Genomic DNA, 131,061 nt, shown 5'->3' with positions numbered 1-131,061 from the left:
CTTCAGCTCTCACCTGCTCATATGTTGCTTGAGAAGTGTTTTTAGATTTCTCTTAGCCCTGTTTCACAAATTAGGTCATAAGATCTTAGGAAGGGGACCAAGTCTTTTAAAATTTTCTCTCTCCTCTTCTTTCCTGCCTTTCCTAGTATCACATAATTTACAGCTCTGCACAGTGGCATGCTGAACGTATTTTAGAAATTTTCCTATAGTCCAGACCAGCACTTGAGCTTTACAGCTTATGGAATCTAAGACACAATCAACTGTAAGATGAATCACCATTTTATTTACCACTGAGAAGGAAAAAATGGTGCCAATTAAACCATGTAATTAAATCGTTAGCAGTGCCCTGATTTCAGCAATGTTAGAACGTGCATCTTAGACACCAATAATGGGTGTTCCCCTACCTCTGAGAATTGGCACCTGCTGTGTTTTCAGGTCATGGTTTGGAGTGGGATGGTCCACAGGGGCAGCAGAGGAAGCCCCACCCTTACATACACACTGCCTTGATAGGCTGAGGGTCACTCGGGCACGGGCACGTTTAGCAGATGGAGAAAGTGTCAGATCTTGAGACATTCGAGAAAGAGGTCAGCTCTGATACCTAAACCATGAGTGGAACCTGGGAAGACCAGTGGACCCATGTGAGTGGCGAAAGCTTGGGCACATCCCACTCCTGAGATGCAGAGCTCTTGGAGGTCTATGATTGGAGGGGGAGGAGGTGAGGCGGGAAGGAAAAGCCAGCTCCGTCACCCCTGGAGTAGACAACGGCAGGAAATGCAACGGGGCTGTGGCCCGGGGAGTCAGCCAGGACCTGGGGAGCCAGGGAGCCCCGCAAGTTATCAAAGCAGAGAGAGAAATAGGGGAGAGATACACGAAAGACTGTACTTGGTGCCTATTGCATGAGAGGCAAAAGGACAGCGAGAAGTCAGAAAGGAGCCCAGCGTTGAGAGAATGGGGAGGTGGTGGTCCCATCGACAGAGACAGGAGAATGAGGGAGGAAGCCAGTGTGACCAGAGCCAGGAACTGGGGGTGGGGAAGTGGGCCTGGTCTGGCTTGTGCTGAGATTAAGATGGTGAGGGTCAGCCAGCAGGAAAGGCCAGAAATGAAGAGTGGAGGCTGTGAGGGGAAGAGCTCTCTGAAAGGGGGTTGGGGGGGTGAAGGCCAGTCTGAGTGTGGGAGGGGCAGGATGAAAAGACTAGAAAGAAGTGGCCTGAGATTAGGGAAGCCCAGGTGTGGCAGGGGATGCTCTGGGAAGCAGGATGGTCACTGGTTGAGACCCTCAGAAAGGTCCCTAACAATGAGGACTCAGGAAAGAGCCTTGGTTTGGTGAGGAGGTAATGGTGACCTCTGAATTAGAGGTTGGGGGAAAAAGCTTGCAAAGAATTAAGGAAGAGGGCTTCCCTGGTGGCGAAGTGGTTAAGAATCCACCTGCCAATGCAGGGGACACGGGTTTGAGCCCTGGTTCGGGAAGATCCCACATGCTGTGGAGCAACTAAGCCCGTGCGCCACAACTACTGAGCCTGCGCTCTAGAGCCCACAAGCCACAACTACTGAAGCCCATGTGCCACAACTGCTGAAGCCCACGTGCCTAGAGCCTGTGCTCCACAACAAGAGAAGCCACTGCAATGAGAAGCCTGCGCACCACAACAAAGAGTACACCGCAACTAGAGAAAGCCCAAGCGTAGCAATGAAGCCCCAACACAGCCAAAAATAAAAATTTAAAAAAAAAAAAAAAAAGAATTAAGGAAGAAATGGGGGCAGTAAGCATAGTCTGCTGACTCTGGAAGCCTGGCTGGGAAAATCACAAAATAAATAGGATGGTGGGCAGAAGGGACAAGAGACCTTTCTAAGATGGACCAGGCCTGCTTAGATGATGTTTATATCAGATCCTCCTAGCTGCTGAGATGAAATTTGAGGGAGCAGTGGCGCCAGAGAGGGAGGGGGCAGCTGTGACAACCCGGGGGTGCTGGCGGTACGTGGACAAGGGCACCGGGAGTGGGGTGGAGAGAAACGGCTGGGTTCGGTATAGGTCTGTGAAGGGTGAGCCCACAGGATTTGCCGTTAGAGCAGATGTGGCATAAGAGAAAAAGGCAGGAGTTTGGATGATGCCATGATCTTGGCCAGAGCACCCGGAAGGATGGAACTGCCATCATCTGAGATAAGGGCAGCCGTAGGAGGAGCAGGTGGCTGGGTGGGTGGGCAGATTGGGGCATGTTAATTTTGAGATGCCCGTTAAAAATCCAGGTTGAGGTGCCGAGTCAGCAGTAAGTTATGCAAGTCTGCAGTCCAAGGGCGAGGTCTGGGCAGAGAAGTAAATGTGGAAGCTATCAGCATCCCGATGGTGATGGCCTGAGTGAGTTCACCAAAGGCTGAGTGCTAGTCAGAAAGGGAAGAGTGAGGGCTGAGCCCACGGGTGCTCCGATCTGGGGCACTGAAGGGGAGGAAGGGGGCCCCAGAGGCTGCTCTGGGTCCAGTAGGACGAGGACTGGTCCTTTGAGTTTCGTCACACGGAGGTCATGGCTGCCCCTTATGAGAGCAGTTTTGGGACATGGGAGGGGGTACAAGTAGTTCTTTTTTACAGCCCGTTTCTTCTTGCATGACCCTTTGTACAGTCAAGGATCTCGGTATTGACTCCAGGTGATTAAAAGCATGCAATACACTTCGAGACCGTGATTTTGAACCCTCTCAGCTTCTCCCCGTAAAACACTCCATCGCTCTAATTACACTTGGACCGTCTTCCAGTTTTCCCGCCTCTGAAAGTGTGGCACACACCGGACACCATTCTCTAATAGGGCTCTGACTCATGTAATAATTAAGTGACTGACTCACGCATAATTAAGGTGATGATAATAGGATTTTTCTGGGTTCGTTTCAGTTTCACGTACCTTTGAACTTTCCTTAAAAGGGATTCATTAAACGTCCAACTAATATGACTTAAATTTGATACCTTAATTAAAGTTTTCAATTAAATGCATTCACAAATTGGAAAATATCCTGTTGTCAGACCACACGCCCTTTTAGGGGTTTCAGAGGGATGTGATCACCGTAAGTATAGCGGCAAAGCGAATCAGCCCATCAGCAAAGTGAGCTGTATTGATCCCTATGTGTACTGACAGGCTGGCTTTCAAAGATTCTAGCCCTCAGTTTTAGTAAAACTTGAAAGTTTTTCAAAGTACTTTTCATATGCAGTATTTCATTAGATATTAATGACACTGAATATGTAAAGCTAAAAGCTAACATTCTCAAGTCATTAATTAACTAATTCATTCATTTACCCAGACTGCAATCTCCCATAAACTTGTTTAGTGGCCTTTCACTCCCTTAACTCTGAATCCTCAACGTCACCGAAGAAATTGCATAAGCTTGCAGACTGGTGTCATTTTTCTAAACAATAATTATTTAATATCAGATATTCTGTTAGTGTTCACGTTTCTGAGTGTCTTGTGAATGTCATCAATCGCTTTCCATAGTTTGTGTGCATCACACAAGTAATGTTTACGCAATGAGACCGATGTGTCTCTTAACCTCCTTTAAATACATAGGTTTCCCTTCCATTTCTTTCTTCCCTTGCAATTTATTTGCTGAGAAAACCAGGTAGCACGCCCAGCAGTCCTCACAGAGTGCATTCTGCTGAGTGTCCCTGTGGTATCGTTTAGCGTGTTCCCTTGCTCTCTGCATGACCTATAATATAGCTCAGTGGCTGGAGACAGAAGCTCTAGCAGATTCTGTCTCCTGGGTGGGTGTGTTCTTCCCATCAGGAAGCACAGGTCTGATTTTTTCTCTTTGTGATGTAGCAGCCATCGAGCCTCAGTGCCATAGTCTTTGCAAAACAGTCATGCTCTATCATTTTCTTCATTTGTAGCTAAAATTCTTCTCAAAGAACAGAAAATTCCCATCTATTTGTTTACCCGATGGTAAGACAAACAAGAGAGGTAGAACAGGATTCTCTTCCTTTATTTACTAGTGTTCAAAATAATGAGTCATTTTGAACTCAGTGAATTGGTCCATTAACATCCTCCAATGGTGACCAATTAGTTTTTTCATTTTTCACTTTCATTATGAACTCATATTTGAGTTTAAACGGACTTGATGTGTCCCAGTCCGTTGCAGTCTTATCTTTATTGATGCTCAAAATGTCCGCTCTTTGGCCAGTGGGAGCATCTTTGTGGGATGGAACCAACTCCAGTGGGAGGTGGTTCCAGGGTCCTCTTGACAGGACCCCAGTTGGTTGGGATTGATTGGTTCCTTGCCTTCTAGTGTGACAATATCAAGCTCATCTTGTACATTTTTTACTCCTAAGACCTGGAATTCATCATTTCTTCAAGAAGCCCTGATTTTTTTTGGTGGAAAAAGGAATCTCAAGACCACAGTTGGTCATTTATAAATTTTAGCCTCATGATCTCATAACTTAACTACCTGTTAATCCAGGACAGTTTCACCCAGTTAAGCTCATTTCCTCTAAGACAATTGTTTCAACCTTCTCCTCCCTCACACACCCCATCTCCTTCACCCCCTACTCTCAGCAGTTTAGGCCTCAATACTTCCTAGAGAAAGTAGAGCCACGAGAAGAGAATTCCCTCATCTTCCATCACCGAAGCTTCCCCATCGTCTCCTTTCCTGCATTGACAGGGAGGAAAACTTGAACATTACGATCTTCTCAATAAGCTCTGCAGTACAGAAAATATACGAACTTCAAACAGCTGCAAAAATAGTGTCTTGGGGGGAAAATAGAGTTTCTACATCAATACAAGTCCCTGCTTCCCTCCATGTGCTCAGACCCCGTCCACCTTCCCTTCCCAAGGACTCTGTTCCTTCTCTTAGCCCTACTGTCCCAGGTCACCCATCTCCCCTTCTCTCCTGGATCGTTCCCTGCAGGGTACAAATGCGCTCCAGCGTCTCCCACTGTAAAGAGGAGACCCTCCCTCCACCCCATGTCTCCCTCACCACGGTCCTCCTCAGAGGTCATGAACTTCGAACTAAGCCAGTCTGCAGGATTTGGGTGGGTGGGGGGGTTCCCAGCACGGTTCAGGGGTGTTGAAGCAAGCTGGAGCTGTCCAGCTTCGACAGGTAAGTCTCGCCTGGGCCCACCTCTCCTCCGGACCACTGCGACCACCCTTCCCTGGACCATGGCAGTAACTGGCCTGCTTCCTCACCCCACCTCCAGCATGCAGGGTGAGGCGTGTCACCCCCTTGTCCTGGCTTCCGACGGCACTTGAGTGTGGTCCCCCCTCTGCCCCTGCCGTCCTCCCACCCATGCCCCTCCTCCACCGAGGAGGCACGCCACCCTCGAGTGGTCCCCCGACCATGCCAAGCCCCAAGTCAAGGAGCCAGTGTGAACTGTCGTCCACTGTCTGCGTCCTTCTCAGCTTGCTTTCTTCAGCCTCCACGGGACCCCTCAGGAGGAGCCCACCACACTATTACCTCCCTACCAGGTGTCCCTATTCTTTCCCTCGGTAGCAGAGATTCATGTCTGAATCCTTCACACATCTGTGCTTTACTTGGTTACTGTCACTCCGACAGAATCCTGTAGGAGTTAAATGCCAGGACTCGGCAGCCTGACGGCCTGGGTTTGAATCCTGGAGCCACACTTTCCACGCTGGGCAACCTTGAGCAATTTAACACGTAACTTGCTGCCTCAGATTCCTCACGTTTTATACGTGAGACTGAAGGACCCTGTGGGCATTAAGATACATGTAAAGGGCGTGGGGCAGCGCCTGCCCCACGGCGAGACTACGCTGGCGTTAGTCACCACCCCGCGTCTCCCACGGTCCCGCAGGCTTCAGGGCCACGTCTGTACAGTTACTGTTGGACGTCCAGCGCCTGGCATCCTGGAGTCCTTGTTGAGTGAGGGAATGAAGGACGCGTGGACACCTGTGTGGAGCCGGCCGGGAAACTGAGCCTCTTACGCAGACGCTGGGCCAACGGCAGCTGGGGTGATACAGGCCTTCGCCTTTCGTTCCCAGAGGCTAGAACTGAAATACACAAGAGAAAGACAGAGCAGCCACAGTCATAGGAGGAGTGGGAGGTTGGTCTGTGTTCTCTGTGGCCGGCAGCCCCCCGCCCAGGAGAACAGGGCTGCCCAGCTGTGAGGCCCTTTCTAGCTCTCTGGTGTCACCATCACAGAAACAGCTGTGTGTTGGCCGCTGTCCATCCTGCCGGGGTTGGGAAGCCCCGCGGTGCAGGTGAGGTCTGCAGTCACCTGGCTCAGCTCTCCGGGGAAGCTTGCCTGCCTCTGCTGGCCTGGGCTGCGCGGCGGGCGTTGGGCACCATTAATAGGAGGGGTGGCCTCGAAGTTCATTTAATTAAGGTATTTTCTTTTGTAAACAAGGAGCATGAGGCACCTATCTGTGTATCTACACACACACACACACACACATACACACACGACTGGACTTACGACCTCAGGTCGGGATAACTGGGTCCAGGCTCTCATCAGCTTTCCTCACAACCCAAGACCATGACCTCTGGGAGGGCTGCACCCGAGCCCCGCAGAGTGTGCCCCGCAGCTGGGCTACCCCACAGACGTGGTAAGCTCAGCAGCTCCAGCAGCCGCAGCGATGCAGGATCTCGCGTGTGTCTGTGTGGCGCCTGCCCTTCCTCCTGGTCTCCTACTGAAAGCCAGCAACCCCTGATGTTGGATGGGTGGATACAAAGATGGTTCGTGGGGGCGCCTGTGGCCCTGGGGGTCAGGGAGCTTTATTCACTCCTGCGGCCAAGACCAAGCTCCACACACAGGTGTGCCAGCTGCCAGCCGGGCCTAGGGCCGCACCCAGCACCCCAACTGTAAAAACAACCCAAGGCACACCTGTCACAGGTCGGGGGCGGGGCCTTTCCCATGCCAAGAACAGTGAGGGCCTGCTGGTCCGTTGTTCAGTTCAATTCCACACTCAGGGAGAACCTACCAGGGGTGGGATGATTGCTCAGACTAATGAATAATCTGGCTGTTCGGCCACCTAAAGAAGCTCTGACGACGAAGCTCTGTCCCCCGCACGCCCCAGCCCTGCACAAGAGCTGGGCCAATAGATGGTCGGGGGGCGGGGGCATGGCTGCCAAACCCGTCCTCCCCAGTGTTCCTGCATGAGAGGAAGAGCAGGCCTCCCGAATGGGCTCCCACTTCAGGATGGGGAGGCCTGTTTCCCCTTCTATCCTTGACTCTTCTCCAGAAATACCCCTTTGCTGAGCGGGTTACTACAGGGGTCCCCAACCCCCGGGGCAGCAGACCGGTAGCGGTCCTAACGCTCGCTCCCCATCGTTCACATTACCACCTGGACCATCCCACCCCCCACCGTCTGTGGAAAAACTGTCTTCCACGAAACCGGTCCCTGGTGCCAAAAAGGTTGGGGACCACTGGTACAAGACCTATTGATGGAGAAAATGCCAAGTGTTTAATAGTTAGACCTGTACATTGTCACTCCAGAGAGCGGAGAAAAAAGTTACAGAGGGGTGAGTTTTGGTTCCACATCCAGAAGACCTTTATAGCAACTAGATGTGTGTAATAGTTTTGTCTTTTTCGTGTGTGTTTTTTTTAAAAGGCTGCCTGTGTAAATGTAAGCTCCCCATCCTTGGAGGGATGCAGGCAGAGGCTGGATACTGAACCCATCCTGTGGAAGTATGAGAAAGGAGATACTTTCTTTATGTTTCTATTTTTCTGTATATTTGAAAACTTTCAAAATATAAATTTTTAATGGAATTAAAAATATAATAAAATATAAATTTTAAATAAAATACAAATTTTACAAATAAAATATACATCTAAAATAAACTGTTCTTTCAACTTTTCTGAATGCTTAAAAATTATCAAAATACAAATTAAAAAAAATTTGCTCTTAAATTTTGCTTTTTTATATAGTTTTAAAAATTAAAGTAAATTACTACATGGTGATTCCCTTTTGAATAAAATTAACTTAGTTAAATCTCTCAGTAACAACATATTACAGCCAGTGTATCATAGGTACTTAGGAATGCTTTGGCTGGAAGTGAGAGAAAACTCAACTATAAAAGTCTTAAATAAATAAGAAGTCTCAAGGTAGGTCATCTAGAGCTGGGGTAGCAGCTCAGCAATGTCATCAAAGATCAAGGCAAGGTCCTTCTTTCTCTTCCATCATTCTTAACGTGTTGCCCTGTTGTCTCATGATCACAAAATGGTTGCTTCAGCTCCAGGCATTACACCAATATTCAAGGTAGAAAGAAGAGAGGAATCTAGGTCAGCTGTATGTGTCCCTTTTATTGAAAAAAAAAATGGCAAAAGCTTCTCCAGACACCCTGAACAAATTTCCACTTAAGACTCATTGGTCAGAGCCGTGTCACATGAACCCCATTAGCTACAACAGAGACTTTTCCAGTCTCTTCAGTTGAAATGGACAAGAGAGAAAGGGGCTGGGAAGGAACAGGTTTTGGGTTGGATGACCAGCAATGTCTGCCACGTCTAGCACAGCCAGCATCTGATTGTCTTGTTATTTTATCACGAGGCTTAATGCTGCCTAGAAAGTTATAAATTATTTTAATTTTTCCTTATGTCATGTATCTCCTCCCAAGGCAATCATCGTGAAATAGAAAGGAGAGGAAGTGACTTGCTCACTGAATACTGAAGTCCCGATAGGACTTGCTATTAGATACCAGGTCTCCAAACTTCTCACCCACAGTTTTTTCTGTTGGCTACACTGCCTCTGACTCTCTAATTTCATATTTTATCTATTTGAGTGAACTTGTTTTTCCACTAGGCTGCTGACAAATTTAGCAGGCTTAGGTGGTTTTCCTCGTCTGCTGAGAAACGCACAGATCACCGGTATTTTCAGCATAGCTCTGGAGCCTAGAGGCCAACTTGTCGCTGTCCCCATGGACAGGTTTCCACAGGGAGTGTAGAAGAAAAAGGGGGAGTCACATAAAAAGCTGACAGCAACCGAAAAAATATCACAGCATTTTTTGCAGATCAAGCTATGTGACTATTCCAACCACAAAAGTGAACACGAATCTACATAACAAAAAACGGTAACTAAAAATAGACCTGCCACGGTTTAGTGAGCACAATAAAAATAATAAAGGAGCTGTCACCTCAGGTCACCTGGCTCATCCCCATCTTAGGAGTCCTTACTTCTGTGGCTTCCTGGTGAATTGAAATTTTTCTGTGAGGCACCATCTGTCTTTGATCCTCTTCTTTTACATGAGGTTAGCTTTGCATTTTTTTAGTGCCAGAGGAAATGTCTTTGTAGTTAAGTTTCCCCACCACTATTTTATTGAGATAGAATTGACATATAACATTATATGACTTTAAGATTAGAAGAGGTATTCTGCTTGATTCTCCATGAGGACATGGCTCTTGCACTACGAAAATGTCCCAGTGTTTGTGTTTTTAGGCGTATTTGTGATGTGTGGGCAGAAGGCTCCGAAGTCACCTCCAAGGGAGCAGAGGGTCTTCAGTCACAGTGGCTATTTTCAGCTGGACTTGCCTGCTGCCTCCTGATGCCCTGCGGACCCCCAGGGGCCTGCACGTAGTTATTTAGACAATAATATTGACTGGACAGCCAGACTTTTTTCAGTCTCTTTCTATCTGGAAGTTTGCTCACAGTTAGTCTAATAAGCTTTCTCTGCCTCTCAGTGCCAGGACTCGCCGGGAAGTAGTGAGGATATATTTATAACTTCCTCTCCCCTCTCTTTTCATTCTCTCTGCCACAACTTCTCCTGCCCATTCCAAAACGCTTTATACAAAAATCTAAAACTCCACACTGAACCAAATAGGGCAGTCAGCTGTGAGAGGAAGGACTTCCTCTCCTCTCTCCTCAAGGCTCGGTGACTTTCCATTTCTCCCCTCCTTTGGCCAAAGGGTGACAGTAGGTCTTTGCTCTGCCATCACTTACCACGGTGGTTCTGAGTTTCAAGAGCCCCTGAGGACTTTGCACGACGATGGCTTGGATTAAAATCCTGTGTCCCGCTCAGACAGCTGACCTGGGTGATCAGCCTGAACCTCGACGGCTAAGTGGAAACTACCTCCCTTCCACTTGTGAAACTACTCATCCCTCCCTCTTCAGGACATTCCTTCATTTCCTGTATTATAAGAAAAACGAAAGAGAAGGAGAAGCAATTACAAGAAAAAGAACAGGACTCGGCTGATGAAATGTGAGATGAGATTCTGTTTAGGTGAGGAAATTGATTTTGTCTTTAAAGTGAGTCACCTAGACCTTTAAGAATCTGAGGAGAGGTGCAAATCCTTTTCCCCAGAAAAAATGTAAAATACGCACATAATATGCCTACAATTGCATGTGATTCATTGACACACGCACCCCAGTAATATATGGACCAAAGGTTAAGAATTCCTCTTTTGGAAGCAAGTTAGAAGAAGCTGCTATCAAAAGTATCTCTTAAAAGTTCTCATCACAAGAAAAATAAAAAACAAATTGGTAACTATGTGAGGTGATGGATGTTAGCTAAATGTATTTCGGTGATGGTTTCACAATATACACATTTATCAATCATTCTGCTGTACACCTTAAACTCATAAGATGTTATGTGTCAATTATATCTCAATATAACTGGGGGAAAAAGCACCTCTACAGGTGGTTGGGAAGTAAATCTTAACCACGAAGGCATTTCCTCTGGCGCCTGAAAAAGGCAAAGCTAACCTCATGTAATAGAAGAGGGTCAAAGACAGATGGTGCCTCACAGAAAAATTTCAGTTCACCAGGGTCAAGTCTCCTGTTGTAGACAAATACCTATAGTTTATGCTAATTTGTTTTCCATTCTGTTTAGATTTGTGGCACGGGAAGTATAAATCCTTCTGAATTACAATGGATTGATCCGTCTGGAAGTGATTTAAACACATCAACAAAAGAACTCAATCTCAAAAAAATGGTCTGTTTCCTTTTGTAGTTTTGCTTGGTTTTGCTTCCTCTGGCTCCTCATTTTCCGGTGGACTGATAGTTTTCCAAATGGTACGTTTTCAAAAACTCCTGCTTCATTAAACCAACATATTTGTAGACACGTGTCTAGGGTCAGGGTGGACGCATACTCCGGCTCAATAAAGAGGGATTATCTCAGGCAGGACAGGCTGGTGTAGTTCATGCTGCACAAAAAACAGCTCCAGACCTCAGTGGCTCAACGTGGCAGGAGTCTCCTCCTTGCTCGTGCAAATTCTGCTGTGGGTCCCAGCCGCTCTCCAGGCCACCTCTCCTCTGTGTGCTTCAACTCTTCAGCCCCCTCATGTCGACACTTACTCCCGCTGTCATCGCGTGATGGAAAAGAGGGGCTGAGAGATGAGCAGTAGGAAGTGTCCTCGATGCTCCCAACTATGTTTCTGTGGCTAAAGCAAGTCACACAGCGATGCCTAATTCTATGGAGACGGGGAAGCGTGATCCCTCAGCGGGCGCAGAGGAAGATGAGAACAAAATGATGATGAAGGTGTAACGTGCAGGGACCGCTAGAACATGGCTGAAAAATTAAAGTACGTTTTGAGGAACGTGTGCTGAGATGTTCTCTGTGGATGGGGAACTACCCTCACCTCAAACTTTAAAAATAAATGACAGGCTTTCCACTTCCAGCCTTGATGAAGTAACAGAGGGCAGGTTACCTCTCCTTTCTCTATAGAGAAAATACCTCTCTATTTTTCTTAAATAGAGAAAAACAGAATATATGAAAAATGGGTTCAGACTTTAGACAACAGGCATCACGGGACTCTGATCACTGAGAGAAGAGAAATAGGTGAGCCCCGTTATGGCCCCAAATTCTGCCTGAATGCAGATTCTAGGCTCAGTACAGGGAGGGGGAAACCACATAGAGTTCTGTGGTCTCACTGAGTTGAAGAGACAGATCAGAGTTCTGGGAGAGGAAGGATGCTAGGATTAGACGGGCGGAGTTCAGGAGAGAAGGGAGCTACAGAGAGAGACTGTGTTCTGGAGAGCTGCAGAACGGCTGCAGCTGTTAGCTGTCTCCAACCCCTAGAGACAAGGCTGTCTCTGAACGTTGCCCCACGCGCCCCTGTGAGGACACCACGTGAGAATAGTGATGCAACCAGCAGAAATCAATGGGCCAAACGATTCCCAGGACTCACACGGGGCTGGGAATAGGTCAGAGAGTCAGCAGCTGCAGTGGGACGACATCCTGCCTCAGGCATCTGGCAGGGTCCTCAGGGGCTCACGCGCGTCCTCCACGACCAGTCTCCCGTCTGGACTGGAGGGAGCGTCAAAAACGCAAGTCCACTCAGAGCTCCGGTTACTGCAGAAGCAAGGCCGGGATGGTCAGCCCGGAGCCGGGCCATGCGTCGTTCCTCCGCTCACAGCCTTTCGGTTCTGTGCGTCCAGCCTGCTCTGCCTGCCTGCGGCCTCTCTGCTTGCTGTACCTTGGCCTGACCGAGGTCCTCTCGGGCTAAGGCACAGCATCTCCTCGAGGTCCAGGTGAATCAGTAATCACAACAGCCAACGTTATTAAATGAAGGAGTGAACTGAATGCAGCCTGAGATGTTTCTGTATCTGCGTGGGAAGGAGCTGGGGAGCAGGTTGACCTGGACCGAGGGAACATCCTACGTGCAACTCCAGGGGCAGCCCTGAGTCCAAACTTTCTGTTATTAACTGCCCCCCCTTCCCCTCTTCACTTGAGAATTAGCTACATCTGATGGCTAAAAAGCAAAATAGAAAGTCACTATTAGCCAAAAACGTATGGGTGCCACTCGGAGAACAGAATCGATTTAAAGAATAATCCACATTAGGCAGCAGGAGTGAGAAGCGGTGAGCTGCCCGCTCAGCCGGGAGGAGGGATGGGCCCTGCCCCCAGCCCCGGGCTTGATTTCAACAAGGCCGCAGGCCTCACTCTGGGCCTGTCACATGCCTCACGTTAGCTTTCCAGCCAAAGTGCACCACATGATATTGGATTTAATGTTCAGATAATAAGCTCACAGTGTCTCCAAGACTCTCTGAGAGACGGTGCTGCTTAGAAGGAAGCTGCATGCCGAAGCGCCAGCAGTAACTTTTAAAGCCTTGGAGACAACCAGTCTCCTCTCTCGTAGCCAAACTAACGCCCACAGTAGGAAACAGAAAGATTACAGAACTCCCTCATTAGTTTAGACGCTCATCATTTTATGAAGGCTCAGGGTTTGTCAAGGCAAAGGGCACGAGTGAGTGCTGACTGATGCTCGGAACTCAGAAAGTGCTTGGCAGGTATGGAGCAGAGGGGGGGTCACTCCTGCACTTCAATGTACCCATTTGTGACGACAGTGACAATGACCATTACAGAAGACAGAATCGACATCTGCACCTCCCCTCACCAACTGCTGTGGAGTCGATTCGCGCTGGCTGACCACTTTGAGATCAAGAAGGTTTGTAGGAAAAAAGAGGGTAATCCGACACTCACCCTGGATCGCATCTGCTCATGAGCTCACCTCTGTCTCCTGCCAGGTGAGATGTGCCTAGAGCAGCAGGTGGAAGTTGGGGCCAGGTCCTGCTTTCGAACTGGCAGGGTTGACGAGTGATGAAGTTTGGGACACACGCTGCTCTGCCCCTAAACCCACTGGGACTGGGTCCCAAAGGGTCACTCGGGAGCCAGTCCAGGGGTGGCTGACCCCACTGAAGCCACGGGGTTGTGGGCCCACGCCCACACCCTGCCCTCGTGTGGGCGACCCAAGAAGGGCCCAGGGCTGGGAAGGGCTCTGGGACACATCTGTTCTTAGCCCAGCCACTCCGTGGCTGAGGGGACTAGGGTCCAAGAGAGCTCACATGACTTGTTCAAGGTGACAGATGTGTCAGACTTGGGACCACAGCCCAGGGATCCGACTCATAATTCAGACCTCTTTCCGTTACCAAGGGTTTCCTTCACCAGGAGGAAGGTCTTCAAATTTTCAATGATTCCCACCTCACAAGGTTGAACTAGCAGATGAACTGAGGTCTGTACATATAGCGAGAATCAGCCCATTTCTAATGGGTGGTACTAATACTGCCCAGGAGACAGGTGATTTGGGAAACCAGGTCATTCCAACAGCTTACAAAAAATTCTCTTTAGTAATGTCAAATAAATTTTTATTCATTTTCCCAGTTTTATAGAAAAATAACTGACCCACATCACTGTATAAGTTTGAAGTGTACAGCCTGATTTACACATATTATGAAATGATTATAATAGGTTCAGCTAACATCCATCATCTCATATGGATACGATAAAAAGAAAAGAAAAAACTTTCTCCTTGTGATGAGAACTCTCTGGATCTACTCTCGACAGCCTTCCTGTATATCGTACAGCAGTGTTAGCTGGAGCCACCATGTGGCTCACTACATTTTTTTGAATTATAATACAAGATCATCGTTAAAAAACTCAGAAAAATGTAACCTTATATAAAGATCACTCATCGTCTTACCCCCAAAGAACCACTGGAGAAGCTCAGTGTTAGCCCACGTGCTGCTTCCTGGTTCAGGTTTTGCATTCTCGGCCTTAAAGCCTCTCTGGGCACGCTCTATTCCAGCACTACCCTGGGCACTCCTAGATTTTATTGATAATAGGTTTTTATCCTCATCCACATGCATTTGTTGAGTGCCATCTCTGTGTCCTGAAAACGCCTATCCGTCCCAAGGCAAATCACAGTTGTGTCTGCTTTAAAGCAGCGTTTCTCAGTTTGGGTACTGTCGACACTTTGGGTGGATAATTTTTCATGGGTGCTGTTCTGTACATCGGAGGGTGTTCAGCAGTCGCTCTGGCTTCTACCCACCAGATGACAGTAAGTCCTCAGTAAATGTCCCCAGGCACTGCCAATGCCTCCCGAGGGCAATGTTACCTATGACTGAGAACTGATGCTCTCAGGACAAGTGGCGGGGCTATGTGTTCCCTCTGGGCCCAGGCATCTGACCGTGGGCGGCCGCCATGTCCATGCTCACTACCACATGCCCTGACACTGTTTTATACCCAGAGAAGTGCAGGACTCTGGCTTTCTGGTGAACCAACATCATTTTCAGTTATGTCAGTGGCTTTTCTCTGGAATTGATGACTCACCACCAACCCCACCCCCTGGGCCTCCCCAACTTTGCTCCAGGCACCCCCTCTACAGGGCAGCTCCCAGACATGAGCCAGGTGAGAAGCCCTCAACCATTAAAAAAATCCCCAAACCAAAACCAGCAGTGCTTCAAACTTAAAAGCAGTTGGTCGTGCATGGCCCAGGTTCCTGGTTCATGGTACACACATTTCTCTCTCTCTCCCCCCCCAAAGAGTTCTGAAAATCCTACAAACTGATTGCTTAATTGAACTTTATAACTTTTTTTTTTAGCTTAAGATATGGATGTGTATTCCCACCTAAAGACCTTTGAACTTACTCTTGACTCAGAAGCTAAAAACTCTCCACAGAGGTTTAAGGGCCTTCGGACAACTTCGCCCACTGTTGGCCTTTGAATTGTCAACAGCATTCACACAGCATGGGTACAGTTAAAATACTGTGTTATATATGTGAAAGCTATATAAGAGGGTAGATCTTAAAACTTCTCACCTCACACACACAAAAGTATAACTATGTGAGGTGATCGATGTGTTCACTAACCTTACTAAGCTTGGCAATCATTTGCAAATATATACACATATCAAATCATGACGTTGTACACCTTAAGCTCACACAAGGTTATATGTCAATTATAGCTCAATAAAGCTGGGGAAAAATTTTCCTTCTGCTTTGCTAAAACTTTAGTTTGTTCCCAACTGCACCAATTTACATTCCCACCAACAGTGTAGGAGGGTTCCCTTTTCTCCACACCCTCTCCAGCATTTGTTATTTGTAGACTTGTTAATGATGGCCATTCTGACCAGTGTGAGGTGATACCTCACTGTAGTTCTGATTTGCATTTCTCTAATAATTAGCGATGATGAACATCTTTTCATGTGCCTCTTGGCCATCTACATGTCTTCTTTGGAGAAATGTCTGTTTAGGTCTTTTGCCCATTTTTTTATTGGGTTTCTTATCGTTTGTTTTTAAAAATGTTTTACATTGGTGCAGCCTCTATGGAAAACAGTATGGAGGTTCCTCAAAAAGCTAAAAATAGAGTTGCCATATGATCCAGCAATCCCACTCCTGGGCATGTATCTGGACAAAACTATAATTCAAAAAGATACATGCACCCCTATGTTCATAGCAGCACTATTCACAATAGTCAAAACATGGAAACAACCTAAATGTCCATTGACAGATGAACGGATAAAGAAGATGTGGAACATATATACGATGGAATACTATTCAGCCATAAAAAAGAATGAAATAATGCCATTTGCAGCAACATGGATGGACCTAGAGATGATCATACTAAGTGAAGTCAGAAAAACAAATACCATATGATATCATTTATATGTGGAATCTAAAATATGACACAAATGAATTTATCTACAAAACAGAAACAGACTCACATAGAGAACAGACTTGTGGTTGCCAAGGGGGAGGTGGGTGCGGGAGGGATGGACTGGGGGTTTGGGGTTAGCAGATGCAAACTACTGTATATAAAATATATAAACAACAAGGTCCTACTGTACAGCACAGGGAACTATATTCAATATCCTGTGATAAACCATAATGGAAAAGAACATAAAAAAGAATGTATATGTGTATAACTGAATCGCTTTGTCGTACAGTAGAAATTAACACAACATTGTAAATCAACTATACTTCAATAAATTTAAAAAAAAAGTTTTCTTACAGAAGTAACTGCTGGGTCTGGGATTTGATTTTGTTCTATTTACAAGCAAATTAGTTAGTTTGTTGCTGCTTCATGGATGCCTGCAGGAGAATGAAACCCCTGAGTCAGAGACAATGGGTAACTCAATTTCCAGCGGCACAGCTGGCCGGGGAGCTTCAGCTCACAGGCTGGTTCTCCCCTTCCTGCCTTGTAAGTCCATCAGGGGCGACTAGGGGGCGCCTGAGGGACGCCTTCTTGTGGAAAGGAACCTGGAGCTTGGGAAACCCGCATTTTATAGCAAGCAGTAGGAACACCTGCTCTTCTTCCTAGAAGACCTTTACCTCATCCACCAAGGCTGTTCGCTGCAAACAGTGCTGACAATCAGCCTGGGTAAAAAGCAGTGAGGACTCTGCATTCTTGGCATAGCTGGCAAAGCCAGCTGGAGAGCAAGAGAACCTTGGGAAAGGAACTCAAATTCTTCTTACTTTCTTGGAGAAAAGGATTTTAAATCAAACAGGCTGAAAAAAATTAAGAAACACACATAGGGAAAAAGTACCTTCCTCCCTCATTATCGTCATTAGTTCCACTCAGCAATTACTCAGCCATAAACATAGTTACTCGAGTGCTTTTACTACTTTAAACAATGCACATTCATAGTTTGGATTCCCAACCTTTAAGACAGGATCTCTTGAGTCCCTCCACTGCGGATGTGGACAGGAGTGTGGGGAAAGGCAAAGTCTCCCGGGCACAGTCTTTCCACTCCTGCATGGCCACGAGAGAGTGAGCCTGGAACATCTCCATACATGGAGATAAAGAGCCCTCACAGCCTGGGCAAGCCTATATCTTCACTCGGGAATCTTACCCTGTTCCGGGCTGGACGTGTGCTTCTTTGTTCTGCTTAATCGCCTGGCCAGTCCCACTGCTCCAGCTGTTCCCAGTGAGGAGGGTTGGAGTCCGTCACCTGCTGCAGTAGAGGGGTGGGTACAGACCATCTCCCACTGGTCATGGGGACCAACGCTCATCACTGAGGCTGGTCTTACTCTGTCTCTTCTTTACATTCCATCCAGAGCCTGTGTGAGTTGTGTGTTTCTTGGTGACCTCAACACCTGCAAACCTTACAGGGGGTTGACGTCCTGGACCTGGTGCTTCTGGGGATGGGCAACCAGTGTCACACGATCGACAAGTGGACTGACCTTTTCCTCCACCATGCCTTTACCTCTCCTCTCCAGACATTTATCTACTAGTTTTACATTGTCAAGATTTATAAAAATTATAAATTATTCTATAATTAAAGCTCTTCTGTGATAGCTAAAGGCCCTGAAGGCTCAATTTACACGAGGAAGTGGCCGAATGCCGCGGCCCCCACTCCCGCGACACTGCCTTCTCCTCCCAGCCCGCACCTAAGGCCTCACGGGGAGCTCCCCGCGATGAGCGGCCGAGGAAGAGAAGACGGGCCTGGGCTCTGCCCGATGTGCAGACACCGCGCCCCCAGTGGACAGCTGCAGAGCCACAGCCCCTCCCTGGACACGCCTGAAGGACAAGGTGACGGAATTTACACCACAGAATTAAGATATGGAGTATCAAGAGAAGTAAACCTCACATAAAGAATGAATACAGACACCCCGTAGGTGCTGTGTCTCTAGAGAACCCTAACACGCTGGGCAGCAGTAAGCACTGTTCTTACTGCTCTCCAGGTGACTGTGACATGCTTCCCAGCTCGATAACTCTGATTTAAGGAACTAGCGTTATTAATTCATGTCAAGAGCAATAAGTTTTAGGGCAAAACTCATTGCCTGCACTCTTTTCAGCAGCCAGCAACAAGAAACAATTATCAAAAAAAAAAAAAAAAATCACACGAAAACACCAGGAAGTGTTTTGAAAAAGTGCTTGAGAATTTACTGTACAGTTTTTTAACAATTTATTTATATGTTGGCTTCTACATGCTCTTACATTTGTGTAAAACATTTATACATATTCTTTACAATTTGTACATACATTAACTGGCTGTAACATAAACACTGTTCTATGAGATTTTATAAAAGAAAAATCAAGTAGGGAAAATTTCTTATAAAACATTAACAAAAAACCCGTGATATTGAAGAGCAAGAAGTTCTCATATTCCTGTTCGTTTGATTTCCTCTGGTATTTATTTTTTGGTTTCACTTTATTTGTGCTGGCCCAAAATTTCCATTTTCTATCATGTAACTATCAGGTCAGAAGAGTGAAAGCAGGTGGAGAGGATGCAGTAAGGCAGCTGTGCAGGACGCCGACATCTGCAGGAGTGAGACCGTGTCTGCGAGTGTCCAGATTTAAAGCTGACGCTTTGCAAAGATCCTGTTTGGCTTTACGCCATTAAGGGAAGTATTAGTGATCAGGAAAATTCTGTCTGAAGTTTAGGGTACAGTCGGGAATAACATCGCTCTGTGCTTTTTCTCAAACGTAAAAGCTCGGGTTGATCACACATTATGCGGGCTGCCACCCTCCTCAGCCCCTAAACTCCTTCCATTTGGGGGGCCGGGAGAGGTTTGCTAACCTGTGCTTTATCTTTTCAGATAATTCCCACTGGCCCGCTAGTCTAAATCAGATCAAGCAGCAAATCTCGCTTTCCCTGGCATGTTTCACAAGGTCTCACCGAACACCTCGAGACTTAAAAACGAGTGGAAAGCTCAGGAGGTACGTCTGCCCACAGGGCCGGCCCTCCCGGGCGCAGGGTCAGCACAGCCGCTCCTTCCCCGGGAGCAGAGGCAGAGGGCGTCCCCAGCTTTCTCGGTGAATTCTTCCAGCCTTACCGGGGCTCGGGAAGAAGCCTGAGGAGGGAGGCGCTCCTCCCAGCAGGCGGCACTTTAGGGTAGTGGGCGCAGGGGCTCTGATCCCAGGGTTCGGCCAAGCTTTGTCCTCTGAAGGGACACGTGCGTCACGGGCACGTGAGGGGCCGCAGCCCTGGGAGCCCCTCTTTGCTTTCTCTCTCCAGGAAATGTAAGCACTTGAGTCATAAATATCTCAGCGAAAGGCATGTAGATCTTCCTAAATAGACAGGAATCCCAAAGGGCTGAAAAGAGTTATAAAAATATACAAACATATATATTTTTTACTCTGGCATATTTCCTATTTTTAAGAAAGCAATTAGTAATTATCTGACATTGGGTAAGAACTGGAAGGTCGTGGGTGACTCATCGATTACATTTTTATGTAAAATATCCTTGGGGAAACCCCTAATTTTCCATTCAAAATTCTGACAAACTTTAAGTACTTTCCAAAAATAGACAATTTCCTTCCATTGGTTTAAATAATGGATGTGGAAGTGAACAAAAGACTATCCCTAAAGAACTGATGCATTTAGGCGCTTAAAGGAAATGCAGTTTTTTCCAACTCTATTTCTTTTTGGTTTTCTTTCTTTCTTTTTGGATGATGGAGGGAGAAAATTAAATTGCGTTGCCCCAAGTCAGAAGGAAGCACTTCGGCGTTTCTTCACGTTCGTTCTGTTCTACATCACCGGGAAGCGACCGAGGGCCTGCCTCAGCTTTTCCGCAATCTGGTGAAAAACAGAACAACTGTGAGACATCCCCCACCGTGACTTCATGGCACTCTATTATTTCCACGTCTTCTGAGTTAAACATGGCGAAAGTTTCAAATCCTTGAATGGTCGATGCTCCTAGTCTCTCCAGCACCAACCCAGCCTCCGGGCAGTGGAAAGGCCTTCCTAAACCCCGGTCGCGGTGGTGCCCGGCTTGCAGGAAGCCCCGCTCCTTCCTTCCCACAGCGTAGCTGCTGCCACGCTGTGCAGCATCATTCCTAGACCATCCGCCTGTCCTCCAGGGATCCGGGGGATCCGGTCTCCGTGCTGGCCCAGACTCCCCTGCCCTCGCAGACACCTGTGAACTCCTGAGACTCGGCGGACGAGCGGCTCCCCACGGGGCCCAGCTGCTGCTACACAGTGTGGAGACAGGATGCACCTTCAGCTCATCTCTGAAACCAACTGTTTCCAACACGCAATGGACAATATGCACAGAGCACATCGGCCACAGCTCCCTTCCAAGAATGACTGTTGGAGAGACACGTGCGGCAGTGTCCACCCAAAGATAAGATGACGCGTGCATGGATGTGGGCCTGGGGCTTGCCTATCATTATCCCTGAACATACATGAGATGACACCACGGAAACAGTGGAAAACTTAGTAAGAAACATGGCAGCCAATACACGGTCACTGTGTAAGTTACAGAACTTGTCTTCGATGTCTGAGTTTCCATTTATTCAATACATGCCAGATCTCTGTTTTCTGTACACTCTGGTAAATAACAGAATTGCTATGCTGAGGCACAAAAGTTAACATTTTCATTACTGGTTCCTGAGTGAAAATATCTATGGTTTCACCCTCCCTCTCGTTTTCGTTTTCTTTCTGAGATTCCTCTGGTACACTGCGAAAACCTCACTCACAAACAAAGCCAGTCTGTGCTGTCCTGCAATGGTGCCAGGCTCCTTCCCCAGCTGAGAGCCGGCAGGGACGGCAGGGTGACCTCATCTCATTCACAGTGTTCCCTGTGCACAGAGGGGCTGGAGGGAGGGAAGGGGACCACACAATAAGGGCTTCTTGGGGCCTCACAACCAGCATCCAATAATCTTCTTCTTAAAAAAATAAACCCCCTTTTTACCCAGTGTTATTCAAAGGAAAAGGCGGATTTGATTAAAAGAGATTGGAAAAACCCCTGCCCAATATTTAGCCACCTTTGGTTTATTAGTTAGGGTTAAAAAATACAAGCAGATTAACTTCATAGGGCCAACGTACGTGAGCAGGAACCCTGCCCTCCCCGTGTGCACAGAGGCCTGGGAGCACAGGGCCGACTCACCGTCTCGTAGAACTGCACCTGCTGCTCCAGGTACAGGCGGATGACGCTGTTGTAGTCATAGATCCGGTTACTGTGGAAGTGATTCATCTCAGCTACAACCAAAACCAAGACATCAGTCAGTGCCCCCCGGACTTCAAACGACCACAACTGGTGTCTCTGCTTGGTTATGATTAATCGTCAAACGATTTAATCCGGTTGGCCCGTGACAGTTCCTGACAAAATGCTAGAAAGAGCCTAGAACAACAATTTGAACAGTTAATGGCAAACAACACTTTCCAGTAGATGGACAATTACTGTTGATTGGCACGTTAATTAAATCCTATAAAGCCCAATACAGATAATCACCCAAATGGCAACTACTGTTTGAGCAGGAAACAGACTTGGCGTCACCGTCTACAGATGGCTGCAGCTCAGAACGTCAAGTCTGTTTACAGTGGACCTAGCGAGGCGCCCGCTGGCTGCCATGTCCCCTCCTGCACAGAGACTGCCCAGGCAGGTCTCCTGAGGGACTCTGAAAAGCTGGGCAGAGGAGTGAGATGTGAGCAAGGCCCTCTTCAGAGTGGAGCCTGGTGCCGCTGAGCACCAGGGCTGCCAGAACTCAGGCTCTCTCCAGGCAGAGGGTCACACGCCCATCCTTCCTGTTTGCTGAATGTACGATTCAGCAAATGAATCCCGTCTCTAACTTTGCCTCTCAGCACCCTCACCCCATCACCAACTCTGGAGACGCCTCATCAGGGCTGCTGATCGCCTACCCCCCCCCCGCACCCCGCCTTTTCCCTTACTTATACTCCACACCTACAAAGCCAACCGCCTTCATAAATTCCTAGAAAAAGCTCACTGTTCTGAGTTTTATGTTGTTATCTGAAGTTGTACAAAGCCTCTCGTTTATTTATTTGGATAACCCTAAACACAAGTTCAAAACCAACTGCCCCGTTCAAAACCCTTCAAAGCCCAAAGCTTCAGTCAGGCTTCCCTGTTTACTTCTGGACGCCTTTCACACATTCTTCCCTTCTCCCACACCTTCCCTAGTCCCGAAGGATGTCCTTTAGAAAAGCCCGCAAATACCCTTCATTCTCTCCCCTAGCACCTCATCTTCTTCGGGTTCTCAAAATCTCAGACGGCAGGAGTCAGGTCTCTGGTCGGGCTGTCTGACTAACGTCAGCCCCTGATTTGCACACGCCCTCCCCAGCTCACTAGCAAACCCTCTCCCTTGAGCAGTGCTTTTTTGTTTGTTTCATTTTTCCATCAAAACCTTTTAATGGCTTCTTAATGCCCACAGCAAGTCTAGACTCTTCCGCCTGGCTTTCGAGGCCCTCCACAATCACCAGAATTTTCCCCCTAATACTCTCCAAGTGTGTTTCATTCCCAAAGGCCAATGACCTAATCTGGTACCATTATTTTGTGTGCTTTTGTTCATACTGGAACATCCTTCCCCTTCCTCCTTTGCCCATGTATGTTCTATCCATCCACCAAAAGAGAAAAAATCCATTCACTGCTCCTATCTGCTGGAAAACACTCAAAACATTAATGTTTTCTCTTTATTTACAGTCAAACTATGCCAAAAATGCTCTGTTCAAACTCCCTTCACAGTCTATGGTCTCGGGGCCTGGAGGTTACATGCTGCTGAAAGCTGAACGCTGGAATCTAATCTGGATAGGGGCTGATATTAAAGGTTATGAAAGGAATCTTCAAGGTCTCCAAGAAATAATAAAAATGTACAGGTTTAATCAAGCTGTCATTCATAGCTATGTCACGTAAATGCATGAAAAAGTAAATAAATATTACAGCTTTTCATTAACACTGGGATCCTGCAAACAACAGGCTTATGAAGATATTCTGAATCGGTTCTTATTAATTTTTTTTTGCGGCATGCGGGCCTCTCACTGCTGTGGCCTCTCCCATTGCGGAGCACAGCCTCCGGACGCGCAGGCCCAGCGGCCATGGCTCACGGGGCCAGCTGCTCCGCGGCATGTGGGATCCTCCCGGACTGGGGTACGAACCCGTGTCCCATGCATCGGCAGGCGGACTCTCAACCACTGCGCCACCAGGGAAGCCCAGTTCTTATTAATTTAACTGCTGTTCACATTTGAGTTTCTCTCCAGCAAGGAAGATAGAAAATTTGCTGAGGAAAAAACCTCCACTAGTTAGCCACAGACCTTTCCTTCTTACCTTGCAAAGCATAAGACATTGTCCCAACACGCTTCACCATGTTCTGTTTGTCCTGTGGGGTGATCTTACTGGTTGCAACGAGTTTATCACTTTCTTTCACTTTTTCTATTGCTCCCTGTGAAATACAAAATGCAGTGGCATCAATAAAACAAATCTAAAAAGATCAATTATTAGTTTAAAATATAACAAAGCTAACATATTCTATAATTGACTTGCTACTGAATAGGAAAATGTCCCACAAAATAAGAACATAAGGTAAGCATCTGTATGTAACTTCCTGTAAGTCGCTTGGAGACAAAAATGTTGCTATTCTTGCAAAATATAACTTAGCTGAAAGCTACAATTTTATGCTACCACACAGCAGAAAACTAAACAGCGCTCTCTTTCTGTAATACGTGTAAGCCATTGCCATGATACGAGTAGTACATGATGGGAAAACAGGCACTAGGTTCAGGAAGTCATCCGATCCAGGTGAGTCTAGCATATGCACTGGGGCACTGTGTCTGTTACAAAGTAGAATATTTCATAAGCTGGTGCCTAAGTGGGCTGATCATAAGCTTTACTGTGATTTCTGTAAGAGGCACTGAATTAATTTTAAATTAATACTTAGACGGAAACAAGTGTAAACGTTGCCGAACATTTCCCACGCCAGTCTCATCGCACTGCTTGCTGGCACTGTCTGGAGAGTATTAATCAGGCTCCCCGCCTAGAATTCGGATGGCAGGCACAAACTCCTACAACATGCTAACTGTTCTCAGATTTTTCCTGAGATTTTCATTTTCATTTTATTTATTTTATCCACCTTTCCCCCCGCTGCCAGTTTTACTGCAGTATAATTGACAAATAACATTGTATTAGTTTAAGATGTACAGCGTAATGAATTTGATACATATTTATAATGCAAAATGATTACTATGGTTAAGTATGTTAACATCCATCACCTCACTGAGTCACAAACTTTTTTTTTTCTTGTGATGAGAATTTTTAAGATCTACTTTCCCTGCAACTCCACTTCTGGGTATATATCCAAAGAAAACAAAATCACTGTCTCAAAGAGATATCTTGCACTCCCATGGTCATGGCAGCATTACTCACAATAGCCAAGATATGGGAACAACCTAAGTGTCCGTTGATGAATCAGTGGATAAAGAAGATGTTCTGAGTTCTATACTAAGCTATTTGAAGTTGCACAAAGCTTACTTACCTATGCTACCCCTTCATGATACTTCAATTATAAAGCCAAATGCTAAAATGCCCACTTGCCAGGACTGGTAGGATCACAGATCGGGCCTTTGTAGAGAATCTCTTAATAAACCCAAGTATATCACAATACTCTAGAGTACTACAGTTGATAAAATACCCACAGTAATGAAGTAGTACACAGATTTTGAAAGAGAGAGAAAAATTAACAAGACTCAAAATCTGAGGACACCCCAAACCAATCTTTTATTTAATTTTAAAAAACCTTTATGATGGGAATTATATAGTTTCCTTTTTATTAATATAAACATATAAAATTGATATTGACCATTTTGATTTTAATTGGGAGACCCTTCGTCAGGCTCAGGGACAGAACAACTTACTTCATCTGGACAGGAAAGGACCTTTGAGGACCTGCCCACCCAGCACACAGGGTCTCACTGATGAGGGAAAGTACCATTCCTGACACTGACTTGAATACCAAACACCACGATGATTATGCTTGATACCTGACCTAAGTATATCCATAAAGGAGTATTTATCATACTTCAGGTTCTCTCAAAATAATCTTTTTATGGAATAAAAGAAACTAAAAAACTATCCATGTATCTAAACGTGTTAGGACCTCACTATTTATAAACACTCCAAGCCGTTCCAGCTGGTTCAGAGACCAGCTCCTGACTGGGGGGCACTGAAGGGTCAGCCTCAGGCAGGTGGCGGTGCGCCTAGGTTCTGATTCACCCGGGATGTCATCTGTGAACTTCTATGATCAAGTTACCTTGTGGGCGCCAATAATGTCAGGGAAGCAGCCAAGGAAACCTTTGTATTCATGATTACATTCCATCAGGAAATGGAGATCTTTCTTTGGCTGTAACAAGACACAGACTGGTTATTATTGGCGGAGGAATTCAGACAATCAAGGAGGAGAAAACTGTTATATCTGAGGACTGTATCAGCCAAATCCACCAGGCACTACATTAAGTTACTGAGTGTCAAGCATTCAGCCTAGTTTTCCTATAAGAAAATAATCCCCAAGAACTATACTCTCATCATAGGTTGTGAAGAAAATGATAAAACAGAAAATTTTTAGGTTGGTTGGTAAAATTAGCTATTTCGAGGTGGCCCAAAATACAACACTGTGAGACAAAAAAAAACTGGTTAATACTGTACGTTTACATACGAGCAAATAAGACCTTATATAGTTTAATGTCTAAATTTTAGCAGAGAATAAAAATAATTATTAAAAATGTGGTAACCATTAAAAGTGGCAACTTTAAATTTTTCTAGATTTAATTTTTAATAGTTATGGTATGCACAATTCTAAAAATGTATCTTTTTTTTTACAAGTATCAGGAGAGTAGTTAATGACCACATGAATGTACGTGCGTACAAACATATATTTCAAGTCATCATCTGAAAAAAAGGTTTTTAAATTTAGGGATTTGAAGCAACTTGGATGGTTATTCCCCTTAAGGAAACTTATTATCTGTTATCGATGAACATAATTGAAATCAGGCTACTAAAAGCTCCAATGAAAGCCATGTGTCTATAACAAAAACCTGCTCCATACCGGGAACCGCACCAGGGGCTTTCTCTTTATTAGCTGTTGGATCCTGAGATCCTTTCCAGGTAGGTGCTACCATCGCCATTTACCAGACCAGGAAACCAAGGCTCAGACAGGCTGAGCAAGAGTCCAAACAGGGACCTGAGCAAAGCTTTCCTGTACGTTTTAATCCCCTCATGGCTGAGAATGGATTCAAACCATCAACACTGGAAGGTATTTAGGTTTCATGATGATGAATTTATCCATCACTTTAGCTTGGCCTAAGAAATACTATTACCCAATGTAATTAACAAAGATACACGGGGATAGAAGAGAATAGCCATTTGGAAACTTTGCCTTAAAACAGGTTTTAAATTAAATGTGTGGATGAGGTAGCATAAAGTCTTAACTGCAACTGTGGGGTTATGTTAATACCTGCTCCGCCACAAGGCTGGCAATTTCTTCGTAAGTCTTTCCTGCTTCTGTTATTGCGTCATTGAGATCTGTTTCACCTGAAAATCATTACAGTTATATGAGTGGTTATAACTTATATTCCCTTTTCATTTATTTTATTTTAAAAATTTATTATGGAAAACTTCAAACTTTTAAAATCTACAGAATAGTATAACGAGCCCCCATTTACCCATCACCCGACGTCCCAATTAACGGCTCACGGCCAAGCTTTTAGTCTCCTCCCTATCTCTCCCTTTCACTGGTCATTTAACACTTCATCCATACATTTTACCTAAAAGATAAGGACTCTTTAAAAAATAAGGACAGGGCTTCCCTGGTGGCGCAGTGGTTGAGCGTCCACCTGCCGACGCAGGGGACGCGGCTTCGTGCCCCGGTCTGGGAAGATCCCACATGCCGCGGAGCAGCTGGGCCCGCGAGCCATGGCCGCTGAGCCTGCGCGTCCGTAGCCTGTGCTCCGCAACGGGGAGAGGCCACAACAGTGAGAGGCCCGCGTACCGCAAAAAAAAAAAAATAAGGACGATACCAACCTCACACCTAAGAAAAGAAAATTGTTCCTGGTATAAACTGTCCAGCCAGTGTGTAGCTGCTTGGTATCTCCAATCAAGTTGGCTGCTTGAATCAAGATGCAAAGACAGTCCACATGGCATAGAGCTGATGTGTTTCCTACATAAGTTCTTTCTCCTCCATCCTTTTTTCCTGCAAATTTCTCTTCGGGAGGTGTATAAACCAGGTCGTGTACCTTGGTACCACAGTCTGGGTTTTGCTGACTGAGTCTCGGTGGTGGTAACACAATCCTCTGGCCCCTGTATTGCTCTTTTATTTTAGTACAGGTCTGCAAACTGGTGCTATTCTATTTCTATCACTCCTTCTTTATTAGTTGAAATACTTCTATAGAGAGAAACTTCCCTTTATCAACTTTTTGGTTACCTTCAGGTATAGCAATAGGAAGAGCAGGTTAAATGCTTTTTCCTCTCTACAGTTTTCAGAATAGTAAGTTGATTCTCTCCTATCCTCCAAATGTAACTGAGATTAGCGTTTTAAAAAAGTATCATTGCAAAGTCTGAATTTAAACATATTTGATATGCTACATTCCACAGCAGTTATTATTTTCACTAATGCTCAAATTTTCTATTCATTGGACAGCAAGGCTCTTCAAACTGACATTTGAGTTCTTCCGCTAGGAGCTCTCGTTTATTTCAGGGGAACATAGTGTTTAGAAACCGCCATGTGGGTGGTGCTAGGGGTGCTTCTTGTTACTGGACTGGATAATTGTTTCTAAGCCTTTCCAGTGAACACAGCCAAGTGTGTATCTGTTAATCCCAAAGTCCTAATTTATCCCCTCACCTCTCCCCTTTGGTAACCGTAAGTTTGATTTCTATGCGTGTGAGTCTGTTTCTGTTTTGTGAATAAGTTCGTTTGTATTGCTTTTTTAGATTCCACATATAAGTGATGTCATATGATATTTGTCTCTGTCAGACTTACTTCACTTTGTATGATAATCTCTAGGCCCATCCATGTTGCTGCAAATGGCATTATTTCATTCTTTTTTATGGCTGAGTAATATTCCATTGTATATATGTACCACATCTTCTTTATCCATTCATCTGTTGATGGACACTTAGGCTGTTCCCATGACCTGGCTATTGTAAACACTGCTGCTATGAACACTGGGGTACATGTATCTTTTTGAACTAGAATTTTCGTCTTTTCTGGGTATATGCCCAGGAGTGGGATTGCTGGATCATATGGTAACTCTATTTTTAGTTTTTTTAAGGAACCTCCATACCGTTCTCCATAGTGGCTGCACCAATTTACATTCCCACCAACAGTGCAAGAGGGTTCCCTTTTCTCCACACCCTCTCCAGCATTTATTATTTGTAGACTTTTTGATGATGGCCATTCTGACTGGTGTGAGGTGATACCTCATTGTAGCTTTGATTTGCATTTCTCTAATTAGTGATGTTGAACATCTTTTCATGTGCCTGTTGGCCACAAGATGCTTATCTTCCCAGGCCTGGGGTTCCTCATCTCGAAAATGAGGGACCAGGCTAACGAATCCTCTAAACTCCCACCCAGAGTAAAAGTTCCGATCATAAGACACAATTCAGCCAGGCCAACAAGAAATATTCATATATGGGAGCCCCAGATCTTACATTTTGGTTAGAGACTAATTTCTTCTTCCTAAAAATACTCAGACACTGACCTCCAAAGACATGCCTTCTCTGGGTATCAGGATAAACACTACGGTGAAAATACTAAGTCTATCATTTCTGTAAGTGATAGGATGCCCTCAAATTGAATAGGTGTCACTCACCTGGCAAATACTTTTACTTCCTATCTGCTCCATAGGCCAAATTAAGAAAGCATAAACCAAAATATAAAAGAAAACAGCTAACTTCTTCTTTTAAGTGTTGTCAATGGAAATGCACAATGAACTCAAAATACCACAAGTAAGACATAAGGTATGGGATAAGTTGAAAGCAATTATGAGTTATGAAGAGACATAAAGCAACATGAACTTGTTACTCAGTAAAAAGTTTTCCTCCAAATACCTTGATAAGATCTGGCTTTTGACAGTCAGACCTGACTTCAGAGTTTGGCAGAGAGACGAGGCAAGGGCAGAGTGTCACATACCATAGTGGCCTGTTTTACTAAAACACAAGAGCTATCTGAGCCCAAGAAAGGCAAAGAAGCTAGCAAGAAAAAACAAATAATAACAACCCACCACTTTTCTCAAAAGTAGTAAGGTGAGGCTGCTCAAGTCCTCAGTGGAGCAGATTAAACTTCACTGACGAGGGTGCTTAACTGTAGTTATTGTTTGTTTACAAGAGCCTGAGGAGGCCAGTCTGTGTGGATAAGACACTCAAGGCCCAAAGCATAAATAAATAAAGATGTACCTTGATAACCACTAGAGCTGAAGACTGTTGCTAAACTCTGCAAGGCCTTGCCTATCTTCTGATATTCCTTGGGTAATGCTGAAAGAGAAAAAGGAATAAATCATTAACTAGTCCTCTGAGCAAAATGAAATGGATCCAATTATTTTCTAAAAGTACTATTACAATAAAAGAAATTTGAAACGATTCAAAATAGTCTATATTCTTAATAAAATATTGATGTAAAATGATTGTTTTTAAAAATTAATGATTGTTTCTTCAATTAATGTTTTTAGTTTTAAATTAATCAATTGTTCAATTAATGGCGGACACTAGTATTATGAACACCACCACCACCCACACTCTCATTCACTGAATGAACTCAAAGTGCACCAGGAGCTCACTTAGAAGATGACGTCTAGGTTAGAGTCCTTTCACGTATACCACCCCAACTTGATCGTCACAACAACCCCCTCTACCAACGCAGGTACACCATCTTCATTTCATGGGTTAGGAGAATAAGGGTCATATGGCTAAATGGTGCATCTGGCACTTGTGATTCCTAATCCACTGCTTTTCCCACTCTGCTATGTACGTATGAATGATTATTTGCAAAAGAAAAACAAAACTGAAAGCAATGGGGTGTGCAGAAAAATGGCAGTGGCACCTCACAGGATCAGGGAGGAGGGATTTTAGTTTCCTCATCTGTATAATAATAAGATTAACTAAATCATCTCTAAGGCTCCTTCTAGTGCTAAAATTCTAGGCTTCTGGGATCACTTTGGAGAACTTCCTAGAGAAGAGTCTCGTATCTTAGGCTACCTTTTTTGCATCTATACATAGTCCCCTGAAACACATCTGCTGCCTTTCGAAAGAAACCATTACTTGCATTTGAAGACAGTGTTATATTAATAAAGAAAAATGATTCAAATGTTTCTTTAAAAGAATCTAGGCCAGAGAAACTTGACATATAGTCTATAAGCTGTAATAATCAGGAAAGACAAATTCAAACTATATTAGCTTAATTTTAATAAATTGTTCACCCTTTTGTAACTCAGTTTTTGCCTCTATACCAGGGGTTAAAAAATACTTGTCATGTGCTTCACCATGTGTGTGCTAGAGTTCTTCACCAGAGTGTGTGCTAGATTTCTCACTTCACAGATTAGGAATTTTAAAAAGTTCTTTTGTGAGAAAAAAGAAATTATGCCTGAATCAAATTCTAAACAAAATACTTCAACCCCCTTTCCCCGCAAAAGAGAGCAGCCTAGAGTTACTACTATTTCATAAATTTGGCCCATGGATTTTACAGGACATGGAGCTGACCAGATGTTAGACATAAGAGATTTGATTCTTTAAAAGAAGCCATAATCCCAGATTTTTTGTGATCTCCTTAAAAAATCTTATTGTAATATTTGCACTCACTTAAGTTTTTCTTAAAAACAGGGAAACACATTGTGAAGCAATTATACTCCAATAAAGATGTTAAAAAAAAAAGGGAAACAGCTGAGTTTACAGTTAAAATTATTTTAAAAAATTAAATTACTTCATTTACATTTTAGAGAAGTGTCACTCCCCTTTTTGCCCATGAGTTATTCCCTGTGACCAAAGGCTTGAAACGGATTTTGTTTTCTGCAGTTGCATTTGTCTACGTTATGTTTTCAGGCTCAGTTCTATTTTTAGTACTTCTTTGCCTTGGGAAAGGAGCAACTGTTATTACTCCTGGTGTCTGCCCCTCAAGCATGAACAGCTGGTACACGACAAATGGTTCTGTTGATATAAAATGTCATGTGAATGGTGTGGAGGGCCATTCAGTGTAAGGCCTGGCTTTATCCTCCGAAGGGCCAGATAGCAAATATTTTAGGCTTTGTCAGGTGGCAGGTTTCTGTTGAAAGTACTCAACTCAGCCACCCTCAGCACGACAGTAGCCAAGGCCTGATCCCCACAGCTGGACACTTGACTGTGTGTGCTTCTCTCCCGGCCTATCTGACGCCAGGGCGGCGTGGGTTTGGGGAATACAGGAAACCAGTTCAGCAGAATGACGGTCTGCAAACAAAGGGAAGGGAGAGAGGACAGGAAGTTCTTGAGGATGTGGAACAGCAGGCAGAAAGCAAGGGTGACAGCGCCACTTTCTTCTCAGCAGTGTGCGAGTCTGACCCATGTACGCACTTTCTGCTATCACCTACCACTGGTTTTGCCTAAAAATTAGAGCTTTAGTCAAATATACAACTTACTAATATTCATCCATCTTACCAAACGGATGAATATTAAAAACTAAAATCATGAGATTAAAAATAACCACAGGCACTTCCTAAACATGCAGAAAAGATTAATCTTCCACAGATGACAAACCCCAAATAATTGGAAATATTTAAGTGAACGTGGTGTTTTCCACAGGAGCTCTTGAACTGGCTTTGTTTGAGCCAATTTTCTGTCGTTTAACGAGGGCTGAGAAGTGAGGTTCCTCCAAGAGCTGTGGGTATGACGTGACTTTGGCTCACTAAGCGCATTTCTGTTTGACGTGGTCAGCTTCCCCAGGGTGACAAAGGCCGTGGCGGAGGCCGCACCACCACCTACAGAAGCCAGCAGTGGCCCAGGATGGCACTTACGTCCCGTGCACCGCTTCCAGTGCTCCTGCCCCACGGTTAGCAGCTCCTTCACGCCATCATCCATGGCTTTGGTGAATTTACCGACAGCATCACACTTCTGTTCTCTGTGGGGCAAAAACATGAGGAGGTGGGTCCTTGACTTCACTATCAAACATCCAAACAGTATGAGGTGTAAGGAGAAAAGTCCATGTGGTCAGGGGAGTTCACACCGAACGTGACCACAGGTACTTGTTTCTTGCTTTATAACAACTGCACTTTAACTAAATTAGTCTTAAAAACAGGCTGGGGCTTCCCTGGTGGCGCAGTGGTTGAGAGTCCGCCTGCCGATGCTGGGGGACGCGGGTTCGTGCCCCGGTCCGGTAAGATCCCACATGCCGCAGAGCGGCTGGGCCTGTGAGCCATGGCCGCTGAGCCTGCGTGTCCGGAGCCTGTGCTCCGCAACGGGAGAGGCCACAACAGTGAGAGCCCGCGTACCGCAAAAAAACAACAACAAAAAAAAAACAGGCTGGATTCGGTTTTTAAAGAACTACTTCAAAATCTGCCATTTATATTTTAACTCTGCTTCCTTCCCCCTTCAATTCCTTGTGAATTTTAACTAAAATTATTCTAAAGTAAATAAAATCTTCATTTCTTGAATATCTTTCTTAGTGAAATTCAATCACTGCAGGTACCACTGAATCTATAAAAACATAGTACAGGTTGCTAATGGTAGTTGTTCATTCATTCCAACAAGTACTTTAATGAGTCAGAGAAAATACCCCAGACACATAGCATCTAAGTGATACTGAACATACCAGCTACTTAAGGATGTAAAAAGTTTTCACCAACTTGAAAAAATCATCACAATATACTTTTAAATGAAAAAAGCAGATTATAAAAGAGAATGCATAGTGTGAGGTCACTTTCGTTTAAACAAAAAATTTTTCCTTCAGATACAAATGAACAGAGGAAGGTTTGGAAGACCACAGACCTAGGTCAACATATTAGCATTGATTCTTCTCTCTGGGTAGTTATAAGACTATCTATATATTTGGTAACACATAAGCAATGATTTTACATTAAGAAAAAAGCTTCTTAAAATTAAAAAAAAAAGCCTAATATTTCTTATTAGTCTTTACGCAGCAAAGGAACTACTCCAGATTTTCAACCAAGCCTACGTTAAAAAGAAGATGACAAGATTAAAAACAGGATAGGAAAAAAACAGAAAAATCAGGTTTGGGATTGCCCCCTTCAAGGCGATGTTCAGAGAGATTTCTGTCTCGTAGACCATTCTGTGGGTGCCACCCTGTCTCATTATACTTTATTGGAAATAGCTCCTAACCACAATGTCAACTATGAAATCACTGACTTCAAGGTAAAAGGGAAACAGACTTTAACTGATGTTATGGTTAGAGAGACACTGTTTCATGTACAAACGATGCTCTCCTGTCATCTGACTACAAGCCCCACTCATTTTACACACTCTAGTCTGACGATTGGCCGAGACCTGTAAGCAAAGGAGGCAGACTCAGTTTGGGGAGAAGGGAAGTTTGGCAGCATCTCTTACATTTCTACTAAGTCCAGGTCAGGTGCCTCTGGTTCCATGGTGGAAAATATCATAACTCCCACCAGCTCATCTTTCTCAGCCTTCCTTTTCCCAGTTTTCCATTCCTGTAAATAGGAACATTATAATGTTAAAGTGGAGAGCAGAGCCACACTGGTCTTTCAAACTTCCCTCCTAGAATCGGCTCACTGTCATCTTTATCCTTCTGACTTTCAGGAAGCAGCGCCCACACCACCTCCCTCTGCAAACGCGCCAGGCACCTATACATCTCCAACGTCATCTCAGACGTAAACAGTGTCACTGCACAGAACGGTCCTTACGAACCCAAGTCCTTCCAGAGTGAGGTGACCCAGCACCTTTCCTTTCCCAAGGCCCACCCATATAAACACATCCACGAATGTGACCAAGTGCCTCAAGTTTTTAGGTTGTTTTTTAAAAAAGATTAAAGCTTTTCTAAAATATAAGATAGGAACCAATATTATAAACTATTAAAAAATTATTGCAAGTTATACACACACACTAAAGTACCCAAAGCAGAAATACGCAGTGCAACGAATTCTCACAAAGTGAATTCCTGTGTAACTACCACCAAAGCCAAGAAAGAGAAAAGAGCTAGCATCTCCGAAGCCCCTGTCATATCCCTTCCCAATCACTACCCCTTCCATCCCCTACAAGGGTGACCATGATCCACTCCTTTCTGGTTATCCTTTCCTCACTTTATAGAGTTTCACCATCTGAGCCCCTACACCATGGTTTTGCTAGTTTTATTAACTAGCTAAGACCCTACCCTAAGCATTCTTTCGCGTCTGGCCTCTTTTGCTCAGCCTACGCTGAGAAGCTACATTCACACTGTTGTTACCCCGTAGTTCATTCATTTCACTGCTGTATAATATTCCATCGAATGACTGTTCCCCGATTTATTTACCCCATTCTACTACTGGTAGCCACCCCCAGTCCTGGCCAAGTTACGGATGAAGCTGCTGTGTACGTGTCTCCTGGTGCATATGTGCATGCGCTTCTGTAGGCATTTACCCAGGAGTGGAAAGTTGTTCAGGTTTAAATAGATAATGCCAAACTGTTTTCCAAGCTGGTCTCTCAGCCTTCACACCCACCAGCAGTGAGCGTGAGTCCCAGAAACTCCTCATCTCACCAGAAGACAACTGGTACAGTCAGTCTTTCTAATTTTAGCCTTCTGGCAAGTGTATTCACTGTGGTTTCAATTTGCATTTCTTATTACTCATGAGATTAGGTACTTTTCTATACATTTATTGGTGATTCAGATTCTTTTGTGAGGTACGTTACCAAATCCCCTATTTTTCTACTGTTGTACCTTTCTTATCAGTTTGTATGGGTTTGCCCATCTTCTAAAATCCAGCCCTTTGCTCGTTATACGTGTTCATATCTTTGACTTGTTTTTCTTTTTTAATGACTTACTGTGATAAACAGAAGTTCCTAATTTTAATGTAGTCTAATTTGTCAGTCTCTTCTTGTACCGTTAGTCAGTTTTGTGCCTTATTTCAGAAATCCTTCCCTACACTAGGGGTATGAAGATTTTCTCCTACGTTACCTTCTAGAAGCTCTATTGTGTTGTCTTTCACATTTAGACTTGTGAACCATCTGGAATTAATTTTTTTTAAACTTAATACAATGGAAACTTTCCAGAAAAAAAAGTAGAAAGAAAAGTACTTTAATAAACCCCTATAGATTCAGCTTCAAAAATTATCAACTTTTTACCAATCTTGTTTAATCTAGTCTCCCCCATCCTACTTTTTTTTCTTGTTTATTTTAATGGAAATCTCAGATATAATATCATTTTACCTGTAAATACTTCATTATATATCTTTAACAGATAAGGCCATGTTTTAAAAACATAACCACAATATCAAACCTAACAAAATCAATAGACTGTTGTGAGGTAGTGACCACATTTCATTCTTCCCGGTGATGCCATCCAACTGACTGAGCACCACTGACTCAACAGGCTGACAAAAGAGGCCCGACACGAAAGAATGCTTAGGGAAGGTTTCTTAGCTAGTTCACAAAACTAGCAAAACCATGGTGTAGGGCCTCAGATGGTGAAACTCTATAAAGTGAGGAAATGATAACCAGAAAGGAGGGGATCATGGTCACCCTTGTAGGGAACGGAAGGGGTAGTGATTGGGAAGGGACAGGACAGGGGCTTCGGAAATGCTAGCTCTTTTCTCTTCCCCCATTGTACTCAGCACCATCTTTGTCATAAATCAAGTGTCCATTCTTTTCGGTTCTATTGGTCTGCTTTTAAAATTATTTTAGCTTTATAATGAATCTTAATATCCAAAAAAGTCCTCTTCCCACTTCATCCTTTTTTAAGAGTATCTTGGCTATTCTTGGAGCTTTAATTTTCTACATATGACATCTTTTCAGTTCTTCAATCCATGAAACACAGTATTGGAACACTTATTTAGGTCTTCTTTTATTTCTCTCAACAGTGTTTCATAGTTTTTTATGTAGATCTACATTTTCCTGTAGATTCTTTGGGATTTTCTACGTTCAACCATCTATGTGAGCTACCGTTGCCCAGAGAATCACAATTGTTAATAACTTTCTAGTCTTATCCTGTCATTTAGCAGATGAGGAAATTGTGGCCCAAAGAAATTAAATGCTTTGGTCAAGGTCACAGAGGTAGTTAGAAGCAAACCCAAGACTAAAAGTGAGTGCCCTGGCCCCAAGTTCTTTCTTTCTTCTCTTATATCAAAAACACCAAAAAAGGTCTAGATTTATTATTTTTAATAATAATATTCTGCATAAAACACAACCTTTAGAAGTGCTTCCTAAATAGAATCCTTGACAAATCAATCGAACAAGCCCTTGTTAAAGTGCTATGGGTAAGCAGTAAGGCACCAACTTGGACAGGGTTCCCCGTAGTTCTTGTAACTCTATTACTTTTTCACATGTATCATTCACCACGAAATGCAAAAAGACTACAAATGTTTAAGTGGAATGATCTCTAACCTATAAATTACACCAGGCATGACCAAACAAATGATCACATACAGTGGAAGCCTAAGGTGACACACGGCTATTTCCAAAGCAGATAACATCAGTGAGGTGACAAGTAGCCAGTTTCTTGCTGATTTGCAAAAAAGAACAGATAACTACTGGCAGAATGACTGCTCATGGGGCAGGGGCAGGGGCAGAGGCAGACTTGGACTGGAAAAACAACGTGGCTCTGAGAAAGCTGGGTCAATTCCGAATCTACCTTTCCCTTCATTACACTATTTACACCATAAGGTCAAAATGTGATCATAAGAAATCATTCACACTATTTCCCTGACTTCACGCTGATAATATGCTACACAGTTTGGGGTCTATCCTATTTTTAAAAGCATCTAGGAAAAAGTCCCTTATTCTATCATATCCTTCAGCCCTGCCTTCACTGGGCTGATTTCCTATTATTTAGAAACTACCAACTAACCAACACAACTTAACTCCTTTTAGACAAAAAATTGGTGTGAATGTGATAATTCTCAATATCCTCTAAGATTATCATAACAAAATGTCCTACCTTTTCATCTCGGAAATTTAGAAATTGCTGGAAAACCTCACTTTCTGAGATTACTGGGTGACGACACATCCTGGTCATCCACGCCTGAAGTCTCTCCATGCGCATCTTGATAAACTCTTCTTCAAAGCGACCTGCAAGAGACATGCCGAGAGTGATGTGCAACTCTGTCAAAGATGAATCACTGTTACCCCAACTGAAAGACTGTTTATGTAGCTACTGGCCACTTGTAGAGAGTTATTCAGTAAAAGATAAATCATGGTAATTTTTCACTAAGCTAAAAACACACAACATAGTGGATGCTCAAAGACCCACAGGAAAGGTAATCAACAAATTTGAAAGAAAATTTTATCTCAATATGAAAACGTTTCTTTCTTATAAACTAACAAGCCAGTGCCTATGTGGCCATATGAAGCCTTATAGGCAAGAAAGGGGTGATAAAAATGGAAATTAATAAGCAATTCTTACAAAGTACGTGAAATCTCTACATTTATAAAAATGTGTCTAAATGCAACATAATCTCAGATATACAAATTTAAATTTAGTATTTCTGAAAAGTAACTCAGAACTGTAGGGGTTTTTTTCCTGTTTTGTTTCTTAAACTACTTAAATGAAAAACAGAAAAAGCAATTCTTCCATGAATGCAAAAACGAAAGTGATCCCAGAACTTAATGACCATCGTAAAAACGGAGCTTAATGGGTGATATTTCTGTTCTAAAAGTGGAAAATCGGCTTAACAAACCTGACATACCAAACATCAAGTGAACAATGAGAATTTTTATAAGCCTAACAAACAAAATCACCATCAGTTAAAAGGCTTCTGGAGGTGGAAATTCTGGCTACAGCTGAGTGCAGAGCAGGGGCAAGACAGGTTCCACCCACTTTCATGAGTTTGATCAAATACTGGACCTGCTCAAGGGTAGAGAGAAAAGGCAACTTTCAAAGAGGAGTATATTCGCTACCAAATGTAAAATAGATAGCTAGTGGAAAGCAGCCACACAGCACAGGGAGATCAGCTCGGTGCTTTGTGACCACCTAGAGGGGTGGGATAGGGAGGGTGGGAGGGAGACGCAAGAGGGAGGAGATATGGGGATATATGTATATGTATAGCTGATTCACTTTGTTATACAGCAGAAACTAACACACCATTGTAAAGCAATTATACGCCAATAAATATGTTGAAGAAAAAAAAAGGAGTATATTATTAAGTGAGGCGTTTACTACACTCCTTCCTAAGAGCACCAGGTGGGGAACACGTTTTCTAAACTAGATCTAGGAAGTGGAATGTGGAATCAATCCATCCTCTTCCCCTTAAGGGCTGTCCGATGGTTAATGAATTAAAAGAACGACTAAATGAAAGCAAATCCCACACACACTCCCCTGCCCAAAAAAAAAAGGAAAAAAAACCCACCTAGATATCCCAGATTACTGGACAGAGTGGAACCCAGGAACAGCTTCAACAACCCAAATTAGTCTGTTACAGAGTCATCACAAGCATGCCTTGCTTTTAAACAAAATAATAATAATAATTTTTTTGAAACAACAAAACAAAAACTTATTTAGCTAATTGCTAAACCTAGTCCCCAGAAGCAACTATAAAGCTGGACAAAACCCACAAAAATAAGGGCTCTGGAAATCAACCAAAGGCAAACAGCCACGTGAGAAGTGTTTACGCTCCCAAACCGCTGAACTTCAGGCCAGAACAGTGGGAATCTGTGGCGTTCTGGCCTGGGGCTGCACCCCTCTCCCTCTATTCCATTCTATTCCATTTACAGGAGAACCCTCCCCATGAAATTCTTACATATTAATCTAGGAAAACACGTGCAGAATCTGTATGCTGAAAACTACAAAACCCTATATGAAAATCAAATATGATATACGTATGTTCTTGGATTAGAAGACTACACATTGTTTTCAATTCTCCCAAAATTGGTCTATAGAATCAATGCAACTCCAATAAAAATCCCAGCATGATTATTAATAGATATCTGACTAGAAATAATCATGCTGGCTCTTAAATTTACATGGAAAGGCAAAAGAAAAAGAACAGCCAAAAACGATGTTGAAATAGAAGCAAGTTGGAGGATTTACACTACCTGATTTCAAGACTTACTGTACTATAAAGCTACACTAATCAAAACCATGTGGCACTGGCAAAAGGACAGACACACATCAATGGAACAGAGTCCAGAAATAGACCCACACAAATGTGTTCAACTGATTTTTTAACAAAATGCAAAGTAAACTCAATAAAGAAAGGATACGCTCTTCAACAGATAGTGCAAGAACCACTAGATAACCAGACGTATTATAATATATACCTCTACCACCTCACATCTTATACAAACCTTAACTCAAAATGTATCATAGACCTAAAACTACAAAACTTTTAGAAGCAAGTATCAGTGTAAACTTGGGTTAGGCAAAGAGGTCTTAATCGTGATACTTAAAGCACAATCCATAAAAGAAACAACTGACACACTGGACTTCATTAAAATTAAAAGGTGTTGTTATGCAAAAGACACTGTTAAAAGAAAGGCCACACCTGGGACAAATTATTCGCAAATCACATTATTTGTGAGAGGACATGTTTCCAGAATACATAAAGAATCTTGTTTCAAAATTCGATGATAAGAAAACAACCTAATAAAAAAATGGGCAAAAGATTTGAAAAGATACTTTACCAGAGAAAATTTATGGAAAAGAAATAAGCAAATGAAAAGATGCTCTACACCACCAGTCATTAGGGAAATGCAAATTGAGACCATGAGGAGACAACACCGCTAATATTAGACTATTATGCTTACTAAAATAAAGAAAAACAGACACTATCAAAAGTGCAAGTAAGGATGTGGAGCCCCTGACAATCCCATCCATTGTTGGTAGGGATCCCAAAGTGGCACAGCCACTCCGGAAAACAGCCTGGCAATTTCTTAAACATTCAATAGCATACACCTACCATATGACCCAGTCATTCCACTCCTAGGAATTTATCCAAGAGAAAGGAAAACTTATATTTATACAAAAACTTGTATGTAAATGTTTATAGCAGACTTATAAATGGCCAAAACTGGAAACCCAAACATCCTGCAAAGAGTGAGTAGATAAGCAGACTATGGTAGAGCCAATACAGTGAAATACTACTCAGCAATGAAAAGAAACAAACTATTGATACTCACAACAAGAGATGAATCTCAAAGGCATTATGCTAAGTGAAAGAAGCCAGACTCAAAAGACCCAAAAGCCCGACGACATACACACTATACGCTTCCATTTATAAGGATATTCTAGACAAGGCAAAATTATAGGGACAAAGAGCTGATCAGTGTTGCCATGGGTTAGGACTAGGGGGAGGGGCTGAATATAAAGGAACAGCACAAGGAAATTTGGGGGAGGTGATGGAACTTTCTGTACCTTGAATGTAGTGATAGGCCTGTGGTGGTACCTGTTAAAACTCTTAGAACTGTACACCAAAAGGAGTGAACTTACTATACATAAGTAACAAAAAAACACAGCCTGGATTTTCCCTAAGAAACTGCAAGTACAAATAAGTACAAGTTTCCTTTAATGAGAAGAGTATTATAAATCCACATAAATCAAAAACTCCTGTGCTTCCCTGGTGGCGCAGTGGTTGAGAGTCCACCTGCCGATGCAGGGGACACGGGTTCGTGCCCCGGTCCGGGAAGATCCCACATGCCGCAGAGCGGCTGGGCCCGTGAGCCATGGCCGCTAAGCCTGCGCGTCCAGAGCCTGTGCTCCGCAACGGGAGAGGCCACGACAGTGAGAGGCCCGCGTACCGCAAAAAAAAAAAAAAACTCCTAAAAAGTAGCCATTGGACAAGTTTCATGGGTCTAGACCCTCCTGTATACTAAAACACTTCAAATTCTACACTTACTAGGGGTAGAGATTAAGCACTACAGAAGCGTAAGCCGTGCAGAAGATGGCCCACCTCATGGACAGAAAAGACCCTGTAAGTCAGCACGGACCTAAGGGCTATACTGAATTCCCCATTATGAGCAAGTAAATTATACCGAGAGTTTATAACCTACTCATTGGTTGGAATTAATTAATTACTGACTCTTACTCCTCCTGAAGTTTTTTCTGACACAGCTGGTTTATTTACAAACTGTGACTTCAGATGTTACCTTGTGCTTGTTAGGAAATTCCTATCAGGTTCCAGAGAGTTAAAAAAAGGGAGAGGAGGGGATTTTTCCCTGGTGGTGCAGTGGTTAAGAATCCACCTGCCAGTGCAGGGGACACGGGTTTGAGCCCTGGTCTGGGAAGATGCCACAGAGCAACTAAGCCCGCGAGCCACAACTACTGAAGCCTGTGCGCCTAGAGCCCGTGATCCGCAACAAGAGAAGCCACCGCAGTGAGAAGCCCACGCACCACAAGGAAGAGCAGCCCCCGCTCACTGCAACTAGAGAAAGTCCGCGTGCTGCAACGAGGACCCAACGCAGCCAAAAAAAAAAAAAAAAAAATCAGTAAAATAAATAAATACATAAAACTAAATAAAAAAGGGAGAAGAGGGATTTCCATCTCCCCATTTTCTAGGACCCTTACTTAGGTTTTCACTAAGTATGGGAATATATCAGTTTGGCAGCCAGAAATAAAACCAGATTCATTCATTATTATTCCACAAAGAACAAAATCTATAAACAAATAAAAAATCTTAGCTGTAAGCTTTTCATGGATGGATTATCAAGTCCACAGAAATGTCATGACATCATCTATTTGGTATTCCTTTTTCTTTTCTCCAGGATTTAAATGAGACAGGAACCTATATAATAATGATCCTGTGGGCATCTCAGGCAGGAGGCAAACAAGAGAAGGGGGAAATAAAGTGGCTCCTGGGCTTTTCAGTCTCCTCGGCACACGTCCCAGTCAGTGAATCAAAGCTCAACTTTCTTCCGACTGAGGAGCTGTTGCTTCCTTGCTTTTCTATGACATCCTCCTGGCTTCAGGCCTGACCTTTTTTTAAAAAAAATACAAACTTACTGTGGGAGAACTGTGACTCTATGATGCTATCAGATAGTCCTGGGTTATTTGATTCCGAATAAACAATGTATTAAAACCTAAAAAATAGGAGAAACCTCCATGACTCTAAGACAGCTCATTAATCCATTTATTTAAACACCACGGGGAACATATTATGCTAATCAAGTTGATAAAGGAGAGCTTAAAATTCAGGAGACAGTCTGAAATTTGAAAATGTGGAGAAAAGCAGAACTTAAGTTTTCATGGAAAGAAATCTAAATTTTTAACAAGAAAGCTGTGACTTAACAATAAGGATGACAGAAAGGAGGGACAGTGAGTATCTGAACAGAAGCAGGGGTGGGGGTGACACACGAGTGGCAGGAGGCAGCCATCTACGCCAACCAGGCAACCCCGACAGGGCTGCCACTTAGCTGCCCCAGCTCCAAGAGGGACTGCCTGGGAGTCACCCCACCTGAGGGCGAGGATGTGTCTGCCAACCTGGCAACGTAGTCCCCACTCTCCGTTCTGCTACGACACTTTGAAAGTTTTGAAAAGTTTTCTCCACAAAATCAAAATCCAAACAAGTTCTTTAAAAACAAAGTTCCCAGGGCTTCCCTGGTGGCGCAGTGGTTGAGAGTCCGCCTGCCAATGCAGGGGATGCGGGTTCGTGCCCCGGTCCGGGAAGATCCCACATGCCGCGGAGCAGCTGGGCCCGTGAGCCGTGGCCGCTGAGCCTGCGCATCCGGAGCCTGTGCTCCACAACAGGAGAGGCCACAGCAGTGAGAGGCCCGCGTACGGCAAAAAAAAAAAAAAAAAAAAAAAAAGATACATATGTATACAGGAACTCTAACAGAAAATTTTATGACATATTCTTGTTAGGTGTTCAGGTAACTTCCAAATACATGTACAATACATATATATATATATGTATATGGCTATCTTTAGCTGCTGTTTCCAAACCCCTACATCTTGTTCCACTAGAGGATGGAACATGCCATTTCTGATTTACATTAGGGTACTCTAACTGGAGTCTTTTTACTTGTCCTGAGTTCAGTGTCGCACACACTCACCTGTGACTTGCTTATCTGGAAGAGAAGGGATTGGAATGGCTGACCCAAACTTTACCAGTAGACGCTCATATAACCAGTCAAAGTGCTTATACCTGTGGTTTACAGATCGATTAGTGTTCTACAAAACAAGGAAAGAGAAAAACGTTACCAATGCCAACTACAGGAAATGAAAAAAGCAAATTGTTACTAGCGATGCAAGCATGGTCTGCTTTGATAACTTGGATACTTACAGTAGGTGTTAACTGATATTCAATGTAGCTCTTCAGACCGTACATTTTGGAGCCCTTCCTGGGATCTGCTACCACACAGTCAAATGTAGAGGTAGGATAAACCCACATCGGGCCATAATCTCCAACCTACACAACATTGCGGGGAGAGTTAATTTTGTTACATGGAAAAATAGTAAGTATAATTGATATAAATCATCAAATGATTCTTTTTAGGACTAGAAGTCCCTAGGAGGGTCATTTTTGCTCTTCTTTGAGAAGTTATTTACATAAATGCTCTCTGTTCCTACTAAGGTTATATTTAAAGAAAACACTTAATGGGAGAAGCCCTTCTGCTCCCATGTGGGCATCGCAGGCCACAGAGAGATGCCGATCTGCCTTTCCTCTAGAGAGATGGAACACAATCTCTCTCTAGTCCAGCTGTCTTAATTATATGTAATGAGGGGCTAGTTTTTAAAAATTTCAAATCTATTGCAGACTAAGAGTTCTGTGAAATATAAAATTACACACTTGGATGTCTCAGCCATGCCAAACTGCCGTCAAACTTCCTCTACGCTTACTCTCATTTTCTGTATACCCTAATTCTTTATATAGTTCTAATTCTTTTTAAAGGTGAAAGGAGAAAAAAGTGAGGTGAGGTATGAAAGTTCAGAGGCTACTAGGTCAGGACGGTAACTGGGGCCCAGAGAATTTTAATAAGGGACTAAAGATCTCTGACAACAAGTTATTATGATTCTCCAAGAGGGAGCCCAGATCCAGAAAACTCTCTTAAAGCTGCAGAGCAGGAATCTTTAACAGGGGCCTCTTGGGAACCTCCCTTAATGACTGGGACCAAGAGAGGCGACTCTGATCAACTAGGGCCCAATACCCACGGAGTCACATTTTATTAGTGGGTAGGGGACTGCACCTTAAAAGCAAAGGACCAGGTCTCTACTTTCTCTTGGTTTTCTGAAGGCTCAATGGCTTTCCTCAGCTTCCTTTTCCACATAGGAAGCCCACACAGGCAAGCCTGCCTATGGGTCCAGTTTCACCTAAAACGTGTGGGACAACTCAAACACGGGGGTCTTTTAGCTCTGTTCCAGGACTCTCCTGCTTATGACAAAGTCCCCTGTGAGAATCTGAGGGGCAGGGCCATGGGCTCTTAATTCTGTGGAGTTAGAGAAAAAAACTAAAATAATCTCTAACCTAACTACTCAGAAGATAATTATCCCAAGTTTGCTTTGAGGGAAGAAGGATAAAAGGGCTCTGGGTCACAACCCTTCTCTCTGGAGTTTTCTAGGATTTCAAGCTTTTCAAAGAAGTAGGAACAAGTAATATAAAAAATTCAATATCATTCTTGCAATTTTATCGAGTTTCCCAGGACCCAAAGATTATAGAATAAGACCAGATCTTTCCTCCTTGTTTGAGTCCGTGGTGATTATATTCAAGGCCGCTTACCCTCCTGCCCTGTCCCCAACTTACAGTTACAGGATTAAATCAACAGGGTCAGAAGATAGCTATAGTTCTCTTTGCCAGAATTTCATCTGGAAATATACAGCTAGATAACATTTAGATAGAAAATCTATCAGCAATCAACATTTAGGTGAAACCACAGAGCCTGTGTCATGTTATGTAATAAGCTATTCAAAGACAGATATACTTAATGGTGCCATTAACTCCCAGCTTTTACGTACTAGCTCCTTATCATGACTCGACAGCTGGTTTATTGAAAGAAAACTATTACCAACATAGTGGAAAAGGCAACTTATTCTGATAACATGCATGTACTTCGCCAAGGTAGAAACCTAAATATATGAATTGGGTTTTTTAGCTAAATATGTATGGCTAGTAGAAAAACAGCATGTAAAAGATACTTCAAGATACTTTAGAAAAATTATTAAAAATACGTATGTACTATGGGTGTTGTTTGTTCAATTACTAACAGTCTGAAAGGTAAAAGTAAAGAATATCTAAACAATATAATAATGGGCATTAATTCATGCCAATTATTTTTAGTACTCTTAAAATACTAATACACACTGTCAGTTACTTACTTCGAGCATTAAACGTGTTTAAAAATACTTTCCAAAAACAAAAAACTTTCCAAATGACTAATAACCCTCTTAGCTTTAAGGTATTATAAAAGAGCTTAATCAGAAACAAAGCAAAAAAAAAAAAAAAAAAGAACAAACTTACAATGATAGGAATTTTCTCTTTGGGTTTTGCTAGTTGCTTGGCCAACAAATACTGTTCCATTCCAGGTTTTGCAAATCCAGGAAATCTAATCATGAGGATAAATGCTTGTGAGTCTTATGCTTTTCCTTATAAGAATTCTACAGCTCTCATCCACATTTACTTTATACGACAGTTTGAACTTGTTCTGTCTTTCACATGCACTAGAACTAGGAAACTATGGTAAATGAAACCTAATGTAATCAGATTGTTCAATGGCCAATTAGTCATTTAATTAAGCTTTATCTGGTAAGAGGACAGTTTGACTCCAGAAGGTGTGATATTTATGGGCACTCTATTTGCTTGATCTGAGACACCCTATCACCACATGAAGAGTGAAGGGCAGACTAGAAAATGTCCCCCAGGTACAGAGGTAGAAAGTACTGAGCGCATCAATTTGAGATGACCACATGGGGTGAAGGCCACACGCTGGCATTTTTATATTCAGATTAAAGCTGCCTTTCAACATTCTCCCTTGGGAGGCCACAATTATCCCAAAGAAACCGCCACTGTTCATAAGTACTTGTGCCATTTTCTTTGGGAACTGCCTTCAGAACCAGTTTATGAGACACACACAAAAAAACAGTCTCCTCAGTAAAGAGACTCTAAACATAATAAACTTGGCTATTTCCAGAAATCATATCTACATCCGAAGCGAAGTTCTAAAACTGAAGAAAAGCTGGAATAAATGCATGGCCATCCAAAGCTCTACTTCTAAAGAAGACAAGATTAATCTGGGTTTTAGAATTTTTGTTTTTAATAGACGGGGAAAAAATCCTCAGAAAGCAAAATACCTAAAATAGGAAAAGAAATCTTATTTCTACAAAAACCAGCTGTCTTACTTCTGATTTCATTCCTATACCAAGTTAAAGGCCAATGTGATGCTCTCAGGGGCTCATATCTTTTCCTTCATTCTGGACTGACCTCCCTCCATTCTCTTTTCCCTGGACCTGCTTTAAAACACAGCTCCTACAACAGAGTAAAAGGGGTGTCTAGGAGCTTGATGGCCTTGGGTTTGAATTTCAAGTCCAACACTTCATAGCTATGTGACTTTTAGAGCGTGTCTTCTTATGTGAAGAATGGGACCAATACGACCTACCTTTAAGGTGGTAAGGGAATTAAATGAGAAGATTTAAGTAAAGAGTTATCTATATAAATCTAAAGGCCCTAGTACGTACTCAGAAATTAAAATGATTTGTAATGCCGCCATCGGCTCTGTGGAAGTGCTCCCTACAGCCTTAGGTGCAGCCTTCCCTGTGCTGCGTCAGTGTTCCGAGCACACTTCTGCTCTTCAGCTTATGGTGCTGCAACTGCCATCATCCATTTGCACATCACAGCAGACTAGAAGTACCTTAGAGAAAGCATTTGTATTTCCAGGACCTAGAGGAATTATGGGAATATACTAAATGCTTAATGAATTAATGGGCTAACCTGGAACACTTCTGTTAAAGAACCTACACTTTTGCTAGAAAATGCTGATGGAGAAATTGGGGCATTGCACATAGCAACAATTCCTTGACTAGACTGTAAGCTTCCGAGTGCAGAGAGCACATGTCATGTTTCTTTTGGTATCCTAGTGACCACAGCAAAACTCTAGAGCTGACTATGCACGCATTTAATACTTACTGAACAGCAGTGCAATTGATTAATTCTTTCAGTATTATCAAGATGTATTCTTGTAATGCTCAAGTATACTTAAATGTCTGATCTCTGTTTCTAGCATAAGGTTTAGGCTCCATGACTGGAATATAGCTGTCATATAAAATGGATTAACCGCTGAAAAGTGTTAATACTAAAAAAAATTTTACAACTGTTATAAGTAAGTCATTTATACATTAGTCTAGTTAAATAAAAATATGTAGGGTTTAAACGGCTCCCAGCACCACAGAAAGCGAGGGATGCCTCCAAGGTGCAGGTGCATATTAGGACTCCTTCAATTTGGTTTCAACCTAGACTGAAATTTTAGAGCAGAAAGAATTCTTAATTAAAGCCAATCCTTCACTTTAGAGATGAAGCAAGTTGAGTTTGAAACAGGTCATCCAACTTCCCCACAATCATATAGCAAGCCAGAGAGCAAGCATGGAGCAGTGGAAACCACAGGAAAGTGGAGTCAGAGGCCTGCTGGCGCAAGCCAGAACCTCACGAACTAGCTACGAAAATTCAGCTAGCCGTATTTTCTCACAGGTCCTGCTTCCTCATTTTCAAAATGGGGCTGAGGGATACATTATATTAAAATGGGTTTTAAATATACTTTGTATTTAAGTTTAAAGAACAACTGAGGGTAAGGTACGTCACTACAGACCATACTGAGAACTTCAAATCTCACTTTAAGAAATAGGGTACAGTCAATAATGACTGACTGTACCATGCATGCAAGTGAGTATGAAAATACACAATGGAAGAAACTGGACAGAAATGCAGGAGACGTGTGAGCTAAAAGACAACTCATTTAATTACCAGATGGTATTTAAATACTAAATACTAAAGGAGAACTTGCAGGGCTCATTAAACTTATACACACGTACATCGAGACCTAGAAACTTGGTATCTAGATATATATCAAACATGTTTACAATTTTTTTCCAGACATAGATTAACATTCCTTGATATCCGCTTGGAATCATGAACTTGGAACACTGAGAAAAAGTATGAGTAATTTTAGAAAAACTATTTTAAATATAACTGCTGTAAGAAGAGTACTTGAAGATAAATCATATGGAAGTCACAAACTACATCTCCTTCAAGCTACACTGGTGTAAACTACAGATGCATCCAGAACTCTCTACTAGGGAATTCCATAGGGCTGTGTCCATATTCACCCTTTCCCACATGCTTTCCTGCTAAGCACTGTTTCTACAAGGACCGTTTGAAACATTTTTTAAAAATATATAAGAATAATCTAAGTGAAAACAAAGTCCTAAACACATTAAACATAGTAGTTGAGAGTGTGCTCAGGAAGCTGAGGGACTGGACTGGAATCCCGACTAGATCACTTACCACCTGTGTGAACTTGGGCAGTTACTTAACCTCTCTGGGCTTCATTTTCCCAGAGAAAACAGAGATTATATGTACCACAAAAGGGATATGAGGGTCGCATGAGAGAATACACACAAACTGCTTTGCACAAAGCCTGGCACATGGTAAAAGATCAATAAACAGTAAAACGTTTAAAAGGAAGCTATCAGGATTATTTTTAGCTTTCCTGTGACATCAGCAATAAAAACCTTAATATGTCATGAGTTAATAAAGGTAAAAAACAGTATTTAGCATATGATTAAATGGAACATATATTTCACTTTAAAATGAAAAAAAGTTTTTTAAAAAGAAGCTTCCAAGCTAGGAGCCAAATAAAAAATAAACATGATCAAATCGCACCCCAAGCTTTGTAGATCACTGAAAAGAGAAAAAGCCTCTTTGTATCTTGTATCTGTTTCTACAGAGTGTTCACGTTGCCCCAACTCCCTTACACCTACTTGTTAAGCGGCAGCTTCATGGAGGAGCTGCCGGCACGGCTGTTTCCTCGCTGGGCACCGCCTGCTTCCGCTGCCTCTGAATCCTTGAAGTAGGGAGAAGACGACTTGGGCTCATCCCAGTCTTCATCCCAGTCATCATCGTCACCAGTTGCTGGAGGTGGGCACAGAAGATCGTCAGTAAAGAAAGACAAAAGAAAGATGGGATGACTTAATATTCTGGGGGGGTCAGGATTATAATAAAGATGTGAAGAATATAGGCTCTATAGTCAGACAGTTTGGGGGCTTGACGATTCGGCCTTTTAGCACAAAAGGCAAGTTAGAAACAACTTCAAGAGGGCTGTTAGTCCAAGTAACTTCAGATAAATGCCAACTATAAAAACACTCTGTGGTATATAGGGAAGGCCTTCTAGAGGCCTATACGTTGATAAATCTAGCTTTATAAACTTGCAACTAAGCAGATCAAATACCCTTTAAGCCAAGAGACTGGGGAGGACAAAAGGGTGATAAGAGTTTTAAAAAGGAATTGTTGGGCTTCCCTGGTGGCACAGTGGTTGAGGGTCCACCTGCCGATGTAGGGGACGCGGGTTCGTGCCCCGGTCCGGGAGGATCCCACATGCCGCGGAGCGGCTGGGCCCGTGAGCCATGGCCGCTGAGCCTGCGTGTCCGGAGCCTGTGCTCCGCAACGGGAGAGGCCACAGCAGTGAGAGGCCCGCGTACCGCAGGAAAAAAAAAAAAAAAAAGAGGAATTGCTTAACACTACTAATAATAAAGGTGAGAGAAGGACAAGGGGGTGGAGGAGAAACAGAAAGAAACGAGAGGTAAGTAGTAACTGACCAGCCTGAGGAGCCTACTATTCTAACAACAGGCTCTGCGTCAGATGAGGGGCTGCCAGCTTTCCTCCCTCCCTCCTTTCTTCTTCCACTGTCCTGTGCCTCTGTCTCCCACCTCTGAGGGCCTGAGGAGTCCCTTTAGCATTAGGCAGGAAACTGCCCTGGGATCTCCGCCCTAAGAGTGCCACCACGAGAAGCCCAGAGACAAATGCCAAAACGAAAAAAAGAAGAGAATAGAAAGTATTAGAAGGATCTGGGCCAAGAGTCCTGGAGCCACGCCAAGTTACTACAGAAGCAGAAGTCAGCAGTCTAGTCTCAACGTTTCTACCCAGCCCACGACTCCTGGTCCTGCAGCAGCCCAGCTCCTGTCCATGAGTGGGAGCTGGAAACCAGCACCTGTGCCCTTTATGGCTCCTGCATGCAAGTCTCCTGCTGTTTAGCACATTCAGTTCTTGGCAAAATCTGCCATACAGGGATCATTAAAAAATAACGGATGGATCTCTTAATTTCAGAACAGACATAAATCGCCTTTCGTAATTCCTGAATTGTTTCTCCTTTTAGAAATTCCTCTTTTGCCTCAGTATTTCCATTAAGAACCTGGGAGTCAAACAGGTAGTTAAGGAAAAGACAGAACAGCTACGTTAGAGGTCACAAACCATGTGACCATAAACCACTGAATGTGGCGATGAACCATATTCAATCCGTGTGCACATTTTTTGGGCCCAAATGTGTGTTAGTAGCTAAGATTTTAAAGTGGGAAGATGAGATGAAAATCGAGATTTCTACTCTCTCTGGAACTGTGGTGGTCCAGGAACACTAGCTCAGTTCTCCTGCAACGGCATCAACCCGCCGGCTAGAGCAGAGCTGCCCACCTCTGTCTTCCGCAGCCCCGCCCCACGGGGCTGCGCTGCTGTTCTGCTTTATGAACCTGGCCCCTGCAAGCATTTGCATTTGTGACTCCTTGACAGGTAACTGAGAGTGGACTAAAGACCATAACTAAAAACTACCTACATTTTGACCCAGAAAAATAAGTTTGCTATTAGTGAATAAGAGCACCTGAGAACAGTTCCTTTGATTAAATCTATTTTAACTCCGATGCCCTTTAAGGGTGGGTGGGCTCCATCACCAGCAGAGCCCTCTTCCTCACCTGGTCCCTGGTAGGCCTGGGGATGACCAAAGGCAGTGTCCCAATTGTTGGAGGTGTTTCTTTGGGCTGCAGTCCCCTCGGGCTTGGCTCCCCAGCCATCCGAGCTTTCCCAGTTTCCAGATTTGGAAGCATTCCAGGCTGACCAGGGGTCATTGCCACTGCTGACCTGATGTTAGGGGTAAAAAAGGAGAGAGTATTCGTGACTTCTAGAAAGCATTACTCAATTCAGTAGGAATCACATAACAATTGAATTGGGGTGCTGAAAAAACTGATAGAAATTTAAAACAATTTACAATTTAAATAATAAAATTTTAGAAACACGCAGGAAAGCACAAAAGACAGGATCAAGCGAATTTTATTGTTAACAGTTTGCCATATTTGCTCAGGAACTTTACAACAATAACAAAGAAACTCCCTTTCTTTTTCCTTCTCCCAAGTAACTACTTTTCTGAACCTGTTCTCATGCCTGTGCATGTTCTTATACTTCCACTGCGTATGTAATGGAATATGTAACGTATTCATAAATAACAAATGCTTTATATTTTTCAAACTGACCTGAACAACACTGTACTGTATGTGTCTCTTTGCAAGCTGTCTTTTTCTTTCACTTAACATTATGTTTTTGAGATTATACTTGCTGGTAAGAATATGTTTTATTCACTTTAACTGCTTGATAGTAATCAGTTGTATTTTTAACTGTTTTAATTTTTATTTGAAAAGGTAATATGTTCCCAGTAAGAAAAAAATTCAAATAGTATAAGAAGATATGAAATTAAAAAAATATTCCTACCACCTTAAAAGGCCAGTCATTCTCTCAGAGATAATGACTCCTAACAAATTCCTTGTATATACTTAAACATGCCATGCAGAGAGAGCCTTTTTGCTTTTAAACATATTATGTGAGCCCAAATTATACTTTCTGCTCTGTACTTTTCTTTTGTTTTTCTATTTAATAGGCTAAAACATTCTCCTAGGTACAGCAGCACATGGATGACATCATTCTTTTACATGACTCCCCAGAATTCCACTGTATTTATTTCCCATCATCTAAAGAGCATATGCTCATTTATCTTGTTTGCCGTATCTTGCTACTGTAAATAATGCTGCAATGCACAATCTTTCCTCACTTGTCCAATAGATGTATGTGAAATTCCCAGAAGAAAAATTGCTGGGCTAATACAAGTGTGCACTTAGAATGGATAGATTCTGTCAAACTGCTTTCCAAGGAGATTGTACAGTCACATTCCTACACTCCTTCTACACGCCAAGGGGTGGTGTCTTGCATAAAATGGGGCTACCATACTCCAAAACTATTTTTAAAATATTTTCTCCCATTATTCCTTAGCATAATTTTATAGTTTAATTATTAATATTATAAAAAAAATTTTGGAATGGGCAATACATGGCACCCAATATCAAGGAGTACTGCAGTAAGAGTACCTGTAACCCACCTCTCACCCCTGGCTCACCCAGCCCTGAGGCAACCAGTTTTTTTGTTTCCCTAATTTTTAAATTTTAAATCTTCAACCTATATGGAATTTACTTCAGTATATGAAATAATATAGGAATCCAGCTTAATTTTTTCCTGTAGTCATTCTGTTGTCCTGACATCACTTAATGAACAATCCATTTTCCTCCACTGATCTGAAATTCACCTTTATCATATACTGGACTTGGGCCTATTTCTGGACTCTATTCTATCCTAGTAATCTATTCATACTAGTACCAAGCTACTTTGGAGTCCACTAGACAGAATACCATTAGTACTTTACCATAACATCTTTTATTGGTTTATTTTTACACGTGAACTTTAGCATCAGCTTCATGTTTTAAAACTAAAACAATCTTTAGTTTTAGCATTAGCATGTTAAGTTTAAAAAATGTGCTGATTTTCATTTGAATCACCTTAAATTTACAGATAAACTCAGGGAAAACAAATAGTGCCTTTAAAATAATTTCAATACTGAATGTATTTATTCAAGAACATGGAATAGCAAATTTTTCTGTTTACTCAAGTCTTCCTTCTCACATAAAAATCTGGGGGTTAGTTAGAGAGAGAGAGAGAGACAGAGAGATTGAGATTTGTAAGAAAATTACCCAAACGGCCTCATATACCTCTCTAATGTTTTAGAACGCTATCATGGTTGGTCTTTTTTTTCACTCTTCATCAATTGACATATAGGGTGGATAACTGCCTGCCACCTACCAGAAGCATCAAAAACAGTATATGTTTTACAAAAGGAACTATGATTTCATTCTAACATCTCTATACCTCCAAGAAAAATTAATGAAGTTACTAGTGATTCTGCCTGAAGTCAAATATTAATAGCAGAAAGACATTCATCCTTATGACTGTGGATTTCTCGAACATACGGCTGACGGGGAGTTACTCTCAAGCCACTCCAGTGCAGACTGGAAATGAAGGCTGCCGTGCTGAGGGCCTGGCGATCACGCTTCATTTAAGAGAAGCCCTTCCTTCCATAGTTTTCTTTAAGTAGGGGTGTTTCATTCAGCAATATATATTCTGTGCTCTCCAAACTAAACTATGAGGTTTTGTTTTTAGAATTAAAAACTTCAAAAGGTACAGAAATTTTGGATAGTAAGATGACAGTAAGTACAGGCATTCATTGTCTAGCATTTCTATAAACTACTGAGGAAAAGGAACAGAAGGGTCATAACTAGAACAACAGGATGAGTAAAAGTTCAGCACTGCCATGACAGTAAGATCATGTTAGCAAATTGTCAAAGAAGGTTTTCATCATATTGAGGAAGAAATGGGATGTGAAATTCATCACCAAGTAACCTTAAAAAATTAAAACTTATTAGGACAGAAACACATAACATGATAGTTCTTTTAAAAACTACTTTGTTTATACATTGTTTACAATAATTGCTATCTTATTTGGTTACGTGTACGATCTTAGCTCTCTACCTGGGTTATGAAATCCTTGTTGGCAAATCTAATAACTTTGCTTCTCTCTGTTTTTTTTTCCTGGAACATTCCTTCTACCTTGTTTCCACTTGCCTCCTACTGATAAATCTTTCAAACCCTGACCAACTGGCAATCCCTCCAGCTTCTATCATTGACTTTTTACTCACTCTCTCTCTCTCAGGTGACCTCCAGGGTCGCTCCTCTAATATCAATAACTAACAACCAGCTCACAAAGCCTTCACGGTCTGCTTCTCTCTGAACCCACCCTTCCTGCACTTTGGCCTCTGGCTCCTTTGCTTTCAACTCCCAATAACCCTTCTGTCCCTTAACTGCAGGCATCTGGTCACACAATAGTCCAAAACGCCTCTTCTCTACTTTCTTCCAGCTTTCCTTCGATGTCTTCATCCTTTTCTTTCCCCTCCTTTCAGGGCACCAAACCCCTCCCGATTCTATCAACCACTTTAATTAAAAACCGTTCATTAGACCTCACTGACCACAGAATAGATTCCGAACTCCTGAGGCCATTAATTAAGATCCTAACTTTTCCTTGCATAACGCTGCCTGTGCTCGCTACTTGCCGCTAACCCTCACTCTGTGCTTCAGTCCGCAGTCTCCCAGGCTTTCTCGTGTCCTTGCCTTCGCTCAGGCTCTGCTCTCCATCTGCATGCAGAGGCTTCTACCTCCCCTTCCTAGGTTCTGGCCCAGTCCCACCCCACGGAGGGCGCTGGCCTCCGCCTGCTGGCTGACACTCAGCGTCACATCCTTCCACTTTCTCCCAAAGTTAGCCTTCCGTTAGAGTTACTGGCGTATCGGCTAGTCATTCCCAGTAGCAAGTCACGGGCAACCATCTCCCCTAAAAGATTCTCAAAGTGCCTTACATAAAGTGGCGAAGACTCAAATTTTTTATTTTTCTTAAAGTGGCTAACTGTGATCCTCTTGGTCATTTGTATGAAGTAGGTATTATTCTAATAATAACAGATTATTATATCTATGATTCTTTAGATATGCATCTAACCTTCATAACATGACTATTATTTCACAAAGAGGGAAATCAGATTTTCCTCACGTATACTGACTTGAGTCTCTTCTAGGAAAATAACCACTGTGGACGACCACAGAATAAGTGATTTTCGGCACTGCCATACGCTCTTAAAATAACAGTGCCTTCCCAGTTATGAAAGCTTATCAGTACCCTGTAGAAAAGCTGCAAGATGCTGACAGGTACAGATGGACAGAGGGACGGACATATGTGTGATGAAGAACAGTAACATGTTAATGGTAAAATCTAGAAGGCGCGTATATGATTATTCGCTATGAAGTTCACTTAACTTTCCTATGCTTTAAGTTTTAGCAAATGTTGGAAAATCCAACAAACAAAACTTGCACACACAAACATCGTCTTCTGAACTCCATGAGGATGCGTGCAAGGGACAAGAGAAGGTCTGTGCCCATCAGGCTCACCAGTGATTTCTTGTTGCCTATGAACATGGGGCCTACACGTAGTAAGTGTTTAGTAAATTACTTGCTAAATTAAACCACTCACAAACACTCACGTGTTTGTCTGGATCTCTATTATGAATGGATTTTCACCTGCCTTGCACTGGAACTGGCTGACTATGTCTGACTCGCCCCCTAACTCCCACTCTAACTAAATTAAATACTCCCTAATGCCAGAAGCAATGTAGTCAACACATTTGCTCATTTAGCACTCTAATTTTTTTTTTTTACATCTTTATTGGAGTGTAATTGCTTTACAGTGTTTCGTTAAGTTTGTGCTGTATAACAAAGTGAATCAGCCATATGCATACACATGTCCCCTATCCCCTCCCTCTTGCGTTTCCCTCCCACTTTCCCTATCCCAACCCTCTAGGTGGTCACAAAGCGCTATGCGGCTGCTTCCCACTAGCCATCCATTTTACATTTGGTAGCGTATATATGTCAATGCTACTCTCTCAATTCATCCCAGCTTACCCTCCCCCCACCGTGTCCTCAAGTCCATTCTCTACGTCTGGCACTCCAAATTTAAAAGCTATCCTAACCTCATAAGACAAAACAAAGAAATACATTTACATTGTCTTTACATCATGAGACAATCTAAATGTATCCGCTGAAAGGAGCCTGTAGAGCAGAAAGACAGAACGGAGTCTGAGTGGCCATGGAGGGGTGGGGAGAGAAGGGTATTCCTGAGATAATCGTAGCAAAGCTGTGCATCTTACAAATACATAATATGGGGTAAAAGGGGGCAAGGATAAGAACATTGGTCCACTGGTTGAATTTTAAGTCCCTTATGAAACTGTAGAAATTTGACTGACGTAAATTTCTCATGGGTGCAACAGTTAAGAGCTGAAGCTCTAGAGGCTGTCTATCTGGGTTTGAATCCCAGCTTTACCACTTACTAGCTGTATGAACTTGGGCAATGTACTCCATCTCTCTTAGTTTCCACTCTTATAGAATGGATATAACATCATAAACTTCCTCATAAGATTTCTGTAGGAATTCAATGACATAATGCATATAAAGCACCTAACAATATCTGGCACATGGTATGCGTTCAGTAGTGGTTATCTTATTACACGGGGGCTCATCTAGAGTATACAGAGAAGAATGAAGACTGGTAATCTTTGAGTAAATCCCCATTAGTTTATGCTTTAAAGGAAAAGATCAGTTATATTTCCAAGTGGCTTCAATGACAGATCACATTAATACAGAAACTTTTAATTAAATAAGTGATTATAGGCACTTAGGATACTTTCTATTTTAGCCAAAGATCTGTTTCCTTCAGATACATAAGAGAAAGAGGAAGAAGACAGAACTGTTTTGCCATAAAGTTCCAAAGCAACTCATAATTCTTGGGGGTCTTGGCACATTTTCTGTGTGCTAAATACTGAGATCTTGCTTTTCTTCAAAGCCTAACCCCCACTGCAACAAACTGAGCTACACAATGATTTGGTTTAATGATCCTTCAGCCTCTGACTTCTTTGCCGTCAATTCCAAGAACCCCTTTTGTCCCTCACCTGCAGACATTTGGTCGCACAATAATGCATTATGTTCCTCCGCTAAGGTTTCAAGCTCTGAGGGAGCTCTCCTATCCTCTTCTCCCAGCCCCCCCCTCCTCTCTCCTTTCTACTGAGCAATGTCATCATTCTCTTCTTTCCCCACCTTTTACGGTACCAAAGCCAACCAGATTCTGTAAACTCCGTGATTAAAAGTCCTTCATTAGACCTTGCTGTCCATGGAATAAATCCATCAATCGAGTCTCATCAGAAGTCTCCAAAGTATAAATCCCAATTGCCCTTCCAACTCCTATATGTCCCACATTCCATGTTGCCATGCCCCCAGGAAGAGCTTTAGTTAAGATACTTTAGCTGAAACAATCACCTCACTTGGGAAAATGAAGGATTACTTCTAGGGGTTTTAAATGTTTATTTCCTTTTTCATTCAAGTTTGAATTTTACCTTATTTACGGAAGAAGAAGGAGAAGGAGAAGATGAAGAAGGTGGTGATTGGCTGAGACTTTCAATGCAACCAATCTGAGCCAAAATATCCACCTTAAAATAAAAAAAGGCGCTCGGTAAACGAAGGGGAAAAAAAGAGTATATACCAAAGCTAACAACAGCAAATGCATAGCAGGGCTAAGTTCACCAGAAAATTCCAGCATGCCACTCATGCACCAAGATTACATGCAAAAAGCAAAGCCCCTACTGTACAGCAGTGGTTTGTCTTCAGTGCATTAGTATATATTCTAAAGACTCTTGCTGTCATAACACAGTGTCACTGAAGCACTAAAAATAATTATAAGCAGCACAGAAGGAATGGAACAAATATCATGCAAGTCATACAGCCAATGAAGAAAAACTCCAGAGGAACAACACAGCCAAGCTTTTAAAAATGTAAGAATGTTGAACCAGGGCTTTCAAAGCCACCAGACATGTGAGATGAGCAAAGCTTCCTGGAACCACAGAGCCACAGAGAACCTACCAAGACCGGCTAAGAGCACAGAACAGCCCACGAGGTCGTGAACTCTGTGTGCTCCTGAGCTGACTGGCTTGGTGTGCAGTGTCAACATGAGAACAGATAACTGATACACCCTGTGGAGCTAGGCAATGGCCAAATCAGCATCGCTATTAGGAGGACCACCTTGGAGCCCAATTCCCAGGCTTCGAATCCCAGCTCCACAACTATCTAGTAGGGAAGTCATTACTATTAACATTTATATAGTGTTACGAGAATGCACTTTTCATGTACAACTTTCTTGTGAAGAAAGTTGTACCATTTGTAGATGTAAATAAACTTGTTTTTGGAAATCAACTAGTAATACACAAAGAAGACAATCAAGATGGAGTAACTGGGATCCAGTTTACGTTTCCACTTAAAACTAAAAAAGACAAACTATATGAAACTGTCTTCAAATCATTAGACGTCAGGCAATAAAGGACCTGACCTCTGCCTAGAGAGACTTTCCAGGCCATGGATCAGGGATGGGGAACCCATGCAGAGGCCACTGGTCTCTGTGAATTAAGAAGACAGAGCTGGGAGTCTGGGGCAGAGTACTGAGAAGCAGAAAGCTGCACAGAGACCTCCGGAGATGAGTGGGGGACGGGACGGGACCCCAGGCCTTAGGCTGAGTACTGATCAGCGTATGCACGTGAGGGAGCTGCCATATGAAAGGTTAAGTAACAACCCCTTAGTAGGGTGGTTCTCACCAGCCAGAATGGAAAACCTCATGATTCATAAGGGTGACAGCAGGTACAGCACTGAAAAGGCTTTTGCCTCAACAGAGAGGCGAAAATATCCCTAGACTGAGCATTGCTCTGGTCCCACTCTAAAAAGCTTAAACTGCAAGAATTAAACTGTTTCTAAGTAACTTTCTTTTAAAGAAAAACAAAACAAAACAAAACACTAGTCTGCAACTGCTGACCACAAAAATAATAGGTCTGGTTTTGTTATATTTTGCTACTTTGTTGTTACTTTGCTTCTTATATGACATCCTTGGGCCACCAGGATGAGTAAGAATCAAACTCTTACTTCTGACAACAGGCATCAACGAAAATGCAGTAAGACCTGGGCAAGGGCCTGTTTGGAAACAACAGTCAGATCGACTTGATTCACTGGTTTCCCAGTATGTTCTGCTGGTTTCAGGCGAAATAAGTTCTCCTGGTTTCCCAGTTCTTCAAGACATGGTCTAAGAAGAACTTTCACTGCACACATCATGAGACAACACTGGGAGCGGCTGGGGGCGGACGGAGAGACGGGCAACAGATGCCTTTATTCTCTCTGTGCCCACGCGAACTAGTTCAGGCTTCAAGGGTGATCTAGGTCTGAGAATTAATGAGAAAGAGAACTTATATTTCATCAAGGTTGCTTTCTGTTTGGCGTTCTACCAAACCAGCAAACACGAGCACAAAGAATATATAAAGGTTCAAAAGATACTGATAAGTAGGTAGAGCTCCCGCTGCCCACCTGGTTCCTTACAGAGGATGCCCGAAGTTCAATACAGGTCAACACGGACCATTCGGTTTGACAAGTCTACCAGGTAAGAAGAGTTGCTAATCATGGGCTCACCACCTTGCGTATTATCATCTCGGGGGAAAGGCTCTGGAAGCATCATTCGAGGGCCCACCTTATTGCCACACAAGGAAATCCTCAGTCACATACATCTACACCCTATCGGTTATGTTGCTATGGCCGATTACACTGCCATTCCCTAATATATACGCTTGGAAGGAAAGAAGGAGGGAAGGAACTTCCAGAGTAAGACTTTGGCCAGGGATAAACAACAAAAATGAATGGAAAGCTACTGGTTTTGTGAAAGCTGAGGTTATTATGTTTTTGTTTGTTTGTTTTTTGAACCTTATCTGCATGACTGAGGCATAACTGTCTTTATCTGACATTTCTCATTCATGAAATGTTTAATAACCATGTGCCAATTGCGTTAGGAAGTGGGACTAGAAAGCAAATAATGTGATTCCTCTATAAACCGAGAACATTTCCATCAGTTTCTGACAAAGGTTTCTCGTTCTCAAAAAGGCCTACAGAAGGTATTAAATTGTCTTATGTGAAAAGCCTAATTATTTCAGCTCAAAATACAGACAGAATTTGTAAAATTTCCTATTTTGTTATTTATAGATCTTTTGCTAAAAGCACATCATCTAATTCTACAGATGAACCTCTACTGATTTCAAAAAACCCCTTACAGAAATATAAAACCTGTACATTCTTTAAAAAATAAGGCTCGATCACAACAACAGATTAAATCAATTTGTAGCCAGTCACATCAATACTACTGACTGGAAATTACTTCCCAAAAAGCTTAAGTGACTTAACAGATCCTTTATTAGTTCACATTCTGAACCCACAGATGACAATTCCAGGTATTTATTTTTTAAATAGAGAAAACTAAAAGAATAAGATTTGCCTTAAAAAATGGAAAATATTTGTACTAGCTTCGAGAATTTACTTATTTTTTCAGCACAAAGTTTTTAAATAGGTAGCTTTATGTGCCAAACAGGATGATGCTATAAGTAGCAGAAGACAATCTGATAGATCGGTCTAATAAAGGTCCACGTGAAATGGGCTTTTATAGACATTCCTCTGATGATGGGTTGGGCGTATAACAATGCTGACTGGCCCTTCACCAGGGCAGTTATAAGGTAAAAACAAAACAAACCCTTTGCTTTTGTCATTTGTTTCCTGTTAGATAAAGCCAAATAGCAACAAAACATCCTAAAAAATAAATTTCGCCAGTGTGTATTTTTGAATGGGTCCCAGATGCACAAAGCTGTCTTATGTAAGGCAAGGGTCTGGGATCAGGAAAGCATGGAAGGTTAACATCACCAGCCCAATTCAGTTTTGAAGAAAAATGTCAACAAATCCTGTATACAGATGTGCACAACCCTCCTTACAAAGCCCTGTAACTGAGTAAAAGGGATTCCTGTGTGGCTGGGAGAGGGGGTGGGGAAATGGAGAGAACCTTTGCAACAGGGGTTTTGTAAAGAGAAAGTCTCAGTAAGCAATTATGAGAAGTCCACAGCATTACAGACCTTATTTGAGATAATGAAATAATAAGCCTTTGTGAAGGTTTCTTTTGCTGATTTATTTATTTATTTTAACATCTTTATTGGGGTACAACTGCCCTACAATGGTGTGTTAGTTTCTGCTTTATAACAACGTGAATCAGTTATGCATATACATATGTTCCCATATCTCTTCCCTCTTGCGTCTCCCTCCCTCCCACCCTCCCTATCCCACCCCTCCAGGCGGTCACAAAGCACCGATCTGATCTCCCTGTGCTATGCGGCTGCTTCCCACTAGCTATCTACCTTACGTTTGGTAGTGTATATATGTCCATGCCTCTCTCTCGCCCTGTCACAGCTCACCCTTCCCCCTCCCCATATCCTCAAGTCCGTTCTCCAGTAGGTCTGCGCCTTTATTCCTCTCTTACCCCTAGGTTCTTCATGACATTTTTTTTTCTTAAACTCCATATATATGTGTTAGCATACGGTATTTGTCTTTTTCTTTCTGACTTACTTCACTCTGTATGACAGACTCTAGGTCTATCCACCTCGTCACAAATAGCTCAATTTCGTTTCTTTTTATGGCTGAGTAATATTCCATTGAATATATGTGCCACATCTTCTCATTTATTTTTAAATGGACTACAAAACGGCCTAAAAATGGACTTTTTTTTGAGAAATGCGAAAGCAAAATGTAGTTCCAACATAAAATTACTATTTCCTTCCTCATTCCTTAATAAAGTTCCTTCATAACAAATACTATCACACTGGAAATCTCTACATAATCAAAAAGATGTTATGTCCCTAAATACCCACTTAACTTTGAGCATTTGTTTAATATCCAAACTGTTAAAAATAATTAAACCCCTACTAAGTACCACGTATTGTTCGAAACACTTCAGAACTTTTTTCCATTTACTCTTTCCAACAATTCTTTGAGGTCTTACAGATGAGGAAACTGAGGCACACAGAAGCTAAGAAGCTCACCGTGAGTCACACAGCAAGTATGAGATCTGGGAATAAAATCTAGGCAAGGTCTGGGATTAAAACCGAGCGTTTTCCTGCCCTTACACGTCTTAAAGGATGCAGGACACGCCTATCAATAACTATGGCTCGCAAAGGCACTCAGGGTTTTAAAGTGGAATGAAAAAGAGAGCATAGAAAAAAAGCAACCTTTCAGAGAAACAGAAATGGGAAAGTCAGGGAGAGAAACTAGATTTATGGGGAAATAATGAGTGATTCTGTTCATGCAGAGTCTGAGATACAGAGGAGACAGGCAGATAGCGATGCTGAACAAGAAGCTGGAGACTGAGCAAACTGCAGAGAAAATTCAACATTGGAGAGGTATTTCTAAGGGAATCTTCTGCACGGTTAGAGAGGGTAGAAGAAGGAGACAGGTTGGAACAAAAAAGGGTAAGTGGATTGAGATTGTTCCATGGAGAGGGAAGAGGTGAAAAAAGAAGGAAATATTTCTTAAATGTCTTCCGTGAGTCTGACACCACTTTATACCAGTGGCCTGGTCCTCCGATAGTTCAGGAAGCAGCCACGACTCTTACGAAGTGGAGCCAGACTGTCAACCCAGCTCTAACACCAAACGTTACACCAGGCTTCCCACCGCACCAGCCCACGTGGAGAGGGGGAAGGATGGGATGAGAAACCGTGAAACAGAAGAACAGAGATATAGCCAAGGGCAACTGGGATACACTGTGATAAAGAAAGCAACAAGAATTTTAACAAAAGGAGAAGCAGTTTATTCCAAGTATGTACGCCTTTCTAGTTTAAAAAGCATAGAAAAATAAATCCCTCAAGTCAAAAACCTTCAGATAAAACATCTAGGTTTATACAACTTTCAATTAATGTTTAAGCCCCATTGTTCTTTTAAAGGTACAAACAAAAACTTCCCATTAATTTCTCAAAAGTAAGTTCTGCAAAGAGGCAGTAATCTAAGAGTCTTTAAAAAGATCTACACTGAGAACCTTTTTATAATCAATGATATAATTTAAACACTAATAGCTGGGAGAAAACCCAAATGAGGACGGCTATTAACACATGTTTGGTAATAATGTCTGAGATTCATTTCCACCAGCGGGTTAATTCATTCTAGCGGCACAGCTACTAACAGGAAATGCTCCTGAAACTGCAAAATATAAATGACTAATAATGAAACCAGTAATAACCACTAAAAACCATTCTTCTTTTCTAAAGGTACTGCAATAGCTCTCCTCATCCAACTTAAAATCTGTAATAGAAAAAGAAAACAAGAACCTGACTCATTTCTTGGATATCCTTCAATAATTTTTCTACACAATTTGCATCTGTGGTGTGTATATATTGAAACACAATAAAGATAACATTACACATAGTGTTATGCCTTTTTAAAAGCCCATTCATCCATATCTGTATATCTGAAGCTACCCTCATTCTTCTAAAAGCAGCCCTGCTTCCCATGGTGTGGCTGTCCTGTAGTCTATCTGACCAGCCCCTACGGATGAGGCACACATTCTAGGCTTTGCTGTTACAAGAGTGCTGCAGGAAACCTCTTCTCCTGCCCAGATGGCTGTGTTCGGAGAGTAGAGCTGTAAGATCAACTCAGAGTGCTGGGTCAAAGAGTAGATGCACCTCAAATATTAATATATATTATCAACCTGTCCTCCAAAAAGCTTCATCGATTTATCCTTTACCAGCTTCATACCAGAATGCCTATTTGAACACGCCTTTCTTCACACTAGGAGTGAAAACATTTTAATTCTCTGCTAATTTGATAGAAGAATTTCAAAATGAGCATTTTCCTATGTTTATTGGCTCTTCATATTTCTTTTCCAATGAAAAATCTGTTCATATCCTTTGCCCATTTCTTCTGAGTTGTTTACCTTTTTCCTACAGATATACAAGAGTTCTTTGTATATTAACAGAATTAGCTGACATCTCTGGCATGTTAGAAATTTTTTTCCTAGTTGAATATTACTTTTTTTTTTTTTTTTTTTGTGGTACGCGGGCCTCTCACTGTTGTGGCCTCTCCCGTTGCGGAGCACAGGCTCCGGACGCGCAGGCTCAGCGGCCATGGCTCACGGGCCCAGCCGCTCCGCGGCATGTGGGATCTTCCCGGACCAGGGCACGAACCCGTGTCCCCTGCACCGGCAGGCGGACTCTCAACCACTGCGCCACCAGGGAAGCCCTGAATATTATTTTAAAAAAATTTTTATTTATTTATCTTTGGCTGTGTTGGGTCTTCGTTGCTGCACGCGGGCTTTCTCTAGTTGCGGCGAGCGGGGGCTACTCTTCGTTGTGGTGTACGGGCTTCTCATTGCGGTGGCTTCTCGTTGCACAGCACAGGCTATAGGCGTGTGGGCTTCAGTAGTTGTGGCACACGGGCTCAGTAGTTGTGGCTTGTGGGCTCTAGAGTGCAGGCTCAGTAGTTGTGGCGCACAGGCTTAGTTGCTCCGCGGCATGTGGGATCTTCCTGGACCAGGGCCCGAACCCGTGTCCCCTGCACTGGCAGGAGGATTCTTAACCACTGCGCCACCAGGGAAGCCCCTTACTTTTTGACTTAAATATATCAATTCTTTCCTTAATGGCTGCTAGAAATTGTGCTGTGCTTAGAAAGACATTCTATATTCCAAAGTTAATGAAAAAAAAGTTACCTATATTTTTTCCAAGTACTTAAAAAAATAAAACAGCTCTATCATTTTTCAAATTAAATTGTTCCAACACATTTAAAGAATAATGCATTATACTCCTTTGACATTTACAGTTCTAGTCTATACCTCAGCCAAGTGGCTGGACTGTGTTTTACAGGTAAAGGGTTCCCTTACAGAAAAAGATCATAATGGGGGTTGGGATGATGCATCAACATTATCTACCTCTACACCAGTCACTGCACTTACCTCTGTGATTGCTCAGTAAGAAGCTAGAACCAGAAGGTACCCCAAGCAACCTGAAATTAGGAGTTTTAAGAAAAACAAAAGGAAGTGCTATTTTACATATTAAGTTATAAATAAATGTATGAACTAATTACTGTGAAATGCAGTATAGCTTAAAAATACAAAGTCAGTGAAGACTCAGACAAATTAAAAAATAACAGGCTCAAAATAAGTTATTCAAGAACATCTGCAGACGGATGTAACCTTTTAGAGAGATCTCTCTAAAAAGATATGGTTTAAAAGATACAACAGTCAGAAAGTTAGATAACCAGTAGCTGAATGTGAGGCTTTAACCTGCCTGTGCAGGAAGAAGGCCAAACTGAAAACAAGTGGTGCTGAGGAGACTCAAGGGATACTGACTAGTGTGCACAGTGTACCGAGCTGAAGGGGGGCCCTGCCTGCCTGACCGCAGAGAGGAGAGGCCTGGCTCCTCTGACACACTTATCTCCAAATAAAACTGTCCTCTGGGAACTAACACAACGCCAGACTAACTAGAAAGGCCCAAGAGGCGTATCCCTGGAACAAAAATAGTATTTTCTTACTGACATTCAGAAAATGAAATAACGGGCAAACCTGACAGCCACATTTTTAAAAGCTGCCAATTAATAATGGTATTTATAAAACGTACCACAGTTTTGGCCCATTTAAGTTGTTCTCACATCCCGGATAACTGAGAGCATAGACGGCTGCTGAAAACATTTTTATTCAAATGCTTTAATTAATTCATTATGGTCATGCTTTCCGTATTTTGTTACTCCTTGTTTTGGTTCATTTTTTTCTTTGCTTTCAAAGGATCTGATTAGATTTAATGTCAGATTGGATTAGTAAAACCTAACCTTAAAAAAAAGTCGGTTATGCTTTCTTCAAAATAACCTGGAAGAAAAAAATTACGCTTATGCTGATCAGTTTATATTGCTACATTTAAATACTGAGGAGTCTTCTTCATAACATAAAATTTGAGCCTGATTTTGAATTTGTGTTTATGAGCTAAAGTACTTCAGTCTACCTTGAGATATTTGAAACAGGTCCCCGAATTAAAATAAGATGAATATTCCCATCTTTTGTTTCCTTCACTTATTCTATGATCATCTCATTATAATTCCCCTTTACTGAAACGTCATTTTTACTTAATGCAAACCCTTTCACTGATGTTTTTGTAAAACTCAGTGACTCTCAGCTGGGTTGACTTTGCCTATTTGGCAACAACTGGAGACAATTTTGGTGACTGGAACCGGGGTTGGGGCAGCGGTGGGGGGAGGCGGGGAGAGCGGTGAGTGCAGGCCGGAGACGCAGCTAGTCATCACAGGGAGGAAGCATCAAGCCCCAAATGTTAACAGCTCCCAGGCTAAGAATCCCTGGTAAAACGTCAAGTGAGGGTTAACTACTATTTCGTCACCCTTTATCGTAATGGGGGTTGGGATGATGCATCAACATTATCTACCTCTACAACGGTCACTGGCCAATATTCTTAGGTATTACAGATTAACAAAATATAGGAGAATGCTCAACTCTGGTGATAACCTCGCCTCTGAATTTTAAATATCTGAGCCAGACAATGTGTAATTTAGGATGTCCACAAAAGCTATTTAAAAATGTATAAAATCTGCAGTTAACATATGGTAACAGTGCTTTGAAAAACTCTCTTAAAAGGTTAAGATATAAATATTCTGTAAGCAAATAATCATAAGTGATATGATTATTAGGCTTTACCTAATTTAAAGCCTTTTATGTAGTTAAAAATGTCAAGAAGTAATATCTCCTAAAGCCCATTCATTTCTAAAGATGTAGGAAGCAATAACACTTCCATGTCCATCTTCTCAATTTTCTTACAGACACTGGCTCTGGATAATCATTGAGCAATAACCGAACCAGGCAGAGTCACCTAAACTGGTCAAATTCCTTAAAATTACTGTGAACTTGCAGCACAGTTTCCTCAAATTAGCTCAATCTTCTAAGTCTTCTAGAAGCAGTACCATAACGGCACCAACTGCTGGATCTCCAGCCACTTTTACATGCACTGCATCTGCAAGAGGGGGCTCGAGCCGAGAGTGCAAGCAACGTGCCAAGGTCACAGAAATCAGGTCCTGTTCCAGCCAGACCGCTGACCCTGACCGCTGCGCCTCGGCAGAGGACCCTTTTCCTTCCTTGCCCTCAAGTGAGAGGATATTCACAATCTATGGGGTCTGTATTCATACCATGCCAGACCTTTACAAGCAACTCTCAATGAACACCCCGCCTTCTAGTTAATCATCGACTCTAAAAACAGTCTTTGTTAAAACCCAGCAAGAAATGCCACACAAGTAACACGTGAACAGCTACTTTGTTTACGCTGTCAGGGAATGGCAACAGCTATAATGCAGCACAAGCTCTCACAAACGTGCTTTGCTCTCAGTAAAGCCAGTCGCATCCAGCAGGATGACGGAGTGAGATTTACCTGGTTGTTACTGCTGGCAGCTGACGAACCGGCTTGAGCTGCACTTGCTGAGAGGGAATCGAGGAAGGCTTGGTCAGCCACTGAATTTCCACACGAAAACTGATCTTTTCCATCACTGGGCAAAATCTGAACGTTAGAAAGAACCACAGTTATCTTCATAGATCAGAGTTATTTCAGAGTTAGAGCCCCTGAGGGCAAGCAAGAACTGTCAACTAATATGGAAAAGGGATTTCTGTTCTTAAAGGGTAAGCAAGCCCAAGAAGATGTCATAATTCCTTTCTGTCAGTATGCAGAATTCTAGAAACGCAACTAATGCCAGTATCAACTTAAATGCTCCCGTTTTCCTCATTCTTGTTAATTTTTAGGATCCTGAATGCACAGTGCACAGAGGTCAAACACGACATAAACATGAGACACGTGGACTGGGTTCAGGGGCCTGGGAACCCTCTGAATCTGTCTGGAAAAGGTGGGGTGTCTGAGATTTCATCAGGTTCCCCGGAGTGTTCAAAACTCCCCCAGCCAACTCTCAGGAGCAACAGACAGCCTTCCCATTCTGCAGGCAGTGCCCAGCACACATCCTCCCAGGGCACTATTTCTCTCTACTGGAGGGGAGCTCAAGGCAACTTTGTTCTTGATCTCACTCCGACTTTACTCACAGGGCACCAGACAGCCTTAGTTTCTTTCTATCACCCAGGATGAGAGGCAAGCTCACCACGTACCCAGGACTCAGCTCAGTGACCTCTGGACAACCAGCAGGGGGTGCCAGGAGGCTGACTCAGAGAGGGTTTGTCAGCTGAGGGGGTGTGCCCCAGGCAGGGAGGGCTCATTCAGGGGCTGTGCACTATCCTTGGCATCTATCACAACAGAGCTTAAACCAGGCAATAGCTCACAGCAGCCCATCCAAGACCCTTCGTCCTTGGGAATGGGAGAAGGAACTGAGAGATGTCCTAAATTAGCACAGGGAGAAGACAGCTACTTCAAACAGCCTGCAATTTAAACTTTGTGAATCGATTCTACAGTAAACAGTACTGTAGGCAGCAGCTACTACACAACATTAGCAAAGGGAAAAATAGAGACTTTTATTCAGAATAATTAAAAGTTGCTATCCTTGGAAGGAACTTAATCTAAATATTTGGAGTCACTCTTTGGAGCCTAAGTCTACAGGTAATATTTCTTCTTGGTTCGACTTCAATGTATTTTCTACATTTTATATAATCAGCATGTATTATTCTTACAATGGAATTTTTTCATTATCTTCCAGTCCTGTCCTTTAAGTTGATAATTCATAAAAACATATATGACAACGACCAGATTTAATTAATAAATGACAGTAAGCCCTTACCTCAACGTAGTCTGTGGGAACAAGCCCTCGTTCTCCTTTGCTGTTTCTTCCTTCCAGCCATCCTCCACCAACATCCTCAAAAAGGTTAAAAAAAAATTAAAAAAAAAAAGATTAGAGTTGGAATTTCCTGCAGTTTTTTTTTTTTTTTTTTTTTGGCGGTACGCGGGCCTCTCACTGTTGCGGCCTCTCCCATTGCGGAGCACAGGCTCCGGACGCGCAGGCTCAGCGGCCATGGCTCACGGGCCCAGCCGCTCCGCGGCATGTGGGATCTTCCCGGACCAGGGCACGAAGCCGTGTCTCCTGCATCGGCAGGCGGACTCTCAACCACTGCGCCACCAGGGAAGCCCTCCTGCAGATATTTTGCTCTGGGAATTGTTATACATAAAAAAGTAGGGACTTCCCTGGTGGCGCAGTGGTTAGGAATCCGCCTGCCAACGCAGGGGACATGGGTTCGAGCCCTGGCCCGGGGGGATCCCACATGCCGCGGAGCAACTAGGCCCGTGAGCCACAATTACTGAGCCTGCGCCACAGAGCCCACGTGCCACAACTACTGAAGCCCACGTGACTGGAGCCCGTGCTCCACAACAAGAGAGGCCAGCACAATGAGAAGCCTGCACACCCCAGTGAGGAGTGGCCCCCGCTCACTGCAACTAAAGGGGGCCCACATGCAGCAACAAAGACCCAATGCAGCCAAAAATAAATAAATAAATTTATTTTTTTAAAAAAAGTAATTAACATTAACCTTTTCATTCCTGCAGAGCTAACGTTGTTCAAATTTTTAAATTCTTAAGGCTTCTCTTTACATCAGAAAATGATATAATCTAAAAAGAAAACTCAAACTTGAACAACCGATCAAAGATTGAAAAAGTCTATTAATAGAATGCCATCATTTTGTAGTTCCTTTCTATTTACTGGTCTGTGGTAGATCACAAAAATGGTTTGCAGCTCTGACTGTCAAGAGGTAGAATGCAAAGGGGTAGAGGTAGAATGCACACCCCTACTTCTAGAATCTGGGCTGTCCTTTGTGACCTCTTTGGCCAACAGAATGAGGTGAAGATAATATGGGGTGAGTTCAGAGCTGGCCTCTAGAAGCTTTGTACACTTCAGCTCGCTCTTCTTTCCAAAAGAGCTACTATGAGGATAAATTTGAGTTGCCAGATGATGACAGAGACAAGGCCCAATCTCCCCGTTGCCCCATCCAAAGCCAGCTAACCCCCAGCAGGAGAAATGCCAGACAGATGAGGCCATGTTGGAGTACTCTGCCCCAGCCCTGCACTGGGTGACTGCAGACCCACGGGCGAGCCCAGGTGAGGAGAACCACCCGCTGACTTGTGGATTCCCGAGCAACAACCATCGATTATTTAAGCCGCTAAGCTTTGGGATTGCCTGTTGTTTAGGAAAACTAACTGGTCCATACTCCCTTAGCTCTCCTGGATAAGTAATATTAATAAACTAAATATCAATAATAACATACTCTATAACAGGATTCCCAGTTTTCAACGTTACTTCAGCAAAGTCCTACTTTTTCCTCTTAAAATAGTAAGGGTTATCTTAAATTCATAAATCATACCCTAATTAGTTAATACCTACCTGAATCTAGATGACATATTCTTTTTAAAAGTCATTTTAAGCCACAACTTTGTCCATTTCTTGACCACAACAGCAACTTAAATACTATTTTACCAAGAAGTGAAGAATGCTTCTTCATTTAAAAAAAAAAATCAATAGTAGATAAAAGAATCTTTAATCTCTTCTATGATTAAAAAGAGAACCTATGTATACCTGGCATATTATATAAAACTACATATACTTTTTCTAACCAATAGTTTTTTTTTTTAATCTAAAACATACAAAATAGGTCTAAAAAAATACTATCAACATTAAGAAACCGCAATCTTCTTAGTCATTCCTTGTTCTTCTTCCTTGGTCTCTGTGCTGCCATAGTCCCCACTCCCTCCCACCTGGTGGAACAGGTGCATCCCTTCCTTCCTCTTCCAGAGTCTCCTTGGCCTTCCTGGTACCTTTCTTGACATGCTTGCTCAAAGATGTCCAGGGAGCCGGCCTATCTCCAGCCCTCAGCTCTAGCTCTGCAATTCTATTTCTAAACTGATGCAAAGCTATAGGACAGGGTTAATTATTTATTAGCCTTTAAACTCAACATTAAAAAATAAGCTCTTCTTCCTGACTTACGTACTTTAATAAATTCATTTGCACCATTCTCTTAGGTGTGAAGGCCAAAAACCTCAGGGGGATCCCTGACTATTTCTCACCAATAGTATCTAATCAGGCACCAAGTCCTCCTGGTCTGACTCTCCAGAGCCTCCTGCATGCATCTTCTTTCTACTCCTATTGCTACTACCCAAGGTCATGATCCTAGGCTCCAGCCACACCAATTCATTCAATACACCTCTGCTAGATTAATTTCCTTGAAGTGCAGGTCTCATCATGTCACCTCCCTACAACAATATCAACAATAAAACCAAGCAAAACCCTTAAATGAATCCACTGCTTCCCAAATGAAATCCAAGGCTGTAGCCTGGCTTCAGGTCCTGTCTGGTTTGGCTCTAAGAGCCTGTTTTCTCAGCCCGTCTCCTACTGGCGTATATACACCTGTACTCCTGGGACACTTGTTTACTTGCAGTGTCCCCTGCAGAAAAGAAAAAGCAGGGCTTAGAGGCCAGTGGATGTGGTTTTGAATCCCGGTTTTGCCACTTACAAGCAGAAGGGTCTTGGTCAAGTTACTTAACCTCTCTAAGGTTCATTACCCTCATTTGTAAAAAGAGATTAAAAATACCTACCTCACACAGTTCACAGAGAAAATACATCAAAAAATATATGCATAGTACTTAGCCAAACACTTGGCTCACAGGCCATGAATAAATGGTAGCTGAGGCTGCTAAACAACACTGGTCACTTTCTGATCTCTATACCTGTGTCCAGCTGGGATCTGTCCCGGATGTCGCTCCAGTTCTGCCTGATGGAGCCCCATCCAGCTATTTTTAGGGGGTCTTAATTGTTCTCAGTGTTTATGTAATAGATTATTACTTCAATATCAATACTTCACAAGCAACAGGAAAGAAATTCATGTGGGTCTGAATGATCAACCTGTTAAAAAAATAAAATCTTAAAAATAAGTCCTTAAGGGACCGATTTAAACCTAACAGTTCTCTTACCGGATTTGTAATTGTGATGATTTCTCCTTCATTAACTGTCAGTTCATTATTTCCAGGTTCAGCAGCAAAATCATACATAACCCGAGCCTATTGGAAGTAGAGAAGAAAAGAGGAAGTTACAAATGTAAACGTAACAGTCAAAGAAGAACCACCTATACTGTTCGCTTTGTAAGTGTGCTGGTGTGAACAACACATCATGACCATGATTGCAGTTGTTTTGCAAGAAAGGAAGACATAGTACCAAAATGATTCATCAGCCCTATTTGTGAGGAAGAATGAAACTAATGGTGAGAGCCCTGCTCTGCTTTGGAAACAGGGAAGGTTTCTGGTAGCTGCCCACACTGCATTTAGACATCGGCCCCCAAAGTACTGAAAATAAACCCATTTCATCAAGGGGAAAAGAGCATGGCCTTTCTTTTAGGAGGTAAGAAGTAGAAATACAGATACTGTTCATTCTGGGAACACTCAATCTCAGGGCCTGAGGGATCTCCACAGACACACAAATATGTACCCACATCAGATTCATATCTCCAGATTAATCCCTTGCTATGAAACTCTCACTGTTCCTTATCTAGGATAAATTTTGATAGTGCAGCATCCCCTAGCCAACTAAACGTGGAAATTTAAGACGTGGGCAGCAAGATATAGCCATACTCTTCTACTAGAATACTTCCTACTATACGACGACTTACCTAGGGCTCTGGTATAGTGGTCGGGTAACCTGAGCAGCTGTGATTTTCACACTTCTCCTTGCAATGGAATCTGAATTTCAGAGAAAACAGACTAAAGGGAAGCTGTTCTGGTTGATGTGAGGTGGGGTTGCCCTTTCAGGGTCTTCCTGAAGCGGATCCTTGAGGCACCAACCCAGAGATGTGGGTTCCTTGGAATAACTGCCAGGCACGTATTCCAAGAGAGACACAACCACTGTTGTAAAAATACAAATACTTTACATATACTTTTATGATATATAATAAATATATTACATATATTTAATCCATTTCAAATTCTAAATAACTGTCTTTCATGGACTATCTTATAGAAGTCCACCTTATAAATTGGAGGCCACATGAACCTAGCTAACATGGTTTGTTTTAAAAGTAATTGTTCTATGAGGCAAAATGAAGTCTGCCTACAGGGCTAGACAAATTAGCCTAATGGAACTGCATTCCTTTAACAAGTATTTGCTGCACACCGACCATATGGCAAGAACTGTGCTGGCCCTTTTGCTGGCCACGGCTCTTTCTCCACACCTGCTTAATGAGTCTGAAATCCTTATAACAGGAATCAAGGATTCACCTCCTGTGATAAAAGATTAGGGGAAAAAAATCCCCAATATTAATTTATTTTGAAATACATCAAAAATAATAAGATGAACTGATGGAGGAATATGTGATAAAGCAGGTACAGTAAGTAAAATGTTATTTATAGAATCTACAATAGATAGTGGATTTACAGTGCCCAATGGAAAATGAGTTCAAGTTTTTGACATGCTTGAAATTTTTCATAATAAAATGTTGGAAGGAAACAAATGGTAGTGTACAGTCTGTCAGTCAAGAAATAGCATCAGGGCTTCCCTGGTGGCGCAGTGGTTGAGAGTCCGCATGCCGATGCAGGGGACACGGGTTCGTGCCCCGGTCCGGGAAGATCCCACATGCCGCAGAGCGGCTGGGCCCGTGAGCCGTGGCCGCTGAGCCTGCGCGTCCGGAGCCTGTGCTCCACGACGGGAGAGGCCACAACAGTGAGAGGCCCGCGTACCGCAAAAAAAAAAAAAAAAAAAAAAAGAAATAGCATTAGATCCTTTACTGCTATAGGCTGGGAGGCTGGGAAGGGGGACGGAAAGCCAGGCTCAGGGACAGTGAGAATTCTGGAAGCATTCCAGTTTTCCTTAGGTCACTACAAAGGACAAGGACACCAAGCCGAGGTACGTTCGTCACACAGCTGCAAAAGTAGATAGAATTCTGCTTGCCACGTTGGGGACTATTTTTTTAAAACATGCCACACCCACCTCAATCCCTCGTGCAATGAGGGCAGATAGGAGATAAACGCCTGAGGAGGGAGACGGGGGTCCCCAGGCCAGGACTCACCCCCCAGGACAGCGAGCTTCCCGGGGAGGGGCGGGGCCTGGCAAGCTGAGGAGAGCCAGATGAGGGACCTGCTTTTTGTTCCTGTTCCTTAAGAATCCTGGTTAACAACTTTTTTGATCTGGTTAAACCCAACTAACCCGCAGATAGAGAAAACTAAAGCCTCTTTTTTACTAAAGTTACAACTTGGTGAAACAGAATGTGAAACAAGCCAAAAATAAAAAAAATGGAAACTCCCTTACACATTTAAGTATTACTGAACATTTACCCGTGGAAAATGTCTATAAACACTATAGGTTTATTTAACACGTTGGTTTAGGACTTTTTTTTTTAACCTAGAGATGCTTCTTAAGAATTATAACTGAGACTAACTTTGGAGAACAAAAAGATTTAAGGGCTTCCCTGGCGGCTTAGTGGTTGACAGTCCGCCTGCCGATGCAGGGGACACGGGTTCGTGTCCCGGTCCGGGAAGATCCCACATGCCCCGGAGGGGCTGGGCCCGTGAGCCATGGCCGCTGGGCCTGCGCGTCCGGAGCCTGTGCTCCGCAACGGGGAGAGGCCACAGCAGTGAGAGGCCCGCATACCGCAAAAAAAAAAGGCACGTCCCCAAATGAGCGTGAATGTCAACAGGAAGGGAAAAAAAAAGGCCATTCAGCCTATAAGAGTAACTCTTCTTACAAAGTTTAGGCCAGACTGGAAACCTCCGGCACCCTCCTATTATCCACTCCTTCTCTCTCCTGTCCCTCCTTGGCTTCCAGGTCTCCTCACCTTCCTGCCTTCACCGCCACTACAGGACCCACACAGATAAAGATGCTGACCTCGACCTCAACTGCCAATCTGCCCAACTATTTTCTGATGTGGTCTTTGAAAGAAAAGGTCATTTTTCTACACCGCCTTTTCCAATGTTAGCTGTACATTAAAAAATGACTCCAAGTATATTCAAGAGCTAAATTTCCACACAGTAGATAACTTCATACCGTATACTGAATACATACCGTCAACCACAATTAATCTCTTCAAACAGCAATTTCAAAAAGTATTACAGAGGAAGCGAATGGCTGGTAGATAGCAATCCTGTATATAAGTTATTTTATCTAGATATAGTAAGATAAACAGTGGATTCACAGCTTCAAACTAAGTGTTCCAGGAGCCAAGCGTTCCAGAATTCTAAGTGTGCCACACACACCTGTCTGACGTGTGCAGAACCCATCATCCTGAACATACCTCATTCTTTCGAACCCATGCTGTAAACATGTTACTTTGCTCCACATCCCTTCCTTCTGGAAACTTCCTGCCTGGCTCCAAATGACTGGTGAGCATATAAGCCAAACAGGGAAAATCAAAATGCGACAGGGATGCTGGGAGAGTGGGTCTTTTTTCTCTGAAAATGTTGCCGGCGGCTACAAGTCTGAAGAATGAAGTGGGGGGAATGCAGAATGGAATGAGGAAGAGAAACAGTATCCTGATGAGAGCACCTGAAGGACAAGCCCAAAGCCATTTCTCCCCTTGTGAATGGTTCACTCACAGTAACGAGTGCATCTCCTTCTGTCCTTATGAGTTCAGACTGTCAGTTGCAATCTAGAGAGTCCAAGCTGACACAAACCAATAATCCCAAACCAAAGAATTTTTTAAGAAAACATCCTAAATAAAAAAACACTGTACATAAGTTCATTGCTGTATTTCCTATTTTGCAAAACAAAACCTAAAATGTACAATAATAGAGAATTAAACAGTTCCAAATAGCAAAAAAACTGGCAGCAAAAAAATTTCATATGGGGGTTAGAAGACAAGCTCCCATTCTTACACATCTGCTTCTTTCACATAAATCACAATTAAATCTTGGGAAAAAGCAGTAAACCTTCAGTGATGCAGCTCTCCCATCTTTAAAGCAGAGACACTCAATCAAAAAAATGAGTAAAATATGTAAACCTTCAGAAATTCGGGGACTGAAGGATCCCTTATTAATCTGACACCCTTGAGAACTGAAGTTTTGCATGTAGGTGATATTTCTATAAAATTAATTTATCTTTTTAAATGGCAAGCTTATTTTACTTAAAGACACTCTTGACACTTTTTATAAAATTTACATATTTAATGACTTCCTATATCTTGTCTCTACCTAATCCACAAGATCATCAGAAGAAACAGAACTCACTCTAACAGACCCTGAGAGCATTATTATACCACTGATATATGTAGATGTATTTGTCTTTTTTATAAGTGGTTAAGGCGTAAATGCTTTTCAGTTTCTATCAATCTGTGATTTCAACAGCCGTTGCTAAATCCTGGCCTGTGCTTGTTCACTTGTTATTTTGAATCAAATAAAGAATCTTAAATTATCCCCATAAAATTTCATCTTGTTAGATTCAGCCCATTTCTCCAACCTATTAAGAGTTTTCTGAATTTCTAAACCACCATCCAATTATCCCTTATCCTTTTCTGCTGAGTCATTAGAAAGTCTGATAAGCATGCTTTCCATAGTTTCACCTGTGCCATCAGTAAAACTGTTAAAATATGGCACGGCTGAGGTCCAAGACAGCTGCACATGATAAAAAAAAACTCTTTCCGGGGCTTCCCTGGTGGCGCAGTGGTTGAGAGTCCGCCTGCCGATGCAGGGGACACGGGTTCGTGCCCCGGTCCGGGAGGATCCCACATGCCGCGGAGCGGCTGGGCCCGTGAGCCATGGCCGCTGAGCCTGCGCGTCGGGAGCCTGTGCTCCGCAACGGGAGAGGCCACAGCAGTGAGAGGCCCGCATACCACAAAAAAAAACCAAAAACAAACAAAAAAAACCTCTTTCCAAGGAGACATGGATCAATTGATTATGTTTTGGGCATGTTGCTCTTAAAATTTCCAAGTAAGGAAATAAACTTGGTTTGTTTCCTTAACTGTTTACAAGCAATGTGCTTGATAGACTATTCAGAATTAGAGTGAAGATGACTGAGTTCTACCAAGGTTTTATTTTAACAGTTGTTCTAGTAAAAGATCTTTTCCCAGTAGAAGAATTTTCTAAAAAGAACTGGTAGCACCCATCGAGAATGGCTGAAAATTAATTTTCTTATGTAAAAATTTCAAGAATAAACTACCAGTAAAATCGATATGTTCTTTTAAAAATGTTTTTCCTAAAATGGGTTTATATCTGTCATCCTGAAATATGATGCACTTAGAGGAATGTTCTAACTGGTCAACCAGACAAGTAGCTTGAGAAACTTCCAAGGCAAACAGAAATGTAAATAGAAATTCATTGAGTGTAGGAATATGTTTCCAAGAAACATTTAGAATAATCTTAAATCTGTGTGTAACAAAGGGCAATTATACAATCGCAAGGGGGAAGAAATCCTGAATACTTACAATAAACCAATCAAATTGTACCATCCACTTCCATGTTACTCCTCCCAGCCTCTATTCCACTCATGCACAACGATTCTGGGAATACTTGGACCAAGGGAATCCTCTGAACTGAGGCCATGTTGTAACCAAGCAGCTGGAGGTTGGGATGATTTTTAAGAAACTTTCTACCCAAACTCACCCAGATCAAAGCTTCTTTATGTGTTTTATATGAGAACAATCAGAAGAAAGCATTAGTTATTTGATGTGGTGGCATCAAACTGGCCATATCACACATAACCTCACTATTACCAAAAATCACTAATATATAAAACATGAACTACAAAAGAATCTTTGCAATTCGTATCACAAAGTTTTAATCTTAAAAAGCATCTAGAGCTCAAGAAAAAGATCAGCAACCCATCAGAAAAAATGGGCAGAGGAATACACAGTTCATAGAAAAATATAAATGGCCCTTACACCATTTATGTGTGAAAAAAATGCTCAATTCCACATAAAGGAAGACAAATTAATTTGGTAGATGTAGCCACATTTCCCTCCACTGGGGATTGTACCATTTAAACCTCTGCCAGCAATATATATGAATGTAACGGTTCTCCGCATTTTCCCAAACAATCAATTCCCAACTTTTGCATTTCTGCTCATCTTATAAGTGAGAAATTCTACTTCAACAGAGTTTTCAGGATACATTTACCCTTAGATCCAGAAGTCGCATTTTGCGAATCCATTCTCTAGCTGCACCTGTGCACGTGTGTACAAGGTTATTATTTAGTGCAATATGCAAAAGCAAGGATGATCCTGAAGGACAGTTAATAAATGAAATAAATGAAAAAGGAATAATAGAATTATAACACCGTTTTTCAATCCTTAATAATTTAATGCATCTAAGCACAGTGCATCCAAAAGACAACCAGACACTACTTGCCTTCTGATGGAATACAATGCCAGTCACATACTTGAAAAAAGAATTCGAATCTTATTGACCCTCTAGATCCTAGTACCAATTTACAAGACATACAAAGGAATATATTACACTCTGCAATGAGGATGCAGTAAGAAAATCCAGATGTAGGAAATCACAGAACTCATTTTCTCTAACAAACAAATCTCAAAGACAAAAACAAGCCCAGGTATGGGGGCAAAGAGGAAGGGAAGTGAAGGAACTTATAAATTGAGAGGCTTACACAATTGATTATGACTGCTATATATACCTCATTTGGATTCTTATTTTTTTAAATCTATTTCTCTTCATCGTACTCGTTTTTTCATTTTTTAAAATTGCAATACAGTTGATTTACAATGTTTCAGGTGTACAGCAAAGTGATTCAGTTATATAGATTCTTTTTCATATTATTTTCCATTATAGGTTATTACAAGATATTAAATATAGTTCCTTATGTTATACAGTGGGTCCTGTTGTTTATTTTATATGTGGTGTTGTGTATCTGTTGATCCTAAATTCCTAGTTTGTCCCTCCCCACCTTATTTGGATTCTAAGTCCAACAAAATGCAAAAAAGATGATAATATTTGAGACAATTGAAAATTTGAACACTTAAGCGCTCTGAGATATTTTAAAGTAGTCAATTTTCAAGTATCAAAATAGTATTGTGGTTATATTTTTAAAGGACTTTCCATCTTTAGAGATACCCATTAAAATATTTACAGATGAAGTGATAAAGTATCTGGCATTTCTTCAAACGTAATGCAAGAGCAAAGGAAGCTGATGGGGTCTAGACAAAACAAGGTGAGTCAACAGTTGCCAAAGCTGGGGGACGGGTACAGAGGCTTCATTATACTATCCTACTTTTGAGTATGTTTGACTTTCTCCATAATAAAAAGGATTTTAAGGAAACTATAAAAAGAACCAAAGGAAATCTTAAGTGAGTTTTTAAAATAACCTTGCAGTGGAGGAGGACTTTAAGTACAGAACAAAATCCTGAAGTCCTTAAAAGAGAGAGATGGAGAAACTTCTCTTCTCCCAAAATAACACATACCTGCCTTGCCCGGCAAAAGCCATTGTGAACAAGATAAAAAACAAATGACAAACCAGGAAAAATATTTACAGTTTTTATCACAGACTAAAGGTTGGTTCTCCTACTCTATGAAGGGTAACTACAAATCAGTGAGAAATAAAAGGCTCTTAAAAATGTAAAACCTCTCTTATAAAACAAATACTTCCCATCTATCGATTGGCAAAAACACAGAAACAAAACTCTGACCACAACACTGCGTGGGTGAGGGTGCAGGTGCATAGAAACAGGAATTCTTACGTAGTGCTGATGGCAGTGATAGGCAGCCTGGTAACGCCTATCAAAATCACAAACACGCAAACTCTCTTACTCAGAGACTCTACCTCCAGGAATTCTTCCTCTAGAAATACCCATTTGCAAAAGGTTATTCACTGCAGCACTGTTTACAAGAGCAAAGGACCAGGCCCAGCCTGAAAGGTAGGTACTGGTTAGTCAAGTAGGGCACCTCCATGGAATGGAATACCATGTACTCGAACAAAAAAGAAGAAGGGTTTGCTTATTTTTCACATGTGGAATCATCTCTAATGTACATATATTAAGTGAGAAAATAAAGCAAGGTATAACCATTGTGTTAAAAAAAAAAAAAAGGAAGAAAATGTACCTGCTTGTGTATGTATAGGATATCTCTGTAAGGATACAGAAGAAATTGATAACACTGCCTCTGAGAAGACAGCTGGCTGAGGGAAGGGAGGAACAGGAGAGGAATTTTCAGTGTTATCCTTTTCATATCAATACCTTTTTAAGTGTGTGTGTTTTCTTAACATGAACTTATTGTTTAGTCAAAAAAAAATTAAAAGCACTACCTTGTATCTTTACCCAGGAAGCTCAGAATCTTGCTGAAAATACCACACTCTATTTGAGAATGTTCCCCCAGTTACAACAGAACACAAAATCCTCCAGAGTGTAACTCAAAAAAAGGCAATTCGAGGGCTTCCCTGGTGGCGCAGTGGTTGAGAGTCCACCCGCCAATGCAGGGGACACGGGTTCGGGCCCCGGTCGGGGAGGATCCCACATGCCGCGGAGCGGCTGGGCCCGTGAGCCATGGCCGCTGGGCCTGTGCATCCGGAGCCTGTACTCCGCAACGGGAGAGGCCACAACAGTGAGAGGCCCGCGTACCGCAAAAAAAAAAAAAAAAAAAAAAAGGCAATCTGAATCTGTATTTAAAATCTACACATTTCTGGAGTTCTCATTCTGAGTACTGTTATTTCACTATATATATAGATACACACACACACACCCACACACACACACACACAGGCACTTTTACAACAATAAAAAAATATAATGAAGTTAAAAAAGGAAAAGTTAGAAAATATTCCTTTTCTCCCCAAAGGGCACAAGTGCTAATAGATTTGAAAGTATCCTTCAAAATGTTCTGCATTTGACATGTGCATTTGCACACACACACACACACACACACACACACACACAGAACCCATCAGAATCACAGTACATGTAAGCCTCTATATTTCACGTTTGCCTCTACATTTCATGTTTTATTCAATCTTAGGATTCTTCATATCAGCACATCTACCTTGTTCTTTTTTTTGGTTTTAATTTATTTTTTGGCTGCATTGGGTCTTCGTTGCTGCGCGTGGGCTTTCTCTAGCTGCGGCAAGCGGGGGCTACTCTTTGTTGCAATGCACAGGCTTCTCATTGTGATGAGTTGTTGCAGAGCACGGGCTCTAGGCGCATGGGCTTCAGCAGTTGTGGCACGAGGGCTCAGCAGCTGTGGCTCACGGGCTCTAGAGCGCAGGCTCAGTACTTGTGGCACGCGAGCTTAGCTGCTCCGCGGCATGTGGGATCTTCCCGAACTAGGGATCGAACCCGTGTCCCCTGCACTGGCAGGCGGATTCTTAACCACTGCGCCACCAAGGAAGTCCCCTACCTTGTTCTTTATCACAGCTGCAAGGTTACCAATCTACTACTCAACCTCCAGGGCAAAGCACAGGAAAACCTACTTAGCTGTGGTTAAGAAAATAACCTCACCCCCACTCCAAATTAAAATAGCTTTACTGTTTTTCCTGATTATAAAATGACATGCGCATTGTAGAAAAAAAGGTAAAAGTTTAACAGCAAACAGTACCCCAAATCCCAAACCTCAGAGACAACAGGTAGGAAACATAAACATTCCCAGGAACTGTGTCTGTCCCTGCCACCCCTGCCCCCCAGCACTGTGTGTTGAAAATGTTTTTCATTTCTCCCCCAAAAGGGGGATGAAATGTAATTATTGGCAACACAGCAATTATGAGCTGGCTCTGGAGCCAGACCACGCGGGTTCAACTCCCCACTGTACCGTTTCACCAGCCTTGTAAACTTGGCTCAATTCCTTCAAGTCTCTGTCTCAGACTCCTCAAGAATATGATGAGGCCAACAGCATGTGCCTTGTGACACAAAGGGCTAAATTAATGTTAGCTATCATGACCTTTGGCTTTTTTGATTATATATACATTCTGCGTGTGCTAAAAATCGTTGCCTAACTGTGTCTTCTTTCCAGCCCACCATGGATTCTAGAACTGGCCTGAAAGCTCAAAGGAAAGAGCTGAGTGTTGGGTTACTTTTTCCCACAAAAGGTGGTTCTGGAGTCTGTTACTGCACCAGATTATATGAGAACCAGACCCACCTGAGGGGGGGTCAACCAGAAACAGTACCCCCCCATGTGTAATTTGTGTATGAAGGTAGGGGTGATCCAGCAATGCTGACGGTGGTCCACGAGGAATCCCTCAACCCCGAGCATTTGAAAAAATATTAGAATAATGAAATTCAATCAGGAGACCAATTTTAAAATAAAATGGCAAAAATCAATAGTTTCTCTCTAAATAATAACTTGATTTTTAAAAAAATATATATATAAATATATAAATAATTGGGGGTTATTCCCAAGAGCAACCACAACAAAAAAATACAAAGCAGAAGCGATAACCAAAAGCATGAAGAAACTTAGTAAAGAAAATCTTACCAATAAATCACACCGTGTTCCTGAGAACAAAGGTAAAACACCATAAAGATGTCTGTCTATAAATATAATGCTGTTTCATCTAAAATCCCAAGGGGATATTTTTTCTGAGAAATTGTGTATGAACTTGTCCCAAATGTATTCTGCTCACTTAAAAAAGGGTACCTGAAACATACCATGACTTGAAAAATAAAGAATGACAAAACTTCATTTTCTGCACTTTAAGGCCACAAACAAAAATCAATAGCCAGAGACCGTATGTTAAAGATTTTTAACTTTTTTTTTTTTTTTTTTTTTTTTTTTTTTTTGCAGTACACGGGCCTCTCACTGTTGTGGCCTCTCCCGTTGCGGAGCACAGGCTCTGGACGCGCAGGCCCAGCGGCCATGGCTCACAGGCCCAGCCGCTCCGCGGCATGTGGGATCTTCCCGGACCGGGGCACGAACCCATGTCTCCTGCATCGGCAGGCGGACTCTCAACCACTGCGCCACCAGGGAAGCCCAGATTTTTAACATTTTCATCCAGCTCTTTAATACAAACTCAGCATAGTTTCCAAAATGGCACAAAGTACCTTACTTATTTTCCTCATTAGGTTGAAAGATTAAACTGTCCCATAAAACAAATTCCTGCTTTAGCTATTAGTCTCCTTTCTCTTATGCTAGTGATCACCAGCAAGTACTACTTAGCCCTTTACTACACTGATTACTTTGTACTGAATATTCCAACAATTCCATTTAGAAAAAAATACACTATCTCATAAAAGTTAAGAGAAATAAGTCCTCACAAAGGAAACTATCAAAATATTCTATTATACTCAGTGCTTCAAATGCCTTACGTGGACTGAAATTTCCCCTAAATCCACATTTTTCAAACAATACCGAGTCTCAGAAAGCTCGCTTGTGTGCTGGGGAAAGCACAGGAAGGGGGATCCAAGCTACAGCGCAGTCTTTATTGCTATCTGGAGACCCTGTGGATAAACTGTGAAACGCTGAACATATGCAAAATGGCAAAAAATAAACTCGTGCCCTAGAACTTCATCATTTTCCTCGTGTAACCTGAATCAACCGAGGGCCTTTTAGGATAAAACTATTAAAAGGAGGGGTTAAAAAGGCTATAGTACAGACCAACTAAAATAAAAAGAGAAGAGAAAAACTAGAACATAAAATGAATAAGTGATATATCAAAATCTAGTAGTGAAAGCAACTAATCAAGGGAACTCCCTGGCGGTCCAGTGGTTAGGACTCCATGCTTTCACTGCCAAGGGCCCAGGCTCAAGCCCTGGTCAGGGAGCTAAGATCCCACAAGCCTCACAGCACAGCCAAAACAACTAATTAAAATCAAAGAGCAAAAGCCACAATAGGGTAACTGGTATTAGACTTGCTCTGTTACCACATACAGACAAAAATCTCTAGGAAACTGGGAAAAATACACAAAATAACAGGTTCCAGATACTGGGCAAAAGGGCCACACAGGAGAGGGAATGCTGAGAGAAGGGAAGCATGAGATGAGCCCCATGAAGGCTCCAGCTTTCTGCTTGGTGGCACTCTCTGACACAAATGCTGGGAGAAGCAGGGAGCTCCAAGCAGAAAGCATAGGTCCTGCTAAGTTGAAGAGACAGAGACCAGAATTCCAGGAGGCTAAGGCAGCTGAAACCTGAGGACAAACTACCAGAAAGGAGCTACTCAGAGAAAAAGCTCTAGAAACCTGCACAAAGGTCTCCTTGAGTCTGCTGATAAATACTGAACTGCACACAGTTGGACAAACTGCTTTAAGGCTGAGCAAAGAACAACTCCAGGGGAGTTGTTCAGCTGCAGGCTGAAAAAATTCTCAGAGGTCAGGCAGAACGGCAAGACACTAGAGCTCTGACTGGCCAGAGTGGGGAAATTCCACTGAATACACCCAAAGCATTCAAGGCAGAGACCCCATTCAGGCTGGGGTAGGGCGAAATGTACCTCAGGATAAGGCTACTCGGGACCCATCCTAACAAAACTTAAAAGTAAGCCTTGAAAGAATCGAACTGATTCAAAGGTAACTTAATTGCCTACCAAAACACACTTTAACACCCTTTAAAGGGAGACAGCAAAATCCAGACACTCAGCAACACACCAACACAATGTCTAGTATCAACAAAAAATTAATAGACAAGCCAATAAACAGAAAAATGTAACGCAGGACAAAAACATCAGACAATAGAAACAAACCAAGAAATGACAGACGTAAGAAAACCAGCAGACACTTCAGAATAACTATGATAAATATATTCAGGGACTTAAAGGAACACATGATCATAATAAGGAGAAAAATGCATGTTATAAAAAAGAACCAAATGGAATGACCAGAACTGTAAACTATAATTTCTCAAATGAAAGAATTTTACTGGATGGGCTTAACAGATGATTAGATACTCCGTAAGAAATGATCAGTGAACTTGAAGATATAGCAGTTGAAACTATTAGCAGAAAGAAAAGAGGATAAAAACCTGGGCAGTGACCTGTGAGACAACAGAAAGCAGTCTAACATACATGCAACTGCGATGCCAGAGGGGGTGGGAGGCAGAACAGAAGGAAGAAGTACGATGGCAGAACGTTTTCAGTTTCATGAGAACACAACCCACAGACCCAAGAAGCTGAATAAATCCCACAAAACACAACAAAAAACTACACAAAGAGATCTAATGAAATTGCAGAACATCAGCGATAAAGAGAAATATCTTAAAAACAGCCAAAGGTGGGGGCGGGAGCTGGCTACATGAACAAAGATGACTGCAGACTTCTCATCAGAAACAATACAGACAAAATCCACCTTTAAAGTGGTGAAAAACAGCAGAAATATCAACCTAGAATTCTACATCCATCAAAAACATCCTTCAAAACTAAAGGTGACATAAAGACATTTTCAGACAAACAGAAGCTGAGAGAATCTGTCACCAGCAAACGGACACTACCAGAAATGTTAAAGGAAGCTCTTTAACCAGAAGGAAAATTATACTAGATAAAAACCTGAATCTACACGAAAGAAAGAAGAGCATCAGAAATGAAAGTACGTGGGCCATATAAAAAAAAAATGCTTGTTGTTTAATTTCCCTAAAAGATAACTGACTTTAAAAGGATAACTGACTTTTGAAACAAGAATAACAAGTGTATTGTGGGGTTTATAATATTGAGAAATAAAATGCACAACAAAAAAACAGCACAAAGGACAGGAAAGAGATATATACTGTTACAGAGTTCTTATATGCAAAGTGCTGTAATGTTATTTGAAGTCAGAATGTGTTAAGATAACCAGTTCATTCGATGAACCTCAGGGCACTCATAGGAAGGAAGGAAGGGAAGAAGGGAGGAAGGGAGGGAGAGAGGGAGGGAGGGAGGGAGGGAGGGAGGGAGGGAGGGAGGGAGGGAGAGAGGGAGAGAGGGAGAGAGGGAGAGAGGGAGAGAGGGAGGGAGGGAGGGAGGGAGGGAGGGAGGAAAGAAACATGTATGTGTAAGCCAATGGTGACGACAAAAAGGAATACTATTAACTAATCTAAAAGAAGGCAAGAAAAAAAAGGAACAAAGAATAGATGGGGCAGATAAATAAAAAACAAACAGCAAGAGGGTACACTTGAACAAAATCAAATCAACAGTTATATTAAACGTAGTCTGAACACTCGAATTAAAAGAGAGATTGTCAACTTGATAAAAAAACAAGACCCTGCCTATATGTTATCTATGAGAAATGCACTTTAAGTATAAGGAGATAGAAGACTTAAAAGTAAAGGAATGATAGGCGAGAACAGATGGCAGTACTATTGCTGGGGCTCTAGCTCACATTAGGATACAGCATGGGGCAGCAGAAGGAAGTGGACGCAGACTTTCCACCAGGACTGAACCACCAGCTGGCAGGGTGACTGCCTCAAATACATGCCTAATAGTAGAACCAAGGTTCAGGATGTCTGAACGCCTGCACAGTTGACTCTGGATGTGCGTGGAAGAAGCAGGCAGGTAGGTGTCACTACAAAACTACCCCACACGAGAGACAGGAAAGGGTGAGCAGTGAAGACGGAAGAAGGACACTGGAGCCCTTTTTTTCTGAAGATAAGTTGGCCTTTTTCTGGGACCAGTTAACAAAATATATACACTTCAGGAAGTAGACAAAAATTTCATAATAGATAGTGGGCAAAACTTCAATGTCAGAAAAAAATGGTACACCAGGTATTGGATATCCTCTCCAACTTCAAATGCCCCAAACACTGAGCAAAATCTATGAAACAACAGTTTTCAGGCAATGGACAACAGGCAACACAGGACAGCGACCCCTGAGAGATGGGGGGAAACCAGGCGAGCCCAAGAACTGCCACAGCTTTCCGGAAGCTCAGGCAAGGGAAACCCAGGCAAAGGCTGTCAACCTCGGCACTGCGGACGCAAAGATGGGAGTGAGGGGAGGCCCAAGAGGTGAGCGCTCACAAGGTAAGAGTGTGGGAGAGGAAAGAGCTGCACAGACACTGTTCTGGGGATCTGCAGAGAGACCCTCCCTCAGAGTCTCCAACTGAGAAGAACTGATCAGCACGTGCAGCAAATAAACTGCCCAAGGAAGAACAACCAGAAGGAGCAGGGAGGACAACCTGCACGAGTGTAATTTAGAAATATCTGGGATAACATTAGCATTTTGCAAAACAGAGTTTAGTTTATAAATTCAAGAGATTTATGATTGCCTGTAAAATAGTAAGTTTATGTTATATATATTTTACCGTAATTTTTAAAGGTCCATACAAATAAATAGTACAATTGTGGAAAAAGAATAATAATGGTACGCTAACTGCACTGGCTTCCTTCTACGGAATTAGCCTTCTGTGGCTGATGGTACACTCAAACACATTCACAGCCACCAGCGGCTAGCAGTAATATGGGTTGAAAAGTCAAAGAAACAAAGATATGATCTCAAAAGTGCTCTGCCAGAAGCCTTAAACAAAGTAAAATACTTTAAATATAGAAGCCAAGCACACAGAGCAGATGTGATGAGCTTCACATTGTAAAACCACTTTAAATTTTTTGCTTTAGGGCGCTTTTGGGAGTTACATGTAAGCACATGACCTTGGCTCTAACTTCAAAAAACAAAATAGGAACTTCCCTAGCGGTCCAGTGGTTAGGACTCCAAGCTCTCACTGCTGAGGGCGAGGGTCCAATCTCTCGTCAGGGAACTAAGATCCCGCAAGCTGCAGTGTGGCCAAAACAAAAACAAAACAGAAGAGAGAAAGGAGAAAGGCCAGGAGAAAACTCCCTCAGCAAACTACAAAGATAACCACACCCTACACTGTATACTGGGAGGCTCTCAGCCAGATACACTTTCTAACTACTCCATGATTTTAAACTTCTCTGCTCTTTCCTTCCCATTAGCATTTAAACCACTCATGTCCATCACATCTTTAAAAAGAAAAAATTCCTACCTCAACCCCAAATATTCCTTTGACCAATGCCTTCTCTTAACATCTCTAAGAAATTTGAATTTTATTACTTCAATTTATTTTATTTTTTTATTGACATATAGTTGATTTACAATGTTAATTTCTGCTACACAGCAAAATTCAGTTATACATGATTCAGTTATACATATATATAATTTTTTAATATTCTTTTCCATTATGGCTTATTGCAGGATATTGGATATAGTTCCCTGTGCTCTACAGTAGGACCTTGTCGTTTAGCCATCCTATATGTAATAGTTTGCATCTGCTAACCCCAAACTCCCAATCCATCCCTCTCCTACCCCTCCACCCCCTTGGCAACCACAAGTCTGTTCTCTCTGTGAGTCTGTTTCTGTTTTGTAGGTAAGTTCATTTGTGTCTTATTTTAGATTCCACATATAAGTGATAGCATATGGTCTTTGCCTTTCTCTTTTTGACTGACTTCACTTAGTATGGTCATCTCTATCCCGACCATCCATGTTGCTGTAATTGGCATTCTTTCTTTTTCATGGCTGAGTAGTATTCCATTGTGTGTATGTACCACATCTTCTTTATCCATTCAAAAGAAAGTTAAATGTTAAGAAGCGCTGTCCGCATTCACTGTGTCGACCTCATCTGCTACTCACTCTTCACCCCACGGTAGCTGAGCTTCGCCCGCGTTACCCTGCTGGAACGGCTCTGTCGAGGCCACTAGCAACCCTCCTGTGGGGGCCAACCCAGTGGACCTACGCGGCCCTCAGCTCACTCCACCTCCTGGCTGCAAAGGACACCGCCATCCACTTCTTGAAACACTCTTCCCTTTGTTTCGCCACACGTGACCTCTTCTGGTTTTCTGCCTTCTCTCCTTTCTCAGGCTTCTTTTTGGAGACAGGCAACCCTATAAAAGTTTATGTTCCCCAGGATCCTGTGCTCTTCTTACTGGACACACTCTTCCTGCATGATATTCACCCTGACAACTTCCACTTGCCATCTTTACACTGATGAATCCCAGACCTGTACATACCTTCCCTCTTTCTTCACCTGATCAAATCCTATTCATGTTTCATGCCCCTTAATTCACTTAGATTTCACTTGTGGGAAACATTCTGTGACCTCTGACATGTGCCGTGGATCTCTCCTACAGCCTGCCTTTGGGCCTACGTCGTACTTCCCCATCATTGTATTTACACGGTGTTATTTTTGCTTGTTTACCTGTGGTGCATTCTCTACTAAACTGTAAGTTCCTTCTCTATCGTGTTCAGCACAGTGCCTGACACAGCAATCACTCAAATGCATATTTGTTAAATGAATGAATTATTAATCCATTTACCACATAGTATGGTATCTACTACCTACTAGGTGTCTGATGTTCAAGTTAATGAATTCATTGCCATTTCCAAATAAATTTCATCTCACTATTTCAGTTTTGAGATTATAGAAATCATAGTTTTCTTGGGATGAAAAACTTCATTTAGTCTAGGTTTACCGCCCCAGCTAAAGAACCAAAAACCATTTAACAGACAATCATACATCTCTTAATTTTATAAACTAAACTCTGTTTTGTAAAATGCCAATGCTTATCCTGAACGTTTCTTAATTATACTTTTCTTAAATCTCTACCATGACTTTGGGGAAGAATTTCCCTCCAGCCTCCTAGGTTTTTCTGCCTAAAGCCATCAGAGGCCATGTTTAGAGTCTGCACTCTCCTGGGATGCTCTGTGGTCGCTAAAGCCGATGGCCGGAACCCAGGCCGAAGCTAGGGGGCAGGTACGCATTCATTTTGTCAACAGATACGTAACAGGCAGTTACTACCACCGGGCTCCGTCCTAGGTGGACACAGTGGTGAAAAGCCTAAAGGCGCCTACCTTCCCTCAGAAGTGTTTGTTTTAGGAGGAGGAGACAGCCACTCAACACACAAGGTAACTTGCAGGTGGTGGCAGGTGCTGGTAAAGAGCTTCGTCAGGTGATGTGATAGAGTAACGGGCTGGCGGAGGTTACTTTAAATGAGGTTGCTGGGGAAGGTCACCTTGAGGAGGCGTCATGTGACCTGAGACCTATGAATGAGGGTGCCAGCTGGTGAAGAACAGGGACCGCAGGAGGACGCAAGGCCAGGTACGATGGGAGGAGCAGCAAGTGCAAAGGCCCCGAGGAAGCACCATGCAAAGCCAAGGGTAAAAATACAAATCAGAGGTCAAATAATACAAAGGTACATTTACAAAGAGTTTTAAAAATTAACGCTTTGTTTTTAGCAGGGCTTCTCTGCTGTGTCTATGTAAATAAACTAGCATTCAGGAGAAAAAAAAGTATATAATTTATATAACCTATGAATAAAATATACTGAAAAAGAGTTATAGGAATTAAGCACTACTAAAACCAGAGCAGAAGCCGTGTAGTATTATGTAGGCTTCCCTCCTTCTCCCTGGGCCCTTGGTACAAATGACTAATCTATCAGCACAGTCTGTACAGGGCCTCAGTCCCTCCCAGCAATGTCCTCCTAGCAGCTTCTGCTTGCCATCTCTGTCCTAAAAGTTCAATGATCAAAATGGATAAAATTTTAAAAAAATCTTTTAAGTTAGAAAACTCCTGAAGACTGTATGCCTCGTGGTCCTTCTTTTATAAGTGTGATACATTTTCCTGGTTTCAAAAAGATTAAAAGTATAATTCATTAAGAAAAGTCTTTTCTTAATGACTTTTCTTAATGACTCAGAGTCTCCGTCCTAACCATGTATTATTGGATAAGACAGAAGACACTGGATACTTATTTTCTAGTTCTAGGTCTCACCTTTCACACATGAAAAATGACAGGATAACCTGCAAGTCCCTTTGGGCCTATTTAAAGAATTTAAATTAACTATCTTAATCTATTTAAAGGACACTACTATACTTAAGTGAAATGTACATATCTTTAAAATTAAACTCCTCAAAATGATGTTTCCTCTTAAAGTCATCTACATAAACACACATACAACTGGGTTACAGGAGGAACATGGGTGTCTGCTTTTAACTGACACTTGGATGAAGGCCATTACTCTTAACTATGATTTATTTTCATCAGTGGTTCCTCTTCAGGGCAACTTCTCTTCTAAATTCATACAGCTAATATACAACTCACCACAGAACTACAGCTGGTTTTCATCGGATCACAAGTGTAAAGTTAAAGATACAGTAAAGTGAGACTGCCAAGGAGAATTAAGTTAGGGAGATACAATGTAATTTGAAGAGCTGACAGTGTTTATCACACCAAAAAACGGAAGAATGAATCATACTTAGTCAAATGAAGAGATTTAGACTAAGCAGCGACCAAGAGATGGGAAAAATGCAGAACGAGGGAGTCATCACATGCGAAAATGGAGAAGCCAGAAACCTTCTAACCAGACACCTTCTATGACACAGGAAATGTACCTCCAACCAGGTTTTTGCTAGCATCCTCTTTTCTCTTTCTAGGTGGTCCTTCCTGCAACCTAAAAAACACTACAAAAAGAGAAAACCAGGCAGATGAGAAAGGTGAGGTGGGACTAACTGTTTCGAGGCAGGAGGTACTTCACATATGTCCTTCCTTAATTTTCAAAGCAACCCTCAATGGTGGTATCACTCAGTTCTGCAGGAGAAACAGCAGCTCATACCAATTGCATACATCAAGTAACCTGTCTTGAGGTAGAATGCCCGACAAATGGGAGAACTGGAGTTTTAACCCAGCACTCTGCCCTGCGCCTTCTGTGATGTCAGTTACCCTGGAGCAGGTCGGATCCGCCCCTTAACTGATCTTCCCGCCACAGTCTTTCCTCTCAGCCTGTCAATCCTGCCCACCGCTGCCAGAGGCTCTCTCGATAAAACTGGCATCACATCACGTACCAAAAAGTCCCAATGATTTCCTGTTCCCTAGGATCAAGTTCAGATCCATTTCCCTGGCGTTCACCATCCTCCATAATCTAACTCCAACCCTGTCTCCCACTCTGCAACACCAAACCCGTGCCAGTCAACTCTCTTCTCTCACCCAGTAAGACGCCGCTGGAATCAGCACGGTGGAATGCTCGCAACATTCACGCCCTCCGCTTCCCTCTTCACTGGGGGGTTAAAAAACCCCCTTTTGGGCTTCCCTGGTGGCGCAATGGTTGAGAGCCTGCCTGCCGATGCAGGGGACACGGGTTCGTGCCCCAGTCCGGGAAGATCCCACATGCCGCAGAGCGGCTGGGCCTGTGAGCCATGGCCACTGAGCCTGCGCGTCCAGAGCCTGTGCTCCGCAGCGGGAGAGGCCACAACAGTGAGAGGCCTGCGTACTGCAAAAAAACCCCAAAAAACCCTTTCGTTCAGGTTTTCATCCCTCCCTCTTGTGAGTCAGGTAAGGTAACCCTATGTCTAGCTCTAGGGACTGATCTAGGCCTGATTAGCTGAAGCCAGTGTTTCTCCACAGTGGTGCAGTTAGCACTGGGGCAAGGGGAGGACAATTCTTCACATTGGGACTATCCTGCAAGTCATAAAAAGTTTAATATCCCTGCAAGGGATAAGACAGGCTCTGGCATAATTACAGATGAGGAACCATAGCCCGGAATGGTTAATTTGCTTACGGTCACAGAGCCAGAAAATAGCAGAGCTGGGACTGCAACCCAGGACTGTCCTTTCCAGTACACCCTGCAGGCTCCCAGCTCTTACTCAAAAAATCATCTACTGAATATCCATTACCAATCACTCCATGAGGATATGAAAACAAGCAAGGAAGAGCCACTGCCCTCAAAGGCTAGTCAGAAAGAGCAACAGTTACAACAGCAGCAGTGTGATAAAGAGGACGCACAGGTAGAACAGAAGCACAGCGGGCAGAGAACTCAGCTGTGGGCAGGGAAGGAGGTGTCGGCAGGGAGGCACAGATCCGAGAAAGCCAGGGAGAGGGTATTCTGAGCCTTAAATGATTCGGCCAGTATCTTTTATTTTCCCATTGAGTATGTACACTTGTTTTTTAAAATACTAAAACCACGAGGGCCTCAAGAATAGAAGCTACATTTGTCTTTACTTCTTTTACATCCCCTATGGTAAACCTAGTTACTTTAGTTTCAAATTATAATAAGCACTGAACATCGGCTAAATTGAAATGCAGAGAAAGATCACGTCCCATTACCACCAGCAGAATATACTGGTTCCGAAGGATTAAGTCTTCCCTACTTCTAGGGTAGAAGGAAAGATTAACAAAGAAACTGTAACTTGTAGGTTCTCCATTCTTGTAAGATCCTCTAAATTTAAAGAGTTATGATATTATTTTCTTTTGTAAAATAGAAACTTCAGTAAACTACATTTTGTTATTTTTTAGATAATTGTCTAATATCCATATTCACTGAAAGTGTTACAAAAGTACTTCTGATAATTGTTTAAATCGTGATATGGCACTAGGATACTGATTTACTAAAGGCAGCTGACCAAGTTAAAATAGTAAGGAACAAATACTGAATTCATCACCCACCATCAGTTCTCCTCAAAGCCAGATGGGTCCATGAGAACCATACTCTAACCTAAGCAATCCCAGGTAACCAGCCACAAATATCAACAATCTGACTTATTAATAGGAGAGTATCATGCAGCCTGTATTCCACACAACCCATGCGTCAGGTTTACTGACACGCTCTGTGCTCTGTATAAAACATGTGGCAATGCTGAATGCACTCTTGCACTGAGCAGGCTACTCCCTAATATACAGGGGCAGTTCTGATCCCACCAGTTGCAGCTGTACTTAACTGTTGTAGCTAAGCAACTGAATTATTACATAAGCCGATGAAACAAGAGTGTGAGAAAAGAGTAATTATTTCTAAGAAAACTAAATTGAATGTTTTGAGGAGCCTTGATAAAAAAATAAGTTGCTAAAAAGCTTACTGTCAAAGTAGGCGCAGCTGAGACAACAGTTGAGACAAATGGGAAGCAACAAGTTTTTTAAATCTAAGATTTTGTATTCACAGTACTTTGAAATTGTTTTTAAATTGTTTAAACTCTTTAAAAGAAATGGAAACCACAGACAACGCATTACAGTATACAAGATGGATCACTCTGAACTAGGTACATACTCAAAGAAAAGACCTTGGCTTCCTATCAAAGGATTGATAAATAAATGTATATTTACATATTTTAAGTTAAAATAAGATGGTTAGTATTTCCTTTTCAATCTTCATTTTCATCAACTTTTTAACCAACTACAGGTACCACCTGGAGGCTAAAGGCCAGGTATGTCCTTCTCACCTCTGATAAATGCGTACGTAACCCCGTTCTTCTCAGCACTAGTTCTAAGCGTCCTCCAATTGCCCACACCAACCACACTGCACAGACAGGCTTCAGAAGGGCCTTGTCTGCTGAGGATTTTGGTTAAGTGTGTAGTTGGCAAGAGGAAAGCAACACACACACATACCCTAAAACCTTTAGGTACGTTAGCTGTAGTCGTACTACCTATGGCAAAATTCGTCTTACATCAACACTGGCAGATTCGTACAAATGCCAATTATTAACAGTTTTAAATACCATCAACTAAGCATCTAACTAAACTAGATGGCACTGTCTTTACCTTAAGGCATATCAAGCCACATAAATACAGCAAACTATTAATTTATGAAAATGTTTACACTGCATACCATCAGACTGGATATTTCAAGATATTAAAGATTTATTCTGAATTTTTAAGTAGGATAACAGGAATTGTTATGTATTGATATTTTTAAAATCTTGTTTTTGGAGATATATACTGAAATGTTTATCATGAAACAATATGTCTGGAAGGGGAAAATGGGGGAGGAAGGTTAGAGGAAACAAAATTGGCCAGGAGCTGGTAACTGCTGAGGCTGGTGATGGGTACATAGGGGGTTTACTGTACTATTCTTCTTTTGTCTATGTTTGGAATTTTTATAAATAAAAGTTAAAATAAAAAATATTGAATTATGCCAAGCTATCCAGATACTATCTTTAAACCTCCCAGACATGGAGTTTTTAAGCCCAAATAATATGAAATTTCATTAATATATTTCATACCAAAAAAAATCACAAAAAACAGAAACACTTAATGGAACCAGGAAAAGAATAAAGATTCACTGAATCTCGAAATCCTAGGCCAGGACGATGCCGTTTCTTCTAAGCCCATGAGAACATTCTGACCCGACTCTCAGTGTACCAGCTGCTTTCTTACACTACTGTTCTCAGAATTGCTGAGGTTTCACAAAGTTTACATAAGAAGCTGCTTTAGCAAGCAGTGATTCCAGTTAGAAAAGGAATGAAGGGCTTCCCTGGTGGCGCAGTGGTTGAGAGTCCGCCTGCCGATGCAGGGGACACGGGTTCGTGCCCCGGTCCGGGAAGATCCCACATGCCGCGGAGCGGCTGGGCCCGTGAGCCATGGCCGCTGAGCCTGCGCGTCCGGAGCCTGTGCTCCGCAACGGGAGAGGCCACAACAGTGAGAGGCCCGCGTACCGCAAAAAAAAAAAAAAAAAAAAAAAAAGAAAAGGAATGAAGTTGGCTGTAATTGGTTATGAATATTTTTATACCTGCTTAAAATCTGCCAGTCTGGAGCTATTTTACTTAGTCTCTGGGTGAACACCGGTCAAGTCAACAGGATGGTGAAAGCCAAACCAACTGCTTTATAGCCCAAAGGGGCAAATGGTCTGATAGGTATATGTATTTAATTTCAGTATAACCAGGAGACAAGATAGAATTGAAAATTCAGTATGTTAGAGATGCTTTAAATTTTATTTAAAAATTATTTTCAAACGACTGGATTGGGATATTCATATATATTTATATATACATATATAAAAGGATAATCTACTGATCCTTTTGTGCACTGATTGGCTTAAGTGGAGCACAGGATTTTCCTAGCATGATTTTAATTAGATAAAAATCAATTAAGTTTCAAGAAGGGATCAAGTAAGACTTCAGTCCAATGTAAAAGTGAATAGAGCATTAACTCCCTACAGTTAGCTTTGGCTTAATAAAGGTAAGCTCAACTCAAAAAAAAAAAAGAAAAGAAACGAAAGGAAGGAAGGAAGGAAGAGAGAGAGAAAGGAAAGAAAAAAGTCAGCTGCTCTTGGTGTGTTGGAAACCCTCCAGTGGTCTCACATCTCGGAGTAAATGCCAAAGCCCTCCTCAACAGGCACACTCTGTGAGTGTGGACCTGAGGGTCCTCGCCACTCCCACAGCTCAGCTGGCCTCCATGACCTCACTGACCTCCAGGCACACTCTCCCTGAGGGCAGTGCTCTTTCCTCAGAGGTGCAACTTACCAACCTTCCCTCAGGTCTGGACTTGAGGGTCACCTTCTCAGAGGCCTCCTCGGCCACCCCATCTAACACTGTGTGTGTGAGCACATGCGCGCACACACACACACATGCACGCGCACACACACATGTGCACGCACCCCTTAGCAAGGTCTCTTCTCCCAGCTGTATTTTTCTCCTTATTTTATTTTTCTCCTTATTGACCTTGTTTACTGCCATCTCCTCCACTAGAATGCAAGGTCCACGAGAGCAGGGATTTTTGTCTGAGTGCAGGGATTTAAAATTATTTTCTTTAATGCTGTATTCCTAATGGTCCAACAGTTTCTGGCCCATGATAGGGGCTCAACGATTTACTGAAGATAACAAAACAACACAATGATCTACCACATAAGAATCCAATGAGATGTATTATCTGTGACCTCAGTAAACAGATCTGCTAAACACATGTAGTGGTTTTATAACACAGACTTTCCAGCAATGCTAAGGTGCTTTTTAATCTCATTCTTTTGTCTACGCCTCTAACATTCTGCCTTGTTTTTATCTTGTTTTCATGTATGAAAGGTAATTTGCCAGAAAAAACAAGGCACACTGAGGCAATGGCAGAAAAGAATCAAACTCAAATTGCTGGACACCCAGATTTGGAAAAGTAGGTTAACAAAGTTTGGGATAAGTAAGAAGCAGATAGAAAGTTCATCACCTCCGCAAGAGTAACTTGAAATTAGAGAAACTTGTTACAACTCCGCGAACACAGTTAAGGTAGACCTTAGATCTTGGGGTCTAACAGATCCCAGTTTATAGTTTATTTTTATAATAATACGAATAACACCATCCAACCATAGCTACTATCCCCTGTTGTAAAGTCAGACACTTGGTAAGCCCTTTACATAAATTTTTACTTACTCCTTGAGATAATCTGGTAGAGATACTATTTTTGAAACGTTATTTTTTCATCTTTAGGGGTTTTTTTCCCCTTTTCTCCCACCTCCCCAACCCGAACCAGCGGTGCCCACTGTGTCCACTGTCCCAGGAGAGGTTATGACATGAGAGAACACTGTAAATGGTTCCTGGCTGTGAGTTCCAAAGGCCCTGAGAATGGAGAGAACTCTGGGCTCCAGACAGAAAGCACTGGTGAGAAATACTGCAATGGGGAGACACAGTGTGGCCTCTATTTCTCCCACCACCTCCTCCACTCTCAAAGCCTGGACCAGAGGACCTGAGCTGGGGGAAAAGACAGTGGGGAAGTGCAGAGCGGAGGCCAGAGGCAATGGCGAGACCTGGAGAGAGCCCTCAGCCCGGTGCCAGAACCCCGGTGAAACAACAAATCGACAGCAGGGGATACAGCTTGTACTGCATTAGGATGGAAAGTGTCTGGGCTTTGCAGCTTTGTGTCCCACTAGAGCAGGACAACAGCAAAATGGCTCCGGTTCCCTCAGGCACAGCAAGGGAGTGGGACAGAACTCCCCACCTGAGGGTGCAGGAGAGGCGGCTGCAGGGCAAGACACGACCCTCTGCCCAAGGCATTATGTAAGGATCCCCACCCTCAAGTTATACCTAACCCTGGGCACCAGGAGGAGGCGGTGAGCTACAGGTTATAGCTGACTTTCCCAGTAGGATAAGGACATAATTCGTTGTAAATTGTTACAGAAAAATGAAATTCTGTTCTTTTGCCCTACCTGGATTGTGCAATGGAACTCACACCTGAGTTCCTATTATCACTTGTATTTTACAGATGAGGAAAACGAAGCATTAAGTAACGTTCCAAAGTGATATAGTTGGATCTGATTGGGATTTGAACCCAGACTCCCATTCTCTGTGCTATTCCACCACTACTGCACTGAAATACATAAACTTAATAATCACATAGAACTAATTTTTTCATTCATTGCATCTCTAATAGAAGACATGACAAAATTTCTTTTCCAAATGTAAAATTCAAGGCAAATCAAACAGCAATAACGGAAATGTAATAGCTTTTATGTAATAGCTAACTTCAATCACAGAATGCCAACAACCTCAAGATCAATTCATTACATACATACATATGTCGCCCCACAAACAACAGTAAACATATAAAAGTACAATTTATTGAGAAATACTTAATGCCAAAGAGGTACTATGACGTCATTAGCATTTTGAAATGTATCTGTATTTTATTACTAACAAAATCTACATATATTTTAAGAACAGTATTGCAAATGTGAGGAAGATAAACAGTCTGTAACAATGTTTGCTCATTTAGATTTAAAGATCCCCTGAAAACTCACCAGCTGGGAATCTCTAATCTAGAATAAACTCTAGGTGTTGCAAGCCAGGCACATGAAACACTCCAAATGCTTTAACTGAACTGCTAACGGGGAAATCGAAAGGAGCAGATCCATTGTAACCATTCACAGATGCTGTGTCCAAGGCCACAGGGATTTAGAAGGAGCCACGTCATAGAAACATTACCTGCATGGCACGTGTTGCTCACTGGTTCCCAAAAGTGGCTTAGTGTCTAGTCCCAGATAAAATGTTAGATCACAGCTAGGCATACTGGAAATGTATGCCTTCTCTGAAATGTACTTTCTGTCCTGCAAGGGCAGTCACTATGATAAGGAACTGTTTGAAAGACCTCAAACTAAATGTGCCCTCACTTATGTAATACTACTCCCTCATCTCAAGCAGAGAAATGATCTTCTACACTATGACTGACGTATGTCAGAGTAATTCACTAGTTTTTATTTTTACATAAGTTTTTCAAACTGTGGCCTCTTTACTGACATAAACTCAGTTTTACTCTTAAGTTTCCAATGACAGTAAATGCAGCAAAACAGACGAAAGGGTCTCATTTCCAACCCTAGATTCTGTGCCATCACTGGACATCGCATGTACTTCTACCACAGCAACGAGAACTCTGAATTGAAGAGATTCAAGTGCCTGTTTCCCCCATTAGACTACAAATTCTTTCAGAGTAGAAAAATGCATGCTCTGTTCACTTACAGTATTTATAAGTTCTGGAGAGAGACTGTTGAATGAAAAAACATGCTTTTGATTTTTGGTAGCATACTTAACATTTCCCATAAATAACCCTTGATATTTATGTATAATAATATTCTGATGTTAACGACAGAATGTGAAAATCAAATGTATTCCTTCCATAACAGTGTATGCCATTTATAGACCAACAAAAAGACTCTGAATGGTATAAATGCCAAGAAGGATTTCAAACTATTTTTCTGCACTGTTCATATACAGACATACATTAATTCTTATTGATAGTGCATAGGCAAGTTGCATGAATACAGGCTATTTTCTAAAGCACACCCCTGCCTTCATACATGAGTCCTAGATCAACTTAATTATTCAAAGGTAGGTTCTTCTAGTTTAGGGACTATATTCATTGTTTTCTCTGGCTTTAAAAACGTCTGTCATTTTACTTCTTTGAGGCATCTAAGTGGGCAAACAGGAAAGTTTAATCTGGTGAAATTTAAATTCATCGAAATTAAGTATAAGTGCATACCACACAAGTAAGATAAAAAACTGGATTTACACAAATATTATAGATTATCTAAGTTACAAAATAATTAAAAAACAGGATTCTTTTACATAATAACCTTCCCTAGTGAATTAAAATTGTTCTCAATGGGCTTCCCTGGTGGCGCAGTGGTTGAGAATCTGCCTGTTAATGCAGGGGACACGGGTTCGAGCCCTGGTCTGGGAGGATCCCACATGTCGCGGAGCAACTAGGCCCGTGAGCCACAACTACTGAGCCTGTGCGTCTGGAGCCTGTGCTCCGCAACAAGAGAGGCCGCAATAGTGAGAGGCCCGCGCACCGCAATGAAGAGTGGCCCCCGCTTGCCACAACTAGAGAAAGCCCTCGCACAGAAACTAAGACCCTACACAGCAAAAATAAATTAATTAATTAACAAACTCCTACCCCCAATATCTTCTTAAAAAAAAGAAATTGTTCTCATTATACAACCACTTTAGGAACATGTGATACAAAGCACGTTAAGTCTGGACTGATTACTGTGAACTATAATGATATTCAAAATTGTAGGGCATGTTTTCTGGCTAACCAAAAAGCAACAGGAAAAGTAATAACGAGTCACAGTCACCTCACCGCCGTAATAATCAGACTCTACTAGATTAAGCCATTTTGCACGTAACACAAATAACCAATCAATGCAACACTGAAAACCACAAGCTGATGAGAAGCTTAACAGTTTCTGAGAATACCAGCTTTTAAAATTTTCGGCATCACTTGAACTCAGTTAGATTAGAATACTTTAAGCAAGAACGAAGTATTCACTGCACACAGTGTGTTAGAGCCCACCCATTTTATAGTCCACAGATTCCAGAGATGAACCTAGGACCGAACCCAGGTTCTTACTTTCTTTTTCAATCTTCTGCAACATTGGTTCTCCAAGTGTGGTCCCTAGACCAGCAGCCTCAGCATCACCTTGAAACTGGCAGAAATGCATGTTCCGGGCTCACCTCCTGAACTAGAAACTCAGAAATCGCACAGCAATTGTGATTTAACGAGCTCTCCAGGTGGGGGACTGTGATGCAGCTGGGGTACCTCAGCTCTACCATTAATGCCTGAACTCAGGAAACATGATCACCACTCATAAAATAGTGATGCACTTTAGTAAGAGTCCAATTTCTCTCTTAGATGGAAGCTTATTACCATTGCCATCATCTTCTTTATAGCAGAGATTCCTAACGAGTCAGAGAAGAGGGGAGTTTGGGGGAAAATATTTAGTACTCAAATTTTAGAGAACCATCTATCACTTGTTAAATACAAACTACAGGAAAAGCATGAGATGTTTTTACTTATCAAAAAGGGGAATGGGTTTTAAAAAACTATAAATATAGTAGTAAAGACTAGAACCAGAAGTAGCTTTAAATATTAGAATTTTAAAAAACAATCTCCATATTTTTTGGTATCATCATGGCTTTAAATGATTAAGATGGATCAATCTGATGTAACTACAGATCTCAGTAGTCTAAAGCCTATTGATTTCCTAGTTTTGGTTATAAGAAATTGAATATACTTGCTGGTAATGGCAATCACGAGACAAAGTAAGCCTGACACATCAACAAAAAGGCTGTAAAATCTTAAATTCAACTCCTGACTTTAAAATCTTATGAAGGTGGGGAAAGTACAAGAGTGATGAAACTGCTGCTGATTCACAAAGGAGTCCTCTGAGCTCCCGAGGGAATGAGTGCAGAGAGGCAGGTAAAACATAAATGTATTTAAAAGAGCAATTTTCAAGAACTCCAGGTTCAGTGCTGGTTATTCAGTAAGTTTTTAGGTATTTTTAAAAGTTTAAGAAGCATACTTTTTCTCCTTTGGAAGAAGAAAATATGGTGCTGAGGGAAGAAAAATAAATTTTAAGTTTCTTTTTGTAATACTGAATGCATTAGCATTTTTCTATTAAAGTGCCACTTACTATGTATAAGCATTAATTAAAACCTTTTTTTCATCTTAGCATAATTCAAAGGAAATTAACAGAAGATGGATAAATTTAGGAGTCTGCTTGAGAGGCCTGGCTAATGACAATAATTTTTTTTTTTTTTTTGCGGTACGCGGGCCTCTCACTGTTGTGGCCTCTCCCGTTGCGGAGCACAGGCTCCGGACGCGCAGGCTCAGCGACCATGGCTCACGGGCCCAGCCGCTCCGCGGCACGTGGGATCTTCCCGGACCGGGGCACGAACCCGTGTCCCCTGCATCGGCAGGTGGACTCTCAACCACTGCGCCACCAGGGAAGCCCAATAAGTTTTTAAGTTTTAAAAAAAATTAACTTGTTTTCTTCCTTATTACAAAAGCAATAAATATTCGTTACTCAAAATCTTGAGAATACAAAACAGGCTTAAAGATGAAAAAGAAGTTCCTAAGTGTGAGATAGACAACTACTATTAACACACAAATTTACATTTTTAAGTCCTCTTCTGTGAATTTGCATTAGATATACATTAAAAATGGCATTTAACTGGTACATTTTAAATAGCTCATTAATTTTTGAATGTCTACTCTCTTCGGCAAGGATCCAAATCTTAGCCTTACATCCAGCGTAAGAGAAGTACATAGGAACCGCTAAAACTGTCTGCCAAACTGATTATCTGGGATCCTACAAGACAAAGTCTGGACTTGCAGACTGTTAAGATGTACTATTTAAGTATTTTTTAAATGACTGATGTGATCAGATAAGGGTTAAAATTCACTCAACAAATTAAAGAAAAAAATATACATTTCAAGACTCAGCTCCTTAGAAAGCCTTGCTGGCTTGAGAAGCTGCAGCAGGAGGCCCCTGCGCCCTGCAGCAGGCCTACCCTCCGCTAGAACAATAGAGCTTCAGGGTAAGGACAGGCCTTTCAGACTGACACCCCATCGTAGAGCAGAAGACCCGGCACTGAGCTCATTCGATACTCAAATGAAGCAGTCAGTGAATGATGATGGGTAACGGTTCCCAGAACAAAGTCCATTTTTCGCCTAGTTAACTAATGTCTAAAGTCACATGTCCCTTTGACTTATATGTCCCCCGTGACACAAACGGGTGACTTCTGAATCCTGCCTCTGCAGGTAATACTACTTACTCTATGACTCAGTTTTCAGATACTAAAAATAGCTTAGAAAAATTGAGTCATACTGAATAACATCCTCAAGCACTGTCTTTACAACACCTAAAAATGAATAAGATGGGCTAAATCGATCATGTGTTTCTGATAATCAAAGGGGGAGCAAAAATAAAAATACCAATTGGAAACTGAAATGCCCAGCCGGTTATTTTGATGGCTTAAGGTTTGGTTTCAACTAAAATGCTTAACAACTTTGCTTTTCCACCTTTTTCCCTCCAAAAAACAGATTAACACTTTGTGTGCAGATATTCCATTCCTTCACTTTACAGTCTGTTATAAAGATGCTCTGACTGGGATTTTGTTCCAGCACGCATGGTAGGCTGATACCATGAACCACCACCAGACTGAAACACTGAAGTGCTGAATAAAATATTAAAAACAAAGACACACCCAAGCACACAAACACCTTTTAACACACACTGCTGAGTCAGCACAAAAGGAAAGGATCTAGAGAGGTCAGAGGATATGAGAGCAGAAACCCTGGAAGGAAAATGTTCTCAGACAGGATTCCACCCCAGGAGTCTCCTCTATGCCCCGGAGAGCCTGAGTTTGGGTCCTGCTCTGCAGGCTGCCCTGGGGAAGGCGGGAGGTGACAGACGAACACTCCCGTATTAAGCTCGAAGCTGGACCCCAAAAGGACCTCAACATAAGGAAAAAGAACCCATTGTACAGAAGGGAACAGCAAGGAAACCTGTCTCATCTTTGACCCAGAGTAGGGGAATAAGGGAGATTTCCCCTGAGATCCGAGGTCCATATTTATGCTATAGAGTATGGATGGAAAAACATTAAGCCAGGAATCAAAGTTACAGTGATCCCAAGGATGTAGTGTCCCCAAGAGACTGGCATAAGCAAGGACAAATTCTCTGTGGACGAATATAACTCAGTTTAGGGATCAAAACCCTTAGATGAAGTTCCAAGGAAAATGAGCAACTCACAGAAGAAAATAAAATCACAAAACGCACAAGAAAACAAGGCACCATGAGTGAGAATGAGTGGAGACAACTGCTGAACTAGACCTCAGACATTAGAACTAACAGACACAAACAATCAATGTTTAATATGCTTAAAAGAAGCTTAAAGATATGAGCAATTAGAGAAGATAAAGAATGATCAAGCAGATTTGAAACAAAACCAAATAACAATTTCTAAAAATAGAATATGATTGAAAATTAAATGGATCAAAGAACAGATTAGGCCCAACTAAAGAAAGAATAGTAAACTGAAGGTAGGAGTCAAAGAAATTATCTAGAATGCAGCACAAAGAAAACACGGCAGTTGAAAGTTAGGAAGTTAGATGTCTGTTGGACCTTTTCATGCTAATTAGGGTTCCAGAAAGACAGAACAGGGAAGAGGCAATATTCGTGAAATACAATCACTGGGAATTTTCTACAACTGCACTCCCCACTATGATAGCCAGTAGCCACGTGTGACTATTTAAACTAAAATGAAAAGCACAGTTCCTCAGTCACACTAACCACACTGCAAGTTTTCCTTAGCCATGCGTGGCAGGTGGCTGCCACACGGGACTGCACAGATGTAGGATTATTTCCATTATCACAGGAAGTTTATTTTACGGAACTGCACTGGTGCAGAAGTACTGAAACATCCATCCTAAGATCCAAGCTGCCCATAAATCCCAGGCTATATAAATAAAATCCACACATGAACACACTAAGGTGAAACTGTAAGATACTAAAGACGTGGGGAAGGTCTTAAAAACAGGCAGAGGGAAGTGTCAGACTATTCAGGAACAATATTAGATGGCTGACTTCTGAGCAGTAACCCTGAAAGACGGTAGGAAACAGGGGAAATAACAGAACTCCATACCTAGAAAACTATCTTTCAAGCACAGGGCAAAACACATTTTCACACATAAGAGATTTACCAACAAAAAACTCTCCTTAATGGAAATTCCAAAGAATTCATTTCAGGCAAAAGAAAAATTATCCCGGAAAGAACTGAAATGTAAAAAGGAATAGGAAGCAAAGATATGGTAAAAGTTGATTAAATCTAAGTAAACATTAACTGTATAAAAAACAAAAATAATGTCTAATTTGTGGTAGAAAAGACAGAATGAAAATCCTGGGCAAGTAACTGTGTTGGGAGAGATGACTGGAGCCGAGCTTCTTCAAGTCCCTGTAATCCAGGAGGAGGGTAATGATAGTGAGGACTTTTGGACTTTAACGTACAAATAGTAACATATACGCTTACGACAACCAGTTGAAAAAAGTGACATGCAGGCACACCTCCTTTTATTTGCTTTGCATTATTGCACTTTGCAGACATTGCAGTGTTTACAAACTGAAGGTCTGTGGCAACCCTGAGCAGAGCAAGTCCACTGACACACCATTTTTCCAACAGTACCTGCTCACTTCGTGTCTCTGTCACTTTTTGGTAATTCTCCCAATACTACAAACTTTTTCGTTATTATTATATGTGTTACGGTGACCAGCGAACTTTGGTGTTACTACTGGGACTCTTAACATTTTTAGCAATAAAGTACTATTTAATCAAGGTATATACATTGTTTTATAGACATAATGCTATTGCACACTTAACAGACTACCATATAGTGTAAACATCACTTTCAAACGCACTGGGGGGCAAAAAGTCCGTGTGATTTGTTTTACTGCAGTAGTCTGGAACCAACCCACATCTCCGAGGTATGCCTGTAAGGAACTAAACCTTCTAAAAAGTTGAGGGGCGGGAATCCTCAGTGAATCTATAAGATGGTAGCCAGAAATCCAAACACATCAATAAACACAAATAAAGCAAACAAAACCCTCTAGCCACAAAGACTGCCAAACAAGACGAAAAGGTAAAATTCAGTTACAGGCTTTTATATACCAGGAAAATATTTACCAAAAGAAAGCTAGTGAAACCACATTAACTTTTAGACAAAACCGTCTTTAAGAAAAAATGCACTATAAAGAGGGTCATTTCATAATGATAAAAAGTTCAGTTCACCTGGAAGATAATACTAATCCTAACCTTAGAGAGATTTTTTAAATTCACCATTTTAACATCTCTGTCAAGTAGACCAAAAGACATTAAGATACAACAGATCAAGTAGAATTAGTAAGGATACAGATGGGAACAGCATAGTTAATAAGTTTATATGGACATATACAGAAAATATACGTACATTGATCAGGGAATATATATATTCTTTTTATGCACAGGTGGAACATTTATAAAAACTGACTATATACTGGGTACAAAGTTAGCCTCAACAAATTTTCAGGTATGGTTATTAGTAACAATCAGACTCCCTGATCATGATGAAATTAAGTTTGAAATCATTAACAAAAAGATAAATAGAAAAACCCTATACTTTTGGAAATTAAACACATTTCTAACAATTCATGGGTTAAAGATAACTCTTTTTATTTTATTTATTTATTTAAAATTTATTTATTTATTTTTGGCTGTGTTGGGTCTTCGTTTCTGTGAGAGGGCTTTCTCTACTTGTGGCAAGCAGGGGCCACTCTTCATCGCAGTGCGCGGGCCTCTCACTGTTGTGGCCTCTCGTTGCGGAGCACAGGCTCCAGACGCACAGGCTCAGTAGTTGTGGCTCACGGGCCCAGCTGCTCCGCAGCATGTGGGATCTTCCCAGACCAGGGCTTGAACCCATGTCTCCTGCATTGGCAGGCAGATTCTCAACCACTGCGCCACCAGGGAAGCCCAAAGATAACTCTTTTTAAAATCTCAGAAGCATGAAGTTTTTTCCAATTACTTTAAAACATAACCAATTTCTCAAGTAATAATTAGTAAAACTGATTTATTTAAAAAACATTGCCAATAACTGAGCTGTAGATGTCTATTTTCCATTGTGCATGCACACTTTTAAAAAATTTTTACTAAAATGCACAATTAAAAGAAACAAGCTTACAGGTGGAGCTAAATAGTTTTAACAGCCACCTATCTCAATGGAAAATCTTTTTGCTTTTTCAAACTGGAGAGGGAGGAATAGGGACAAGAAAATTCAACATTCATTCATGGAATAACAGTTTATCAAGAGCCTGGTCTGTGCCTGTCACAGAAGATACACAGAGGAGCAAACACACAGTCCATCCTCCTGGGGCTGACAGCACCCTAAAGGAGACAGCCACTGGGCAGAGAAACACATGTGAAACGGCAGTCTGCACGTATGATGTGACCCTGTAACAGGGGTCGGGGAGATCAGAAAGCTTTCTGTAGGAAGTAATGCTTTGAGCTGAGACATAATGTGTAAAAGAAGGTATGTAGGGGAAAAGGCCAGAGAACAGCATTCCAGAAAAGAGGAACAGCATATGCAAAGTTACAAAGTTTTTGGTGGGCAATCAGAGTAAAAAACTAATTTTCAGATGGTCAACACAGAAGCAGGGTATAGTAGAAAACTTCGCAAAATTTTTATGCTTTCTCATCTACTCCTTCTTTAATAAGAAATCGGTTGACGTTCCTACTGTCATAGAATTTTTCTGTGACTACAGAAATACTGTCTAGATATTCTATTTATGAAGACACTTAAAAATATTACTGTTATGCTAAACTGAATGTTACCATTTTCCACACTGTTAAAAAAAACTATCAAAAACAACTTAATCTTTAAGACGCTTTAGAAAGATATTTCTACTCTTTTCTTCAATAAACCTCTTCAAAAAAGAGGTTTTTGCTCAGGAAAGACTACAAAGTATGCTTTCTAAACTCTTCTCGCTAATGTATATCATGGAACACTCCTGAGCAATTCACTCTTTTCCTACCGCTAATTTCAACATTCCACACTCACTTCATTCAACCAAGCACTATAACACAAATATACAACTTTAGATATTGGAGATGGAAAGAAAAGTTAAAAAAAAAAAAAAAGCATCAGGGACTCCTAGAATCTGGTTCTAATGATTACTCCTAAAAGTGACTACCTAAGCACAAAAGGATTTAAATTAGTTACCAAAGGTTAACGGTGACATGGAAATTACAGCTAAATTATATAGCTATGGATTAACTTCATTAACTAGTTCCTTCATGTCCCTTTTGCTATATCTAGCCCCCCCAAAAAAGAATTCCTTTCCCAAGACTTAATAAATAAATAAATAATTTATTCCTAAGTGCACCATATGACTGTGTAAAAAATATAACCTGTAGTTCCTTTTTGAAGTCAAAGCTACACACTCATATTAGCCTTTTGTTGTATTTACTAAATGAGACAAGACTGGGACTCAAAGCGAATTCAGCATTCTCCTGAGTAATGATTAAAAACAAAGAACAGATAATTTCTTTAAAATGTGCAGTTACTGATTAACTTTCTTTGGCAGTGAAGAACTACCTAATTCATTTTTCTTCTAAAAGATAATTTCTTTCTACTGTGAATATACCAGTGCAGTTTTTTAAAAAGGATGATAGTTCAAAGATAACTGCATCTTCAAGAAAATATGTAAGAGCAATATATAAGAAAATTATATCTGAAGAGAACTGAAGGTATTTTCTGGTTAACTCAAAGGGAAACCCAACACTACCTAAAATATCCAGATATTATATTTATTTCTTATCACTTAATGCTTGTAGCAGGAGCCTGAGTGCCATATGAGTCTTCAATTTAAAAAAAAGTTAGATGGTATTACTTACTATATGTATATTCTCTCTTACTAAAAAGTACCTACCCGATTAAATTAAAGAAAAAACCCCAAACTACTCAGATGTTGGTAAGGGCAGGGATGGGAAGTGGGGGGTGTGTGTGTAACAAAATAAGGACAAATTTACTCTCTGGGAACAATTAAAAAATGAGACTTTGGTTTGATGTAAGAATCATCAGGAAGTAGGAAAACCAGAGAACTGAGAAGGTTCCTATATAAGTGCTTCTCTGCTCTTCCTTTTTTTTAAACCAGAAGTGGTTTGGCACAGTGTAAATATGGAAAGGAGTACCGTGTGGAATAGTGATTATAAAGGTGAAAGAAACCAAGACTCAGAATTACTGGAATTTGCCTTCGGAGGAGTAGACAATAAAGTAGGAAGTGCGGGCTTCCCTGGTGGCGCAGTGGTTGAGAGTCCGCCTGCCGATTCAGGGGACACGGGTTCGTGCCCCGGTCCGGGAAGATCCCACATGCCGCGGAGCGGCTTGGCCCGTGAGCCATGACTGCTGATCCTGCGCGTCCGGAGCCTGTGCTCCGCAACGGGAGAGGCCACAACAGTGAGAGGCCCGCGTACCGCAAAAAAAAAAAAAAAAAAAAGTAGGAAGTGCTTACACATGCTTTAAGGCTTGTGCTTAGTGAGGACAGATGCAATTCAAGTTTAGTACAAGAACTATTCTCCTTTCTAATTTTATAGAAAAACTAAGTTCAGGTTTAAGTATCAGATAAAATTTTCATTACATATACCAGCACTAGTTGCTAAGCTGGGTCCCACTTAAAGGACAGTCTATCTAACATGCATCAGTAGATCACGGTGCAAAATACCAAAACACTGACCACCTCTGAATAGGTATCGACCACAAACAGCTTTTAAGGTTGCAAGATGAGTATAAAATAGGATGTGTAACTGGTAATTTCTGGAATGTTTGGCAACAAACCTCAAAATCAAATTTCCTTAGAAATCCCTGACTTAAGTTTTGTTTTTAAAAATATCAACACAAAATGATATACGTTAAAAAGGTAGCAAGTTCTATCACACCTAATAAAACCAAGGAAGAGCGTAGCCAATAACGTATTAACAAGAAGGTAATTATTTCAGTAACAGCAGGCAACAGGTTCCCTTAAGAATCTCCACTTAAAAAAAAATAAACACTACACCTAGGCAGATACAGAACAAAATTCCACGGACTGAAATATCAATCTGATCTTTCAAAGGGATTTGAAATTTATCAGCTTTCAAAGTTCTCTCTCTACCAAAAACAAAAACCCAACAACAATCTAAGGTTTTCACCAACCCAAGAGAAGCTTCGAGGTTTCAAAAGTAAATATGGTAGAGGGTGCTGATGTTTATAAAGGGGACACTACTAAAACTATTTGCAAAAATCAATCAAATAAAAAAGTCAACTCAAACCCCATCACTGGCTCGTGGAGGGGAGCGTGGCTTTCCCATTACTAGGTGACATCTAGAACTAAAGAAAACGCCCCAGCCCAGGGAGCGGGAGATGGAGGCTCCTGCAGACTCAGGTAGCAACGGGTGACCGCTAATTCCACCGACAATACCGTAAAATAAGCAAATCTGCACTCCTGGCCAATTACCAAGCGCAAGTCAAAGTTCCACCACGTAATTCGGGCCTGGCCCTTTTTTTAAGCAGACACGTAATTGAAAGCAGAGTCATTTCCCTCTTTGCATTTTATTCATGCTAGAAATAACATTCAAACCAAAAAGGTAGCAAAACAAAAGAAAAAAAACAGGAAAACTGAGGGAAGTGGAGGAGCGGGGCGTTCCACTGTCGTTTTCCCTCCCCGGGAACCCTCGTTCACCGGCCTGGATTTTAAATTCTCAGTCCTCCCCGGCGGGGGTCGGGCCCCCGAAAGCGGCCCGTGGAGCCGGGGTCCCACCCTCTGCGGAAGGAGGGGACGCTGCTCCCGCGGCGGCCGGACGCGCGGGGAGGTGAGGAGTGGACTCCACTCGGGAAAGAGTCGGGGCTCCCAGCTGTCAGGCGGCTCCTCGGAGCGGGCGCCGGGGCTGCGGGAACTTCTCTCTCTCCCGGCGGCCGCGGCCCACGCTCAGGCGCAAACTTTGCAGACGGAGCCGCAAGCGGCCGGGGTCCCGCCCCGACACCCTCCCGCGCCGCCAGCCGAGGCCCCGAGCGCCCGAGCCCCGGCCACCCGCCCGCTCCGCGTAACCCGAGCCCTGCGGGGGCCGGGTGGGCCCCGGCGCGACCTCTCGGCCTCCCCGGCGGCGCCGCCGCCCGTGCCCCCGGGCCCGACCCTCCCGCGCCGCTGCTGGGCCGAGCGGCCGGCCGGGCCTGGGCCGCGCGCCCCTCACCTTGGTGGCCATGGCGGGCGGATCCCTGGCCCGGGACGGCCGGCTCCTCTCCCGCGCCGCGTCTGTCGGCCCGAGTCGGCCGGACGAGGGCGAAGGCAGCGGCGGCTACAGCTGGGCCCCGGCGCGGCGGCGGCGGCGGCTCCGCCTCGGCCCCGAGTCTCGGCTCTGGGCGACTCCAGCCGCCGCCCGCTCCTCCAGTTCCTGAAACTCCCCGGCTGCGCGGCCCCCGCCCCCGCCGGCCGAGCCTCCCATTTACCGCGGCGTGCGCGGCGCGGCCGGCGGAAGCGCGCCCGGTGCCCTCGGCCGGCCCGGCCTCCTCTCCCACTTTCCGCCCCCGCCCGGAGCCTCCGCCCCGGGCCGCGCCTCCGGGCGCCCTTTGTTCCAGCGCTCCGGGCCGCGTCCGCGAGTCGCGGCCTGGGCCGGACCCCGGCCGCTCCCCGCCTGGCCGCCCGTGGGGACGGTGAAGGGGACTGGGGACACGCTTTGAGGGAACGCCTGCTCGGGGAGCCGAGTCCCGACCGCCTCCGGCCGTCCACCGCGGCTGAAGTTTCGTGCGAGATGCACGGGGGTGCGACCAGAGCTCTGCGTCCCCCGGCGGGCACGAGTCACCGACGGGATCTTTGTCCCGCGTCGGGATGGCTGTGGGGCCGGTCGAGCTCTGGGCTGAGTGAAGTGAGTGTTCAATAAACAGCCGGCACGGAGTGGAGCAATGGCTTCCTAGTCCGACTGGCCCTCCGAGGAGAATCTGCCTCCAGCCTGCAGTTGACCGCGGGCTGTGGTCCCGGCTGGGGCTTCTGGGCCGGACGCTTGGGAATTTCGTTCTGAGGCGCCCCATTAACCTCCTTATGGGCTGTTGATAAATTTAAAAACGTCTCAGGGCCCCAGAGGTTTGGGGGAGACACAACAGGTTTCTCGAAATGGAAACGAGAGGTCTAAAATTTTCCATTTTCTTATCAAAAGGTTTTTCTTCAGAGTTGGATGTATGGGCTTTATTAATAAATGAATGACTTAAAATGAGCAGCAAGATTTTCACTCAAGTACAAAAGCCATGACTGGAAGACACATCTTGATGGATATATTAGCACAGTAAATCTTGTTTTTATCATCAGGAATATATATACATATATTTTTTAAATAGGCAACTATCAAAAATCAACTTCAGGCCAGGAAAGCGGTATTTAATGTCAAATTGTGTCCTCTCAAAAATACTCTGACTTCCAGAGATTTCATTGGTTATGTCCAACAATGGGGTTTAAAATGGATATGATACTACAATGTTTTCTGTGAATTTTTGTGTTTGCTGAGCCCAGGGCCACAGCTATAATCACCCTAATATTCATAAATAGTTGTCTAAGTAAAAGTAAAGTTGCAAGCTGACATTCATTGACAACCTACTTGCTATGTAGTAGGCTTTTAACATGCCTTAATCTCACTTGATCCTTATAGGAAACCTTTGAGAAAGTCGTTGTTGGTCACTATTTACAGACATGAAGAAATCAAGTCTCACTTAAATAACTTGGCTGATTTGGTAATACTTAACAAAATTAGAAATGACCATAACCTTGGAACTAGCAGCTCTACTTCTAGGAATTTATTCTGCCAGCACACTTGTCTAAGTGAGCAAAGGTGCTTTCAGTAAAGCATTGTTCTATAATAACCCCAAACAGAAAGTAACCTATATGTTTGTTAATCTGACTGTTTCAATAAATATGGTATATCCATACAAATGAAATACTAGGAAGTCCATAAAAATGCTAATATTTTAAGAGGTATTAATAAAAGTAAAAAGAACATTAGGTATAGTACAATCCATTTGTGTAAAAACTATGAAAATACATTGTATATGCCTAGGAAATTGCTGAAAAGATTCACCAGAGGCCAATGTCAGAATTTTTGAATATGTATATTGTTACTTTATCTTAAAAAACAAGTTTATATTTTAACAACTAAATAGATATCTTGACTAAGAGTACACAGTGGTACGTGGGAAAGCCAAGATTTGAACTTGGGTAATAGTGTAAGTAATGAATTTTCCTTATTCTTTTAAATTTGAAAGCTGGCTACAGCTCCCTGCCACAGTTCAACAATGCATATTTTGATAGGAAGGTGCAAAGTCAGGTTCACTCCTGTGACCTATGCCTTTCTGCATGCAAGTTCTAGACAACCCATCAGCCTAGGCACCCAGCACCAAGAAAGCAGGACCAGGGACATCCCTGGCGGTCCAGTGGTTAAAGCTCCATGCTTCCAATGCAGGGGGCCAGGGTTTGATCCCTGGCTGGGAACTATGATCCCACATGCTGCACGTGGTGTGGCAAAAAAAAAAGAAAAAAAGAAAAGAAAGAAAGCAGGAGCAGAGTCCAAGCTTTCCCTACTTGAACAATTTCTGTAACCCTGGCTTCATTTTTAGAGGTAACCAGGTTGTAAGTGTCCATCATCGGATGAATGGATAAAGAAGATGTGGCACATATATACAATGGAATATTACTCAGCCATAAAAAGAAACAAAATTGAGCTATTTGTAATGAGGTGGATAGACCTAGAGTCTGTCATACAGAGTGAAGTAAGTGAGAAAGAGAAAGACAAATACCATATGCTAACACATATATACAGAATTTAAGAAAAAAAAATGTCATGAAGAACCTAGGGGCAAGACAGGAATAAAGACACAGACCTACTAGAGAATGGACTTGAGGATACGGGAAGGGGGAAGGGTAAGCTGTGACAAAGCGAGAGAGTGGCAGGGACATATATACACTACCAAACGTAAGGTAGATAGCTAGTGGGAAGCAGCTGCATGGCACAGGGAGATCAGCTCGGTGCGAAGCAGCTGCATGGCACAGGGAGATCAGCTCGGTGCTTTGTGACCGCCTGGAGGGGTGGGATAGGGAGGGTGGGAGGGAGGGAGACGCAAGAGGGAAGAGGTATGGGGACATATGTATATGTATAACTGATTCACTTTGTTATAAAGCAGAAACTAACACACCATTGTAAAGCAATTATACTCCAATAAAGATGTAAAAAAAAAAAAAAAAAGAAGTAACCAGATTGACATCAAACTCAGAATGACCAATGCAAATTAATGTAAGTATTTAAATAAAGGTGAGATCACTACCTGTGTTACTGAGGTGTAGTCACTGACATAATCCTCAAGTGAACCTGATCTCCAGCTCCATCTACTACCACCCTCCTGGGGCTCTGCTCCGACGCATTGGCCTCTCACTTCCTCCTGACTCCTGACCTTCACACTCCCTTCCACGGAGAGGACCAGGACTGGCTTTGGGGCGTGTGACCTGTGCAGTCTCGCAGGGCCCCGTCCTTGCGTTAATGCTCTGCCTGTGCCATCTTTAAATTCTTAATAGTTTTGAACAAGGGGCTTCACATTTTCATTTTGCACTGGGACTCTCAAATTATGTCGCTGATGTTGTTTCTTTGTCTGAAATACCTGCCACCCATCCACCATCCACTCCCCCTCCACCACACCCGCACGCCTTGCTAACCTTCCACTCATCCTTCAGAGCTCCCCAGAACTGTCACAGAAGTTAACATTTGTCAGGGACATCTTCGCTGTCCCAAGTCTAAGTTAAGTTCTGTTGATATAAGTTTTCTGATACAAGTTTTCGTGGTGCTGGTTTCCTTGCCTTTGGAAACATCTCAGTCTATAATTCGTTAGAGCGACCATTTGCCTGCCTCCCCCATCAGACTGTAAGTTAAGGAGAGGAGCCCCGGTACCCCTGTCTTGCACCTGCCTCTAGCATCACAGCAAGCTCAGAGTAAGCCCCCACTAATACTTTGTGAAATGAACGAATAAATGAATGGATGAGAGGGGTTGCAAATCACAAATAAGCAGTATACCATTTGCCTGCGTTTACTTTCAAACAACTCATAGAATTCTACGAAACATGCTTGAAAACCACCGTCTCTATCATTACCTAAGTTAATGTGAAACAGTGCACGATACAAGTTTTCTGAAAGTTTTATTACTCGATATCGTGTTTTTTGAAAAAATAGGGCTTCCCTTGTGGCACAGTGGTTAAGAATCCACCTGCCAATGCAGGGGACACGGGTTCGAGCCCTGGTCCGGCAAGATCCCACATGCCACGGAGCAGCTAGCGCCACAACTACTGAGCCTGCGCTCTAGAGCCCTCATGCCACAACTACTGAGCCCGTGCACTACAACTACTGAAGCCTGCGCGCCTAGAGCCCATGCTCCGCAACAAGAGAAGCCACTGCAATGAGAAGCCCGCGCACCGGAACGAAGAGTAGCCCCCGCTCACCACAACTAGAGAAAGCCCATGCGCAGCAATGAAGACCCGACATAGCCAAAAATAAAAATAAATAAATTCATTTTTTAAAAAAAGAAACAGAAAAAATACTCTTCAGAAGTGTTAATCCTCTACGACAATGTTTTATGAGGTAATGTTGATTTTGATTGCTATAATTGAAAATGAAAATGCTAAATTAAGTAGTATTTACTGGAGTTGGAGTACCCAATTTATTATTTAAAATGAAATAAATAAAGATTAAATTGTATTCAAGATAATACTCTTTAGATACTCTTTAGTGTGACATCATTGAAGTGCACATCTCCTGTGTACTTTCTAGTTATTGCTTGGCATTTGTCTTGGATGTAATTACCACGTACATGAAATGATAAAATGGCAATCCTCTCACTTATGGGTGTAAAAATGCGACCAGGGTGGTTAAATGACTTACCCATGGCCACAAATTAAGTCAGAGTGGAGACAAGAGCCCAATTCTCTTATCACAGGTCTCCAAAACATGTCATTTTCAAATTAAAAATATTTTAGGTAAGAGGTTTGAAGGGCGTTTTGTGACAGTCAAGGCAGTCACTGCTAAAAACAGGACAAGGACTCCTGAGCTGTGGTAGGAGCCACCCACCCACACTAGCAGGACAGAGGAGGTGTGGCATCCTTTCCTCTCATCTCATGGAGCCCAGCCACCCAGTGGGACAGGGGCTTCTCCCTAACTAGAAAGCTGACTGCACTCAGGATCATCATCAAGAGCCCTGGGCCAAGCTGGGAAGTAGGTGGTTTCCTCTTCTGCTTACCTTGATCACCCATTCATACCTCTTTCTTCTCTCCCTTCCTCCTCCCTAGACAACCTTCCTCAGAGGTGGTGCCTTACATCCTGGCCCTCAGATCCCAGAACCCTGGTGTTGAGCCTGGCACAGGCCAAGTTCAGTAGTTATTTCCTTTACTCCTATGGATGAGAACACAATTGATTAGTTAAGAAATTTGACTTGCACCTGCGGACGCTTTCAGTTATAACTCGATTGCACCATCAAAAGAAAAAAGAGCTGTAGCCAGAGCAACAGAGCCGCTCTGTTTGGGCTTTGCACTCTTTTTATTATGCCCAGGAAAAGGGAGTGACAAGTATTCCTAGGAAGCCTGTGCTAGTGACACAGCTGGTGGCGATGGGTTTGTTCAGTAACGGTTGTATGTTATGACTATACACTTAGGAAGTTAAAGCACTTTGTTTTAACTGCAGAAATTAATATTAATTTCCTTGTTGAAGCTCAGAAACTCTCTAGCCCCAAACTCGTTGCTTTTCACATTGAAAGGATCGTTTTTAAAATTCATCTTTCAAGAACTTGAAGTTTCTTAGATACAACTATGATGATTCAGCAAACCACAAGTACAGTCCCCATCCCACTTCCCTTCTCTCTTTTTTCCTTAGGACCCCAGACTTTGGTGTCAACAGATCTGGATTCTGTTACTTATATACCACGTGACCTTAGGTACGTTACTTAACTTCTCTCATCCTCAGTTTCCTGAACTATAAAATGGGGTAATAGTAGTACCTACTGCGTGGCTTTGTTGTATGGGTTAAACCAGCTAATGAGCTCATAGGACTTAGCAGAATAAGCTCTCAAGAAATATTAGTTATAATTCTTCTTGTTTCTTTCTTATGTCATAATTAGATTGTCCTTATGTTCCAATAACTCAAAGCCCAATTAAGTCCTAGGTCATGTGGAAAGGGAATGTTGCCTGCCATTCCACTAACCAAGGAATGTTACTGCCATCAAGCCTTCAGCCACTGCAGCTGCCCTCACCCCTCCACAGTGCGCCCTGGTGGGAATTCAGGATGGAGAACAACAGGAAGCATTCTATGCCCTGGATACTGGCCCTAGATAAGACACATATCTAAGGAATAATTTCAACGAATCCACACTCTTGCATCTTCCCATACATAAAGCACTAAAATCATTAACTTGATTAACAGATGTTAATCATTAACACCTGTTATTTGTGATTAGCAGTAATTTTTTTTTTCAGTAATCTTTTGATTTTTTTCCCAGCAAAAACTCCTATATATCCTTGTAACCGAACTCAGGTCCAGCTGCTCGCCACTCAAAAATCAATACCTGAGGGACAAATGTTGGCAGAAAGGAAAGTTGCTTTTAATCAGAAAGCCAACAATCTGAGGAGAAGGCAGAATCATGTCCCCCAAAAACCAACTCCGAAGATTCTGCTGAGCCATGAAAGTTTTTAAATGGGAAAGGGGAAGTAATCTCAGTTAATCAGTGAGACGGGGGATTAAACTCCTAGCCATCTCCCACTGCGTGCGACTCCTCATGGTGTTTCTTTAGATGTTATCTTGTTCACACAGTCTGTTCGTGATATTACTGAAGGGGAAGCTAGGGAAGAGATCTGGTCATCTGTTAATTACTTATTCTTTATTTCTACTACTTTGATCTACGGAAAAAACCAACAGGTTAGGCAAGGTATTGTGTGATCCTAAGATTTGAAAAGTGTGCTTGGGCCAGAGATGAGCAGAGCACGGTGCGGGGTTGGGGGGGGGGGCGCCTGGTTTGAGGCTAGTTACAATGTAGCTTTGCTGAAGTGACAAGAAAAGGGGCTTCCTTCTGAGAGCAGTTTCCTGCAAAGAGCTGCTTACAAATCCCCCCTCCTCCATCAGCTATCATTCCATTTCTCTGGGATTAGGGATGAAGGTCCATCTTCTGTAACTGCTTCATGCTGAGAAGGAGCGTGGAGGTCTTAGAGTGAGATATAGAAATGGAGTTGAAGCATCTCTTTGCTGACAGTTTTAGTTGCCTGCTTGCTTACAAATACAGGCAGAACAAGCTACAATTATTTTGATGCTCACAAAAAGATTATTACGAGCAATAGTGTTAATCCCATGCTCTTTTTTTAAAAAAATTAATTAATTAATTTTTTGGCTGTGTTGGTTCTTCGTTGGCGCGCGGGCTTTCTCTAGTTGCGGCGAGCGGGGGCTACTCTTCGTTGCGGTGCGCGGGCTTCTCACTGCGGTGGCTTCTCTTGTTGCGGGGCACGGGCTCTAGGCGTGCGGGCTTCAGTAGTTGTGGCACGTGGGCTCAATAGTTGTGGCTCACGGACTCAGTAATTGTGGTGCACGGGCTTAGTTGTTCCGCGGCATGTGAGATCTTCCCGGACCAGGGCTCGAACCCGTGTCCCCTGCACTGGCAGGCGGATTCTTAACCACTGCGCCACCAGGGAAGCCCTATCCCATTCTCTTAAGGCCAGTTCTTGGACTTGTGCTACCCATAGACTCAGTCCTGCTCAAGATGGAGCCGCTTATGTCATGGCTGCAGTCTGGTCATCATGCAGTTCGTTTTTTCCCTCTGGTGGCAGTTTCAGTATCTGTAAAACAGCTCAGGAGTGTGCATCAGACACTGAGTCTGGGACTCTATTGTCCTGATCATTACCTGCTTGAGCCTGCTTCTTTGTGACTCAGGGAGGCCTGGGAGGCTTCAGCTTTTTCCTACAAACAAGAGGCAGGGGACATGGAGGGCCTTTGTACTTGTTGGGGGAGGGGCACAGGGTTCTGCTCAGTTCCGTCCCAGCTCCTCTCTTACCTCTTCGGAGCAGTTCATCAGATCTATCTGAGAGGCTCTCTTCCAGGCTATTGTCCTCAGTAAGGTCCCAAATAAAACTTAACTCACAACTTTCTGGTTGTGCAATTTTCTTCAGCCGACAGTCAAATAGTGTGAAACTAATGTGGGAATATGAAACTGTGAAAAGTAATGTGAACAGGATGGTCACCTACTATACATGTTGGAGGATGGGAAGAGTGGAGAATAGTACGGACCGCAGAGTCAGCCTGGGTCTGGCACACGGGTATATCTTCTCCACTTTGTGAGTTAAATGAGGTTAAAGTGAACCTCAGGGGTGGCCTTGAAAATAAACAGCAGAAAGGGGTGCAACAGGTGCTTTTCCAATCACAATAAATGTTTTAAGCCTTCACCTTGTACCCAGCGTTGGGCACTGTTACAGGTGTTAGAGATAAAAGTCCCTGCTCCCTTAGAACTTACGCTCTGCAGAGGGTCGGGGAAAACAATAAACTACAAGTAAGTATACAACATGTCAGGTGCTTTAGCAAGTCCTTTGAAGAAAAATCAAGCCAGGCAAGGGTATAAAGAGAAGTGGGAGAGGTTATTTTATATTGATAGAAGGCTTTCCTTTGGTGTTAGGATAGCCCAAGGTATGAATAAAAATGTTGGGGTTTTTGTTTTGGCTGGTTGGCTGATTGGTTGGTTTTAATTTTTGTTTCATTTTGACTACATCACTTCTCTCTCTTCACTGTTCGGAAGACTCAATCCATGCTATAATAATGGGACATAGTGTCCAGAACTGAAGATTTAGTGGGAGTCGGATTGCTAAGATCTGAGCAGGCAGGAAAGGGCAGGAGGTAATGGCGGGAAGAGGCTGGAGGTCGGTGAGGCTGCACAGATGGCAGGGGTGGCATGGGCAGCCAGGGTTGGGCCTCAGCAGGGACTGTTTGCTCTGGGATCTATAAAAGACTGTTTGCTCAGTTTGGATAGCCCTGATTCCCAGAAGGAAGGTTGGGACAGAAGAATGAAATCAGGGTAGTAATGGTAAGACTGGCGAACCAGTTGGCTTCCCAAATGAGCTCCTAGCCTCCAGGATCAATGGTGTTCCCTAAAACCTTACCCTAGGATGTCGCTTTGATTTTCTGACCTGTTACGGACGGACTCTGTGTGAGTCCTCAGAAACAAACTTACACTCAGTGACTGGGCACAAAGTAGACAACAGTGGGAGTAGGAATAGTTGGGTGGCAAAGGACATTTTGCATCACAGGCTATGCAGAGTTACTTTAAAGCTAAAGTCCCACCTAACACACTAGCACACACAAACACAGACTCTTATATTTCTTCTTTGTGAAAGGCAATTCTAGTGACAGTGGTTGTGAGACACAAGTGCAGGACATTTGCCACTACTACCCGTATTTAGAGTTGGGTACTGTGAATTACAGCCTCTGTCCCTTGGAGTCCTGTTCTCCCCCAGGCCTTTGATCAGAAAGGCCACCGCTGCTGAGTGCTGAATGCTGAACACATGGCCCTGGACTTGGACAGTCCTTGGCTTGAAGCTCATTTCTGCTGCTCACCAGCTGTGTGAATTTGAGCAGGTTATTTCATCTCGATCCTGAATTTTCTCATGTATACTGTTACTGCCCTGCGGCTTACTTAGCAGATTCCGTGAAATAGTTATCAATACCTGTGCATTTGGTGGTCTTCACTCCTGGGTGTCAATTTCTTATTGTGGTTCTCAGATCTATAACGAATATTCTAATACGCTGACCCACAATGATTACAGCTGTTTTCTTAGTCACATCCAGTACCTGTCTTTGTCGACTCCTATGGCACTTCTGTCTTCTTTGCCTTCCCAGTCATTCTTCTCTTTCTTCATCCTCACTGTGTTTCATTTAGTCATGTGATATATTTAATCTCTTCCCTAATGCGTCTAGCATCTCTACCCTAGTTTCTCAGAATTTTTACAGGCACCTCAGCAATGTTCTGCTTCTTAAGATCATTAATCTCTGATCGAGTCAGGAAATGTCAAAATGCAAAATATTCTTTTAAGTAAATAAGTGCACAGAAAAACTCCCAATTCTTATAAGCTCTGTGTTAGTTTCAAAATAAGTAACCAGTTTTATGTTATACTTTGTAGGAATGGAGACATTCCAAGCTTAATTTTTTTAAGTATTAAATAAAGAATTGTTCGGAAACACATGTGGTTCTCATAAATAGTCGCTATCTACCAGTCACCTGTCCATGCCAACATCTGTAAAGTAACGGTGTGGCTTTCAGGGGGCGATTGTCAGGTCGTTGACTGGAGTAATGCACACAAGAGGCCCGGCCCAGTGCATGGCACATGCTAGGTGTTCAAGAAGCAGTGGCTCTTTTTAGAGCTAGTTTGGTCTGTTAGCTGCTTTTTATTTCACTCAAAAAATATTTATTGAGAGCTATGTGCAAAGAGCTGTGGTAGATAAACTCAAAGTTATGAAAAATGCATTTTGTGCTCCCCTAGAATTTGAAATACCACAAGGACACACCACAGGAAAGATCACAAGTGCTACCACACTCTGAGGCCCTAACATAGTCCTGGCTCTCTATTCACTCTTACTGGACAAATGTCCTCTGCTCCTTCCTAGAAACAATACTCTCATGTTATTGCCGTGAGAACCACTGGGAGAAATGCCTGTGTTTTAGAGAAGCTGTGGTTTCAGAAGTAAAAAGAGGGGAAAAGTTGTGAAAAGCAGAACAATTTAGGGGAGCCGGTCAAACCACACTGCTCCGACCTCAAACCCTAACACTCTCACTCCAGGGCTGGTGTGCTTTGCAATCATCCCCTGTCTCCCACTGGGACAATGAGAGACTAACTTAGCATGTTGTTTTGAAAATGTAATTCTTTTGGGGGAGGATTAAGGAACGATTGGTAACTTGGGTAAAACCAACCTGATAAATATTCAGTAGATAGAATTCATTTAAATGAAGGGGAAGTGAATGATTTTGTAACACGGTTACTAACTCTGCTAGAAATCAGGTATCTGTGCTCTGAGCAGGACTGGGTCACCTGAAACAGGCATCCAAGTTCTCTCTCAGTGGGCACTGTTCTTAGGCCTGGCTACATAATTTGCAGGTCCAAGATCAAAAGGAAAATGTTCAAAAGTGATTATGAATTTCAAAAGAGGGACTTCCCTGGCAGTCCAGTGGTTAAGACTCTGCACTTCCAATGCAGGGGGCGTGGGTTCAGTCCCTGGTTGGGGAACTAAAATCCCATAAGCTTTGCGGCATGGCCAAAATAAAATAAAATAAAATAAAGAACAGGGACTATATCAAACTGAAAAGCTCTGTACAGCCAAGGAAACTACCAACAAAATGAAAAAGGCAACCTATGAAATGGGAGAAAATATTTGCAAACCATATATATCTGATAAGGGGTTAATATTCAAAATATATAAGGAATTCATGCAACTCAATAGCAAAAAACCAAATAACCTGACTTTAAAATGGACAAAGGGTCTAAGTAGACATTTTTCCAAAGAAGACATACAAGTGGCCAACAGGTATATGCAAAGGTGTTTAGCATTGCTAATCATTGGGTAAATTTAAATCAAAACTGCAATGAGATATCGCCTCAGACTGTTTAGGGTAGCTATTATCAAAAAGATAAGAAATAACAACTGCTGATGAAGGTGTAAAGAAAAGGGAACCCTTGTGCACTAATGGTGAGAATGTAAATTGGTTCAGCCATTATGCGAAACAGTATGGAAGCACCTCGAAAAATTAAAATTAGAACTACCATGTGATCCAGCAATCCCACTTCTGAATATACATTCAAAGGAAATGAAATCACGATCCCAAAGAGATATCTGCACTTCCATGTTCATTGTAGCATTATTCTAAATAGGCAAGATATGAAAACAACCCAAATGTTCTTTGACATGTGAAATGTGATATGAAGGAATATTATTCAGCCATAAAAAAGAAGGAAACCCTGACATGTGCAACAACATGGATGAACTTGGAGGACATTATACTACGCAAAATAAGCCAGACACAGAAAAAAAATACTGTATGATCTCACTTACATGTGGAATCTAACAAAGTTGAGCTCATAGAACCACAGAGTAAAATGGTGGTTGCCAGGGGCTGGGGAGGGGTTGGGATGGAGAATGAGGAGATGTTTTAGTTATAAGCTGAATGTGTTCTGTTGTGATCTAATGTACAGCATTGTGACTACAGTTAATGATACTGTATTGTATACTTGAAATTTGCTAATAGAGTAGATCTTAAGTGTTCTCAACACACACACACAAATGGTAACTGTGTGGGGTGATGAATGTGTTAATTAACTTGATTGCAGCACTAATTCACACTGTATACATATATTAAATCATTATGTTGTACATCCTAAATGTAAATAATTTCTATTTGTCAATTACACCTCAATAAAGCTGGAAAAAAATTTTAATTTAAAAATAAAGCTAAAAAAAGAGCAAATATCTCAACAAAAGCACAGGGTGAACAACATCAGAAAATTCAGGACAGATTTAAAAGAAAAGTGAGATGTGATTAAAAAGGGAGTAGAGAGAATGTAGAAAGCAATTGATATTAGAAGTGAAAATCACAAGCATGGTCCAAATTGATGAAAGACATCAATCCACAGATTCAACTAACTCAGCATCCCCTAAGCAAAGTAAATACACAGGAAACAGTAACGAGCTACAAAAACTATGGTCTAAAAACAGAACATAGCAAGAAAGACTTTAGAGACTACAGAGGGAAAATTAACAAGAAAAAAGCTGGTACCTAAGGTCTCAACATAAATAAGACAGCTATCAGTGGAGCGCCATTTTTAAAGTGGCAAAGAAATCGCCTGTTAAAACAGAATTCAATACCCAGCAGCAATACTGTATAGTATAATATTTCCATTTTAACTATTCTTACTTGTTTGATTCAGTGTCATCAATTACATTCACAATGCTGCGCGACCATTACCACTATCTGTTTACAAAACCCTTTCCTAACCCCAAATAGAAACTCTGTACCCATTAAGCAATCTCTACACATTTTCTTCTCCCCCTCAGTCCCTTGTAAATGCTTATCTACTTTCTGTCTCTATACATTTGCCTATTCTAGATATTTTATATAAGTGCAGTTATTATACAATATTTGTCCTTTTGTGTCTGGTTTATTTCACTCAGCGTAATATTTTTAAGGTCTGCCCAAGTCATAGTGCATATCAGAATTTCATTCTTTTTTATGTCTGGATAACATTTTATTGTATGTATATACCACCACATCATTCCATTTTATCTTTAGAATATCCAAAGGATGTAGTTTCAGAACAATAAATATAGTTCTACAATGATTTTTTTTTTGCCTTTTAAAAATGAGAACCGTGTCAGTATGCAAAAGAGCGAGTATAATATATATGCGCATTTTAATTTAAAATATTTTAAAAACCTAAAGAGTTATAGAAATGGATGGCAGTGGTGGTTGCACAGCAAGGTGAATGTGTTTAATAGCACTGAACTGTACAATTAAAAATGGTTAAGACAGCTAATTCTATGTTACGTGTATTTTACCACAATAAAGAAAAAGAAAAGTAAAAAATGCTTAAAAGCTAACACCACGCAGCTTAAGAACAGAGCGTTCCCAGCACTCTGAAGCTATGTGCTTCATCCCAAGTACATCCTCTGCTTTCCCTCTTTGGCGTGACCACGCTCCTCAATTTTGTAAACATATGTGTGCTTTTTATAGTCTCACTCTATGTAGGTATCTCTAAACAATATATTGTTTAGTTTTGCCTGGTTTTTGTACTTTAAATAAATGAAATATATGTTTTCTAATGTGACTTTATTTTTTTAACATGTTTTTGAAATTCATTCATAGCTATACCTTATTCATTTTCCTTACTATATGCTGTTCCATTGAATATACCACAGTGTATTCATTAACTTTACTGTGAATGGACAAGGGTTGTCTCTAGTTTTTGCTGTAATAAACAGTACTATTTTGAGCTTTCTTGTACATGTATATACTTAGGCCTGGTACTGTTGGGTTCCAGAATATGCATATTTTCAATTTTACCAGGAAATACCAATTTTTTTTCCCAAAAGGATTGTATGAGTTCTTATTGCCTCTGACACTTAGTATTGTCCAGTTACTTGATTTTTGTCAATGTGATAGGTATAATACAGTATTATAACTTGTGTTTTTCATTTTTCCCTCATACAAATCAGGATAACCATGTTTTTTATTTGTTTATGGGCCATTCATATTTTCTCTTCTGTGAAATTCCTGTTTATATCTTTGGCCCACTTTTCTGCTGGGATATTTGCTTTTTTCTTATTGATTCACACTAGATCTTTTTACTCTGGGAATCATCTCTTAGTCACATGTGTTACAGATCTCGATCCAAGGTGGGCTTGTTTCTCACTCTATACCTGTGGTTGAATAAAATTTCTTAATTTTAATGTGCTCCAATTATCTGGCTTTTTCATTTACAGTTTATGATTTCTGTGTCTTGTTTAATTCTTCCTTACTCTGACGTCATAATTTGTATTTTCTCCTAAAAGCTTTAAAGTTTTGCCTCTCATATTTGTGTTTGTCAGGGTATCCTATGCTCCACTGTAATAACAAGCCCCAATATTTTAGGCATTTACCACAATAAAAGTTTATGTATTGCTCACCCAAAGCCCAGTGTGAAAGATCCTGATTGGGTAGCTCTCCAAGGCATATCTGCTCAAAGTGTGACTCAGGGACCCAGGCTGCTCTCATATTGGGGTTTCTCCATCTTGTCGCTTTGAGGTCACTCTCATCCATCTAACTGATGGGGAGAGCAATTGTTGGGGATGCCCACCAAATACTCAACCATCTTGTTAGGAGTGACATATTACTTCTGCTCATGTTCCATTGGCCAGAAATAATTATATGGCCAATCTAATTGCAAGGAAGACTTGGAAAAGTGGATGAGCACACAGATCACTGTGATCCCTAACAAACAATAGCTGTGCTAACATTTAGGTCATTGTGAGATTGCTTTTGTGCATGGTGGCAGGAATTCATTTTCAATTTCTTAAATATGGTTAATCACCATTCACTGACTAGGAGATCATTTCCTCTCTGATCTGCAGTGCCAGCTCCATCACACTACATGCATGGGTTTGTTTCTGGCTTCTCTATTCCATTCTCTTGGTGTACTTTCTATCTCTATTTCAATGCCACATTGTCTTAGCTACTCTATTTTTACAATATCATCTCATCTATTGTAGCAAATAACCCCCAAATCTCAGTGGATTAACACAGTTTACTTTCCCCACTCACCAAGATATGGGTTAGTTGGGAGTTTGGGGCACATCTGCTTTGCATAGTCCGTCAGGGACTCAGGCTCTTCTACTGAGCGGTTTTACCATACCCACTGGGTCCTCTGCATCTGCCTGGCATGTAGGGGAGGAGGGAACACATTTACACCCACTTTATATTGGCCAAATTCAAGCACTTGGCCTCATGTAATTGCAAGCAAGGCTGGACATGCAGCCTTGTGTGCCCAAGGAAAAAGGAAATGGGTTTGGTAAACTCATAGCCTCTGTCATAATCACATACTGGGACCAAAATAGTATATGCCAAAACTGAATACATAACCCATCTTACAAAAATTTCTCCCAATTTTACTCCCCTTTCTCTATTTCCTACCTTGTCCATTCATTGAACACATATTCATGGAGAATCCACTAGACCTCTAAAATAGCCCCCAGTGATCCCCTTCTCCTAGTATTCATTCCCCTGTATAATCCCCTCCCCTTGAATGTGGGCTGAATTTATTGATTTGCTTTTACTAAACAGAAGAGGACCAAAGGGATGGACGCCACCACGACAGTTAGGTTATAAAAAGTCTGTGGCTTCCATCTTGGATGCTCTATAGCTTTCTCTCTCTCTTCTGGATTCCAGCTGCTATGTCATGAGGATATCCATGTCTGTGGTGAGTCATTTCCTCCTGTGGTTTATAATTTTTGTTTGTGAGTTCATTTCTTTAAGATTCTGTTTCTAAGCATGTCACTTGCATTTTTTGACTAAGAAAATATCCCTGGAGAGTAGTTTGTATTTCTTCTTCTAGGCAACTGGAGATTTAACCAGTCTGAGACAATTTTCATACTAAAAGTTTAGTGTGGAAATTCCCACACAATGGAGGTATTGTAAATTCCAGCTCCACACCCCTGCATGGTGTAGCTTTGGAATTTCAATAGTTCATGGGAGGTGTTTTTCCTCCCAGGACCCTGGGCAGGGTACGCTTTATTGTTGCCTTCTTGGGAAAGCAGGGAGAGAATTTTAGGGCCCCTTTTAATGAAAGAACAGCTCATGCAGGACCTTAGTTTATTTAAGGGTCTAGTTCCAGCTTGTTTCCTCATGTGGGCCCAAGACTATATCTCCTGCCCTTGCGTGAGCGTTAAAATCTCACCCTAATCTTCAGGGCCTGTATCCAGATCAATTCCTGACTTCACGGTATAGTGAGATCTCAAGTTATAAGTTTCCCACTCACTTTGAAACCTGGAGCTTTTGTACCCATTTATGCATTTTAAACATCAGTACTTTTTTGTTATATTGTCTTTAATGGTTGTATGTGTTTGTGGAAATGAGGTAAGTTAGGAGTGGGGTCTACATCAGCTCAATTTGCCATGTTTCTGGAAACTGAGTTTTAGATCTTTCATCCTTCTGGAATTTACAACTGAAGATTTTAAGCCAGAGAGGGACATGATCAAATTTATTTTACAGTAACTCTGGTAGATCTAAGGATAAATTTTAGAAGAAAGTGATTCATGATAGAGGGTCAGTTAGAATGATATTGCAAGAGTCAAGATTTAAAGATGGTGAGGTGTTGCAGGAAGGGGTCTCCTTCCAGGGCCTGAGAGTGGGCTCTTGTCTAACACTCGGAAATGAATTGTCCAAGGAGACACACGTGCTGACAAAGCAAGAGACTTTATGGGGAAGGGGCACCTGAGCAGAGAGCAGTAGGGTCAGGAAACCCAGGAGGGGCCATGTGGGTCGCAGTCTCGGGTTTTACGGTAATGGGGTTGGTTTCCGGGTTGTCTCTGGCCAATCATTCTGACTCAGGGTCCTTCCTGGTGGTGCATGCATTGCTCAGCCAAGATGGATTCCAGTGAAAAGGATTCTGGAAAGTTGGTAGGGGGTGGGGGTGTGGGAAGCTATCAGTTATAAGGGGAATTGATTTCAAGTTGGCTCATTAGTTACCAGGGAAACCAGCAGAGGGGAATGCCCCTCACCACGCCTTTGATAAGCTATCATAGTGGAGATGTTCTGATCTAAAGCTAGAACAAACATTAGCTGAGGCCTGGGGCAAATATGTGAGGTCAGTCATGTGAGTAGGTATAGTTGAAGTAGGCACTGCTTCGGGCAGGACAGACAGAGAGCAAGAAAACAGCCATCTTGAATAGCCTGACCATACAAGGCAGAAAGCAGGGAGCAGTGGAACGTATTTGGAACAACTGTAAAGGAACCCGATTGGAAAGGCGAGTTAATTCTCTATAGAAATTCTCATTGTTGGTGATTATTAACAGCATTTTTGCAGACATTGTACTGGGCTCTGCCAATGCAGAAGCAAAAAAGGATGTTTTGTTTAGATTAACATATGAAGGCAATTGGGTCCAAAAATTTAGTTGTCCCAATTTTCAGATCATACAAATGTTCTGTTGCCATCACAATCTGAGTTTAAATTTCAGAAAGAAAATAAATGTTTGGCAACTGATTCAAATAACCCACTTCCGACTACATCAAAACAAAGTGTTGGTGTAGTCGCTACCAGCTGCCATTTTTTAAGAATATTTAGTAGAGGGGCTTCCCTGGTGGCACAGTGGTTAAGAATCCGGCTGCCAATGCAGAGGACACGGGTTCAAGCCCTGGTCTGGGAAGATCCCACATGCCACAGAGCAACTAAGTACATGCGCCACAACTACTGAGCCCACATGCCACAACTACTTAAGTCTGCACACCTAGAGTCCGTGCTCCACAACAAGAGAAGCCACCACAATGAGAAGCCTGCACACCGCAACGAAGAGTAGTCCCCACTCTCGGCAACTAGGGAAAGCCCGCATGTAGCAACAAAGGCCCAATGCAGCCAAAAATAAATAAATTAAATAGATACAACATTAAAGAAATAAAAAATGTAAAAAAAAAAAAAAAAAGAGGGCTTCCCTGTTGGTGCAGTGGTTAAGAGTCTGGCTGCCAATGCAGGGGACACAGGTTCGAGCCCTGGTCCGGGAAGATCCCACATGGCGCAGAGCAACTAAGCCCATGCGCCACAACTACTGAGCCTGTGCTATAGAGCCCGAGCTGCGCAACAAGCCACCGCAATAAGCCCGCGCACTGCAGGGAAGGGTGGCCCCCGCTCGCTGCAACTAGAGGGAGCCAGCGTGCAGCAAAGAAGACCCAATACAGCCAAAATTAAATAAATAAAATAAAGTTTAAAAAAAGAAACTAACATTGTAAATCGACTACACCTCAACTAAATAAATATTTTTTTAAAAAGAATATTTAGTAGAGAAGGATGTTTGGTTTGCTTTATATTTCCAAAAGGGAGATTGTTGGGTGTCTAGACAGAAACTTTAGGATATTTTCTTTATTTTTGCCTCTAAAAGTCACATAGCCAAGATTATACCCATGGAATAATGTTTCACAAATGTGCTTGTCTCCACAATTATCAGATATTTTGGAGAGCTTGAGTAACGGCTACATCTGTTGAAGACAAGTGACTCAGTAACCTAGGGCATATGTAAAAATGGAGAAATGAAAATAAGGAGACAGAAAAAAGCCTACATGATGGATTTACCACACTGAGAAGAAAAGGAAGCCAAGAGAAAGAGACGCCTTTTGTTTTTTTCTTTTGAAAATGATGAATAGTCATAGAGTAGCTCAATTTTAGGCCAACACTGTTTTGGCTGTTTATCTGTCTTAACTGTCAGATGAAAGAGATAAACATGCCTTTATTAATTTTGTGTGTGTGGAGTTCCAATAAAATGTTTAAATCACAAATTTCAACTCACAGACTACCAGTGAGCTGGGTGTCTATTACCGCAGACACTTAATAGTCTTACCCAATACTGATGTATGTTCTTTGAATGATGTTTTCAGGAAGGTATGTGATAGTGTATTTTTTGAGCCTGTGCCTATTTGAGGCCATCTTTGCTACTTTCACATAGGAATGACAAGCTGGCTTGCTCAGAGACATGTTCTCAAGCTATTAATAGGAACTCCTAATGGAGGTGAGTCAGACCCTCCCCACTTTTTTTTCCAGCCATCCGTTACTGTGCTGGTTTAGAGGACACAGAGGTGTGATTCAAAGGGGTAATTTTCAACCCAACCTCATCCACTCTGAAGATAGTGGAAATTCCCCCACATCTGGCCATGGTTTTCCCCCTTAATGGCCAGTGGTGTTGCCGGTTCACATATTTTTGGGTACATTCAGAAATATTCTAGTGGGAAGTTCAGAAAGGGTCTCACAAGTAAGCACCGGGATCTGCCACCATATTGCCCCCAACTGCTGGCACTGTGTTAGTCAGCTCTTCTGAATTTCTTAGCCTTATTTTCAGAGGCTATTTTAGATTCTTAGACTTTCTTCATCTGTATTAGTCAAGCTTCTTTGGTTGCAGATAACTAAAACTAACTTGACTTAGCATAAACAAAAAAAAAAAGGAACTATCATAGAATACAGGAGTTTCATGGAACCCAAGAGTAAAAAGGTAACTGGGTTTTAATACGGAAACGGAGAGTTCTTAGGACTCTCCGTTTCTCAATTCTATTTCTCGATGCAGCTATTCATAACGATTCATAGAAATTGTCGATGTCTACTGATTATTTAGTCTATGCTACAAGAGCCCTTGGAGAAAGTTATTTTTTATCATCTCCACTATACCTATGAGGAAACTGAGACAGAAGTTAAGTTGTCCCATTGGCACCCCATTTGGAGGGTGCAGGCACAGAATCTGGACCTCAGCAGCCTGGTTCCAGAGCTGATACCCCTAACCTGTACCATACTCAGTCATCCAGATCAAGACGATGTCTCAGGGGTCACCCTCGCTATGGCCTCCAGCATCTATGTGAACATCTTCAAATGTGGCTGGAGGGGGAAGATGATCCCATTTGGGTAGCCTTAACTAAGCAAATCATTCTGTATATTGGGCTCAAATCTGCCTCTGACAATTCTCCCACTGGTCAGTCTTCTGTCCCCCGCGGCCACCCTGAGCCCAACTAAACCTCAGTCTGCGCAACTACCTTTGATGTATTTGAGGATCCAATGTTGTGGCTGCTTTGGACTAGGCATCCTCAATTCCCTCAACTGTCCCCCAGTTTTTTAAGTGTCCCCATCATCCTGCTTGCCATCTTAACAATGTGCCTCAGATTGTGTGAGCCATCTTTGATGTGACAATCAGTTATTTATGGTAGAGCACAAAATCTGGTCTTTATC

The 131,061-nt window shown here is 42.2% G+C and overlaps 1 protein-coding gene across 2 annotated transcripts; it reads right to left on the bottom strand.

The window, feature by feature from the left end:
- Positions 1-18,765: 18,765 nt before the first annotated feature.
- SNX9 (sorting nexin 9) lies at positions 18,766-110,981 on the bottom strand. 2 transcript variants are annotated; one of them, XM_029223706.1, is made up of 19 exons: positions 110,774-110,977; positions 72,851-73,082; positions 72,159-72,245; positions 68,986-69,060; positions 67,644-67,769; positions 51,345-51,510; positions 49,368-49,518; positions 45,859-45,943; positions 43,687-43,812; positions 43,457-43,574; positions 37,413-37,543; positions 33,872-33,975; positions 32,326-32,429; positions 29,744-29,821; positions 26,808-26,884; positions 25,608-25,697; positions 23,630-23,744; positions 21,461-21,552; positions 18,766-20,148 (listed from the first exon to the last, which is right to left on the bottom strand). In XM_029223706.1, exons 3-19 carry the CDS (start codon positions 72,234-72,236, stop codon positions 20,101-20,103), a joined length of 1,764 nt encoding a protein of 587 aa, XP_029079539.1. In that variant the 5' UTR covers positions 72,237-72,245; positions 72,851-73,082; positions 110,774-110,977; the 3' UTR covers positions 18,766-20,100. The 2 variants fall into 2 exon arrangements, with proteins under 2 accessions (XP_029079539.1, XP_029079538.1); XM_029223705.1 differs by lacking the exon at positions 72,851-73,082 and having other exon boundaries at positions 110,774-110,981.
- Between the last annotated feature and the right edge of the window lie 20,080 nt (positions 110,982-131,061).

This window comes from Monodon monoceros, unplaced genomic scaffold, assembly GCF_005190385.1.
Source record: "Monodon monoceros isolate NGI ecotype Baffin Bay Population unplaced genomic scaffold, NGI_Narwhal_1 Super_Scaffold_15, whole genome shotgun sequence".
Lineage (NCBI taxonomy): Eukaryota > Metazoa > Chordata > Mammalia > Artiodactyla > Monodontidae > Monodon > Monodon monoceros.
This window is presented reverse-complemented; position numbering and strand designations above follow the sequence as displayed.

Excerpts from the sequence above, each read along its gene's own strand:
- SNX9 (XM_029223705.1), bottom strand. Across the intron at positions 43,813-45,858 it reads AAGAGAAAATTCCTATCATT|GTTGGAGATTATGGCCCGAT; the intron begins GTAAGTTTGTTC and ends AATGTTGTGTAG. Across the intron at positions 43,575-43,686 it reads AATATCAGTTAACACCTACT|AACACTAATCGATCTGTAAA; the intron begins GTAAGTATCCAA and ends CTTGTTTTGTAG.